The following is a 144,179-nucleotide window of genomic DNA, read 5'->3' as shown; positions in this document are numbered from 1 at the left end:
AATGTCAATAATCTGAACGTAGGTTTTCTCCTGTTCTTAGTTCCGCAAGTGTGCTTTTGAGATAACGCAGAGACAGGTATCATTATCATTGCTGCAGGTCCGTTTTCTATAGATGTAAATGTATTAATGCAAAACATGGAGGGGAAATGAAGAGTTCCACTACTATTGAAAACTGGCGCACATGGAAATTAAATCAATAAGCTGCTTTCAAAAACACAACATGGTGACAGGAGAGAAGTGAAACCTAACTGCATTCAGTAAAAGAACAAAAGCAGCACATGTCTGTTAAATAACAATCGCAGGTAGAAGAAATAAGAACATATCCGTTTCATGTTTTGATTGCCTGATGTTCTGCCCTTTGATTTCTAAGGATTAATAACTCCTTAAGGAGGAGGCTTTTGTAAAAAAAAAAAAAAAAAAAAAAAATGTGTGTATAAGAATAGATTTTAAGAATATATAAAGAGTAATTTTTCTCTGTCATTTGAAATGGACTTGGTTCTACCCTGCAAATTTCTCAGCCTCTGGAGTGGTATGTTCATATGCCACCTAGGTTAATTTACTCCTCAGTAACTACTGCTGATGATAACAACTTCCTTTTGAGGACAATTCAGGTATTTAATGATGCCGCAGATCAACCATGAAACAAAATACACATCCAGGCATTAAAGAGAAAAGAAAATTCAGCCCTCAATATTTAGGAGTTTAGGTGATATCAGTAGTTATCTTACCAACAATCCCAGTGATCAATTCAAGCACCGCAGATGAGAAAAAAAGGTGAGAACATTATTAATATATGACAAAGGATAACAGTAAAAACTAATAGCAATGTACAATACACCTAGAGATTCTAACTGAATTGTATTTTTAACAGTATTGATTTAAGGGATATGTCAATATAAAGGGGATCTAGAATTCCTCTACTAAAAATTTTGGTCAAGTGTTATGCATGATTAATATATTTTTAAGGTATACTAGGGTATTCAGTATATACCCTAGTTTATATACACATCTTATGCACACTAAAGTGCAAGGTAGTTCCCACATTACACTTGGTTATAGTCTAAAATTCTGATGTTAAATTGGTTATTTGAAACTTATAATATACTTTTTCAGGTAGACAATATTATAATTGAGACTTTGTCTTCCAGCCCAATTAAAAAAATAATTTAGTCTATAGTGTAGCTTAAATCTAGTCAAATAGAAAACAGATGAAGACAGTTCAGTTGCAGAAGTGTAAATTAAAACTCAAGACTAAGCTCAAATAAGGAGTTGTTTCTTATTTACATTGCATTTTAGTGCTCAAGAAGAAGACACTTGTTTGCAGAATTAAATGGAGAAATCTGTGAAGTTGCTGAAAGGACTTTGAGCATTTTTGTACACTTTATATTGAAGACAGTTATGGTATATTTATGAATCTTGTTAAAAAGAAAATCACAGGCCCAAAGTGGTCCAAGATAGCAAACTTAGATTTCATACTTGACTTAACCTCTCCCAGAAAATACTCTTCATCAATTAGTCTGGAATTTTATGGTCAACATCAATTATTTAATCTGTGAAGTGGGCCTTCTACACACACACACACACACACACACACACACACACACACACACACACACACACACACAGAGGCTATCAATCTGCATGATAAACTCCCTTGCCATTCCCTTCCCCTCAAATGAAGATGTCATGCCCAGCCAGGTGTGGCTCAGAGGTTGAGCACTGACCTATGATCCACGAGATCGATATTTGATTTCCAGTCAGGGCACATGCCTGGGTTTCTGGTGTAATCCTCAGTAGGGGGCGTGCAGGAGGCAGCTGATCAATGACTCTCTCATCATTAATGTCCCATCTCTCTCTCCTGCTCCCTCCCTCTCTCTGAAATCAATAAAGATATGTTAAAAAAAGAAAAGATGATGTTATGGTCTAAAAAATATCCTTCCTTCTACGTTGTTAATGGTTTCCTTGCCTCACTCTTATTCCTATAACAACCTTCTATTTTTTATAAATCCCTGGAGTGCCCTTCCAGTTGCTAGATAGAACGGTGCCTGATTCTTGAGTCACTTAACATAGCTAACCAGATCTTCAAATTTACTCAGTTGAATTTTTTTAACAATGCCATATTCTAACTTATAATTGTCATGTTTATTAAAACATGTGGATGGCTAGCACTCTTATGTTTTCTACTATGTAATATGCTAGAGCTAACATTTCCTCACTGCTGTCGTCACTAGAAGTCCAAGATCATGACTTGATTTCTTCAGAGGCCTTTCTTTTTTTGGCTTATAGATTTGTGGTAGGCAGTTAGACACAAGAAGAGCAAGGACAATGGGCCAGGTACAGAAGGCCACCAGGGTGGAAAGCCCTGGGTGCCTAGCCGAGGGCAAATGTAGGATGGGATCTTGTCCCAAGGTGACCTTTCCTCCTCTAGTATATTGCTGGTCATGTGGTTTGGGCCCGTGATCTTTCCTCCCTAGAGATAATATCTGGGCTTCAGTCCCAGAAAAGCAGTAAAACCAGACAGCAACTCCCCGGCTGACCTCAGGACCAGCTGCATTGGAAAATGACTCCCTCTCCTGGCACCCACCAATCAATCAGAGGAGACCCTGATCCTAAAAGGACCACCTGGAAAGCTGCTGAATATTCTACTGAGATCTTCCCCTAGGACCTCCCCTGAAATCTCTACCTTAAAACCCGTAGGACAGAGGACCCAGTGTGCTCTCCCTCCCGAGAGCACACCTGAGCCGAGCCCTGCCTTCTCCCTCCAGGCGTGTCACCTTTACCTTCCTCACTTCTAAGCTCCAAGGACCCTTCCTTTGCCTTTATAACTTGTTTCCAAAGCCCATTTCTTCTATGAATTACTTCTTCCACCTCTGTGATTTTATAAATAACTGTTCTCTTATAGTTTGGGTCCTGGCTCTGAATCCTTTTGTAGCTAGAACTCAAGTACTGAGGTTGCTGAACCCAGGTCCCGCCTGACCCATCTGGTCTGACCCCACCTGTCTAACACCTGATGCCATTCCTGCCACTACCAACATTATGGTGCTGTGACTCAGATTGTGTGGCAGGATTCCAGAGAAGCCCACCCAGGACCACCCTGCAGACCCAGGCCAATGCTAGGTACCATCAGGGACCCAGTGTGCCCTACCAGTGCCTCTCTGTGCACTGGGTGGACTTGGTAAGTTTCTTGGAATTTTCCTGACCTCTTTGTTTTAAGGTAAGAGGCTGACTTTTTTTTGAGTTGCTTTTTTGAAATCCTCAAGGTGGAGCTAAAGATTAAAGGTTGAGAGATCCTAAGCTATAGATAAGAATCGAGATGGCGAAGGACAGGAAAACAAAATGGATGGCTGCTTTTTTTTTTTTTTTTAATATATTTTTATTGATTTCGGAGAGAGGAAAGGAGAGGGAGAGAGAGAGATAGAAACATCAATGACGAGAGAGTCACTGATCGGCTTCCTCCTGCACGCCCCCGACTGGGGATCGAGCCCGCAACCCGGGCATGTGCCCTGACCGGGAATTGAACCCCGATCGCCTGGATTCTAGGTCGATGCTCAACCGCTGGGCTACGCCCGGCTGGGCTGGATGGCTGCTTTTTAACTTTGGCCTTTCATTTGAAATTGCTTTCTGGGTGTCTGAACAAAACATTTTGCTGGATAAATGGAGGCCTGAACTTATTCAGCGCTGAAGATAAGGGGCAGCTCCCCTTACCCTACCAGGCCTCGTAAAGGACCAGGGCTCTTGGGAACATGAAAGGCAGGATAACAGGTCACTCACCCAATGACTAAAGATGAGAATTGTGGGACAATTCTCACAAATGTTCTAGGTACCCCTTGTATGGACAGATAGGATAGGGGGCACCTTCGGTAAACCTAGCTAAGTCTGGAAGCCAACAAGCACGGACACCTCGCTTGGGATTGGTTTCGTGGAGTGGAGCCCACCTGTCTGAGTAGAGTAAGCCCATCATTACAGCGCCCAGCCGTCACTGTGACTGTTGGTAAATCTACCCTCAGAGCACAGGGTAACACTACACTCAGTGGCACCCGAATGGCAGGATATCCCTGCGGAGTGAGGTCCATCTAACTGAGTGGAGTAAGCCCTTCCTCCCCGTGACTGGCCATCATGAAGATCATTGGTTGAGTCTGCCCTCGGAGCTCAGGGTACGCACTCCACACCCTGGGTAGTTCCTGGGTGATAGGAAACCTGCCCTACTGTGGCTCTCAGGCCACAGAACGGATCAGTACAGCCCAGCAGTTAGCGGGGAGGCTCTAGCTCTCTCTCAGAATTTATCAGTCACCAGAACCTGGAGATACCCCTTTGGGATGCATATGCACCAACTGAGAGAAATCTGACCCTGAGTCCCTCAAGCTTCTTTTGCAACATAGCCTGGCCCCACTATAAAGTGGGCAGTGGAGAGCTTTGGCCAGTTACTGGCACCGTTAAGTTTAATGCTGTCTTACAAGTGGACCTGTTTTGCCCTTCCCAGGGAAGTGGATGGAGGATGACCTTTTTAGGTCACTGTGTCTTTTCCATACATGCAAGCCTTTATGGCTCACAGAAATGACTCTCAGCTATGTCCCAAGGGTAAACTAGATCTCTCTGTAACTATTAGAGACTCTGAAAGAAAAATATACCTAGATGGAAAACAAATACAAAAATGGGTGAAGAAATTTGTCAGTCCTTTGTTAACATTTGCCAATCCTTGAGGTATTAAGAATGACTGTCCTTATTTTACATATGAAACCTTCACAGGGCCAAAGGTGTATCTCCATAAACAATTCAAAACCCACCAAATCTTATCTGAGCCATCTTTTAAAATGCAAGTCTCTGGGAAGGTAATCCTTATTGAAAGAAACAAGAAAAACAAAAACACCGTAGCTATCTGATCAAATTAATTTATTTCAGCTATTAAATATTAATTGCTAGACAAGTAATAAGTGCACCCACTTAAGCATTTTATTACAAAAAAGTCTAGAAAATAAATTTGAAGCTGTTTTTTTTGTTGTCACAAAAAAAAAAAAAAAAATCAAGGTTTCTAAGAGTTAAGAATTTTAGTTAATTGGAAATAAATTGTACGGTTTTGGTGATAGAAGGTATAAGGTATGGAGATATATTTTGAAAGAAAAAAAAGAAAGCGAGTTGTTATAGAGCTGGTTATTTCTGAATGGGTAAGAAGATTTGTGAAAATTGTAGAAAGGTTTGTGGAGAAAAATTTTGAAATGAAATTCTAAGTAAGATAAATAATGAATGTAATTAAGTAAATGAATTTAAAAATCAAAAGTAAACTAATATAGAGTTTAGTGCTCCACTTTGTTAAAAGGACAAGAATTTTCCTCTTGCTTTACAGATACAAAGAAACTTACTTTTTTAAAAAGCAATTTGGTAAGTTATATTTACTTCCTACCCAATCCCTCCAGAATTTGGAAATGAGTATTATTATTTTCATGGCAATGTATTTATTTGTATGAATCCAGTAAAAATCTGATTCCTTTATAATAGGACACATAAAACCAGTTTCCAATTGTGGTTTTATTACCCAAGACTTTCACTGAATGTCATATCTGAGAGAGACATGCCTGGACCATGGATGTCACCGGAAAGCCTTAAGGAATGAAGGCTGACTTTGAAGCCAATAAAAGCCCCTTGGAGAAATGCGCTGGCACCATGCTTGGTCATATGGTTCATGGCAGTCTTTCCAGGTAAGAAACAAAGTTGCTTTCCTGAGAGATGGCAAGGAAGGACCCTCAAGACATTTTGGGAACCTCAAAAACTTGAGGAATTCACCCAAGTCTGTAAGTATTGCAGGCAAACCTGATGGCAACTAGGTGGCTCAGCTTTTTTTGCCTTGAGGGGATAATTAAAGCTCAATCATGAGATTCTAGCAAAGCAGATTTAAGAGCCTATATAATCAATTGCTATTCTTATTGTGTTTACAAAAATTATCAGGCCAAATTGAAACGGGACTTAATACAATAAATAAATTGGTCTTAATTTGGCTCTTTAATAAAAATGAGGGTAATTTTAGGGGAGAAAATTGTATTTCAATATATTCTTTAATACACAGTTGTGAATATTAGACTCTAATTCAATGAATTGCCTTCAAAGTTTTATTTTTCACCTATGAATTGAACTGGATCCTGAATTTATCTAGTTTTCTTAAATATTTGGCTACAACCCTCCAAACTAATGTTTTATTTTTCTCTTGTCCTTTGACTTGGAATTAGTGAGAACTAAAATGTTTTCTCCTTCCATTAGACCATTTGTCATAATTCTTGTCATTCTAGCTTTTGCCCCAGTAATTCTAATATTTGTAATACAGTTTGTCTCCATCAGGTTATAAGCCCTACTTGTACTCAGGGAATACCACCTCTTGACACCCTCCCCACCTCCATTCCTGTTCAGGTCTCATCACCCCTCTGACAGAGAGCAAGGACCTCTTGGCTCTGAAGGAAAACTTTGCCACTCTTCAGCAGGCAACAGCTATAGAAGAGGCCAGTGCCTCTTTTCTCTTAAAGAATTCAGAGCCAAGATCCTTGAGGGAGGGATGTGGTAGGCGGTTAGATAGACATGAGCAGAGCAAGGGTGATGGGCCAAGTACAGAAGGGCACCAGGGTGGAAATCCCTGGGTGCCCAGCAAAGGACAATTGTAGGGTGGGACCTCATCCCCAGGGTGACCTTTCCTCCCCTAGCATATCTTGGGTCATGTGATTTGGATCCCCTAAAATTTTCCTCCCTAGAGATAACACCTAGACCTCAGTTGTGCTTCAGCTCCAGGCCCAGAATAGCAGCAACACCAGACAAGCAATGCCAGGGCTGCCCTCAGGACCAGCTGCATTGGGAAATGACCCCCTGCCCTGGCACCGACCAATCAATAGTGGAGACCCCAACCTGAAAGGACACACCTGGAAGGTTGCTGAATATTCTATTGAGATCTTCCCCTGGGACTTCCCGTAAAATATCTGTTCTTAAAACCCTTAGGACAGAGGACCCAGGCACTCTCCCTCCTGGGAGCACCCCAGGCCTATCCCCTCCTCCCTCCCTCCCTTCCCTCTGGGTGCGGCACCTTTATCTTCCTCACTTCTAAGCTCCCTTTGCCTCTATAACTTTTTTCCTAAGCCCATTTCCTCCATGAATTACTTCTTCCATCTCTGTGATTTTATAAATAAATGTTCTCGTATAGTTTGAGTCTTGGTTCTGAATCCTCTTGTAGCCAGAACTCAAGCACCGAGGTTGCTGAACTCAGGTCTGCTCTGAGTCTAAGCTTCTAACGCCTGCTGCTGTTTCTGCGGCTGCCAACAGATTGACGCCTGCGCACTGTGTTCCCGCAGGGCCTTTCCCCTGCCTGTGCCAATCCCTGCTGCCTCTCTGTGTCCAGATATTCTCTTTTTAGAAAAAGACACTAATGTATTAATTTGGGGGGGAAGGCCAAATTCAGCTAATTATGTACCCTAGTAGGATTATGGTTATTTTTTTTCTGTAGATATAATAAGGTCTTGGCTGTTTGAATTATGGTTCATTTGTGTTGCTAGGATTCTTTAAATTCCACCTGAATTATTGTTAACTAAGGAATGGAGAACAAGCAATTGAGAAAGAAATAAAAGTAAGAGGATCCTTGAGAAGGAGGATATTTTTCACTTAATTGATCAAGTATAGAAAAATATTGGCAAATGAACCGTATGCGTGTGCGGAATTAACTAAACTTAAGGTGGTCTTTAGCATGGAATCAAGGGACATTAAAGGGATCATTGAGTCAGTTCCTTTTGCAGGTTGGTTGCTGTGTGAAGGGAACAAACATGACATGAGCTGAAAAGACCTGAGGTAACAACATGGAGAGGAAAACTGTGCAACCTACTGTTTACATTAATAGGTAATTCACAGGTTGAACATTTATTATCTAGAAGTTGTAATAAATTACCTACACCAAGACATCATTTATATTTCTATTATTTATTTAATGAAAAATTTATAATTGACATATAATGTTATATTAGTTTCATTATGTACAGCATAATGATTTTATATTTGTAAATGTTGCAAAATAATCACCACAATAGTCCAGTTAACATTAGTCACCATATATATAGCAAAATATATAGCAAAAAATATAGCAAAATATTTATTTCTTGTGATGAGAACTTTCAACTATTGTAGCTATTGTAAGATATTGCATACAGTATTATTAACTATTGTCACCATGCTGTACATTACATGCCTATGACTTATTTATTTTATATTTGGAAATTTGTACCTTTTAACCCTTTCACCTCAGGCAACCACCAATCTGTTCTCTGCATCTATGTGTTCAGTTTTTTGTTTTCTGTTCTGTTTTAGATTTCACATGGAAATGAGATAAGACTATTTATTTTTTCCTGCCTGATTTATTCAACTTAGAATAATTCAAGGTGATCTCATCTAAAGATTCTCAACTAAATTGTTTCTGCAAGATGCTTTTTCCAAATAAGGTCACTTTCACAGGTTTCAGGTGAATATAACTTTTGGGAGTCTACCACTTAGGCCACTACAATAGATAAATATTTAATTTAATAAAGGAATAATTTAGCTAATAATATCATACATTTGACAGATGTTTTACAAATAACATTCTTAGCTCATTTAAGGTTTGATATTTAAAATAAAGCTTAACATGAAATTAATAAAGGCAAATTTTTGTTTTTTTAAACATGAATAAATTGGGAGAGTTATATATTAATTTAGATATAAATTATAATATTTGGAACTCCACTACAAATGGGAGAAAGAATTGGGATAATAATAACTAGTGATAATTAATGACAGCTAATATTTACTGTTTACTATAGGCTTAACACACATTTTAAAAAATGTACTACCTCCTGCTATCTTCATAAAAACCACAGGGTACACTGGTGAGCCCAAAATAGCTCCACAAGGCTTCCATATTTGGAAAATTGTAATGACACTGATTGGCAAGTGGATGAAAATTGAGATAATTCATAAATATCTTAAATTGAAATTTTGTCGAATAGGTAACAAAAGCATAGTAAAGACTTGTTTCTAACTATGGTGGCCAACTGACTGCGTCGAGATTTAAAATAACAACATGATTTGTTCTGAGGGAAGTTTGGGTTAGACTTAGTTGCTTAAACATGAAAGCAATAAACTAGGAGGAAACCTTGTTCCTTCATCATTTAACAAGAGTGCTCTTAGAAGGCATGGGATTTCTTCTGGGTGTCAATATTACCAAGAAAAGCAAAGCACTTGACAAAAATAATGGCACATGTATTGTTCCTTGTCAGCACCTTGTGAATGTGATGTAACTTTATTATCTGAGGGAAATATAGTCTGAAAGGATAATACTATTACTTTTGGTGCCAAATAAAATGGTTGCAATATGTATTAATGTATTGAAAGAACTATTCTCCTTAAGAACAAATATTTTCTCTTTGGATGATGGGAGAAATTGTGACTCTAGGGTCACAACTAGTATTAGAAGTAGTGGTGGTGATGGGGCAGCTACAATAGAGCAGGGTCCTCAAAGGAGCAGTGGTATAGGACCTGGCTTGGTATAACTGGAGTCTGCAGAGGTGGTAGGAATTTGTGATTGGTAGCAGAGTGCTAATTAATAGCAGTGATATTGAGAGCCAAACTGGGGAATGATATTAATTAGACAAACTGATTTTGCACTGCCCTCTTTATATCAGGAGAAAATTGTCACTTGCAGATTATAGAATTGATCTCGGCAGAAAATTAGGTGTCTGTTGGAGCCCTATTTCTTTTATTTCTGTTTTTATTTTCTTTCCAAATATGTCTTTATTGATTTCAGAGAGAGGAAGGGAGAGGGAGAGAGAGAGAGAAACATCAATGATGAGAGAGTCATTGATCGGCTGCCTCCTGCATGCCCCCGACTGGGGATTGAGGCGGTGACCTGGGCATGCGCCCTGACTGGGAATCAAACTGTGGTTTCCTGAATCCTAGATTGATGCTCAACTGCTGAGCCATGCCCAGCAAGGTTGTTTTTATTTTTTAAAGTCACATTTTTAGGGTGACATTGGTTTGTAAAACCATACAGGTTTCAAGTGTACAACTCAATAAACATCTGCACACTGCATCATGCACCCACCACCCCAAGCAAATTCTCTTTCAGTCCCCATTTTCCCCCATGTTGCCCACCTCCACCTACCCCCACCCCTTTCCCTCTGGCTATCACCACAATGTTGTCCGTGTCTATGTGTTATGTACATGTGACTTTTGGTTAATCCCTTCACCCTCTATCATCCAGTCCCCAAAGCCCCTCCCCTCTGACAGCTGTCAGTTGGTTCCATGTATTCATGCCTCTGTTTCTATTTTGTTCATCAGTTAATTTTGTTAAGTAGATTCTACATATAAGTGAGATCACATTGTATTTGTCTTTCTCTGGCTTATTTCACTTAGCATAATACTCTCCAAATCCATCCATACTGTCACAAAAGGTAAGACTTTCTTCTTTTTTATAGCCAAGTCATATTCCATTATGTAAATGTACCAATTTTTTAATTGGATTGCCTTCCTGATGTTGCATTATGTAAGTTCTTTATATATTTTGGAAATTAATCCCTTATCAGATGTATCACTGGCAAATATGTTCTCCAATACAGTGGGTTATCATTTTGTTGATGGTTTCTTTTGCTGTGGAAAAGCTTTTTAGTTTGAACTAGTCCCATTCATTAATTTTTTCCCTGTGTTTCCCTTGTCTGAGGAGATACATTGGCAAATATAGTGCTACAAGAGATGTCTGAGATTTTACTGCCTATGTTTTTTCCTAAGATTTTTATGGTTTGGTGACTGATATATGTATTTTATCCATTTTGAGTTTATTCTTGAGGATGGTGTTGCTGGTCTAGTTTCATTTTTTCGCATGTACCTGTCCAACTTTCCCAGTACCACTTATTGAAGAGACTGTTTTTATTCCATTGTATGCTCTGGCCTCCTTTGTCAAATATTAATTGACCCTCATAGAGGTGTGGGTTGATTTCTGGGCTTTGTTCTGTTCCACTGATCTATATGCTTGTTCCTAAGCCAGGACCAGGTTATTTTGATTATAATGCCCTTGGAATATAGTTTGATATCAGGTTGTGTGACACCTCTAACTTTGTTCTTCTTTTTCAAGATTGCTGAGGCTACTGTTTTTTTTTTTTTTTTTTTTAATATATATAAATTTTTGTAACATTTGTTCTAAATCTATGAAATGTGCCATTGGTATTTTAATAGGAATTGTTCTGAATCTATAATTTCTTTTGGTAGTATGGACATATGAATGATATTAATTATTCCTATCCATGAACATGGTATATGCTTCCACTTATTTGTATCTTCCTCAATTTCTTTCCTCAATATCCTATAATTGTCTAAATAAGTCATTTACCTCCTTGGTGAAATTTATTTCTAAGTACCTTATTTTTTTGTAAATAAGGTACTTAGAAATATTTGCAATATTTGCAATTTACTATTTGCAATTGTAAATTGTTAGCTTCTCTTTCTGATCACTATTGGTGTACAAAAATGCCACCAATTTCTGAATATTAATTTTGTATCCTACTACTCTGCCAAATTTGTTTATTGAACCTAGTAGCATTTTGATGGAGTCATTAAGGTTTTCTATGTACAATATCATGCCATCAGTGAATAATGACAGTTTTACTTCCTCCTTTCCAATTTGGATACATTTTATATCTTCTTTTCTGATTGCTATGTCTAGGACTTCCAGTACTATTTTGAATAAAAGTGGTAAAACTGGACATCTCTGTCTTGTTCCTGATCTTAAGAGAAACACTTAGTTTTTGCCCACTGAGTATGGTGTTGGCAGTGGGTTTGTCATATATGACCCTTATAATGTTAAGGTATGATCCCTCTATTCCCACTTTGCTGAGAATTTTTATTATGAATTTGTGCTAGATTTTGTCAAATGCTTTTTCTGCATCAATTGATGTGATCATTTGACTTTTATTTTTCATTATCACATTTATTGCTTTGTGAATATTGATTGTACCAACATTGCATCTCCAGAATAAATCCTATTTGATCATTGTGTATGATCTTTTTAATGTATTGCTGGATCTTTATTGCTAATATTTTGTTGAGGATTTCAGTATCCATGTTCATCAGGGATATTGGTTTATAATTTTCTTTCTTTGTGGTGTCTATATATTGTTTTGGAATTAGAATAATGCTGGCCTTGTAAAAAGAGCTTGGAAGTCATCTCTCCTCTTGAATTTTTTGGCATATTTTGAGAAGGATAGGTGTTAGTTCTTTTTGGAATGTTTGGTAAAATTTGTCTGTGAAGCCATCTGGTCCAGGACTTTTGTCTTTTGGAATTTTTTTTATTATTGCTTCAATTTCATTAGTTGTAATTGGTCTATTCATGTCTTTTGATTATTCCTGATCCAATTTTGGGAGATTGTATGTTTCTAGGAATTTATCCATTTCACCCAGGTTGTCTAATTTTTTGGCATACAGTTGTTCATATTATTTTTTTACAATTCTTTTTTTTCTGTGGTGTTAGTTGTTACTTCTGTTTTATTTCTGATTTTATTAATTTAGGTCCTCTCATTTTTTTTTTTCTTGATGAGTTTGGTTAAACATTTGTCAATCTTGTTTATCTTTTTAAAGAACCAGCTCTTGGTTTTATTGATGTGTTGTATTATTGTTTTAGTCTCTATGTCTTCTATATCTGTTTGATCTTTACTATTTCCTTACTTGTGCTTACTTTAGTCTTTGTTTGTTGTTCTTTTTTTTAGTTCTTTTAGATGTAGGATTAGGTAGTTTATTAGAAGTTTTTCTTGTTTCTTGAAGTAGGCATGTAATGCTATGAACTTCCCTCTCAGGACTGTTTTCACCGTGTCCCCTAGATTTCGAGTTGTTTTGTGTTCATTTTCATTTGTTTCCAGATAAATTTTGATTTCTTTCTTGATCTCATTGTTAACCCATTCATTGTTTAATAACATATTATTTAGCTTCCATGTGTTTGAATGTTTTTTTGTTTTGTTTTTTGTTGATTTCTAGTTTCATTCCACTGTGGTCAGAGAAGATGCCAGATATGATTTCAATCTTTTTGAATTTCTTAAGACTCATTTTGTGTCCTAGCTTGTGGTCTATGTTTAAGAATGCTCCATGTGCACTTGAGAAGAATGTATATTGTGCTGCTTTGGGATGAAATGTTCTGTGAATACCAATTAAACCAACCCAAACCAGTGTGTCATTTAAGGTCTCTCTTTTCTTGTAGATTTTTTTGTCTAGAATATCTATCTGTTGATGCCAGTGGGTGTTAAAATCCCCTACTTTGACTGTAGTTTCTGATCTCCCCCTTAATGTCCACCAAGGTTTTCTTTATATATTTAGGTGCTCCTATGTTGGATTCATATATGTTTACAAGGGTTATATTCTCTTGTTGGATTAATCCCGTTGGTATTATGTACTGACCTTCTTTGTCTCTTTTATGGCCTTTCTTTTGAAGTCTATTTTGTCAGATATAAGTATTGTTACCCCAGCTTTTTTTGTTTGTTTCTATTTGCATGGAATACTTTTTCCATTTCTCCACTTTCAATTGTGTGCATCTTTCATTCTGTGTGCATCTCTTGTATACAGCATATATATGGGTCTTGTTTTCTTATTTATTCAGCTACCCTATGTCTTTTTTTTAAAAGATTTTCTAAAATTTATTTTTAGAGAGAGAGGGAGAGAAGTGGAGAGGGAGAGAGAGAGAGAGAAACATCAATGCAAGAGCAAAACATCGGTCAGCAGCCACCTGTACACTCCCCATTAAGGATGGAGCCCACAACTTGGGCATGTGTCATGATGGGAAATTGAACCTGCAACCCCTCAGTGCATGGGATGATGCCCAACCAACTGAGGCACACTGGTCAGGGCTACTCTATGTCTTCTGATTGGAGCATTTAATCCTTTTACATTTAAGGTTGTTATTGATGGGTACTTATTTGTTGCTATTTTATTCTTTTTACCTATGTTCCTCTCTCACTGGTTCCATGGTAATGAACTTCTGTGGCTTTTATTTTTGTCTGGGAAGCTCTTTTTATTTTGCCTTCAATTTTAAATGATAGCCTTGTTTGATAGAGTAGTCTTGGTTGTAGGTCTTTGGTTTTCAACACTTTGAATATTTCATACCAATCCCTTCTGGCCTTAAGTGCTTTTGTTGAGATATCAGCTGGTACCCTTATGAAACCTCCTTTGTAGATAATTAATTCCTTTTCTCTTGCTGCTTTTAAGATTTTCTTTGTCTTTAACCTTTGCCATTTTATTTTATTTTTTAAAAAATATATCTTTATTGATTTTCAGAGAGAGGAAGAGGGAGATGGAGAGATAGAAACATCAATGATGAAGAGTCATTGATTGGCTACCTCCTGCATATCTCCTTCTGGGATTTGAGCCTGCCACCCCGGCATGTGCCCTGACCAGGAATTGAACCACAATCCCTGGATCTTAGGTGAATGCTCAACTGCTTAGCCACACTGGCTGGACTAACCTTTGCCATTTTAATTATGGATGTGTCTTGGTGTGGGCCTCTTTGAATTCATCTTTATTGGGACTCTGTGTTTCCTGAACTAGTGTGCCTTTTTCCTTCATCAGGTTATGAAAGTTTTCAGCCATTATTTCTTCAAACAGGTTATTTATACCTTGCTTATGCTCTTCTCCTTCTGGTACCACTATAATGAAGACATTGTTATCCTTGATGTTGCTCCAGAAGTCCTTTAGACTTTTCTCATTTAAAAAAATTTTTTTTTTCGATGCTTTGCTTGGGTGCTTACTGTTATCTGTCCTCTAAATCACTGATTCGATCCTTCACTCATCTAATAAGAAAGCTGTTGATTTCTTCCAGTGTATTCTTCATTTCTGACTGATTTTTATGGCTTCATTGTCCTTGTTAATGCTCACTATCTCCTTTTTAAAAATTCCAACTGAGATCATCCATTCTTCCCCTAAGGTTCTTGAACATCCTTATAGCCATTGTTTTAAACTCTGCCTTTGGTGTTTGGGTTGCTCCATTTCATTTAAAATTTTCTAGGGATTTCTCTTGCTCTTTCATTTGGGGCTTATTTCTTTGTCTCTTCATTTTGTCTCTGTGTATGAGATAGATCTGCTATGATCCCCAAATTGGTTATGATGGCTTTATGAGGTAGGTGTCATGTTGGGCTCAGTGGCACAATCTTCCAGATCACCTGAGCTTTGTGCTCCAGGAATGTTTTTTGTGGGTTATGTGCACCCTCGTTTTATAGTTGACTCTTGAATGCTGTTGGGTCTTTTGTGAATGAAGTTAATCATTCAGTCTAGGTGACTATAAGGATAAACCTTGATCACCTTGTATGAATCACTGTTCAGGGGCTGTCCCCCGAGGCGGGGTTGTTCCCAGCAGGGTCTGGTGCCTGCTAGAATACCCCTTTGGGTGTGCTGCTTGTGTGGCTAGTTGGGTCAAACTCTGGTGTGGTCTGAAGCCCACTACTGGTTTTGTTGGTTCTAGGTCCACTTGGACAGAGTTTAGGTACAGGTTAGTGTCAGACATTGTATGTAACCAGCCTTGGGCTACCTGCCTGGAACTACCATGCTATTCACTGTTTGTGGCCGCATCTACTGTGCCTGGGTGTGTGTAAGAGGGGCAATTTGTGTGCAAAGGTGGGTTTCCTCCAGCTTAGAGCTGGGAGAAGATCTGTAAAAGGTCTGAGGCTCCTTAAAGTCTGCCTCCACCTGTCAGCTACTCTGCTTCCTCTTAAGGTTGCCTGGTGTTCCTCCAGAGGTTTCCAAAGAAAGACTGTAGAATGGGCCCAGGTTGGCTGCAAACCACAGAGCCTACCACAGGTTGCAAGCTCAATAGGGCAGAGCTACCAGGGTAGGAGTATGGGGCTAGTGGGCTCTCTACTTGGGGGTCATGAGGTCAGGCACTCAATGAGGGGAAAGTGGCCCCTAGTTCAGAGCCAAACCAATCTCTGCCAGAGTCTCCAGCTCTTGCTTCCCTAGGTGGGATGCACTGCAGGTTCAGGTTGGGAGCAGCCAGCGATCCCCTCTGCAGGAGCAAGCTCAGTTGGACAGAGCTACCAGGCTCAGGAGTACAGATCAAGAGTTTCCCATTGCATGTGATGCCAGCTGAACCTGCAGGAAGGGGCCAAGCACTTTGTGCTGGTCCCAGACAATAGCCTTTGAGGGACACACACTCTGAATGTCCCAGCTCTCAGCAGCTCTCCTTTCCCTCCATGTAACTGAGCTCAGCAGGGTGGGGTATCCTAGACTTGGAAAGGCACATCCAAATAGCCTCCTGTTGGGGGTAGTGCCCTCAAGCCTGTAGGAATGGGGATGGGGACTTCTTCCCCTTCCTGGGATAGCAGGAGCTGAGCTCATAGGGAAGACAGGAGTGGCCCAGGGAAAATAGGAGTGGCTCCTCTGTGATGGAGCTACACATCCCAGCACTCACCCATCTGATTTCCACACAAAAGCCTTCCTGGAAGACAGACTCCAAAAGTCTTAGCTCTGCATTGTACTCTGATCCACCTACATGATTGAACTCAACAGGATGGGGCTGGCTATGTGATTCAACAGGTGTGTGTGTGGGGGCAATGACTGTGTGCTCAAGGTGGGGAAGATCGGTCCCCTTTCCAAAGCCACACAGTTCCATCACTGTCTGAATCTCTGCCAAAAGCCTCCCAGAAAAAGAGGGCCCCAAATGTCACTTTTGGGGGCAGCCAGCAGACCCCTCTGCAGGACTTGAGCTTGGAAGAGTGGCTACACCAGGCAGTGCACTCCCCAGGCTGGTGCTGTAACAATAGGAATATTTGTCCTTGGAAAGGTGGTGTCTGGGTTTCCAGCAGATTCACTTTTCCCCCAGGACTGAATGCACATTGATTTTCACTACCAGATGCTATGCAGGCTTCTCTTTATGTCTCCATTGCTCGGTTTGGGGATCCTTGCATGGAGGTGAGACATCATGCTCCTGGGTGGAGGGAGTTGTGCAGTGGAGATAGCCCTCAGACTGCTCAGCTGCTGTGTACATAAATACAGGGGCCAGCCTTTTTCTCATCTCTACCCTTCTTACCAGTCTCTATATGTCTTCTTCTGTAAATCCTTGGTTATAATGCTTCAGTTCAACTAGCCTTCAGTTGGTTATTCAGGTTGATTGTTCTATAATTTAGCTGTAAAGCCAGTTTGGGGCTGGCAGCAGGTGCATATAGGTTTATACCTACTCTGCAGCCATCTTGGACAATTATGAGCCTAAAACCTTTTGATGTTATATACTTTTGAAAACAGTGAAGTAGAAATAAATGTTTCAGATTTAAAAAATTTTTTTTTCTTTTAATCCTCACCAGAAGATATGTTTATTGATTTTAGAGAGAGGAAAGAGAGATATGAGAGAGAAACATCAATTGGCTGCCTCCCATATGCTTCCCGAGAGGGGATTGAACCAGCAGCCTAGGTTATGTGCCCTGACTGGAATCAAACCTGCAAACTTTTGGTGAATGGGACAGTGCTCCAAACAGCTGAGCCACCCAGCCAGGGCAGGTTTTTGTTTTTGTGTTTTATTATTATTATTATTCAAGAAATACCTCTTTCCTGAAGACTTGAAATTGGAATTCTCAAAATATTTATGACATCATATCAGTAAAATAAATAAAAAATCATGGTGTGGAATGGCCAAAATGGGTAGAAAACATGATCCTTGTCATTTGACTGGCCTACAACTTATATGCAAATTTACAGAGCACCTCTTTCATTGTAACATAAAAGTCTCTTAATAAATGAATATGCTGTGTTTTTGGGATATAATACTCTCTTTTTCCTCTTATCTAAAATATATTAAATTTTCAAATGAGAAAAAACAAATCAATGTGATTCTATTTGGAAAATTTTGATCTGAGTCAAAAATGGAAGATAACGGAAGATCACAACAGATATCCTTTTGGAAATCTAAAGGAAAGCTTTACTTGTTCTAATACATGTATTGCATTAAAAAAAAATTCATCATTAAGACCTATAACAGGGAGCTATTATAAAAAGGATATTTGCTGAATAGCTATTTCAGGATAAAATAATTGATTGCTGACTGCAACACATACTTGTCTTTAATTTTAGTGTTTAAATGCTCTGTAGGAAGTATTAAAACACCTACAAGTTCTTTAGAAGTTTGGTAGAAAAAAATAAGAAAATTCATAATTATGTAATTTACTAATTGGTTTTCTTCCATTTATTCCCAGGGCATCTCTGAATCACATTTAATGCTACAAATTTCCATTCCACATGTAAATGTGGAAGAGGGAGATATGGGAAAGGCTGTTTCTTGAATTCAAGTTTGGAATTTTAAAATTTATATCTGAGGATATGAGGAAAGCCTGATATTTAGAAAAGTGAATATCTTCATTATAAATTTGAGATATTTTATATAAATTTGTGTAGGAAAACAGGATTCACGTGAAGTGAGTGGCCATTTTCTTGGGATAAATGTTTTTCTTTCTGAAATGAATTTTTTTCCCTCTCTCTTTGTTTTCTTTAGCAGTATGCCCCCATAATCTTGATGGAACTCATCCAGAGTATTCAAGGAACACTACTTGTGTATGACAGCTACATCCCTATGAACATAAATTATATAGCAATAGCTGATAGCTTGTAGGAATGAGCCACTTACAGCACTTCTAAGTTTCCTGTATGAACCTTGAAATAGTGTGAAGAAAAATAACTGATGTGGAAATTATTCTGATATCTTGCTTCTGTGACTAATGACTTTCCAGTTGTAATTTCAGTTTAAACATGTCCTCACCATAAATAAATCTCTCTTTGTGCTCCTGCTAGCTTGAGTTCATCTCTATGTCTTGTGACTATGCTCTACTAACAAAACAAAACTGAAACTTTTGTGGCTAAACACATAAAAGTTAATTTTTCTATCACAAAAAGCCTGCAGTTATATGAGATGGCTTCCTTCTAAGGGTAGACTTAGAAATAAAAGTCTAGGCTGTTTTAATCATGTGGCTTTGCCATCTCAATAACTGAATTGCATGGTCACCACAGCCCATGAAGGGAGAGCAACAGGTTTATATATTGGCTTTTAAATGCTTCAGTCTGAAATGAACACACATTATTTTTATGCATAGTCTATTGGCCAGAACTAGTCCAGTGTCACTGCAAGAGGGCTCTGAAATGGGGTGAGCACATGGATAGACAGTGTGTAATAAATGCCTCTGTCACACAACTAAAGGAGCCTAAATGAAACAATACAATGGATACAGATTATAATCAGCATATACTGTGCAATATGGAGATAGATTATAGTCCTTTGTTAATTGTGTTGAAAGACTCTGGCTCATGTACTTGGTCAGACTGAATATTCTTAGAAGAATATTATTCTTTCATCCAGTTGTTATTTGAGAAAAGAAAGATTATTTGTGAATTTGGGAAGGGAATTTATTCTTATATAGGAAGTAACATGAGAATTCTGGTAATGGAAGTGGAAAAAGTGGTTAAAGAACATGAAACTAATTACTTAAGTGAAGATCAGTCTTATAAATTTTATTATGTATTTATATATAACTTGAGATACTTTATTAGAAACTTACCAGTAAAACACTATAATTTCATACTCAATGCATTTGTATATTTATGTCTTGCTTATTTTTCCACAAACAAATTGAGGTGGTTAAATTATAATTGCTATCTTAAATATTTTATTTGTTGGATGTGCATCATTGATTTACATAAAAACATAAGAAGTTTAAAGTAGATATATTTGTTGAAAGATGCAATAAATAAGTGAACACTTAAAATAATTTTTATAAAACTAGGTTTTTGAGTTCTTAAAGCTCTTACTGATCATAATAAAAATAGTGATAATGATAATACTGATCATAGCTTATACTTACTAAAGATTCATCACATGCTAGACACTGTTCCAAGCACTTTATATGCATTATCTCTCTTAATTTTACACTAATCCTTCTGGGTAGGTTAGTTAGTATTTTGTCAGAAATAAGAATTGCTACTCCAGCTTTCTTTTCCTTTCCATTTGCATGGAATATTTTACCCCATCCCTTCACTTTTAGCCTGTGTGAGTCTTTTGCTCTCAGATGGGTCTCTTGTAGACAGCATATATTTGGGTCCTGTTTTCTTATCCATTCAGCTACCCTATGTCTTTTGATTGGACCATTTATTCCATTTACATTTAAGGTTACTATTGATATCAACTTATTTCATGCCATTTTCCCCCTTTATGCTGATGTACCTTTCTCTCACTATTCCTTCTTTTTCTTAAAGCAGTCCTTTTAGCATTTCTTGCAATGCTGGTTTGGTGGTAGTGAACTCCTTTAGCCTTTTTTTTTTTGTCTGGGAAGATCTTTATTTCACCTTCAATTTATTTATTTATTTATTTATTTATTTATTTATTTATTTATTTATTTATTTTAAAGGTTTGTTTATTTATTTATTTATTTTTTATTATTTTTAAAATATATCTTTACTGATTTCAGAGAGAGGAAAAGAGAGGGAGAGAGATAGAAACCACTGATGAGAGAGTCATCGATCGTGCCCACAACCTGGGCATGTGCCCTGACCGGGAATTGAACCCCGATCGCCTGGATCCTACATTGATGCTCAGCCGCTGAGCCACTCCCGGCCGGGCTCACCTTCAATTTTAAATGATAGCCTTGCTGGATAAAGCAATCTTGGTTGCATGTTCTTGCTTTTCATTACTTGGAGAACTTCATGCCACTCCCTTCTGGCCTGAAGAGTTTCTGCTTAGAAATCAGCTGTCAGCCTTATGGGGGTTCCCTTGTAGGTCACTGCTTGTCTCTTTCTTGCAGCCCTTAATATATTCTCTTTGTCCTTGACATTTGCCATTTTAATTATGATGTTTCTTGGAGTGGGTCCCTTTGGGTCCCTCTTGTTTGGAACCCTCTGTACTTCCTGAACTTGTGTGGTTTTCTCCTTTGCCAGCCTAGGGAAGTTCTCTATCTCTTGCTCTCTTTCCTCCCCTCTGGCAGTCCTATAATGCAAATGTTATTTCGCTTCATGTTGTCCCAAAGCTCCCTTAGACTGTCCTCATGCTTTTTAAGTGTTTTTTCTTTTTGCTGCTCTGATTGTGTGATTTTTTATACCTTGTCTTCTAAGTCACTTATTCTATCCTCTGCTTCATTGAACCTGCTTTAATTCCTTCCAGTGCATTCTTGATATCAGATACAGCATTCTTTATCTCTGTCTGAGTTTTGTTTATGGTATGTATCTCTTTTTTCATGTTTTCACTAAGGTCCTTGATCTTATCATCTAGTGTCTTCTTAAGTTCCTTGAACATCTTCATAATCAATACTCTGAACTCCGTTTCTGATAACTTGCTTAACTCTGTCTCATCAAAGTCTTTTTCTGGCACTTTTTCCTATTCTTTAATTTGGGGGTTGTTTGTCTCCCCATTTTGGTAGGCCTTAGTGTTTGTATCTATATATTAGATATATTTGCTGTCCCCCAGTCTTGTGGGATGGGATTTTGTGTTGTGGGTCCAGTGGAGCCCAGAGGTGTGTTTTCCTTACACTTCTGAGCTCTTCTCTAGGTGTGTCCCTCTTGTGGGTGTCCCTTTTGTGGTTTCTTTATGTTCTCCTGTTGTGGTTGGGTCTAGATTGTCATTGATCAGTCAGTCCTTGGAAGGGTCCTCCTCTCAGGATGGCTAACTGTGTCTCAGCCCCAATCTCGTCATGTAAGCTGTTGTATGAGTGCTGGCAAGGCAGGACAATACACAACTAAACTTCCAGGAAACAAGAGGTATCATACAAAATATCTTGACAGTCATAATGAAAACAACCCACATGAAAATAGAACTGGGAGAGTGAAGGGAGAACACACACACACATGCAAAAAAATGCTTAAAAAAAGAAAGAGAGAAAGAAAAGTAATGCTTAGAGAGAGAGATGTACATTGTTGTTAATGCTGGTGAAAATTTAGAAAATAATAATGAACTAAAATGTACAAAACAGAGAAGCTACTGGGAGATAACAGAAGCAGAGAAAAGATTCTGAAATAAGGGCCAGCAAAAAATTAAGGGAGAGAATAGAAATAGGATAATAGTTTCAAAATGAGAAAACAAAAATACAATAAAGAGAATAAGAGAAACTAACAATCGAATAAAAAGACAGGAAGACAGAAGGGAGGCTAACAAAAGAACGAAAGAAAAGTAGAAAAAGAAAAAAAAGTTATGCCAATGGATTGAGAGGAGAGAGAGAGATAAAACCCAGGCAGGGAGGGAGTCCGGTAAGAGATTTGGTGGGAACTATAGAGGAAAGCTGTAAACTTGGTTATAATGTTAAAGTCCCTGTCGTTAAGCAGGGATATCAAGAAAGTCTTGATATTAGAAGCAAGGATAAAACAAAACAAAGCAAATAACCAAAACAAAACTAAAAAGAAGCTAAGCAAGACAAAATTCTTTTATAAAAAAGAGAAAAAAGCTTAGTTAAAAAATGTTTTAAAAAAATAATTATTATAAAATTTAAAAAAGAACAAAAAACAAATTTTCTCCCCTTTCTCTTCTTCCTAAGGAAAAAAGAGAAACAAACACACAAACAAAAAACCAACAAAACAAACAAACAAACAAAAACAACCCCAAAAACAAACCAAACCGTAGCAAAATAAAAAAACAGAAGAGAAAAAGATAGCCAATCAGGTCGGTTTCTTCTGGGCAGCTTATGTTGTCTGAGGCTCACTGTTTTGTGTGCTGATTTCTGCTCTGGGAGGTACTTGTGTATCAGCCAATGTGAGGAGCCGTCTGGGTTTGGCTCTGGTGTCCTCAGGTAGATGGTTGATCTGAGGCTCTCCATGGGCCACCTCCTCTTGTCAACTATTTTGCAACCTTGTCGTTGCCTGGTCTCACTCCAGAGTCTTCTGTAGAGTCTTTAGGGTGCAGGGTGGCTAGTGTAGCCCAGGGTATCACTCCCCTTAGAGGTGTCGCTGTCAGGCGCTCACTGTGTGGGAGTTAGTCTCTGCTCCACCGCCAGCTCCTCAGTGCCTACCCTGTCCTCTGATTCTAGTTCCCCAGGCTCTGTCCTGCTGCAGCTTCAGGTTGATTTCAGCCTGTTGCCTTTTCTGTCTGGGCCGTTTCAGCAGCCTGGGCTCAGTGGGTTCGATTAAGAACACCTTCTGGTGAGCCCTCTGCCTGCCCAGCCCCCAGCAGGGGTTTTCAGCGTTTCCTCCAGTTCCCAAACAACAGTCCCTGAGAGTCTTATTCTAGTCAAGTTCTCCTGGGAGCTGCTCTCCCTTCCCCCTCAGGACTGTGCCCTGGGGGTGTGTCTGGGGCCTCAGTGAGCGGGACCCACCCCTTTCCTGTTGGGGGCGGGGCTCCCGGCTGCAGGAGAGGCCGGCAGGCTCCGCCCCTCCCTGCTCAGCTCTGGTTGGCTGGTCGCACCAGGCCCGCCCCTCAGACCATCTACTGTGCAGCCCCCAATCCCAGCCTCCGCTGGTCTGTCCGCGCAGTGCCCGCCGGGAAGGTGGGAGCCAGTTCCGCCATCAGACTCACAAATGCACAAAGTAACACACAGGCAGAGGGTCAGCCCTGCAAGGACCCGGCGAGCGTGGGGGGACCCAGAGTCAGCTCCATGCAGCTCCCTGCACCGCTGGTCTCAGCAAAGCTGGGGCGGCTTCATGCGTCACCTCCGTGCCCCTCAGGGCTGGTCACAGGTCCCAGCCTCTCGGCACTGGGAGGTCAGGGCGGGAGGGCTCCTCCCCTCCCTTGCACCCCGCAGATTCAGCGCTTTCTGGGGCTCAACACAGTGCCCCACAGGGAGGCAGAGGGTCCCCGTGTGTGGCCGCTCAGCACAGTCCTCTGGTCCCTTACCACTCGGGTGTCACACACTGTGGGACAGCCCTTCCCTATGGTCTGCACCCAGAACATTAGATGCCGATCGCAGCCGCCACTAGCAGCTTTGTTTCCTAGGAAGGCGCCGTCCACCATTAGAGGCTGTTTCCCAGGAAGGCACCGATCTCTCCAGGACTCACTGCTCCCTGGGGCCCCTCTGCCCTGTGCGCGGGGCGCTCCTTCCCCTCTCATCGCTCCGGGCGTGGTGTCCCCGCTTTTGGATGCCGTCCGCACTCCTGAGGGGAGGGGGCCCTGCAGCCTCCAAGCCTCGGGGCTCGGAGCCCAGCATAGGCTTCAGGGGGATCCCCCTTCCTGCGCCCCCTCTTACCGGACTCCGTGATGTCTCCTCAGTGCTCCCCACTCGCACTCGTCCACTCAGGTATGTGTCTCTGGTTTTTCCAAGCTGGCTGCGTAGGATTTTAGGAGGAAATTGAGGCTGTGGTTGGGAGCGGGGGCCTCTGCTGCTTCTCACAGGGCCACCGTCTTCCCCTCTCCCTAAAGGTAGGGAAATTAAAGCACAGCTCTGTGAAATATCTTGCCCAGGTAATTGAATGCATGTTTTATATCTGAAAGGGAATGAAATTTACCTGTCCACCCCTTCCTCACCGTCCCTTTTATCGATAAGGCCCAACTGTGCTTAGGTTCCCAAAGGAGAATTCCAGAACTCTGACATAGGTCTCCTGACTCTGAGATCAGGTTAAAAAAGTCATGCTTTAGAGCCAAACTGCTATTATTTAATCTGTCCAAAATGTTTATATTGTTCGTTCAGTTCTTTGAACGCAAAGAATGTGATTTTTTTTCTGAATTATAGTACTTTTATGGAATAGAGATGAGATAAGGTAAGGGTGCTGCCCTGAGGGGCAAGCATTAGAGGCAAATTGTCAGCCAAAAAGGATGCTGGCTCTAGCGCATTTCATTTTGAAATATTAGAGGAGTAGACAGTGCTATAACTCACCTAGGATCTTGTGAAGGCATATCTTTATTAAAGAAGAAATAATATGTCAAGTTTTGCTTTAATTGGCTCCCTCTTAAAATGCTTTTGCACCATATAGAGTACCCCAATAATTACACTCTAAATGTAAATAATGTATTTATATAAGTGATATGGAAGAATTGGTAGAGAGGAGCTTACTGAATACTCCATCACTCAGCCATATTCCTTAAGGTAATACTTTGGAAATGTATTAGTTGGTACTATTAGCTGATATTTTGGATGAGTAGATAAAAACAGCCCTGTGCTATGTAGCCTCATTTGTTTTTGACATTATCTTACCATATTTTAAAAGGTTACATATTTTCAAAACTAGGAATATTAAGGAAAAAATATAACCCCCACCCATGTACTATCTATGAGGATTAGCAAGGATTAATATTTCCATTTCTTTTCTAAATGCATAAATCTTTACTGAGAGATATGAAGTCCCCTTTCTGTCCCTTCCCAATACTGCACTCTCTGTGTGCCTTCCCCAGAGTCAACCTCTATTATGATTTTGAAATATATTCTTTCACTTTATCATACTAAATTTTAACTTCTCATGTTTATGCATAAGCAAACACATTTTAAAAATTATATAAATGGTAAAATGTTAAAGCTTTCCACAACTTGCATTTTCCCCAGTTATTGTTATAGTTTAAATCTATCTGTTTTGATGCATTTAGATCTAGTGCATTCATTTTAATTTACCTTTCTGTATACATCTTCCCTGAAATAAATGGAATTACTGGGTTATATGACTGAGCTTTTAAAAACTTCATTAAATAATACTGAATTGTTCTCCAAAGTGGCTGTAGTGATTTATTTTCCCACCAGAGTGTAGAGAGTTTCCATGATTTTACACATCTTTGGCAATATTTGGTAATAAAAGACTTTAAAAATTGTTTTTTCCCCCCTCAACTTTTGTTTTCAATTTTTAATATTAAATTACTGTGTATCTTATCAATGTTCCTGGAACTTTGTCTACTTTTTAGCAGGCAGCATTTTTCTTATGGTAGATGAATATCAGATATGTTTTAAATTAATTCAATGATCTGCAGTCAGTACAAGCTGCAGTCTAAATAAATTATATAATTATATAGTATGTATACACACATATACATTATCTATATATATCTATGAAACCGATCGATCAATCTGTAATTTATAATAAACAACACAGGAAGGTCCAACCTCTGAAATATCTGTTTGTCCTGCTTGTGTATTTTACCTCTCATTGCTGCCCTTCAAATTACTGCAGTTTGCCCTGAAGATAAAGTCACAGCTTGGACTTTTCATTTAGCTAATTGGTACTTGTTTTTGCCACTGAGTTGTTCTCATTCAACTGGGTAATGAAACTGGAAATTGCTTCCTCTCAGAATCTCATTTAAATGAAGACAAACCATAAATGTGGCAGTACTTTGCTTAAAAGTAACTTGGAGCTAAGATAGCTCTTGACCTTAGATTGAAAAGTCATGCCTGAACTGGAACTTTTGGTATCAGCATGAGAAGGTCAGCAAATTCTTTCCTAAAAAGCAACTATCATAAACATATTGTGGAAAAACAACCATTTGAGAACCCTGAAAATCTACCAAAGGCATGCAACAGAGAGAGAAGTGTTAATTCATGAGGAATAACTGAACTTTGGGTGAGATCAGGGGGAAGCAGGAACATTGCTGCCCAGGGTTATTTCCAGTTTGGATGGTGCAGTTTTTCTACCAGGGTAGGGAAGGCTAGGAAAACCAGAAGCTTTACTTAGAGGAGTCTCCCTTGATATGAAGTCCAGGTGAAAAATCTGTGCTCAGCGGCATTGTCAGTGAAAATAGTGATCTTGATGACAAGGCACCAGGGAAGGCCAACAGCTAAGCTAGCCTGAGGTTGTCATTTTGACTGCAGTAAGCAACAGACAGTGACCTAGACAGAAATATAACAAGGACACTCCCAAAGTGAGGTAGCCATAGGAGGGCTTGATAAACTCTTTACGTATCTTTGACTAGCTGGAAGTCTGAGTTAATGTTCATGAAAGACTGAACAGAATGCAGACTTTTCACATACCATAGATAGGTGGTCTGGGAGGCTGTGTTCATGCACAGGGAAGACATAAGAGGAACTAATGGAAAGTAAGATCTGGAGCATACCTGACAGCTGCTGAACTTTTAATGTGCTTCCCAGTTTGCACACACCCTTGGGCAGAGAATGGGAGTCTTGCTTGGATTAAGATGTTTGAGAATAACCTATGACCAATAACTGACTGACCATCATCTATGCAGATACAGAACTTTCTACATTCTGGTAAAATCACTACAGCCACTTTTAGGAAGCCAATTTTATTTTTTATTTTTATATATATCTTTATTGATTTCAGAGAGAGGAAGGGAGAGGGAGAGAGAGAAACATCAATGATGAGTCATTGACCAGCTGCCTCTTGCATGCCCCCTACAGGGGATCGAGCCCGCAACCCGGGCATGTGCCCTGACCAGGAATCAAACCGAGACCTCCTGGATCCTAGGTTGATGCTCAGTTGCCGAGCTACGTGGGCCAGGCTCAATTCACTTTTATTCCACATTTAAAGAGGTTTTAGTCAGTGCAATAAGTTAGGTGTCAGTTAACTCTATCCAGTGAACCCAATCTGATAAGTCACTGTGTTTGCAATTTTTATTTTGTATCTTAGTTGAATCTTTTTGCTTACATGTTATCTATAACTGGTTTCTTGATATAACAGAGTTGAGTGGTTATAATTGAGAATGTATGAGTGGCTAAACCTAAAATATTTACTATCTGATCCTTTCTAGAAAAAGTTGGCTGACTCAGAAGGCTAAAAGAATGAAACAAAACAAAACCAAAAACAAAAAACAACAAAAACCAAACCACAGGGAGAGGAGTGTCCAAAGCCACACAGATTAGAAAGGAGAAATGAAACTGTTTTTATTGTCAGATTATATAATACCGTATATAGGAAATTCCAAAATAACTACTAGAACTAATTAACATGTTTAGCAAGTTCTCAGGTTGAAAGATCAGTATTAAAAAATCAAGTGTATTGTACTCATAGCAATGAACGAAGATTCTTTAGAACATCAGTGTGCCATGTTTGGGGTCAGTCCCCCATCCTTTGTTGGCAGCTCCCTTGACCCTTGCTGCTCTAGCTCTTACAATGGTCATAAAATTCCCTAATTCCTAAATTAAATCCTTTCAGAAGGAATTCATAGAATGGCTCTTGTTCTTCTAACCAAACCGTGATTGATACAGTAAGAAATTTAGGTTTAAAATTCTAAGTACAATGGGGAGATGTTAAAGGGTTTAACAATAATCTGATTCGTGTTTTTGTAATTTCCTTTTTTTATATCTAATCAAGATTTCTTGACTCTGAAGTCCTACTAGTTTGTGGAGTCTGTTTCTGACTAGGCCCAGTCTTTCTTTATCTTTGGACATAGATTCTGACTCATTGATTTGGCATCTCTGATGTTCTCTCTATCTTCCCTTGAGACCCTGAATTCCAAACTCATTTTAACCAATTAACATTGTATCTGATTTTCGTTTCTTGTCTGAATGTAATACAGTTTACTTTTTTCTGCCCTAGCTTCTGAATGAGTTCTGCCTACCATTGTTCATGACCAAATGCTAATAAGCACAGTGTTATAAAATAGCAATATTGTTTTTCTTTGTTTCTTTTTCTTTTGTTTTAAAATTTTAGTTCCTTTGGATCTGGCTAAAATTGTTTTCTGGGAACTACATTATTTCTTAAGAGCAATGATTTTTATGACAATATGCTATTTTATCTCAGGTATTACTAAACGTAAGGCTATGTCTGCCAATAGTCAATATGAATGCAATAAAAAGGATGGTTCTAAAATATGATTACTTTCCATGCCACTTTGATAACTCAAAGGATCTTTGAATAATAATAGATCTTGAGCTTACCTGATTTTTTTTTTTTCCTGAAAAAAAAAAAATTAAAAAAACCCCTTACCAGAATTAGTGAGCAGAATGATAGTGATTTGTCTGATAGGACAGTCATATGATGCCTGGCTTTTATTCCATTTCAGGAACAAACTATAAATCCTTACAAAAAACAAAATGTTCATATGGTAGAGATCTGGAGTATCACTCCATTGCCTTTATCCACTACTCAATGCAGTAGTATACAGTAGTCAAATTAGATTTAGTCTGTTCTGCATCTATATTAGGCATCATTTGTCCTAAGCAATCGTACTGACAATCTGCACAATCAATTAGAAGGTCATTAGCTAGTAAATGGGTATGCATACTTTAGACTAGCTGTATCAGTATATGGGCAAAAGAATGCATTGCTACATTTGCGTCTATATTACAGAGGTAAAAACTGTTTTATATGACCAACTGAAAATAAATAATTAAAAAATAAATCAGAATAAATAAGAACAAAACAAATCAAAATCCTGATGCCCAAGATTTGTAAGGCATATATGTATTAACAAAGCGCTATGGACTAAATATTTGTGTCCCCCCATTTCACATGTTAAATCCTAACACTCAGTGCATTGGTATTTAGAGGTGGGGGCCTGTGGAAACCATGAAGGTAAAGTCCCTGTAAATAGGACCAGTGCTCTTAGATATATAAAAAAAATCCCATACTTTGGGAAAAAGCACCCCTGTAACTTTCCAGTGAGGTGTCATAAATTACCAAAGTCTGAACAGGAAATCCTCTCCCTATTTTCCCTACAAATAATTGTAAGAATTTTACTATTTCATAGATATGACAACATTAATCTCATTAACTACTGCAACATACCTCACTAGGGTACATAGTGTTGATTACTCAGCCAGGGCCTAAGTTGGTGATGTTGACAGTCATTACTCATGGTGACTGACATGAGTCATAAAGCTGTGACTGATGGCCGGAAAGTTTCATGGATCCATAAAGCCTTGTAGCTGTTGCCAAACACATTTAAAATTTAAGTTTGGAGGTGATTCATTTGAATTAGTGCATAACTACCAGTGACTCTCAGATAGAAGGACACTAGCATGGACAAGTACAGACCCATGTATAATCTCATGTGGTCGCAATCAAAGCAACAGTTGAATTGAGCCTCAGCTGAGGCAACCTCCAATGATTAGGACTCATATCCAGGACCATGAAGTTTTGAGTTCCTAGGCTGGTATTTACAGCAAATTGCTCTGTGACCTTGAATAAGATTTAAGTCTTTTTTTTTTTCTTGTTATAAGAAAATTAGAATATCTGAAACTCTCCTGAGGTGTTATGGGAATTAATTTTTGTAAAACATCATCGAGAGACTCAGGGATGGGACGGAAAACCAAATCATCACAAAAAGCAAGATTAACAGCTCACCAAATATTTTTTACTTATAATGTTAAATTACAGTTGAAAAAGAAAATTCTTGGCAATAAATAGTGAAGGTATTTCTTACAGTGACTAGAATGAAGGTACTACTGACAGTAACCTGAGAGGAATTTCATAGCCTATTTAGAAATTTAAAAGACTTTCGTTATAAAAACTTTAAGCATACAATTTTCAAGTAGAGGGATAATATAATGAACGTCAAGCAGCCATAAACCACCTTCAATAATTATCAGCTCTTTTCAGATCTGGTTGGGCTTACATTATCATCCCAGACTATTTTGAAGAAAATGACCATATTATTTCATCTGAGTCCAAATATTCAGATAAATACAGCAAATTCAAATGTATTTCCAAATAGGATTCAAACTAGAAAAGTTATTGTGTTTATTAATCATTAGTCACTTGAATCAATAAATAAAAACAAAAATTGGTAAAAGGAAAGAACAGTACAGAACCAAGAGTTCCTTTGAAATGTAGGAAACAATCATGTAGATACTGAAGCCTATTGATCATGCTACAGTATGGGAGAATTACGTAAGGAGCGCTACTAAAGAAACACTCAAGGCAAAAAATAACATCTATTCCAATTACTGCAGGAAAAAAATGCACTGCTTTTAGTACATTTTAACCAAGACTTTAGCTACTTTAAATTTTAGCATCTACTTCTTGGATCATACGTCAATTTGCTTGCTTATGAATGTCCCTTACTTAATTTTAGCAACTCTAACTTATAGCACTTTAGAATCGTAGTCTTAAATTGAGTGCATCCTGTGTATTAGACAGTAGGAGCTGCCCACTTCCTATGTTGTATTGAACATGTTTTTGTAGCACATTTTAGGGTGACCCTTCTACTCTTAATAGAACATACTTAACAATGGCTTTAACTTGAAAAATTAGTTATTGAAGTTTTATGTGCTTAAATATGCTCTTTCTACCTCAAAGTCAGTTTAAATCTTTCTTCCATATGTAAGGATTTCCAAAATATTAACTGAAATCAAAGAGATAGGAAATAGTTAAAATTTATATGAAAATAGACTGATGTAAAGGAACCTGTTGTCTCATGAAACAAATGCCAAAATAAACATTTAAACTAGAAGACATCCTTGTTGGCGTGGCTCAGTGGTTGAGCATTGGCCTATGAACCAGAAGGTCACAGGTCAGGGTACATGCGTGGGTTTTGGGCTTGATCCCCAGTGGGGGTGTGCAGCAGGCAGCAGATCAGTGTCTTTCTCTCCTCATTGATGTTTCTATCTCTCTCTCCCTTTCCCTTCCTCTCTCTGAAATCAATTAAAAAAACACTCATATAAACTAGGAGACAGATTGTGGTCAAGATTGAACTAGTAAATCACATAAAATGGGAATTAAATCTACACAGGTGCAAGAAGAAAACCTCTTTTACTCTTCTGTAACAGTTCCACTTACCGTGTGGGAGGGAGTTAAAACAGCTGACCTGCCATCTATGCTGCATGGGTGCAGAGAGGGAGATCTTTTGGGGAAGAGAAGAGAATCAGGTGCCCTAATCTAACCTCAATTAGCTATAGTAAGTAGAACCCGGTAGCTAAGGCATGGCTTCCTGGAGAATGTCAGTTAGGCTTTTCAGTACTCCGGTTTGTAAAAGAAACATGTTTTATAAACTAAATACTTCTGTGTGAGGAACTCCCTGAATCTCATCTATTTGGGGCCAGTGGTGCATGTTCTAGATGGGAAGGAAAGACATGGAGAGCTGCCTTTGATGATTCAGACTTTGTTTTGCCTGAACCTCCTGATTTCATGTATACTTAAAATGATTTAGTAAAGCATGCTACTGAGGTATGATCTCTGATTAATGTGGGGTTGATTTAACAACCAATGGTATATGTGAGTTCATTTCTCTCAGAGGTGGAGCAGGATATGTAAAAGAATTCAACTTACCCATTCCAGTCATTTTGTGGCTTAAAATGAAGTCTTTTTCAGATGAATCAACTTCTTTAAAAAAAGAAGTTTATTATTTTATGATATTCTTCAGTACCATTATTTTTCAGCTAGATTTTTCTTTACTAAATGTATTGGGGGTGACAGTGGTTAATAAAACTATGGGTTTTGAGAGAACAATTCTATGAAATATCATTGGTATTTTGCATTGTGTGTTCACCACCCAAAGTGAAATCTGTCACCATATATTGGACCCCCTTTATCCTTTACTACCTCCCTCCACCCCCTTTCCCTCTGGTAACCCCCCTACTGTTGTCTGTTTCTATGAGTTTTTGTCTGTTTGTCTTGTTTGTTCATTTGTTGATTTCAGTTTTATATCCCACATATGAGTGAAATCATATGGCTCTTGACTTTTTCCGTTTGACTTGTTAGCATATATTCTCAAGATCTATTCATGTTGTCACCAAGAAATGCTAATTCTCCTTATTCCTCTCCAACCACAGCACTTGGGTTCATAACCGGAAAGTAGAAATAATTTTCAGGGCACCGTAGTATATGACATGCATCGGTGACATGCTGCTTCTTGTGCAAAGGATTCAATCTTAAATGAGTAGAGCAATGCATGAGTACCAGGTCCATCCATGCCGTCTCAAAGGGTAAGGGATCCTTCTTTATAGCTGCATAGTATTCCATGGTGTAAATGTCCCACAGATTTTTTTATCCACTCATCTACTGTTGGGCAGTTGGGCTCTTTCCAGATCTTAGCTATTGTAAATTGTGCTGCTGTAAGTCACAGACATCTCACATAGTGGAATTTTCATGATTAATTTTAGATACAACTGTCTCCCAAGCTTGGAATTTTCTGATACTGATACTCTCCCCAGATATTTGAAATAAGTTTGTTCTAAAGTGTCATTTTAAAAATCAGTGGCGCTTATTACCTTTTATCTTGAGCTTCATCACTCGTATTCATTCATTAAAAATTGAAAATCTAACTTGGGTCAAACACAATTTTTAGGCTCTAGTGATACAGCACTGAACAAAGCATACAAAAATCTCTGCCTTCGTGGAGCTTATCTTGTAGTGTTATAGCTGCCTAAGGGAGTCTTATAATGTTGAGTTATTATTACTTCTACTGGTAGTGAAGAGAGAAGACCAAATACCAACACATTTATGCACTCCTAATGTTTTACAAAAGCAAAAATGAATTGGTTCTCCTTAAGAAATGCTGCTTAAAGACTGAAAAATGTGATAGTTCTTGATGTCACTCTATTTGTTATATTAAGAAATATAGTCACATTTGGGACTAGTACGGAGTTAGAAAAGATGGATTAGAGAAGCACAAGTTCCATCTGTGAGGACAGGAACAAGAGAAACAACATAGAAGGACGGCCAAGGCCACCGGGAAGACCCACACTGTCTGGTGTGCGTCCTGCTGTTTCAGGCTCTACTATGAGACTTGATTGAACTCCTCAGCTTCCCCGGGGTAGGCAGTGGAAGCGATGGCCCAGCTATGTTCTCACTGTGACCCAAGAGAAGCCACAACGTCATTTTTATTGCCAAACCACTTCTCTTCTCCCCCTGGTACCAAGGAGGAGGTTGGTGAATGGTGCCACTTTAATAGCAAGCTCAACAAACATCGTTCTCAAGAGCATGGGTGAAGATTGGGATACACGTTTTCACTTCTGTTTCCCTTCACAGAGTTCATCAGGATCATCTACCTCTTTGGGTCTTACTGTCTGTGGGCTTATATTAATAATAATAATAAAGGTTTCACTTGGTTCATGTGGAGTCTCTTCCTGTTTTAGAAATCTCTTATCTCCAAATACAATATCTTTTGGAGTCCCCAATGAATCATATGTTTTCACTGAAAGGTTGGCTGGATGACCACATGTTATGTAGTGGGTGGTCTTGGTCCTTCTGCTGAATTATGCTATATCTTCTGGGCCCTGTTGCTCTCCTAGGAACCACTTCTGTTTCTTCTGGGTACCACAGTACCTACTAGCCGCTGCTGTTGATGACTGTTGCATCCCTGGGTGAACCACACACTGCAGGATCCTTGTCCCTGTCAGTCCCTGCTGTTCTCTATCCACTGGGCACCAAAGACTCAAGCAATGTCACCATTTCGTCATTTCCAGTGAGGCATCACAACTGATACAATGAATTTTTCCTGAAACCACAACTGCTCAGTGGTCTGTGGAGAAGGGGGAGAGAAATATTGTCATGTCTTTCTGAGTTTTATTCTCTTGTGGGTGAGATGCCAGAGTAAGCCTTCTGCTAGCATGCATGTCCAGAATAATTGGGTCATACTGATCTTTTCCTTTTTTTCCTTTTAATGTTTTTCTTCCCTTCATTTCTTTTCCTTCCCTTCTCTGTCTATCTTCCTTTCCTTCTTTTCCTTTCCTTTTCTCCCTTCCTTCCTTTCTTCTTTACTTCCTTCCTATGTTTCCTTCTCTTTTTCTTTTTTTTTATACCCCTTTTTCCTCAGAAGTGAGCATTAATCCCTGTGTGTAGATGGACAAAGATTTCTGAGTGTTCTTCCTCCTCTTATAATGTAAATTGTTTCCCAGAGACTCCTAAATCTCTCAAGTAAAAACATCACGAGAGTCAAGCTCAATTGATTAAAAAGATATGCTGTAATAGTTTCTGTAATATAGTAAGGGCTCAAAAATAGCTATGGAATGAATGACTAAAATGGAATATCAACTTAGTGCAGTCTGAAATCACTGTACAGAATAATTTTGATAAATCTTTTATTTCTTCTAAAATTCTTAGAAGGGTTTCTTTCGTTCAACTTTGTACCTTCTAAAGCTCCATATTTAGTATTTTGCATGTAATGGCTTAAACATAGTTTTGAAGTAATGTTTCTTCTACAGTTGCACTAAAAATACATAAGCGTGTGATGTATCACACAGCAAAATATGGCTGATAACTGATATGTAGTCCAAAGTTCACATTTGGGTAGTCTTAGTATTGCTTGCATGTTATAATTTAATTTTTGCTAAATGGTTATCTTTAATCTTAAATGACAGATGTTTGTCTTCTATAGTCTTCTAATTTTATGTTAACTAATTGCTAACATTAGACATTTCGAAGAATTTTTGTTTTCACAAACACTTTTAATTTATTTGAGTAAAAATATTTGTTCCTCCCCCTCTAGTAGTTTATTTATAACAGATAATTTGGGGTATTACATACTATTAATATTCGTTCAGCTTTCTTCGTGCTTCATATCAGTAGGAAAAACTGAAGGATTTATTTTTTTATTGAATTTATTGGGTAGCATTGGTCAATACAATTATATGGGTTTCAGGTGTCCAGTTCTATAATATATCATCTGTATATTGCATTGTGTGTTCACCACCCCAAGTTAAGTCTCTTTCCATCACCACTTATCCCCCCTTTACCCTCTTCTACCTCCCCCCACCCCCTTTACCTCTGGTAATTACCATACTTTTGTCTGTGTCAATGAGGTTTTTTTCTCTCAATTTCTTCACCTTTTTTTACCCAGCCCCACAACACCCCCTCCCTGACAGCTGTCAGTCTGTTCTCTGTATCTACGAGTCTGTTTCTATTTTGTTTGTTAGTTTATTTTGTTCATTAGATTCCACATATAAGTGAAATCATATGGTACTTGTCTTTCTCTGACTGGCTTTTTTCGCTTAGCACAAAACTCTCCAGGTCCATCCGTGCTGTGCCTCTAGTAGACTCCTGTCTCTCCCTGGTGGACAGAATCCCTGTGATTTTCACAGCGAGATGTTATGTGGGTGCCTCTTCTTGGATCTGGCGCTCTGGCCTGGGGAACCTGGCTTGGGGTGGAGACACCGTGCTTCTCAGGGGAAACCTTTGCAGCTGAGCTCTCCCTCCGGAATCTTAGCCACCCGCAGGAGCACAGCCAGCCCATTTTGCATCTCCTCCTTTCCTACCAGTCTCCATGTAGCTTCTTCTTTAAATCATTGGTTATAAGACTTCTCTTCAGCTAGTCTTCAGTTGGTCATTCAGGATGATTGCTCTATATTTTAGCTGTAATTCCAGTTTGGTCCTGGGAGAAGGGGAGTGTAGCTTCCACCTACTCTGCCACCATCTTGGCTCTTTCCCTAGAATGTTCTTTTGTTTATGTGATTCCTACCAGAATGAATGACTTTTTAAAAAAAATAAGTGTGAAAACAATTAGATACTGTCACAAAAGTCAATATAACACAAGGCTACAAGCACAAAATATTATCAATGTTTTGAGAGAAAACAAATGAATTTGTCCAGGGTCTTATACTAAGCATAATTTATGCCTGTGTGTGCTACGATTATTTTCATGCTATAAAGACATATTTAAATTTTTTTTCTTCTTGTAGCAGTAGGTCATTATTTTGCATAATATTTCATCTAATAATACATCAATGCTGCTAAGGCGGGCTGTGGGAACAGCAGTAAAGATGGCCTAAAGGAAAAGTGTTCCCTTAGTGACAGGAGAAGCTGATAGATTTTCAAAATTTTTAGAGGAAATAAAACTCAGAAATAGGCTGAGTTGTTTGCCTGAAGCTGAAATTATGCCGACAATTTAGGGTGAGAAAATTTGAGGTGAGACAGATGTGACAATATTAGTATGATTCTTGATGATCATGATTTAAACGGTATTATGATGTTACTAGGCAACTGGAGTGCCTTTGTTAGTCTTGTATCTAAACAGGACATTCATATTAATTTTGAGATCAAGGATTCTAAATGTACACTTGACCCTTGAATAACACGAGGGTTAGCACCAAATTACACGGAAGGGAATAACAGTAAAAGTAATGACTGACTTCTAATCAGAAACAAAAATCCAGAAGACATTGAATGACATGTTCAAAATGTTGAAACTGCCCACCAGGCATTTTATATCTAATGAATCTAGCATACTCACTCTAAAATTTCTGAAGGAAGTTATTTGGGCTAAAGGGAAAAGGGTACAGATGATGATTCAGATCTATAAGAAGAAATAAAGTATACAGGAAATAATAAATAGGTTAGTAAATATAAAATATTAAAATTTTCTTTTTCCACCTAAAAGAATTTAAAGGCATATGGAGGCTGAGAGCAAAAATTACAGCAGAATTATAAAAATACTGAATCATTTGGTTTATCGTATATAGATATATATGGCAATGATAACAGAAAGGATGGCGATGATTGTGGATATACTGCTGCAAGTTTCCAACATGTTATTTTAATTTATTTTTGTTAATCCTTACCCTCGGGTATTTTTTCCATAGATTTTTAGAGAGCGTGCATTAGACACATTGAGTGGCTGCTTCCCTCATGCGCCCTGACCAGGGCAGGGATAGAACCTGCAACCCAGGTGCGAGCCCTTGACCGGGAATTGAACTCATGACCCTTTAGTGCGTGGGCCGGCACTCTAACCACTGAGGACACCAGCCAGGGCAAGTTTCCAATATTTTATTTTATTTTTTAGTATGTTTTTCTTGATTTCAGAGAAAGGAAGGGAGAGGGAGAGAGACAGAAACATCAATGATGAGAGATAGTCATTGATCGGCTGCCTCCTGCACGCCCCCTACTGGGGACTGAGCCACAACCCTGGCATGTGCCCTGACCGGGAATCGAACTGTGACCTCCTGGTTCATGAGTCGGCCCCCAAGCACTGAGCCACACGGGCCATGGCAAGTTTCCAATATTTTAAATTAAATGATTAAACATTAACTCTAAGAGGATTGCGATACATTACAGATGGATTTTATAATCTCTGGCAAACACTAAAATGAAATACAAAGAGCTAAAGCTAGAAACCAAGAAGAGAATTAAAGTGGAATACTAAAAATAATTTCAATTAACATAAAATAAGGAAAAAAGAGAAATTAAAAAAAATATAAAAACTGGAACAAACATCAAAATGGCAGGCCTAAATACAACCATACCAATAATAATTACTTCAAGTAAAATGGGCAAAACACTCCAATCAAAAAAGAGTTTCTCAGAGGGAGAAAAAGCAAGAACCAGAAGCAGCTGCAAGTTGTGTACAAGAGGTGTAATGAGACACACAGACACAAAGAGGGTGAATATAAGAGGCAGAAAAAATGTGCTATGTAAACAGTAAGACTAGAAAAGCTGAGTGGCCCTATTAAAGTAAGAAAAGACTTGACAACAAGAAGGATTACAAGAGACAGTGAGAGACATATCCTAATAATAATTGGGTTAGTACTTTAAGGAATTGTAATTATTTATAAATGTGTATTCACCGTAACAGAGATTCAAAATACTTAAAGTAAAAACTGTCAGACAATGGAGAAATAGGCAAATACACCATTATCGTTGATTTTAACACATTTCTCTCACGTATTGAGAGAACAATTTGATAACCAAGAATCAGAAGGATACAGGTTATTTTATTTATTCTATCACGAACCATAAAGTTTTATAGTTTTGGCTTTTTATTTAGGTCTATGATCCATTTTGGTTGAATTTTTTTGTATTGCATGTGAGATGTGAAGAGAGATTCAGTCTTTTCCATATGCTGGAACCATGTGTGAAAAAAACCCCTTTCTGCGCTGAATCAACTTTGCATTCTTGTGGAAATTAGCTATATATGTGTGGATCTATTACTGGAGTTTCCATTGTGCTTCCTTACGTGCACCACACTGTCTTACCTACTTTATGGTGTGTATGGAGATCAGGTCGTGTATATCATCCACATTTATTCTTTTCCAAAATTGTTTTGCTATTCTAGTTTTTTTATTTGTTTTTACATATAGATTTTAGAAAGAGCTTGTCAATTTCTAAAAAAAACCCAAAAAACAAGAAAGAACCCAAACTTGACATTGTTATTAAATTTGCATTGTACATGGGTTTGAGAAGAACTGACATCTTAACAAATACTGAGGTGCTTTTTGTTTTTTTTAAATATATCTTTATTGATTTCAGAGAGAAGAAGGGAGAGGGGGAGAGAGAGAGAGAAACATCAATGATGAGAGTCATGGATTGGCTGCCTCCTGCACGGCCCCTTGTATTCTGCAACCTGAATAAACTTGCTTTTTAGTTCCAGTTGCTTTTATAAAAGGTTCTTTGGGATTTTCTAGTTAAAAATATCTTGTTTTCTGAGAATAAGGCAGTTTTATTTCTTCCTTTCCAATATGATTTTTGTGTGTGTCTTGTGTTATTGCTCTGAGTAGAACAAACAATAAGATGTTGGCTAGGCAAGCATATTGGTGAAGTGCTGTCACTTCCAGAAAAATACAGTGGTGGGCAACAGTGGGTTTACAGGTGTGAGTATGCGAAACAGACTTAATAAAGCTATTAGAATAGTCATAACCTGTATATTTTTTTCCAAATAAATGTGAGCCCACTTTTGCCCACCCCTGTACATGTGTTAGATAAGCTTGCTCAGGCATGATTTATAGTGCTGTTGGCCATGAGTCCAGTGTTAATGGATCAACAATATATATTAAATAAAGTGTATTAAAACAGAAACATAGAATAAGGTCCTTGGTCAGTTAATGAAAATTCATTAATAAAACCATGTGGGATTGCAGCTTGCTTTTTTGGAGAGACGTAGAAATACTTTATTTTCCTATGAGTTTTGGGAGTTCGGGTCTTTCAAAGAATTTTACAGTTTCATTTAAGTAGTTGAATTGATGGGTGTAGAGCTGTGTATAATTTTCTGCTATTAACCTGTTATGATATTGCCTCTTTGATTTCTGACATTTGTAATTTGTGTATTTTCTCTCTTTTCTTGGTTCGCCTGGCTAAAGGCTTGCCTGTTTTACTGACTTTTTTTTCTTTCTTTCAAGAAACAAGTATTTGGTTTCATTTATTTTTTCTACTTTTATTAACAGCATGATTTTATTTTCTCTTTTTAAGAAGCCTCTCGAAGAACCATTTGTGTCTGTTAGTTTTCTATTTTTTTGTTGTTGTTTTCCACTTCATTGATTTCTGCTTTTGTTTTTTTCTTCTACTTACTTTAGATTTAATTTTATTTTTTATTCTCAAGTTTCTTAAAGTAGAAGCTTTAGAGTACTGATTCAAGATGTTTTCTCTCATCTAATACAGGCATTTAATGTACAATTTTCCCTCTAAGCACTGTTATAACTTCCTGCATCACCTAAATTTTAATGTTATGTTTTCATTCAAAATATTTTGAACTTCCCTGTTATATTCTTTTTGACTCTTATGACCCATGAGAATTGTATTAATTTCAAAATATTTGGGGAATTTCCACTTATCTTTTGCTGCTGATTTATAATTTTAATCTATTTTTGTTAGAGAGCATATTTTGTGTAAATCAATTCTTTAATTTTGTTGAGGTATGGTTATTTTGGCTTAGACTATGGTTTATCTGGGAAAGTATTTCCTATGCATTTGAAAAGAATATGTATTCTGCTGTTATTTAGTGGAGAGCTCTAAGATGCCCAATAAGCCAACTTGATTAATAACATTGTTCAGGGCTTCTACGTAGTTACCGAATTTTCGCTCCCTGTTCTTTCAATTACTGAGAAAAGAGGGTTGAAGTCTCCAACTGTAGAGCTTCTACTTCTTTCAGTTTCATCAGTTTTGCCTCATGGATTGTAAAGCTCTGTGTTTAGGTCCATACACATTTGGGACGATTACTTCTGCTTGGATATTTGACTTTCTCTTATAAACATGACCACTCCATCTTTATTTTTATGTGTTTGCAGGTTATATCTTTTCCCATACTTTTATTTTAATATGTTATTGATGTGCTTGGGTTAAAATCAATCATCCTTTTCACAGTTTTCTGTTAGTTTTATCTGATACTTGTTTCTTTGTTCCTTTTTCTGTCTTCTTCTGGATTACTTTTTATGATTTCATTTTTACTGTATTAGTATCTCATATTTCATATTTTTTATGTTTCTCAGAGGCTGCCCTCAAATTAACAATTTGCATCTTTAATCCGATTCTATGTTCAAATACTAGTAAACCGCTTCCTATATGGTAGACGGGCAGCAAAAAGGGGTACTCCTATTTTCTCCCTCCCCCCACTGTGCTGTAACTGTAGGAACGTGCACTATTTTATAACGCAAGACACGCTGCTCCTAGCTTGCTTTGGTTAGTAATTCATATTTTAGAGCAATTAAAAACAAAAAATAAAGTTCTATTGAGCTCCATTTATGACATTTCCAGTGGGCTTTTTTTATCCCACGTGAGGATACGTTGTTTTTTTTAAATTGACTCTAGAGAGAGAGGAGGGAAGAGAGAGAAACATCAATCGGTTGCCTCCCACACATGGCGTGACTGGGGAGAGAACCTGCAGCCGGGTGTGTGCCCTGACTGGGAACTGAACCCACAACCTTTTGGTATGTGGGAGGATGCTCCAACCAACTGAGCCACTGGCCAGAGCTTATTTTAAAAGATGTTTTTATTTGATTGATTGATTGACTTGAGGGGGGAAAGAGAGGGAGAGAAAGAAATATCTAACCTACTACCTTGGCACATCAGGATGACGCTCTAACCAACTGAGCTACATGGCCAGGGCTCTTTCCTTCTTGACGTCGATCCAAGTTTCTCTCTAGCATCATATTTCTCCTGCCTGAAACACTTCCTTTAACCTTTATGATGATACAGATTAGTGGCAGTAAATTCTCTTAAGTTTTTCTTTCTCTGATAAAGTCCTTATTTAGGTTTTATTTTGAAATGTGTTTTCAGAGTATGGAATATTTAGTTAGCTGTCTTTCCCCCCCTTCAGCACTCTAAAGATGTCACTGTGTTGTTTTCCGGTTGGCCTTGTTTATAATGGAAAGTGTGCTGTAATTCTCATCTTTTTCCTCCATATGTAATGTGTCTTTTATCTTTGGCTCTTTCAAGATATTCCCTTCTTCCCTTTTGAGTAGCTTGATTATGGTGTGTGTGTGTGTGTGTGTGTGTGTGTGTGTGTGTGCATGTAATATTTATCCTGCCTAATGTATATTGAGATTATTGGATCTCTTTTGAAAAATTGTCAGCCATTAAATCTTCAAATATGTATTTTTTCTAGTGATTCAGAAAGGCTCACGGGGAGGCCAAGGAAGCCTCAACCCGTGAGTGTTAATGAATGTACATATATTTTTTTACTGTTGAGTATGTTTATATCTGTGAGATAAAGCCTGAATCATAAGCTATGCTTATAATTAGCTTCAGGCAAACTGCTTAATGATTTTCAGTGTCAGTATACCAATATACAGTCCCACTAGGCATGTAAGCAGGTTTCTCCAAATCCTTCCCAGCGCGTGGAATTTTCTCTCCTTTTCATGTAGTCATTCTGAAGAACATTAAACTGTTTTAATTTTTATTTCCCTTATGACTAATGAAGTTACTGCCTTTTCACCTGTTGGCCATTTTGTTTGCCTCTCTTTGAATTGCCTGATCAAGTCCTTTATTCATATTTTCACAACTCTTATTTTGTTCATATTTCTATGACTGGTACAGAATACAAAGATTAGATATGGACTACAAATATATGTCACCTGGTTTAGAGGTTTTTCAGTGTAGTGGAGGCGGGGTGCGTTTTCAGTACATGTGAGTGGTAGGATTATAGATGATTTTATTTTAATTCCTATTTTTATCCTTTCTATTTTCCCTAAATGTTTTACAACGAATATATATATACACATATACACATATGTATATTTAAAACCTTAACCAGTAAAAAGGTTTGAAAATTAAAAAATTAAGTCTTGTCTTGACTTAAGTTTGCAGATATGTATTGATATGTACATATAATTCTGACCTATGAATTGACTCAATCAGCAAAATGGTAAATTTGGGTCAGAGATTTAGAACTTTAAAAATGGCAGGAGGAAGAAGTATATATTCAGTACCCTTTCTACTGTGTTTATGTCATGTGAATAATTAAATGAATGGGTGAATAAATGACCCAGAAACCCCCTTTCGTAATTAATGAATAACCTCTATACTAACTACCCATAAGTGCTATTAAAATTTTTATTTTTGATGTACTAATAAATCATTAGCCTCAAAAGTGTGTTGGTTTAATTGTAAAGGCTAACACGTATATGGGTTATATAATTTTTGAGGGTATTATCTAAAATGATAGTTGTCTTCTTGGAAATAAACGATAGTCCTAGTGAGTTTTTCTAAATGTTATACTAAGCTTTGTAACCTTTTTTTTCCCTTTAATATATCTTTATTGATTTCAGAGAGAGGAAGGGAGAGGGAGAGAAAGAGATAGAAACATCAATGATGAGAGAGTCATTGATCGGCTGTCTCCTGCAGGACCCCGACTGGGGATCGAGCCCGCAACCCGGGCATGTGCCCTGACCGGGAATCGAACCCTGATCACATGGATCCTAGGTCCACGCTCAACGGCTGAGCCATGCCCGGCTGAGCAAGCCATGTAACATTTTAGTAGACAAGAGTGTGACTTATGAGTTCTAACTGACACCTTATCATTTTTTTATTATTTTTGTGTATCTCACAATTTCCCTATGAAAGGCGAATTTTTGCCTTATTTGGAATAGAATTTACTAGAATTTGTGTTAGACGTTATGTAGAGTTTGAAAACAGGAAATTTTGAATGTCATTTTACAAACTATAAAACTCTTTTACAACATTATTAAGGACAGGATTTTACCTTTATGTAGAATATAATATGAATATTATGCAGTTTTAAGCAAATAGTTGATAATGTAATAGGCAATATGTTTACTAATGTTCTTCCCAAAGTCAATGAAAAGAACACTGTTTTTATATTAGAATATGAAAGGTCATGAGAAACGTAGTTGGATTTATTGCCTATTAGTTATCTAAATGAAAAACATAATACCATCCCACCAAAACAATTTCATCTGATTTAGTCACTGTTAGCACAGCTTAAAATATAATTCACTAAATAATATGTCCGCAAACCTACTGGTTGTAGACATTGTCCTACGCAAAATGTAAAGCTAACAGCAACTAATGCCTTCAGAAGTGTAGCAGCCTTTGCAAATTGTCTGGAATTGATTTGTTTTGAGTAAACAGAAATTAGTCTGTTAAGTGAAGCTTATAAAAAGAGGATTACAAAGAGGTAGGAGACCACCTCACCAGGGTCGCTTTAAAACCACACGTTTATGTGACTCAGGAGAAGTGCTGTCCTTTAAAAATGATCTTGTTCCTTCCCGTGGCCTGAGCTTTGTGCCTCCCGGTGTGAGCGGAGATCTGGCAAAGTACAAACGTATTTAGAACCTTCCTCATTAGAACCCTGAACTCATCTGTCAGCAGGCCTGACAGGGTCTCAGACAAAGCATTTGGCCAGGCCCGCAGCCTGCGCCCTGTTTCCTGTGGCTCCAGAGCAGCACACCTGACAGATGCCGGAGTCATTTAGCACAGCGGGGGGTCCTCACAAACACCACGGACTGGCATTCAGCAGGATGGGGATTATTTTTCTTTTGTCTGCCTGAAGTTACATGGCCTGTAATCAACAAAGGATTTAGGCATAACCAGCGAAAACATAGGGGATGATATCATTTATGTGCCATATTTTTCTTGCTTGTGAAGCTTACAGAAGCCGAGATACTTTTTGACACAGGTGAAACATATTTTACATGTTTTCCTTTTCGTAATCAGAACCACTTTAGAAAAGAAAAGCATCAAAGGTATTCTTTGCTCATGAAGTAAAGATGATATATCACCTATTTATTTTCTTGATGTTTCTTTAAAAATGTAATGGGCTTTACTAAATCCATGTTAATTTTTAAATTCATTGATGAAGTAGAAAAACCTCAGTGTCGTTAATTAGGAATTCCCAGTAGCCATGTGTCTGAATTGAAAAAAGAAAGACAGAAATAAATGTACACTCTCTGTAATTTTAAAAATTATAGTCTGTTTCCTAAGGGATAGAGATCGATGCTATTAATTTAAATGTCATGCTTGCATAAAATAAAGCATAGCAATTTTAAATTTGACTTTATTAAAATTCTTTTTTAGCTCAAGTTTCTCATTTTGTAAGTAGCAGTTGGAGGAAATGCTCATTGATAAAGTTTATTTTGGTCCTTTGGGGGCAGTAATAGGCAGGGGGGCACCATGCTTTCAAAATAGCATTTTATTGTATTTACAAATTATCACGTAAAATCATCTTTCAGTCTACAACTATACAGGGACTTTAAAAATAGGAAAATTAACCATACCTTAAAGGAACAAATAAATACCACAATTGAATCATGGTGCCCCATTGGCACTTACAACACTTATATTAGGAGTTGTTTTTTTGTAAGCATACATTTGTTGGAAAAAAATATCCACTTTTGTTTTCATTGGTTATGGCTTTTTTTCAGTTTGTCTTAGTGTTCCATGATTGGCTGGACATAGCTGCATGTGTCCAGATGCAAAAACTGTTTTATCCAAGGAAGTAACCATAGTTTAACATTTCTGTGTCCAGGTAAGTTGTAGAAGTTAATGAAAACATTCTTTAAGGCTATGCCCAAACACAAGGAATAGTTAGAATTAAGAAAACAACACACATTTCAGAAAGGATGAAATTTAGTCAAACAAATTATCTTTCCAACGTTTCATTTATTCCTCTTGCTAGCTACAGTGTAGTAACTGCTTTCCTAAGACTCATTCATATTCTAATTCCTACATGTCCAGGCTAATGATCGGTTCTCACATTTGATTTTTGGTCCATTGATGGTGATATTTTGAGCATTTTGATTTTTTTACGTTGATTTTAGACAAAGGAAGAGAGAATAGAAAAGGGAAGGAAGAGGGGAGGGGAGAAGAGGGGAAGGGAGGGGAAGGGAGGGGAAGGGGGCGAGGGAGGAGGGGGGAGGGAGAAACATTAATGTGGGAGAGACACATCAATCAGCTGCCTCCCTCATCCTGAAACCTGGGTATGTGCACTGACCGGGAATAGAAACTGCCACACCTTGTGTGGAATGAAGCTCCAACCAACTGAGCCACACAGGCCAGGGTGATATTTTGATATTTTCTTAGCTAACTTCAGGATTCAATACTCTGCCCTGCTAGCTACTTTGGAAAGGACCTTCTTAAGTCCACTGTAATACATATATGGGCCTGCTTGCATTTTAAACAAATTCAGAAAGAAGAGAGAGAGCGGAGCTTCAAAAGGATTTAAATGAGATCTATACAGTTGGTACTAAAAATATGCTACTCCCTCAATGGGAAATATTTTGCTTCAGAGTTAAGCTCAATTTCCATTTCTTTTATTCTATTTTACTTATTTTCATAGAATTTACTTGGGTCCAGGTTTTAAGTGTACAACTCAATTAAACATCATCTGCACACTGCAGTGTGCACCCATTGCCCAAAGCAAAGTCTCTTTTCACCCCTGTTTCCCCCTTTGCAGGCCTCCACCTACCCCCACCCCCCTTTCCCTCTGTGCCTATGGGTTATGTACATATGGGTGTGTTTTTTGCTTGACCTTTACCCTTCTTTCATCCAGCTGCGCACCCCCAAGCTGTCAGTCTGTTCCATGCCTCTGTTTATACTTTGTCCATCAGTTTATTTTGTTCCTTAGATTCCACATGTAAGTGAGATCATGTGGCACTTATCTTCCTCCTACTGGCTTATTTCACTCAGCGTAATAACATCCAGTTCCGCCTGTGCTGCCGAATAAGGGAAGATTTCCTTCTTTTTACGGCCATGTGGTGTTCCACTGTGTAAACGTACCACAGCTTTAGGGAAGCCTTACCTGGCCTTTCTGCATAGCTCAAGTCCTACTATGTGTTTTGAAAGCCTCGCATAACACTCCTTTTTAATGAGTGTCATCATAGCAGTTTCACATTTGTGTTTGGTGATTTGAATAATATTTGTTTTTTTTCACTAAACTCCAAGCTCCATAATGATAGGGATTGTGTGTTTTTCTTTTGTTATTTTTTTTCTGTCTCACATCCATGGTGGAAACTCAGTAAGTGGATGTCAAATAAATGCATTTTATAAAGCACTTCTTGATATAATTTTGTAATGTTTAATTATAATTTTGAAACATTCTTAAAACAGGCACTAGCATTTTGCTCTGTGTCTATTGTATCGCTTTGGCAGCCCGATAAACAACACCCTCTTTCCCGTTCTGCTGTGGAATCAGTTGAGAGATGGACTGTCCCAAAGGTCAGACAGGGATTGGAGGACACGGCAGACATGCGGCTGTGGCGCTGTCAGTGATTGTTATCCATACTCATTTTAACCTTACCCACCCGTGAGAGTCAGGTCCCTACTTAGGAGCAAAGTGGAGTTAAAATTACCCTCCATCAATGGATACTTCAGCAGGAGGAATCACCTCAAAGGAGAGAAAGGCTGGGAAAGGCGTTAGACATGTCTCAAGAGACCTTGAGGCCAGAGGAAGTAAATGGGGTGAGAACATTAAGCCTCGCCAGTCATTTATTGTGTGTCCCGTTCCCCCCTCCCCAAATGAAAAAACACGGACCACTGAGCAAGAGGAAAAACTTTAGATTCCTGTTCCATGCCCTTACGTTCAGGCATGAAGTGAAAAGACTGAACTATCTATGAATTTAAAAAAAGTGCATCCTCTGAAAAATGCAATAAACTTTTCTGAACTTTGATATCTGAACCTTAAACATTTCGGGTACAGCCTTTACTCTTTAGGCAGGACAGCAGATAACCCACCTGTTCCCTGTTTCCCCGTCACCTCCCAAGACACTGAAGTCATGATGATAGAGAAGCAGGGCGCGCACCGCCTCAAACACTTTGCAGTTACAGTCCCCTACCTGAGAGGGAGCTGAGGGCAGCTGCTGAGACTGGAATGGCGAGGAGATTCAGGTCCTGGTGAAAGGATGCCGTGCTCACGATGTGTCCAGGGGTGGTGTGCCCCATCAGGTGGTCAGCGCTTTCTAAACATTGGCGATGATGATGGTGATGGTGATGGTGATGATGATGGTGATGATGGTGATGATGGGGATGATGGGGATGATGGTGATGATGGTGATGATGGTGATGATGGTGATGATTGTGATGGTGATGGTGATGATGATGGTGATGATGGTGATGATGGTGATGATGGTGATGATGGTGATGATGGTGATGATGGTGATGATGGTGATGATGATGGTGATGATGGGGATTACCACAGCAGAATGGAGCTTCCCATTGCTCAGTTGACCCAAGTACCGCTCAGTGCTGGGGTATCTCTTCTGCAACCCACCCGCTCTTTGGGCGTTGAGGGCCCCCTTTATCTTCGGGGAGCCTTGGCTTGCTCTGGGTGTGAGCCCGAGGCCTCGGGAGGCCCTGCAGGAGGCCCGCCCCAGGAGAGGAGCCGCGCGCGCCCCCTGGCGCCGGCTCGGCGCCTCGCACGGAGGAGGCGGGTGGGCGGACCCAGCTCTCCCCGCCCGTCCGCAGCTCCCGCTGAGACTGCGACGCTCCCTCCTCCCTCCTCCCTCCTCCCTCCTCCGTCTCCTCTTTCTCCGCCTCTTCTTCCTTTCCTCCCTCCCCCTTCTTTATCCTAAAAAAGGCCTATCTGGAAGTAAAAACTAAAACAAACCCAACACGGATTATATCTCGGCCCCTTCCCCCCTCACTATCGGAATCATTCTTCCCCCAAAGCGATGGTGAAGCTCTTCCCTCCTGGGGAAAAGCCCAGACAAAAAAAGTGGGACAAAGAAAATGACATGGGAAACGTCAAGTATCGAAGATAGTATTTTGCTACCTTATTATTTTTGACTTTCACAGTAACAGTGTGAAATTAGCCCGCTTGTCCCATTCTACCAACAAAAAGCCAGTCCCCCGACACACGCGCCTTGCTCAGGGCGCAGGCGGGCGCAGCCGGGGCCCTGCTCCGGGAGGGGCGCCGACGTGCGCCCTCCTGACTCAGCCTTGGCTGACGCTCTCTTCTTTGCCCAGTGCCTGGCTACCCCTACTTCAGGTGTCTCCAAAATGGGCTGACATGTGCATTCGGGGGTTTGCATGGACCGACTCATGAATGTGTGGGAAGGAAATATTACAGCTTCAGTGTCTGTGTTTCCAACTCTGGGGGTGCAGGCCCATCTCCACACAACTTCCTCTTTTCCAGGTGATGCCCCTTCCCGTTTAGGTTTTCCGGGCGGGGACCAGGCACAGCCCATCATATTTTCCTTAGGAAAGGGGCAGATACCAGCCTCCTGAGAGTCCCTGCAGAAACTTCTCTCATTAGAGTTTGGTGTAGGAAGCACTTCTCCCATTTCTCCAAAAAATCTTCTTCAAATTGTCTTTTTCCATGTAGATAAAAGACATAGTATGGTGTATGTGGCCGTTGACTGCGGGTCTGCAATCCTGATCTACAATCCTGAAATCCAAGAAGCTTTAAAAAAATGAACATGAGGCTATTTATAATGTTTATAACCTATTTTTAAAAAACTGTATATATATATATATCTTTATTGAGTTCAGAGAGAGGAAGGGAGAGATAGAAACATCAATGATGAGAGAGTCATTGATCGGCTGCCTTCTGCACCTTTCCTACTGGGGATTGAGCCCGCAACCCGGGCACGTTCCCTGACTGGGAATCGAACCAAGATCTCCTGGATAATGGGTCGATGCTTAACTGTCAGACCACGCCCGGCTGGGCTAATGTTTATAACCTTTTAAAAAATCCCACTTGGTGGGAACATGCATACATTTTGCTGAAGAAATATTAATATATAATATTCATTGAAGGTGTTATATAATATATAGTACTATCTTTCTAAAATGAAAAAATGAATTATGAAATATATGTGATGTTAACTTTATGTAACTTTACTGGATCACGGGGCATCCAGATATTTGCCTAAAATTATTTCTGGCAGTGGCCGTGAGGATGTGTTCAGCATTTGAATGGATAGGCTGGATGGAGCAGACTGCCCTTCCCAGGGTGGGTGAGCGTCAGCCAGTTTACTGAGGCTCAGATAGAACGAAAGTAGAGGAGAGAATTTGTTCACTCTGCCTGACTGCTGAGCCAGGACAGCAGTCTTTTCCTGAAACTGGGCTGAAATTTATCCACTGGCTCCCTGGTTCTCAGGCCTTCAGGCTTGAATTGAAGCTACACCAAGGGCTCTCCTGGGCCTCCAGTTTGCAGATGGCAGATCATAGGACATAGGATTTCTCAGCCTCCATAACTGCATGAGCCAACTCCGAATGTTATCTCTCTCTCTCTCTTCCTCTCTCTCTCTCTCTCTCTCTCTCTCTCTCTTTCTCCTTCTCCCCTTCTCTCTCTTCGTCCCTCTCCTATTGGTTCTATCTCTCTGGAGAGCCCTGACTAATACAGCATCTTTCCTCAAATATCTCAGAGAAGAGGCTCTGTAGCTCCACACGGGCTCTTTTCCTTTTGAATGTTCGTATCCCGAAGGAATATCCCATTTGGTCTTGTGTATCTACTGTCTTATCATTTTAGCTAAAATACCCATTTTAACATTTTGTTACCTGTTGATTAACATCTTTCTTCAAGTTGTTAGAATTGGATTTATGTTGTTTTCAAAGAGTCACCATGTGTAAGGCTGGATGCAAAAGGATAGTCTTCTTAGACATGGTGGGGACAGGGTTTATTTTCATAAAGGAATCTATTCTTCAGGGGCAGATAGACTTCCAAGGCAAAGCTAGAGGTCAGTGCTTCCAGGATCATTATTCTAAATATAATATCTTCTGTCCCAAAACATTCCTGTTACATTTCCTTTTTTGTGCCTGAGATGATGAAATTGATTACAAAGAAGCATGTCATTAAAATTAAGTTTTATTTGGTTTATGAATTTTTGTGTAAATATTTTTAAAAAAAATTCATATGCTGGAATATGTGTTCCCTAAATATTCTCTTTACTTGACTACTAGTGAGGTTAAAATTTAAATTTAATAGATATAGAAAGCACGTATATATTTGTAAACCAACAGAATGGCTTTGTGTGAATCCTTTAAAAAAAATCATAGAGGAATGTGTTAAATCTTGGAGAATCTAGAAATACTGAAATACGCTGTAATTTCCAGTTTTGCCACAAGATGGCGGCAAATCCCTTTGTTTAGTTTTTAAAATTGCTCTCCTTTTTCCCAGGTTAAAACATTAAATTCTTTCCTGTTTCCTGAACATTGCTGCAGTAGATATGAGCTAGCTGGAGATCGCAAATTCAGATTTAACAATCCTTCTTCCAGCCAGAATCCCCTCTTTATTGTCATTTGTATCAACAACCTCACAGTTCCCCCTACAGTGGAAACATGGGCAGCATTGTTTATTTATTTTTCCTTCTTTTTCCAAATGTATCTCTAACCCTTACCCTCCAGCAAATCCTTTGTTTTTTGATTTTTTTAATGTCAAACAGATGAACCTCTTTTTTTCCTCTGCCTCTTTCATGGGAACTGTTTTTAATTGGGCTTTGATGATTTCCTGGTCAGTACAGCAGCTACCTCGTTTCCAGACTACAAAATACTTTCAAAATGTAATTAGGAAAACACTATCACTTAGCCGTAAAGAATTAAGGACCACTGTAATTGTCTCACTTCCTTGATTCAGCTTGTTACAATCTCCAAAATCAAGGCCTTTCGTCCTTTTGCTTCTCTCCAACTTTCCTCCAAGCAATATCCTCAGCTCATTCTGTCCATCTGAGTTAAGGTAAGTCTCATTGCTGTTCCCAGCGTGCAGCTCATTTGTCCCCATGGCCATCCTTACCCGTGTAATTTTTAGTGTGCCATGTATGCCTACCTCCCCTTGACCTTCTCATCTTTCTTGCAAGTTTATTGGAGCTCAGCTCCTGGACGTTTATACCTTACCTCAGGCTAGCTCAACATCACCTTCTAGGATCATTATTCTAAATTTCAAAACATCATATCTTACGTCCCAAGACATTCCTGTTGCATTTACTTTTTTGTGCCTGAGGTGATGAAGTTGATGGCAAAGAAGAGTGTCATTAAAATTAAGTTTTATTTCGTTTATGAATTTTTGTGTAAACATGTTTTAAAAAAAAAATTCATATGCTGGAATATATTGTCTGGTTCAGCCTTCGTAGAACTAGTTTACTTGTATATCGCTTGATCTACCTATAGGTTTACATTATATTTTATGTGTCTTGAAAATGTTCTTTAATTTTTTGTATATTTAAATTAGTGTTATTTTTATTTTACAGAGGCATCAATCCATTAGAGAAAAAAGTTTCAGATTCTATTAACTTCCACTTAATTTGTTCCCCATTTACACCTATAGTGTAAAGTGTGAGTTAATACTTATTTTGATTTGTTTATATGTATCAGAATATAACACAATCTTTGTATAATATTCCAACATCTCAGTGATTAAAGATTCAATAGAATTTTTGTTATATGGTTGTTACTATATAACAAAACTATAAAACCAAAGTAATTTTACTCTTATGTGACCTGTAGATATTTGATATGAATGAGTCCATTAATATCAAAGGAAGACATGGGACTTTTCAAGATGACCTAATGAGTCCACTACAGGAAATCATATCCAAACTTTCCATAAAATACATGCCTTCCTTAGTTTCTGTGGAGAACAGAGAGACAATTCTGTAGTCTCCCTCAGTTATTACTTCTTTATATCCCTCAACAGTTGCTGGTTAGATGTGCTTTGTTTTTGCCGCAGGCAGATGCTTCAGCTTACATAATAAAGTGTGAGAATTTACCCAGGGCTAGACGTGGCTTTGCCTTATTATAATATCACATTTGATCCAATACCTTGACAGCTGATCGGTTTTAATCCTTGGGACATTTTGATTCGTGTGATGGATAGTCTCCCTCTTTGCTATTTTTCCTTTTACAAAAGCAAATTTGGTTCCCCCTTGTACCCATGCGGCACAGCACAGTCCTGTTTCGCATGCTAATCTTATCCCTGGACTTGTCATTTTTCTACCCAGTCCTTTGTGTCTTCCTTTTCCTAGTCTTTCTCAATTGTTTACTTTCACTATTCCCTCGTATGTATATTTTCTATTTTTACTGGAATGATTTTATTTTAAATTTTTTATTGTGGTATCATTGACATAGCATTTCGTTAGTCCTGGGTGTACAGTGCAGTGATGCAATATTTGCATGTATTGCAAAATGATCACCACGGTAAGTCTAGTTCACATCAGTCCCCACACAGAGTTACAACACATTTTTCTCGTGATGAGAAGTTTTAAGATCTATTTCCTTAGCAACTTTCAAATATACAATAAAGTATTATTGACTATAGTCACTGTGCTGTCCATTACATCTGCAGCACTTACTTATTTTATAGGTGGAAGGTTGTACCGTTTGACCACTTTTACTTATTTCACCCACCCCTCCTGCCTCTCACAATCTGTTCTCTGAGTTTCTTTCTTTCTTTCTTTTTTTTTTTGAATTCTACATATAAATTAGACCATATGGCATTTTTCTTTCTCTGTCTAACTTATTTTATTGATGATAACGAAATGTGAATAATAAAATGAATAATGAAATAATGACCTCAAGGTCTATCTATGGCAAGATATCCTATTTATGACTGAATAATACCCCAATGTGTATATAACGTTTTATTTATCCATTCATCCATTGATGGATGGACACTTAGGTTGCTTTCGTGTCTTGGCTATTGTGAGTAATGCTGCAGTGAACATGGTAGTGGGTCTGTCGTTTTGAATTAGTGTTTTTGTTCCCTTTGGTTGAATACCCGTAAGTGGGATTGCCATATTATCATATGGTAGTTATATTTTTAATTTTTTTGAAGAACCTCCACACTGATTTCCATAGTGGCTGCAACAGTTTACACTCCCACCAACAGTGCACAAGAATTCCCTTTTCTTCACACCCTCACCAACACTTGCTATTTCTTGTCTTTTTGATGATAACCATTCTAACAGGTGTCTTTGTGATCTTGATTTGCGTTTCCCTGATGATGAGAGATGTTGGGTATCTTTTTATGTACCTGTATGTTTTCTTTGGAATAGTATCTGTTCAGATCCTCTGTCCATTTTTAAATTGAATTGTTGCTTTTTAAAATTTTTGCTATTGAGTTGTATGAGTTCTTTAAAAGTGTTGGATATTAACTTTTTATCACATGTATGATTTGCTAACATTTTCTCCCAGTCGTTAGGTTTCCAGTTCATTTTATTGAAGGTTTCCTTTGCTGGGCAGATGCTTTTTAGTTTCACCTAGTCCCACTTGTATATTTTTGCTTTTGTGCCTTTATTTTTGATGTCAGTCAGATCCAAAGAAATCTTCACTAAGCCTGATGTCAGGGAGCTTTCAGCTTATGTTTTCTTCTAGGAGTTTTATGGTTTAGATTGTACATTTAAGTCTTTAATGCATTTTGTGTTGGTTTTTTGTGAATGGTGTTAAGACAGTGGTTCCGTTTCATTCCTTTGCATGTGGCCGTCCAGTTTTCCCAACACCATTTATTGAAGAAACCGTCCTGTCCACACTGTATATCCTTGGCTGCTTTGTCATACATGAACTGACTGCACAGGTGTGGGTTTATTTCTGGGCTCTCAATTCTGTTCCATTGATTTATAAGTCTGTTTTGATGCTAATACCACGCTGTTTTGATTACTATAGCTTTCCAATATGGTTTGAGATCAGGGAGTGTGATGCCTTCAGCTTTCTTCTTCTTTCTCAAGATTGCTTTGGATACTCGAGGTCTTTTCTGGCTCCATATAAATTTTAGGAGTGCTTTTCCTATTTCTGTAAAACCTGCCATTGGAATGATAGGAATTGTATTGAATCTGTAGATTGCTTTGGGTAATATGGACATTTTAACAATATCGATTTTTCCAGCCCATGAGCACAGTATACCTTTTCATTTACGTGTGTCTTCTCCAGTAGCTTTCATCAATGTCTTATAGTTGCTTTCATTTATTCTCAGGTGTTTTATTCTTCTTGATGCAATTGTAAATGGGATTTTTTTCTTAATTTCACTTCCTGATAGTTTGTTGTTAAGTGTATAGAAACACAACCGATATTTTTATATTGATTTTGTATCTTGCAACTTTACTGAATTCATTCAAATGTATATTTTATAAGTAATTTTAACACTTCTGTCTAATGAGATAATTCATGAATAAATAACTTTTTGACATCTAATCATGACATACCATGGCACTGGGGAGAACTGTCCAGGTCCCAGAGTCCGAGATGCTTTATAGATATAGTGATAGATATCCTGAAGAGCCAAGAGAGTCAGAATCACCTGTAGCCTACACTAAAATAGAAGCCATCACTGATAAATAATATTTCCCCAATAAGTCTATTTTCAAAGCAAAAAGAGCTAGTGCTGGAAAAAAATGTATGCCCTTGCTCTCTCCCCATACCACAACATGTGAATGAACACCCATCCTCAGACTTTTATTTCTGACAATGCAAACCCTTTTAAAAATGTATAATTTAGCTGGTAAGAAAGTAAAGGTTCATAAGGGCTTAAAGTAAAGAGAGAACTGAAAACCAAAGTAATCGTCTGTCCCTAGTACATAGACTGTCTCCTGGGTATTACCAATCAATGAAATGCATCACATTAACAGATTAATGAAGAAAGATCACAGAGTTATCGCAACTAAAAAAAAATAAAGGAAAGTCAACAAAGTTCAATATTCTTTTTATGATAAAACTTCTTAGAAAAACAGGAATAGAGGAAAACGTCCCTAATCTACCAACTCTCACTCAGAGTGGTGAAATAGAAGCATTCCCTTTGAAACCAGGAATGAGAAGAACATATCCTGGTTTGCACTGTACTGGCCACGGGCGGCCCAGGAAGCCCGAAAATGAAATAAGTAAATACAAGGATTGGAAAGGGAGAAACAATACTCTATATATTTGAGGGTAATGGCCACCCCAAGAGAATTTACAAGCAACTTGTTGAAAATAATCAGAGATTTGAATAGATTTATTACATATAACATCCAGCAAAAAAAAAAAAAGTGAAAATGTGATTTTAAAGGGAGAGCGTTTACCATAGCAACTAACATGCAACAGTGGGACTAAATCTGACAAAATATGTGCAAGACTTTCATGGAGAAAATTATAAAACTATATTGAAAGTCATTAAAGATGAACTACATTAATGGGAAAAAAATAGTGTGTGTAACAGAAAGAGTCAAAATGCTAAAGATGTGAATTATCTCCAAATTTGTGAATAGAGTCAAAGCAGTATTTCAATAAAAATCTCAGCAGTATTTTCATGGAGCCTGAGAGGACGATTCTAACATTCAGTTAGAAGAGCACAGGAAAAGGAAGCTGAGGTGGCTGTAAAACAAGAAAAACGTGGGCAGGCATCCTACCGATACATCAAGACATTTTAAAGTATTATAGTAATTAAGAAAAGGCAGGGTTGATAAGGGCACAGATTAATGGGCCAATGGGAGTAAATAGAAAGCCCTGATCCAGAACTGTGTGTGTGTGTGAGTGTGTGTGTGTGTGAGCGTGTGTGTGTGTGTGAGCGTGTGTGTGTGTGAGTGTGTGTGTGTGTGACTGTGAGTGTGTGAAGCTGATACACGAGAGAGGAGACTGCAAACCACTGGGGAAGGAGGGACTTTTTATCAATTACCCTAAGGAACAGCAACAAAAAAGTTCCTTATCTTTCATTATAAAGAACAACAACAAAAATTCCCGGTTAAATAAAATACAAATAAAACAAAACTTGAAGGCTTTGTGAGGAAAACAAAGATTACTGTTAATTTTGGAGTCATGAGTAACTTCTTGAACAAGGAACCAAAGCCTTGAATATATAGGACAGATTTGGGAAAACAAAAGGGACTATGGCAAAAATCAAACACCTCAGTTAATTAACAGACTTTGTGAAAACAAAAAGACAAGTGAAGAGAGGAGGTGGAGGTGTTTGCAGTGCACAGAGCTGCCAAGGATACTATCGAGGACGTGTCAGTGCTTTCTACAAACCGGCAGACAGACAGTCCGACACTGCAGTGGGACACGGGGAAAGGTTGTGAAAAACAAGCACACGACATCTCTCTGGCCAGTAAATACATGAAATCATAAGCAACTTAATAATTGAGAAAGCGCCGATTATAACCACAAAGTGTATGTTATAGTTTAGCCTCAAGTTAAAAGTCTATGCAGCAAAGGAAACGTGTGCACAGTACTCTGATTTTAAGTTGTAAATAATTTTAGAGGGAGCACTTGGTTATCACCTAAACACTTGACAATGCACAGACATTCAACCCAGAAATTCCTAGATATGTATCTTCCTGTTAATGTTGTGTGTGTACACAAAGAAATACGTACAAGAATGTCCACAGCTCACTGTTTGAACCTGCGATAGTGTGGATAACCATCACCAGAGGCATGAACACGCAAACTGTGGAGTCCTGTGGATGCACTAAAGCAGCGAGAGCGAACGGGCGAGGCCGGAACCATTTGTTCACTGTGGGTGAATCTTCCAAACATGATTCTGAGTGAACCTCTCAGAAAAGAATATATATAGTGTCATTCCAAGTATTTCATTTTAAGAATATATAAGTAGTGACAATGTTATAAATGTATAACACATGGAAAAGATAAACATTTAATTCAGGATAATATTTACTCCTGAGGTGGAGGGAGGGAAGTACAATTTGGAAGAGGGACAGAAAGCATTTCAACTGTATTTATATTTCATTTTTGAGCTGTATTTTGGGGCTCATAAATGTTTATTTGCTATTTTTATATTTTTGGATTTGTCTGAATTATTTCATTTAAGAAAGTCCTTAAAACAAAAACAAATCAAAATTGGCTCTGGTTACCACGAGCCTATTCAAGATATCCAACTGTTCTGAATGGTGCTTATTTTTAATAACTATGTATCGTTACCAAATTAAGAAAAATTATGTATCTAGGAAAAAACACATGCCCTAGACTCATGAATGCCCCCCACTGCTTTCGTGATAGGAAATTTAATAGTAATAGGTCTACGTAAAGCAAAGCAGAGGCTGCTTATGTTGGGTACCTTGGGGGTGTGTGTGTGTGTGTGTGATGAGAGAGAGACAGAGAGAGAAAGGGAGAATGGCTATAAATTGGTGAACACCACGATTAGAGGCAGAGCTTTTATTTATAAAAGACTCAAAATCGCCCACGAATATCACATTTAGATTGCATTTCCGCCTGGCTCTCTCTCTCTCTCTTTTCTCTCTCTCTCTCCCTCCTCTACCCTTGTTTGGCTCAAGTAATAATTTTCAAATATCTATCCAAGGCTTTTGCATGTCAAAACTTATTGCTAGAGCCTTCAGTGCTCAGGAAAAATGCTGCAAATCCTCTTTTCATTAACTCTTTAAATTAAATACTATATATACACATAAAATGACATACAACTAGGAGCCCAAATGACTACTCTGCAGTTTACAAATTTCTCTTTATTGCCAAATCCATTATTTTTTCTCAGCGCCTCCTCTAATGTAGATTTTAAAAATCCATTTATTGAACAAAACAGCCATAAAGCAAAAACATATCTTTTTTTTAAGGGTAGAGCTGATTGTAATTCAGCCAGGAGCCTTTGTGAAGATTAGCTCTATTCCTGAAGCTACAATTTTCTCAGCAAAGACTTTCCTATTCTTAAGAATAATTTATCCAACTTCTGGTATAAATATGATATTTCTTTTCTTATATGTGTACCAGGAGCTTAACAAAAGCTCTTATTAGCACTTATTTTATCTCGATTCAAAGCTTTTAAAGGAATGCTTGATGCTAATTATTTTGTATGAGGCTTCCCATACACCAAGCTAGATGTTCTGTGTAAACAGTTTCATCTTAGTGAAGGGTAGAAAGCTGAGCTGATTACAATCCCGTATTGATACTCTTGTGACTTCTTAGAATCTGTTTACCGAGTGCTAATTTCACCGTGTCATTTCAGTATAAGGGCTCTTTTGTAATTTATATATAAATGATGATATTATGACCAAATAATCCTTTCTTAGGTTTATCATTAATCGCCCAGGTGAAAGGAAACACAAAGCTCACAGAAGAAGCAGGTTTGCCTCTGTGTTTTCACTTTCAAAACCGTGCAGGGCATTTCTTTGCAGAATTTTCCAGTTCACCCACTGGTGCAATGTTTAAAACTCACCCTGCATATCAAAATCTGCTTTTTCGGAGACTGCGTGGGCCCTTCCTCCCTCGGGCCCTAAAACCAGCACCTGGAGACAGCTCCCTTTGCTCTTAAGCCTTATGAGCAGGTGGGGACTTCATGTCATTGTGACGCTGGGCTGCTCGTCTACATCCCATTCCTGCCAAGCTGTTCTGTCGAGCACTGGACACCCTCACTCTCCTCTTCGGTAGCATCACCTCAGCTCTTTGGCAATCGCTGTCAAGGTTGTCTGGGTTAAACCATAACCCAGAGTGGACATTTCATTCTCAACACCCTTGGGATTATTTATAAAGTAGTTTCACTGCAGCAACAGTCAGAGCTTATGGAGAGCGGAGGGTTGAGTTTACCCATCCTCTCGGCAGGGAGCTAATGAGCCCCTGCTGCTTTTCCAGGAAACTCATGTTTGGGCTCTTGCGGCTATTAGGAAGGAGACTGAGGGTCCAGGTGTACTTCCAGATGTGTTCCATGTTTGTTAGGCGACAGGCACTGTCCACAGCAACACACAGCTTGAACAGATTCCTTCAGGCCCGGGTGCTCTGCGGATCGCAGCACAGAGTCGGGGCCCCTTCGAGCTTCCTAGGCTTAGCAAGTTTATGTTGTCAAAAGGAGGAGCAGCCTGGAAATCATCTTGCCAAACGTGACCCAACATAAAAGAATAAGTAGCCTAATTTAGGTATACGCGAGAAGAGGTCAAGGAAATAGTAAGGAAGTAACTGAACACAGTAGACGGCAGGACTGTGGGCAGAGCACTCAGCAGCTAGTGATTCCACAACTGGCGTCACGGGGAAGAGAGGCTTAATTTCTCTCCGATTTAATTTCTTCTTCATTAACTATGGGTTTATTCTGGGAGGACATCATTTGAAATTCCTGCCAAGTCTTAATATTACACTGACTACTTAAAAAAAAAAAAAAAAAGTGCTGCATGGTTCATATATTGTTCTTTTGAGGAGTAGAACCAGGAGAAATGAGTTATAATTCTGAATTTTAGCCCACAAACTTGGGCAAGCAGGAACTGCATTCCTCATTTTCTTTAAATCAACTTCAGTCTTTTCTGAGGGCAGTTTAACCTCAGCTATTGAGCTCCCCTCTCCCATATAAGGTTGTCCAGGTTCCCTGGTTTCTATGAAAAACGTAAGCATGACAGAACTTCCTCCAGGCGTGGGTCCCCACTGGTTACTTGGAGACTCCAGTGGTGGCAGTCTGCAGGGCCCGCCCTCCTCCCAGGGCTACTCCTGGTGCGGCCGAGGGCAGGGAAGGTCTGTCCTGTGCGCCACCGGCCGTCAGTCCTGAGCGCTGCCGGCTCCCTGAAGCGCCTGCTCGGCTTTCCAGGCCCCTGCACTTTTCTCACTGTCTCCTGTTGCAGGGCCAAGTTTTGCTTCTCTCCCTTGGCCCTCAGGAGAATCAGTTTTCTTCCTTCCCCATCTAGCGCACTTGGGATAATCTCTTCAAGGAGTTTAGACTTTTACAAAAGGCAGCGAGAAATGTTTGTTCTCAGAAAAACTCTGTGTTCAGCCCAGCAAAAGTCCCTAAGTGAAAAAAGAGCAACCTCGTTGAAAAAGATGAAAAGAAATATATGGGAACATCAAATGCAATTTCAATACTTTAACAAACTGACCTGCTGTGGGTATATCTGGGATGCTTGATTATATTCAGTGAAATTCCCTAATCAGCTCGTTTGTGAAACACAAACATTTATCAAAAATAGCACTGGTTGCGATGTTTGGTGTGAATCTTCTTGAAGGGGGAGTGTATGGATTAAAATCCCTTGAATCCTATAAAACTTCAGTGATGGAATCAAATGTCCATTTATCTCCTGTGTTAGAGTGTAAAGTCCTTGAGGGTAGAGCCAGGGAAGGGTCCGTACAAGTATTTATTTCAGCACCAGCTCAATGCCTGAGACAGAGCAGGCCTTTCACAAACCCTTGTTGAAAGGATGAGTGAGCTCATGGAGCTCAGTGTGGTAACCTACCAATATTGGTCCTCAGAGCCCAGCAAGCTTACAGTGATGCTCCTGAGGACCTTCAGGGTGATGAAGCACCTTCATAATCGTCAGACAGTTTCAACTATGAGCAGTTCGTCATGAACTGTATCTATACTGTACTTAATTCTAATTCCTTAACATTGATGATTGATATTTGGTGGAGTTTTGTGACATTTTGTCAGAATGTTCAGTGAATATGCCATGAACCAGCATGTTCCTGTGACCTAACTATGCCCTAACTTTTAATGGGGTTTGCACCCACACATGCTTGAGATTCACTCTCAGTAGAATATTGAAAATACTAAAGTGCAATGGTGAGGCGACATCTGCATTTGCAGCAGCTAATTTGTATTAACATGTTTTAAAGGTTAGCTTAAATCTTCTGATTAGCGATGAATTGGCGTCTTCACAACCACTAAACATCATACTAGTTCACTTAAATTTTCCAGATGGTTCAAATCTCTAAAGAAAGACCATCTTCACAGGAAGAAAGAAATTTGGTTATTTATTAACTCCCCTGCCTTTTTTCCAGAGCTCCTTGCAGAAGACATACGTTCACTCTATACCCTTGTTCCCCAAATCAAGAAGGGTCTTTTAATTATGAAACGATCTACTCCTTTTTAACCATAAGCACCATCTGTTATGCAACCATATATTTCACATATTCCCCAATAGCATCCTTCACACGATTAATTATACGATGGAGTGGACCCAGTTGGCTTCTAGATTGTGTTAACATGCTCTTAGATAAATTCAGTTCTCTGAGCAGAACACTTTGCTTTATGTGGGTCATTATTATTTTTAGGTATTGGTCTTGTTTTCCCAAACACCATTATATATAAATAGCATATAAACGATGGGTAATTAGAGTCATTCCAGAGTCCAAGATGTCTTTTGTCTCTTTACAGACATGGCTTATACATGTGGGCTCTCTGCGTTCATTCCTGGTTTTCTTTCAGGAACTGTTCACTTTGAATGTGACGTGTGTCGTGGGCCAAAGCCGTGTCCAGCCAGTGTTCCAGCCCCTCTTTCCCCAGCAGATGTGAGCACGCCCCAGGCTAAAGGGGGGGCTTCTAAATGTAGCTCCGTTGCTGTGAACATTAACGTGCTCATGTTTTTGAAGCATGTTCACATGTTTGATAAGTATTTAGCTTTAAAATACTTATCATACAAGTTAAAGCCTGGGCATCCCCAAACTTTTAAAAGCGTGGCTCCCATTCCTCGCTCTCTACATGTCAGCTCCACCCTTTCCATAGTTAGAGGACATTACTTTTTCTTGAAAGAGCGTTTGATAAAAACGACAGCTTTTTCCATTACATACATTAACAAAAGAGAGAGAGGCCGAGTTGCAGGCTGCGTTTGGCTTTGTGCTCTTACTAACCACATTGCAGCCCTTTTCCTCTTTGGTCACCTGTGCAGGCTGCAGGCTGGGGGCCCGCCCCGGGCAGGGGGCACCGGGCCTGGGTGGGCGCGTGGGCGCCTGTCTGCCTAAGGCGTTGCTCCCACGTGCGGGGAGCCGGGAAGCACTGCCATTCCGTGCCCCACTCGGCAGGTGCGAATGCGAAATGAAAGGAAAGCTCCCACCCCCGCGACGCACAGGCCACACCAGGGAGCGCTGGCAGTCACCCCTGTGCCAGGCTGTTCACCGCCCTAGCGGACTCGGCTCCGGCTCGGCGAGCGCCCAGGGCCCCGGCTCTGACACCTCCCGGAGGTCCCCTACCCCCCTCCCCTCCCTGCCCTCCCCTCCCCTCCCCCTCCCCTCCCCCTCCCCTCCCCTCCCCCTCCCCTCCCCTCCCCCTCCCCTCCCCTCCCCGCCCCCTCCCCTCCCCTCCCCCTCCCCTCCCCTCCCCTCCCCTCCCCTCCCCTCCCCCTCCCCTCCCCCTCCCCTCCCCTCCCCTCCCCTCCCCTCCCCCTCCCCTTCCCTCCCCCTCCCCTCCCCCTCCCCTCCCCTCCCCCCTCCCCCTCCCCTCCCCCCTCCCCTTCCCACTTTTGGCTCTCATAAAATTAACAAAAAAGTATAACCACAGAAAAGTACAGAAATTAATAGTGGTGGAACCTTAGGAAGGTATAAGAACAAGGGTACAGATGATTTTTCCAGAATGAATTGAACTATGATGCTGCTATTTTAAAAATTTATCTTTATCGAAAGTGTTACAGATGTTGCCCTCCCCGCCCCTCATTGATCCCCTCCACCCCAAACCCAGCCCCCCAGGCCTTCACCCCACTATTGCCTGTGTCCATGGGTTATGCATATATGAATATATAAGGTCTTAGGTTAATCTCTTCCCGCTCCCCCTGCCCCCCCCATTCCTCCTGAGATTTGTCAGTCTGTTTCATGCTTCCATGTCTCTAGATCTATTTTGTTTGTCAAAGACCTAGAAGAAACCATAGGCAGCAAGATCTCAGACATATCTTGTAGCAATATATTTGCCGATACATCTCCTAGGGCAAGGGAAACAAAGGAAAAATTTAAAAATAGGACTACATCAAAATAGAAAGCTCCAAAAGAAACCATCAGGAAAAGGGAGCCCACTGTACGAGAGAACATATTTGCCAAAGATACAGCTGATAAGAGGTTAATTTCCAAAATATATAAAGATCTCATACAACTCAACAAGAGGAAGACAGAGAATCCATTTAAAAGTGGGCAAAGGACCTGAATAGACCCTTCTCCAAGAGGACATACAGATGGCCAAGAGACATATGAGAAAATGCTCAACGTTGCTAATCATCAGAGAGATGCAAATTAAAACCACAATGAGGTATCATCTCACCCCTGTCAGAATGGCTCCATCAACAAGTCAACAAACGACATGTGCTGGCGAGGGTGTAGAGAAAAGGGACCCTGTACACTGCTGGTGGGAATGCGACTGGGGCAGCCACTATGGAAAACAGTATGGAGGGTCCTCAAAAAATTAGAAATGGAGCTGCCTTTTGACCCAGTGATTCCACTCCTAGGAATATAGCCTAAGGAACCCCAAACACCAATCACAAGGAACTTATGCACCCCTATGTTCATAGCAGCACAGTTCACAATAGCTAAGATCTGGAAACAGCCCAAGTGCCCATCAGTAGATGAGTGGATAAAAAAGCTGTGGCACATTTACACCATGGAATACTACGCAGCTGTAAAAAAGAAGGATCTCTTACCCTTTGGGACAGCATGGAGGGAACTGGAGAGTATTATGCTAAGTGAAATAAGCCAGGCAGCGAAAGACAAGTACCATATGATTTCACTCATCTGTGGAATCTAATGAACAAAATGATGGTGCTATTTTGAAATAGTAAGTGTAAGTTTTTATCACTGCTATTTGACATTTAAATATTCTAAATAATCCTTCATATTATATTAAATTTGTAATTAAATTTTAAATCACTGAAAGGATTTTCATTAATTAGTTTAGAATCTATGTTTAAATGCTTAAGGGAAACTGACTTTCTCAGTTTTGTATATTACCTGTATAAGCTCCTTAATTACATTACAGGAGTGGAGAGAGCTCTCTTCCCTGCTTAGAAGCCCATGAGACTTCATAAATCCCAAAATAGGGAGAGCAGATCGAAAGCTCTAGAAATGCAAGTACTCCTGGAACAACATAATCAACTTTGGGAAATTTATTTTAAGGAAATAATTAAAATATGAGCAAAGGTGTAGCTCGGAGGATATTAATTTTAGTGTTGCTAAGTGTAGCAAAAGTGGAAACAACTCAAAGTAAGAACTATAAATAGTTTTAAAAATCAATTCTGTTTTGCTAAATGAAAATGCCAACATAGGGTGAGTTAGATAAATGAAAATATCAAAACAGATGTAAGCAACATTGTAGATGCAGAGTTGTTACAACTTCAAATTGAACAAATGTTGAGGGAAGCTCTTTCTCTCTAAGCCTGAGTTTCCTTATCTTTATGGTAGAATAATAGTAAAAACAATAGCTCTCTGTCACGGTTTTATAGAGATTGGGGAAAATAATCTGTGCATCACGAAGTACCTGGCCCGTAATAAAGACTAGGACAGTAACAGCAGCAGTCAGGTTCACTTGTTAGAAAGCTCTAAAGGAGTTTCAGAAAAATACATAAGTTTAAATTTTATAGTTTATAATTGGCTGCAATGATCATACATTATAAATCTGAGTAAGTTGGCATTTGCAGATTTTATGTATATACAAGTCTAATTGGAAAATCTTATCTGGAATAAGATCTTTAAAGGCAAAAAGAGAAATCAGACACTAATATTACTTAGCTCTTTTATACAAGATGAAGTAAAATCATTTTTTGTTTTGTTTTATATGACTTTGGGGACTACCAAATTCCTTTATTTATGAAGACACACAATGCCCCAGAAATGTGGTTTATGCCCATTGCATTCACTATCATCTGGAATGTGACTTCATCAATCGACTAAAGGTTTTCTCTCGGTGACCCCTTTTCTGCCAAACCCATTGGCTTCCCACTGCGTAATGTTAATACTTTTAACAATGGCTTTCTTGGTGTCTGAGGTGGTGGTCCTTACATTTGCGGTGGGCAGGCAAAAATAGCCCCCGTTTGGCATAATCAAATATAGGAGATATTAAGGAAGTCCAATCAACTAGATTTGAGTCTAGTTAGAGCTCTAGGGGGAGAGGAAAGTAGGGTTCTAGGTGGACTCCCAAGGTTTTAATTTTGTTCCTGGTGGTCCATTTACTCAGAGCATACAGGAGGAAGCAAAAATTGGTAGAAAATTTGTGAGTTCAGTTTGGAAACATTGCTTTTGAGACTATGGGACATACATTTAATAGACATTGAAAACAGACTATAGATCAGATCTAAGTTATAGTAATAAAGTTAAAAGGATGAGTGTGGGTGTATTTGTGTATTTGCTTTTTTGCATGATGATTGTTTACCATATCCTGGGTGACTATTAGGAACTTAGGACAGGTTGTAGATTTATGTGCAATTTCTAGATAGCAGCTCTGACTTCACTGTTTGAAAACTCTTCTACAGCACACCTTTGCGCCACTGAGAAGGAACTTTTTAAAGCCATAATTAGCAGAACTCTGGCATTTGCCACTGCTGTGGAATAAGTAGAAAAACATGAATCAGCCAGGGGAGCTGAGCAGGAGCTGTCAGGGGTGGAGAACCAGGGGACAGCGGTTCATAGGCGCCAAGGGAAAGTGAGTTTTAAGAATAGGGCACTTAACCGTCCAATGTTGCTGGAGGGTCAAGGAAACAAAAGGAAAGAGATGTGTTTATGTTTTAATCAAGAAATCAGTGATGATTTTTGTCAGAGCAGCTTTAGGAAAGGTGTGTGTTGAAGATTAATGGGCAACCGGTGACCGGGAAGTAGGTACAGAGATCCTAGGATGATCTAAAGAGGAGCGGAGCTGTGGAAACAGCAGAAGCTGGGTGGGGGAAGTTGGGAGGAGAAATTTTAAGATGAGAAAGACTTGGCATACTTTTAATCGCTGCAGAAGGATCCAGTGGAGAGCAAAGAGGCTGAAAAGACAGAGAGATGGGGGTTGAGGGAGGCTATGAAGCCGTAAAGGGCTTAAGGAGCACATGTGAGACGTGTGAGACATTAACCTTGATTAAGGGAGAAACACTTCTTTCCTTAGGAGGGAAATGGGTGGAGAGATGAATAAGATGGAAAAGTGGAAACCTGAGAGAATTTGCATCTGACAGTGCTGGTCTCTGAAGTGTAGACATGATCATATCTTGAAAAGGAGGTGATATAAAAGGTTCATAGGTTTGACTCTGGACTGGCTAGTAGGGAAGACAGACGTGATAGGAACATGTGAATAAATAAACGAAGGTGGTTGCTATGAAGGGAAGGGATGGAGTCCATACTCTGAAAGACTGAGGGTTAGGGAAGGCTTTCAATTCAACCAGTACCTAAAAAATGAGTAGGAATTCGGGAAACCTGAGAAGGGGAGCACATCACATCAGCAGAAGGCATTGTCACGCTTGTTACAGTTATTTGCACTGACATTCACTTTCTTCTGTGTTAGGAGGGTTGGAACGAAGTCTTGTTTTTGCACCTTCAGAATCTAGAACCATTATGTTTGATGAAATATACACTAAACAAATGCTATTAGGTCTGTTTGTTTGGAGACTGAAGCTCAGTGAGGCCCCTTCTCCAGTGTCTCAGGCTGCCTCACAAGTACCTTGCTCGAGGAACCTTACTTCAGTGGCAGCCGTAACAAAATACCAGAGACTGGCGACTTACAAACAACATTTATTCCTCACAGTGCCGGAGTCTAGAAGTGTTCACATCAGGCTGCTGGTATGATTAAGTTCTGGTGGGGGGACCCCAACTGCCTTGGAGACTGTCAACTTCTTGTTGGATCCTCACATGGCAAATACAGGGAGGGGAAGCGAGCTCTCTCATGGCTCCTACAGGGACACCAACACCATTCTTGGGGGCTTCGCCCTTAGGATCTTGTCTCATCTGAATGATCTCCCAGAGACCCACCTCCTAATACCATCACGTTGATGGGTAGGGTTTCAACATATGAATTTAGGGAGAATACAAACATTCAGTCCATAACAGAGAATTCCTTCCCTTCTCGTTTTTGTCACCTTTCTTTGTTTCCAATTTTCTCACTGAGACCTCTGTCGATGGATTTATTATTGTCCAGCACTTGATTTACTCCTTGAATGACATCTATGCCCAAAGCTTTAATGATCACATCCAGATTTCTGATTCCTACTTTTACATCTTCAGCTTGGAGCCACGCTTCAGTCTCATTTTTCTAAATGTTTTCAGAAAAAAAAAAAAAAAATCCAAGTAAATAATCTGAAATCACCTCCAATTCCTTGTGTTCCGAACTAACCTTGACATCTTTGCATATGTTCAAACGGCTCTCTCAATTTCCCGTCAGTTTAAACATCTTGAAAACATTTTTGTTTCTTCCCTTTTTTAAGAAAACAAATCTGTCATAAAATTTCCCAGTGAGATATTTCTTCTTTCTTTCAGGCTGAAGGAATTACGCCCTGCAGCAATTCGCTGCTCTCCCTGCCCTAGAGTTGTCGTTACCAAGTACAAAATTCTCTGGCTTTCGTGGCAATTCACCAAGTTGGTGCCTTCCTTGCGCTTGTTTTTATATTTTCTTGCCACAGTCTTCCATAAAGATTGGATACTCACATAAAGAGCTTACATATAATTTATTTTAACAGATTTACTATCCAGTCTATGTGGATGGTACTCTTTGCCTGTAATTGTTCCACGCCCTTGCTGAGGTTCCCTGTGGGGAAAGCATACTCCTCACCCCGTGGACTGTCAGCTGGGCCCCCTGACACGGTTTGTCCAATAAAATATGGGCAAAGGTCAGTGCGCTGGTGCTGAGCAGACTGGAAGGGGCCTTGTGTGTCTCCGCTCCTTCTCTGTGCTCCTGTCCTGCATCATGAGACGGGCAATGTCCTACGTAGTTGTGTCCCTTTGGCCAGGCCCCTGAGGCGAGAGACAGTTGGAGCCGACTTGAACTGGGCCTCTAGAAGCAGAGCTGCTCCGGAAACTCTGAGACACATGAGCAAGATACACGTGCTTGCTGCTGTGATCTGCTGAGACGTAAGGCTGTTAACGAGCATCAACATAGAAATAGCTACTGGTATATGTCTAACCATTCTGGAAATCAAAGCTATAATAATACAGCCAATCATGACTCTGACATTAGGTTTCTTCCTGGCTAAATGATTTGAAGACGTGTTGGATCATAGCTTTAAAGGCTTTGTTTTATATGTTGGAAAAGCTGGAAATGTTCAGTTAAATATCAAAATTATTTCAGGCTTGTTTTTGGAGGCATATATTATAATTCCTATTAGAATTTAAATTGGCATAAATAAACTATTAGAAATAAAAATCTTTGAATAGTAGAAATTAAGTAAAAATTGGTAGAAATTAATTTGATATAAATTGAGCCTTTTCTGAAAAGTCTCTCTGAAAAGACTTCTCTAAACAGGCTTTAGGGAGACCCATCTTGAGATATATGTAAATTCCTTACTCTATAAATTGGTTCTTTAGTGTTGACCTTTTATTTATTTATTTTAAGTTTTACTTGAATTTATTGGGGTGACATTGGTTAATAAAACCATACAGATTTCAAGTGTACAAGTCAATAAAGCATCATCCGCATACTGCATTGTGCGCTTATCACCCAAAGTCAAGTCTCTTTCCATCCCCATTCCCATCCACCACTGCCCACCTTCACCTACCCCCCACCCCCTCCACAGACACCGTTGTCTGTGTCTACGTGTTATGTATATATGTTTTTTGGTTAATCCCTTTACCCTCTTTTATCCAGTCCCCCAACCCCTCCCCTCTAACAGTTGTCAGTCTGTACTATGTATCTATGAGTCTGTTTCTATTTTGTTTCTGTGTTTATTTTGTTCATTAGATTCCACATGTAAGTGAGGTCACATGGTATTTGTCTTCCTCTGGCTGGCTTAGTTCACTTAGCATAATAATCGCCAGGTTAATCTATGCTGTTGCAAAAAGGTACAATTTCTTTCTTTTTTATGGCCAAGTAGTATTCCATGGTGTAAATGTCCCACAGCTTTTTTTTATCCACTCATCTACTGATGGGCACTTGGGCTCTTTCCAGATCTTGGCTATTTTAAATAAGGCTTCAATGAACATGTGGGTGCGTATATTCTTTCAAATTAGAAGTTCAGGTTTCTTCGGATATATTTCCAGAAGTGGGATCACTGGGTCAAATGGCAGCTCCATTTTTAATTCTCTGAGGAAGCTCCACACAGTTTTTCCACAGTGGCTGCCCCAGTCTGCATTCCCACCAGCAATGCACTAGGGTCCCCTTTCTCCACACCCTCGCCAGCGCTTGTTTGTTGATTTTTTGAGGGCAGCCATTCTGGAATATGCAAGGCAATCTCATTGTGGTTACAATTTGCATCTCTCTGATGATTAGTGACATTGAGCATTTTCTCATGTGTCTCTTGGCCATCTCTATGTCCTCTTTGGAGAAGTGTCTATTCAGGTCCTTGCCCATTTTGATTGGGTTGTCTTCTTGGCATTGAGTTGTATAAGTTCTTTATATATTTTGGAAATTAATCCCTATCAAATGTATCATCGGCAAATATATTCTCCCATTCATTCAGTTGCCTTTTCATTTTGTTGATGGTTTCTTTTGCTGTACAAAAGCTTTTTAGTTTGATGTAGTCCCATTTGTATATTTTTTTCCTTTGTTTTCCTTGCCTGAGGAGTTCTATCAGCAAAAATGTGTTGACCTTTTAAATATGAGGAATAGATTATACTGGGGTCCTTAATTGATTCTTTTGAGTCTATGAAAGCCATAGTTATGTTTTCTCAAAATTTCTATTTTTTACAAGGTAAATTTAATTAGTTCTTTGGACATTTTTCTAAAATAGCTATTTTTTACAGACCTTTTCAGAATGAACTATTTCTTGTCTCTCTTCTGTAATCTCTCTAGCAGCCTTTGTAAGGCCTGATTACCAATACCTCAGAACACATTTCCATGCGCCTCTTCAAAGATCCAGGAAATAGTGTCACTTTTTATCTCTCCTGTGTGACTTTAGTTTTCTAGAGCACCTTTCCAGCTTATTGCCCTTATAAGTAATTCTCTTGAGTTAGTTGAATTCATGGTCTCCACTGGGAAAAGAGACACAGAAGAGCCAAGGTTGCATATTTGTGGATTCATTTTAGTATTTTATTTATTTTCACAGTGTGTTGAGCAGCTTCAAAGTTGTATACTACATACCAGAGAATTGACCAAGTCAGAAAAATAAAGTTGGAAAGCTCTGAGGGCCCCGTTGCGGTAATGTCATTAATTGGGAAATGCTGATGAGGGTCATTTGAAAGAGAAAGAAGGCAGGCGTATTAGACTTTCAAAAAAGCATGTGAAGTAGATTAAAGAAATGAATTGGAAATCAATAATCCAAGGAGTTTTCAATTGGGAAAAGTAGGAATTATTTGAGAAATCTTTTGGAGCCTGGTGTTAAACACTGTGTCAAAAAAGGTAAAATGGAGAATAAGAGGAGAGCATATTAGGGGACTTAAAAATGTTCCATCCTGTCCCCATTTGTTCAAATGAGAATCACTTTATAACTGATAGTGCAGTTTTTTTGGTGTCAAGTTAATAACCTATTTTTTCTCATTTGTAGAGACTCTCAGTGGCAAAGGCCTCATTTCTTTTGATCTTCTAGCCCGGGGGCCAAGTCCACGGGCTGACTGTTTTTGTAAACGTGTTTTATGGGAACACAGACCCACCTGTGTGTTTATGTGTTGTCTGTGGCTGCTTTCACCCTGGAAAAGCAGAGTTGAGTTGTTGAAACAGAGGTTGTAGTCCAGAAATAACCAGAAACCACTTTTGCTATCCGGGATGGGAAAAAAAATAGTTTACGTGCCTACCAACATACATGAATGCACACAGATGGGAATCTATCTGGGAAAATATCTCACGCGATACGTTTTCCTGACACGCCCCCCCCCCCCCCCCGAGTCCTATTGTCTTTCAGCTTTTCAAGGATGCTGTTTCCATCTTCCCTGCTTAACACTCTTCTACCCTCATACCTAGGACTACGAAAGCGTTATTTTCTGCAGGTACCAATGTCGCTCATCTGTTTAGAGCATTGAGTTTAGTCTAGCAATACATTTAATGTCAAATAGAATCTTTGCTAATAGTAGCAAGTGAAAGGACAAACAAGCAAACAAATAAAACGTGTCATCCCCCTGACACCCCACCATAGGGGGAGGACTGAAAGGGACACCACGTCACCTGTGGGAGCGTCGGGGTTCTACGCACTCAGTGACCTGAGCTTGTTTACAACGCTGCCTCGAGAACTTATTAATTTCAAATGGGGATCTTACAGTCCTGAGAGTATGGCTCAGATCCATTTGTTACTGTTAAATTTTTCGTTTGTTGATTAGAAGAGCTTAGCCTATAATACACAGAGAAAAGAATCCAAATTAGATATAAATTTGGCCCACTGTCAGATTCTTTACATTTTTTTCATTTATTCTTTAATTCACTCACTTATTGAACATCTGTCCATTACCATTTTTAAATTCTAGGCATGGTGTTGGCATTCAGGATACAGTGGTATCTTTACGAAGCCTGCTGCTCAACGAGAGAGACGAAAATGAATAAAATAATCACATTAAACTGTATTTGTGCTAAAAGCTATGAGGCTGAGACACACGTGTTAGGAAGCATATAATAGGACAGTTTGTCCTGGTCAGGGAGGCCAGTGGAGGCTTTCAGAGGAAGCAGTGACTGAGTGGATATGAGAAGAAACCCATGAGCTGCAGAGGCCAGGGAGGGCCGTCGTCCCATTTCTTCATTCCCTGTTTCAGGTTTTACTTTCAATCAGCTGTTTATCTTTTTGTCCACTGCTTTTTGTTCACAAAAATAGAGAGAACATAGCTTAGAAACTCTATTATGTGTTTGTTTGTTCAAGTATTTCCATGGAAGATACAGTCACAGTTGTGGAAATTGTTCTTGTTCATTGGGATTAAGTCCTGGGCAGTTTCCTTGAATAGCTCCATAAATTGTTATGAAGACCTGACCTTGGGTTTCAATCAGCTTCTATTTATGGTCTGGAAATGCTTCCTTGTGAAGCTGATAGGTTCAGAGTCACTGGCCGTGGATTTATGGCTGCATTTATTATGACAGGCTCAGGCTCCAGAGTGATAGTAAGGGAAAGCCACTGCAGGGATGGAATTTTTGCTTGAGATTGAAAACTTTCTGGTTTCTTCCTCCCATCTATAAAAATTTCCTTTGAAAAAGCAACTGAAAAACAACTTTTACTTTTTAACATGCTAGCGGGATTCTCATTGCAGAACGGACTATACAGGCAGGCGGATAAAATACCAATTTTTTTAAAAAGATATAATAGTACCCGTATGACTGCATTCTGAATTTTTTTTTTTCCTGTGTAAAAGAGTGACATGCTAATGTTTTGGTTATTTAAGTAGTTAAATGGATTAAGTGCTCTGGGAAGAAGAGGCTCCAGGTGTGAGAGTTATTAATACTCTCTTACGGAGGCAGAAGGCTCAGTAAATGTTTTTACTGCCTACTCTTCAAAGGAAACGCAGGAAACAGGGGATGCATAAATGGAACTTCAAAATAGCCGAACAGGGTCAGAATAAACCCAGGGATCTAGAAACCTGACTCTCCTCGGGGCCGCTGCCCTCCGGGCGCCGCAGGCCGCCGGCCGCCGGCAGGGGCGAGGCTGGTCTTCGCCCGCGGAAAGCGCGCCGGCCGCGCGGCTCCGAATCCTCGCCGCCCGGGCTGTCGCGGGGGCGGCGCACCAGCAGGTGGCGCTCGGCTCCTGCCTCAGAACCGGGCGCGAGCCGCTCGGCCTGCCGCGGGCGCCTGTCACCATTGCTGCTCAGGGGGGAAGGCGGCGTTCGGAGGAAAATCTTTGTTAGCACAAAGCCTCTGTGTTTGTGAAAAACAAATTCCATCTTTAGTGCATCCCAAGATTAGCTGGTAATCTCTGAATTTTGCAAGTGAATTTTGCAAGTGAACTCACAGGACCATGGGGGGGGGGCACCACACCTCCCTTTTACTGGTTCACTGGGTAGACTCATTTGCTTGGCATCAGTCCTTGAGGTTTTTTACACGTGACCGCGGAAAAGGCAGCCGGACTGTCCTGCGTTTCTGAAGGAAGAATGAAATGGCCGGCGCTGCGCCTGGCCCGCTCGCCGATTCCGCCAGCCGAGGAGATGGATGCTGCGGCTGTTTGTAACACGGGGTCCAGACAAAGGCAGGCGGCCGGGGTGCGCTCCCCGTGACGCTGGCACACGCGCCCCGCTCTGGGAAGATGAGGGGGCTGCAAAAGACGGCTTCAGCCCAGCAGCTCAGCCCGCAAACGGAGGCCCTGTCGACTTTCCCGCGCGCAGCCTCTCGCCTCCCGAAGGACAGAGCCACATTCCCTCTCTGTTCCACATGCCGCGCACCAGGCCGCGGCAGCGAGGATATTCCCCAAGCAGGCTGTCGTGGTTTCTGCCGGCGTGGAACCCCCCGCACCCCGAGAGTGACGGCGCTGGTGGTCGGGCCGCGCAGCGCCTGCCGGGGTTTGGCCCGCGGGCCTGGGGCGGGCGCGGGGCGCGGGGCGCGGGGATGCGCCGTGCGCCCAGGTCCCCAAGCCAGCAGCCCCGAAGGCTTCTCCGCGGCCGCGGCCCCTGGGGCTGGGGGTGGAACGTGACTCAGGTCGTCTGCGGGCTGGCGGCGGGCCGAAGGCTGGAGGGCGAGCTCCCTCGACGGCAGCGTTAGGAACAAACACAACCCCGAGGAAGCCGCCTCCGTCTGCTGGTACCACAATGAAGTGAGGTCATGGGCCAGACATCTGCCTGATTTCCGCTCAGATAAAGGGGAAGAGACTGTTCCTCAAGCACCGCAACTGTTAAGCCGCTGCGCCCGTTGCAACTTTGTGTCTCTCGGGGCTCGCGGCTCGGGGCTCGGGGCTCGGCGCAGAGCCAGGGGCGCGAGGCCGCTGCTCCCCACGCGGGCGGGCGAGGCCTCGGGGGCGGCCTGGGAGGGGCCTTTCTATGCCTCGCAATTCCTGGAGGAAAAAATAGGCCCGAAGTAGACACGAGGAACGAATGTTAATCTTGATTTTGCTTTTTCTCCTACGTGTGCTTCTGTCTGTTTTCTAAGTCTCACCGAGCGCCGCCTCACACAGGGCACAGCGAGGGCGCCGGGGTGCCCGCGGGGAGCACGCGGGTTCCTGCGCCCCGAGGTGTCCCAGCAGCGTGGGCACCGGTTGCGGGGGACGGGGGGGCGATGTGATGGGGCCTCGAGTGGAACTAAGACACAGGTTCGAAGCTCAGGACAGCTACCAGGACGTTTGAATTAAAGATAAACTTACCCCCCCCCCCCCAAAAAAAAAGCACATGTCAAGACCCCGCCTCTACAGGGACGGTATAGACGGAGAGAAGGGAAAGCCTGGGGAAGCAGAGGACCCGGCGCCTGGGGGGTGGGGACCAGGCCCCTCGGGGGCACAGGGCCCAGGCCACCTCCGGGGCGCACAGGGACCAGGCCCCTCGGGGCGCACAGGGCCCAGGCCACCTCCGGGCGCACAGGGACCAGGCCACCTCCGGGGCGCACAGGGCCCAGGCCACCTCCGGGCGCACAGGGACCAGGCCCCTCGGGGCGCACAGGGCCCAGGCCACCTCCGGGGCGCACAGGGCCCAGGCCACCTCCGGGCGCACAGGGACCAGGCCCCTCGGGGCGCACAGGGACCAGGCCACCTCCGGGCGCACAGGGACCAGGCCACCTCCGGGGCGCACAGGGACCAGGCCACCTCCGGGGCGCACAGGGCCCAGGCCACCTCCGGGCGCACAGGGACCAGGCCCCTCGGGGCGCACAGGGACCAGGCCACCTCCGGGCGCACAGGGACCAGGCCACCTCCGGGCGCACAGGGACCAGGCCCCTGGGGCGCACAGGGACCTGGACCCACCTGCGGCCGGAGCGGCTGGCCGCCGTGCTCGTGTTCTCACAGGCTTCTTAAATTTTAGTTTGACTAATTCCGTCTTTCCAGAACGCAAATATTTTCGCATCCAAACACTAAAATGTATGTAAAGGTTTTAAGGGAAACACCGGGACTTAAAGCATTTGTCGGTTTGGACCACCCTGGACCCTCTCTTCCCTGGTCAGACAGGTGTGTGAGAGCTCACTGGGTCTTACACCTGGCGCTCACCGCCCGCGTCCTGGAGCAGAATCATGAACGCTTTTAAAGAAATGGCAATATGAAAATGGAATAATACACATATTTTTGGACTTTACCGTGGATAAGTAACAATATGCCATAATTTTATGACATATTTATATAAATAGGCCCCAATTTTTAAAATTTTTTTATGAGAGTTTAGTTCATGAGCTAGTTTGACATTTGCTGCGTGATTTTGATAAGTCACTTGTATTTGCTCTTGTGTGAAACACTTTCAGTAACCCTTATTGGTAAAGCACTTGGAGATCATCAGTTGAAAAGCGCAATTGCCTGTGAGTTCAGGCTTCAGAACCTCACAATTAAGAGTCATCATAAATCTTATCTTCGCTGGCGTAACTACAGAGAGTTTTTTATGCAGAGATGTCCCTTTTTCATTTTGTGAACACTTGAAGCTAGGTGCTTCAGTAATGAATCTTAGGTCAGTAGAAAAATTGGTTGCAACGACCACATATATACCAATCACTAGTTGAATGTTTTTATAGCTTTCTTCACTGCCCTGGAATAAGAAAACCGAAACATTTTGAAGCAATTCTTTGTTTTATTTTCTATATTTATGGCAGATTACAGGTGATAAAATCATGCAGGTTTATTTTTTGAGGAAAAAAGATATTTATTTGAGAGATCTTTCCTAACGACACAGATTTCTATTACCTTTTTAATATTAAACGGGTATTTTGGGATGGTACTGAATTTATCACAGAAAGGGGAACTTTATAGTCACTGGGAATGTTGTTTTATCAACTATCAGGCAGAAAGAAAAGAAATCTTAAGAGAAAAAGTAGAAGTAAATTAAACTTCCCTCAGTGTCAACTTAACTTTTCCAATCAGAGGAAGTTCTCTGAACAGGTAGAGAAAAGACCCTAAAAGAATTGGAAGCTGAAGAAAGACCACTGATGAAAAATACATCACAGTAATGAAGAAATTGTAAATGAAAATTGGGTGGCTTTCAGGTGTGAGCTGCAAACAGGCTCTGGGGCAGCGTTTGACCTCTTTTAATGAAAGTTTTAAGAGAGGACTGGAAGTGGTGAAGGGTCAGCGGCTGAGGCCTTTGAGTTCTGAGTAGTTCTCCTGGTGGGCGACCAGGACCGTGCTGAAGGTGCATCGGTCAGCGGAGCAGGAGACAGCTCCCTAGCCAGGGTTTTCCTGGAGCAGTTCAGAAACTGCCTGCAGTGCAGCAAGTCAGATCCTTTATTTTACTTGTGTTTTTATTAAGATACAATAATAATGTCTTACATTTGTTTAGTGCATTATGTTTCAAATCTGTTTGCCACATTAATCCACTAAGAATATCAAAATAATATATGCTTTGGCCTTAAAATATATTTCTATGCTTGATGTGACAAAAAGATTTACTTACGAGCCACCTGGGGTCAGAGCAATAACAGAACCAATCTTTTGCAAATATAGTTCACTCTTATGTATAGGAAACGTTGGAGAGAATAAAAGCCATTAAGGCTGTGTATGAAAGATACATTAGAGTTACATTTATATCATTGATTACACTGTTTCTCAATTATATAGTTTGGAAAAAACATAAGCAATTAATCATGGTAGATTACACTCATTTTGTATTTGGCCAGGAGTAGAAAGTAGTTATTAAGAAGTGTGAGTTCCAATTGTTTCTCTAAATAATACTTTGTAATATCTTTTGCTTATGTGATTTCTGTAATACCCTTTGGTAAGTGTGATTATTTATACCTAGAAATGATTTTAAAATCGCTCTCATTCCCTTTTTATAATTATACTTCTAAATAGATTTTTCAATATATTTATAGTCTTAATATGATGCCATTACTGGCCCTGCCATTTGTCTTGTTTAATCTGGACATGCATAATTATAAACCACACCAATTACAACAAGTATGCTTGCCTTATCAACTGGGTGAACATTTAGTAGTAAAAGTAGTATTAAAATATTCAGATGAAGTCATTATACCCCTAGTTTATTTAAAACAATATCAAATAAAAACTGGAAATTATTAAAAATTTTAATTTACAGAAAAGTATTAGTTATATATAAATAATATAATTCAGTATGGGTAAAGAACAAATGTTCCATAAGCAACTTAATTCCCCAGATGGCCTTTTCTTTAGCAATGGGAAATATTAAAAACAATAACTTATTTGAGATATTGGCAGGGCATGTAAGTTTCAAATGGCCCACTGACAGCAAAAGAAGATATAGTGTTAATGGCTTTTGTAAGAATTTAAGATACTAATACCTACTATCCTCTATTTGAATTCAATAGAAACTAAAAAAATTAAGAAATATTTAGCAAGACTAGAAATTATTTTAGATAAAGCAACTTGAAATAAATATTTTTGTCCTAGAAACTGTAAACCATTGAGATACATGGCTTAAAATGACTGGATTTATCATTAAGTGTTTCCATCCATGTCCATAGCATTTAAGAAACAAAATTTAGCCATACATTTTTGCACTGACTATGAACTTCATCAAACTGTAGTCCTTCAGATTGTCTCCTCATTTGTCTAGCCTTGATCTGTGGCTTGTGCTATTTGCACAACCGTATCTACCTGATCATTTAAACAATATTCAAGAAAAATGGGATATCCTGCACAGACTGAGCTTCTCAGAGTAACTTTGTACGTCAGGTAATTTAGTACAAGGCCTGTCACACGCAGCAGGTTCTGAATACATGTTCACTGAATGATTGTATTTAAATGTACTAAAATAATTTTACTCAAATCCAAATACTGAAACAGAATGATAGTGATGGAAAATGTTACTAAAAATTACTCTAATCAGAGAAGAGGCTTGAAATGATACAGAAATGAGGAGGGGGAGGAGAGAGAGATGAGAAAGGAGAAAGGACAGGCCGACAGGCCGGCTGGGAGAAGCTGGGCAAACCCGTTAGGAACAGGTGAAAATGCAGCGTAGTCAGGTGATGACCAGAGATCCGGCTAAAATTGGTGAGCCGGGCGTTTGAAGGTTTAGAATGAGTTCCCGGTGTATTTAGTGGGTGCTCACGGAAGGAGAGACTTCCTTAATGAATGGAAGGCATTCGAAAAATTTTTGTTTAGTTTGAATTTGGAAAGTGCCAACAGCCACTTGTCTGGGAAAGTCCCTGGCTTAGATTCATTCATATTTCACATCCATAGACTCAAACACACACACAGAACAAAACATAGATCTTGAGTGTTGTTAGAATTTATGGAGAAGCTCTGTAAATATCAGGTCAAGAAAAACAGACAGCTGTTAACTAGACATTTAAGAAAAATCAAGCAGTTTTATCTTCATTCAGTTTCCTTTTCACCTGCTCGCCTCTATTTTTCTCAGTCTTGGGAACATGGATCACTTCAACCCAAAGCCGTGAGAACTCAGGATTGTGTCTCTTTCTACTCGCTTCTTTCTTTTCGCTCTTGCCGCTGGACGTTGGGATTCTTTGAACCTCTGCTCTCACCTCTCTACACTTTCCCTTCTCCCAGCACCAGTCACCAGCTCCATGCAGGTGGTTTCCAGGCCTGCACCTCAAGTCCATTCTTTCCATCCCAGTCTGTATGGGGAAAGTGCTCGCTCTATATTTACAGATAGACATTGTTAGGATATAAAATTAGACATTTATAAATGGAATTCATTTTTGTAACTAAAATCTCCCATTTTTCATTTTTCTAACTTACCTCTCTAGCCCCTTAGACCCAAACCTCAGATCCATACTTGATTCAGTTATTCTTTCGCTGTCTGTCATTTCTTTCATTCTCTTACTTGCTCGTGGCTGGTGGGTAAGGACCACCTTAACTTGCATCCTCACTTCTTGAAGCATTATAGACAATTAATTTTCCTGAAACTTTCATCAGGACATTCAGGATTATCTTCACTTGGACTCTAACTTATTTTTCTAGTCCTGAAATAGATTTTAAACTCTTTGCTCCTGAGAGAGCAGCCTGTTTCCTTACTGCATTTTGCCTTCATATCTGTTTTCTCTCTCTCTTTTTAAATATATCTTTATTGATTTCAGAGAGAGGAAGGCAGAGGGAGAGAGAGAGATAGAAACATCAATGATGAGAGAGTCATTGATCAGCTGCCTCCTGCACTCCTCGACTGGGGGTCGAGCCCGCACCCTGGGCATGTGCCCTGACTGGGAATCAAACCCCGGTTGCCTGGATCCTAGGTTGATGCTCAACCGCTGAGCCACGCCCGGCCGGGCTAACTCATTTTAATTCTTCTTGAGTTTTCTGTGTTCAGTGTAGAGTTATGTATATTCTGTATTTTAACACTTTTGACATTAGGCAGGTTGGTCTACTTGCTGTTCTCCAGCTACTGTTGTGTAACTAAATCTCCATAAAACTTCTGAAATGCTTCTCCTTCCCACCCTTACATTTCCTCCACTCTATCAAAATTTTAAGGTCCTCTCTGGAGCACCCTGTTCTAGACTTACATTACTTGATGTCAGGATGTGAGTTTTTGCATTTTTCTGAATCATCATAGGCATTTTGGGGGGGAGTTGGACGGGCTGCCTTAGGTACTGCTAGCAGGGTGCGGTTATGGGTTGGATGATTCCGCAGCGCAGTTTTACTTAATTATGGATGCTTCTCCCTATGATCTACCCAAAATAGTTCATAGAGGAAACCTAACTCCAAATTCATCTCCTGCATCCTTGCCAAACACTTTAAAAACATAAAGTCTTTAAGCTGTAGACTGTGTTTCCCTTATTGCGGGCTGACCTGATCTTCACCTTAATACTCACTCTTTTGGCATCTTTCCTGGATCTATTTTCTTTTCGCCAGTTTGGCTTGCGATAAATTTTAGCTTTATAATCCACTCCAAGAACTATTCCATCAGTCTTTGAAAGTTGCTCAGTCTGCACTTTTTCCCAAGCCTGTTCCATTGCATATTCCCGCCAGGCTGTGCTTTCTGTCCATCTTAGGGGAAAACCTATTGAATTAAGTAGAAAATGTCATTTGCAAGGATTTAGGCCTCTCTGAGGTACATGCAGTCTCCCTTCTCCATGCTAGTTTGCTACAGTGCCAAGAACAGAAAATTAGTGGAAGGTCATAGATATATTAAAATCCAATGACAATCTTTTTTTATATAAAAAGATTACCCTGACAACTAATTTCCAAGACATTCTACTACTTTCTTCTGCTTTATTCTTTAGCATTGTACTAAAAGAAAACTATAAGATGGTGTTTTTTAATTAAAAAGAATCATTATTGGAAATGTCAGGTCTATAGCTTCTTGCTGGAGACCTCCTTAAACTTTTTCTTTCTGAATATTTAAAAACATAAATAATAGAGGGAAAAATTCATTTCAGCCAACCATAATATCTTCAGTTCCCAAAGAAAAAGACTAAATTCTATAGCAAAATATCTTCATGGCTTGTGTTTGTTGCCAAGGGTAAGATGCTATGGGATTATCTGTAAGATCACTGCAAGCAATGAGAAAGCTACATTGACTGCGTGAAAAACAAATTGGTTAGGTTTTGGAGAGTTTGAGGCTTACGGGAAGAAGACAAATGTGAGAAAACCGGAGAGACCTAGAGGCCTCAGAGATTGGAGACATTCAGGAGAAAAGGAGGCTTGTGAGAAAATGTCCACATTGTCTCTGGCTGATGGGATTTTGTTTTGAGACCAAGATTGTGTAATAGTCCATCTTAAGTTGTCCCCTGGGCTGCATAGTGACTTATTCTACCACCAAAGCTGAAGGAAAGATGGACCAAATGTAATGCTTTGTGTAAATCTTGTGGGGAATCTAGAGTAAAAGGCGACTATCTTAATGTAAGCCCACAGGTATTTTCAGAAATATTGTGGAGGCTATGGAAGAAATCTATTAATAGTTTATATTTATTTTTAATCAGTACTTTAAAGGACAGAAGTGAGATTGAAGACTCAAATGCCAAAGCTGGAACAGTTTTAGCAACAAAATGAATATTGATTATATTAGATCATAAGCCAATTGAGACTATCATGCTAAGCGAAATAATTCAGACAGGAAACATCAAGAATCATATGCTTTCACTCATGTGTGGTATATAAAACTGAGGGCAAGAAATTAACAAGAAAAACAAACAAACAAAAACTCATAGACTCAGAAAACAGTGTGGTGGTTGCTTAGGGAAAGGGGGGTGAGGTTACTAAAGGGTAAAGGGGGTCCACGTATGGTGATGGAAGATTTGACTTTGGGTGGTGGGTACACGAGATATACAGATGATGTATCATAGAATTGTACACTCAAAACCTATATAATTTCATTAATCAATATTGCCCCACTGAATCCAATGAAAATAAAGATTTAGAGAAATAAAAAAACAACCCCCCAAAATATAAAAGCTATCCATGAGTTCACACTTACTAAATATTAAGTAGGGGAGAAGGAACCCACTTTCCTTAGAGAAGTATTCCACATAATATATGTAGATACTCTTATATTCAGAAGGCAGAGGTTAATGTCCCTCCCTCTGAGTGTGAGGTAGACCTAATGAATTCTTCACAAAGCATAAAGTATGGAAAGTAAAAAGCAAGAACTTCACAGTGTAAAAACCTGGCAGGCATCCCATCAACCAAATGATCACAGCTGACATCGCTGGTGATAAATCATTTTCATATCATGTATCCTTCGATGTGATGAGAAGGGTACCTCACCTCTGGGGTATGTTCCCCCAAACCAATAAGCCCAGTCCAGTCATGAGAACACATCAGAGAAACTCAAACCGAGCATTTTCCCACAAAATATCTGGACGGCACTATGCAAAGGGTCAAGGTTGTTACAGATGAGTAAAGACTGAGCCGCTGGCACAGGTTGGAGGAGACAATTTGACATGACCGCTAACTGCAATAGGATGTCCTGAAGAGATAAAGAAACAATGACAAAACTGGTAAAATATGAATAAAGTCTATACAGTTTAGTGGCATTGAACTAATGTTAATTTCTTAGTTTTGACAAGTATACCATATGTAAAATGTTAACGATAAACAAAGCTGGGTAAAGTGTCTATGAGACCTTTCCTTACTACCTAAGATAATCTAAAATTATTCCCAATTAAAAAGTATAATTAAAAAATTAAAGGATCATGGGTTCTTTTTCATTTTGATGCCGGTTTCTTTCTCTGTGCAGAAGCTTTTTATTTTGATGCAGTCCCATTTGTTTATTTTTTCCTTTGTTTCTCTTGCCCTAGGTGTTGAATCAGTGAAAATTCTGCTCTGTGCGTTGTCTGATATTGTGCTGACTACATTTTCTTCTAGGCTTTTGATAGTTTCATGGCTTACATTTAAGTCTTTTATCCATTTTGAGTTTAATCTTATGTATAGTGTTAGTTGGTGGTCTAATTTCAGTTTGTTTTTTTTGCACGTACGTGTCCAATTTTCCCAACATCATTTATTGAAGAGACTGTCTTTACTCCATTGTATGTATGCTCTTGTCTCCTTTGTCAAATGTTAATTGAGCGTAATGACTTGGGTTGATTTCCAGGTCTCTGTTCTGTTCCATTGATCTATATGCCTGATCTTGTGCCAGTACCAGGCTGTTTTGATTACTGTGGCTTTGTAGTATAACTTGATATCTGGTACTGTGATCCCACCAACTTTGTTCTTTTTTCTCAAGATTGCTGTGGCTATTTGAGGTCTTTTTTAGTTCCATATAAATTTTTGAATGTTTTTTCTAGATCTGTGAAATATGTCATTTGTATTTTAATAAGGATTGCATTGAATCTATACATTGCTTTGTGTAATATGGACATTTTAATGATGTTAATTCTTCCAATCCATGAGCATGGTATATTCTTCCACTTGTTTATTCTTCCTCTATCTCTTTTTTCAACTTCCTGTAGTTTTCTGAGTATAGGTCTTTTACCTCCTTGGTTAAGTTTATTCCTAAGTATCTTAACTTTTTTGTTGCAATGGTAAATGGAATTGTTTTTTCAGTTTCTCTTTCTGAGAGTTCACTATTGGTCTATAAAAATACCATCGATTTCTGGGTGTTAATTTTGTATCCTGCTACCTTGCCGAACTCATTTATTAAATATAGAAGTTTTATGTAAGCAAAGCCATAAAGAATGTGAGGCAATTAAATATATCAATATCTGGGAGAAGAAAATTTCAGGGACAGAGAAGAGGCAGTGTGAAGGTCCAAGGGCAGAGGCATGTTTAAGAAAGAGCAAAGTGGCCAGAGTGTCTGTGGCCAATGAGGGGAGAAGAGTTTCAGATGAATGGGAGGTGCGAGGGGTTATATAGGGAGTGCTAGGCCTTGTTAGAACCTTGGCTCACACTCTGAGGGAGATGAGGAGCCCTTTTAGGCTTCTGACCAGAAGTATGCTATGATGTGACTTTGGTCTGAAGGGATTAATGGTCTGCTCTGTTGAGGGTAGAAACTGGGTGAGTAAGGGTGGAATCAAGACATATCGGTTCTTGAATGTTTTATTCTGTCAACCCAAAGCTTAAGACTTTTTAAAAAATAAGACTAAATGCATCTGTTATGTATGTATGTATGTATGTATGTATATAGGTTTTTATTGCATTATTGCCACTTTTTTAGGGGTCTGGGAAATGAAAAATAATTTTTTGCTGAAAACAGAGGTCATCATCAACAAATCATTTTTTTCCCCAGTTTTTGAAGTATAATTGGCCAGTAAGATTGGAAGAAATTTAAAGTATACAACATGATGATCTGATAGACATGTACATTGTGAAAGACTTCCCCTCATTGAGTTATTAACAAATCATCTTTATAAAAATTTAAGAGTCAAGAGAGATGCTCTAAAATTGTCTGAATTAAAAATTTTGCATTTGATCCAGACAAGAAATTCTAGAACCATTAATCCAGGGAATGGAGGGAGGAAGAGAGAGAGGGAGATTTAATATCACACATTGGTTCAATTTGCAGTGTGTCAGACACAAGTATATAAATAATGTAATTTGCTAGGCATATCTGGGTAATGTCATAATTCATGCTAAAATTAGCTGTTGGGATCAGACATTAAACTAACCTCACTTCTTTTTAGAGTGAAACTTCAAACTAAATACTGGGACATTATATTATGAAATACAAAATTTGATAGCCATTCCATAGATTCAGAAATTAGTGAGGAGAAAACAAACAAATTTCTTCTTATTTTTTTAAGTAAATTTGAGGTCAGCATAATTTAAGTTCTTCTATGGTGGCTTGATAAAACAATTTGACCTTACAAATTCTAATAATAACTTGGTCAACATGTAAAAAAAAAAAAATAGAACGAAATCTAAAGCTATGCTCTGGTGCCTTATCAAGAACATGATACTGTTCTCTCATTTTTCCCGTCTTTAAAAATCTGTATTAAATTCATTGCCTAGATTTTAAAGGAAACGTTAGTGTATTAATGATTATTTCTCCCAAGTGGTGATACTAGCAATGGAATAATCTAGGACAATTGTGACTTAAATACTGAATTGTGTGCCAGAATTAAATATGGATGGACTGAAACTTACTTTTGAATATTCAATATTATAGAAATATCTGTGCTTATCATTGACTTTTTGATAAGAGTTTTTATGTTAATGAAATGTATTTGGGTTGCTACTTAACAGGTTTTGAGTTAACATTATTTTTTAGTTAGAGAATGAACTGGAAAAGCGAATACTTTCGTGTTGTACTTTCAAATGTAATACATCAAAATAAGGGCTGTTTTGACAGGAGAAAAAAAAAGAAATCTTGTTCAGCTCTTGTCAGCATCAGTCTGTTCCTCATTTATAGAACTTGAGGAATATTTGGTGAAATGCTGACAAATGGACTTCGGAGCATATCTAATTAGAACTTTTCTTTAATTCCTGGCTTATGGAGAGAAGGGAAGGTAATTATAGAAACCCAAAAGTGTCGTCCTCGAAATGAAGCCCAGCCTAAGCGCAGTTTAAAGCCTTCATCCCTTTAAGCTCGCCTCTCTTACTGCCCGTTGATTTTGTGTTGGTTCATCCACATGAATGGACCTAATGACGGACACCCTGGGAAGGTGGGGAGGCTGCGTTTCCTCTGGCACAGGGGCAGGGTCGGTGGTGTGAGGCGTGCCCTTCAGTGTGTACCTGCGTGGACTCGGGGCTGAGGGGTGACAGATGCTCTGCCCTATGCCTGCAAGATCCAAAGGCCTTTTCAAATATTCATGTCCTTCCCCCCTATTTAGTCTCTCCTGGTATGTGTTACGGGATGGGAAGGTTCGTCTCTGGAGCTTTATTTTTAAGTTTTCATCTTGCCCGAGGGGGCAAATATATTGAAGATTTGCTGGTCCAGCTGCTCATACTTTCTGATAACATGTCTAATGCTTGCAAAGCAGTATGTTGAAATCATTTGGGGAGGGCCCGGCCGGGCGTGGCTCGGCGGTTGAGCGTCGGCCTAGGATCCAGGCGATGAGGGCTCGATTCCCGGTCAGGGCACATGCCCGGGTTGCGGGCTGGATCAATGACTCTCTCATCATTGATGTTTCTATCTCTCTCTCCCTCTCCTTTCCTCTCTCTGAAATCAATAAAGATATATTAAAAAAAAAAAAAAGAAAAATAATTTGGGGAGGTCTTGCATTGAGCTCATGCTGGGCTCCGAGGTGTTACTGGGCAGTGCCTGGCACCAGGAATCAACCTCCCTATGTGTTGCCTCTTATAACCAAAGAGGAGTCAAAGGAGGGCTTTAAAAAAAAAAAAGCTGCATTCCGATCGTTCTTCCCTAATCTTGTTTCAACTTGGGTGACGACTCCTCATGTGCGATGCCTGGGCCTGATGGGCTTGGTGTTGCCCAAGGCCCTGTGGCCGTCCCGTGGGCTCCAGCAGGCAAGGGAGAGGCTGATAGAAACAGCCCCTGCCCCTAAATCTCACCTTGGAGTGAAAGGGCACTGCCTTTGTGCTTTTATTATGGGGCCCACTGGCCATTGCTACTGTTTCTTTCCTCCTTGGGCTTGAAAACTTAAAATATACATTCACATTTTAGTCTATCATTTTAGTCCTTTCTTCCATCAGATTTTTGGACTCACTTCTTTAAGATTTCACTTTTAATTTTCATCAACTTCTAAAGCCTCACCTTTCCCCGTTAGCAACCAGGAGAGAGAGAGAAAAAAAAAAAAGAATAAAATCACCAGCTGGTGGGAAAGTCATTTGGAGGATGTTAGCCCGATTAACCTTTACATAATAATTACGAATTAATAACTTTTTTCCTTCTCAACAAAATCCATGTATTTAGTTATTAGCTTCAGGGAAAAATAAAAGAAGAAAAAGAAAGAAAATCACAGTGAAATGATTCATCATGTTAAAATAAAACAGAGCCCTGGCTTCAAGGACTCCTAGTCTTTAAAAATTCCCCAATGGGAAAGGGAAGAGGGGATTAAAACTAGCATTTCCCATGTATTAAATATACCGGCTATATTCAGAATGAAGTAAATAACTTGTCAACTCCCTCTTTATTATGGGAACAACCACACTGGGATATAGCATGTGTTGGAAAAAGTGATTAAAAATGATCCAAACCAGTTCGCTAAAATTTTAAACAAGATTTGACTATTGACACAGAGAGAGCATTCAATGGGAATAGCAATAACATCCGCTTATGCAAAAATATCTTTTGACATGTGCTGAAATCATAACCTCTGGATACACTTTCTCCCTTTTAGGTTTTCAGTGGGAATTGCGCCTAAGTGATTAGGGCAGGATGTGGTCCAATAAATAAACTGAAAATTTTGTAACAAGCGGTGGAGTAATACATATTAATTCTGAACAGATTGACACTGTAATTTGGGATAAAAACCATAATGATTACAGAATGCAGTCAGTGTAAGTCAAGTCTGATGGGCTGGAACAGATGTGTCCACCTGTTTGGAGCCCAGCTCCGCGTCGCTGGGGATGCATAATGTGGCTGAGGCCCGTGATGTTAGCTATTTGGAAAGGTAGGCAGGTTAGGAACAGGGAGAAATGTCAAATTCTGGATCATTCCTTTGTTCTCCCGGGTAACTGTGGAGGTCAAGAGGACACGACCGCACACTCAGGTCTAAAATAAAAGAGGGGAAGCCCGGTGAGATGGAAACATTGTTGCATGCCTTTCATTGGAAGAATTTGGAAACTTTCATGAAGGGCATTTCAAGGACAGGAGAATGGATTCGAAGAGTTTCTGTTTTCCTACAAATGGATAAATTCTGTGTAAATTAACTCAGGCTGAGGTTTTTGTTTTGTTTTTTAAATGACAAAGCCAGTGAAGAAAGACGGAGACTGTAGCATCCCAGTGTTCACGCCCAGGGCATTTCAGACATCTAATGCGAAGTGAGATTAGGCTTTTGCGAATGTTTATCATTTGAAATCACAGGGAAAATATTTTTCTTGACAGAATATGTTACATATAAAGATTGTTCTGTATGTCACGAGGAGGTAATTTATTTTTCTTAAGGTAGAAGGAAATATCTCTATTATGGTAACAAATATGTCCTTTTATTATAAGAAAGTTTTAATGTGTGGTCATAAACTTCATTCTTTCTAAAAACTAAATGTTACAGATGTTACTATTAAAAACATTCTTCCTGCCTGTGCTATTCGATCCTCCTCATTTAAGTTTATTAACAAGATCGAGCACACGTGGATTATTTATTCTCTTTCCCTCTTTGCCTTGTTGCCCTCTCGGTATTTAACCATCCTCAACCCCTAGAGTCCTTATCCTTATAAAGATGAAATACCATTTTGCTGTATTTTAATATATAGAAACTGGTCTTCTAGCTTATTCATAAGCTTCAACTGTGTTTGTCAAAGATGTTCCGTATTAAGACGTTTATTTGACTTTCAGAGTCACGATTTTCCTCGGAATGAGGTATTCAAATTTCATAACATGAAAGATACAAGTCAGTTTAGAAAACTGAAGATAGGTCCTTGGCAAAGCACTATGAACGGGGTAAAACATGTCAGAAACACCCACGCATCTTATAAAATGTGACCATCCCGCCTGCCCCTTCCTGCACAGGGGAGAGCTGGGGAAAGGTCTTTCCGATGCAGTGGGCACGCGTTACCATACTCGACAGAAACGTTAGCAATCCAAGGATCCCCCTGGCTAAATGGCATTATGGGCTTTTAAAGAAAATAATTTGACTTCTTTCTTGCACTCAAGGAGGTATATAAAATTTAGTGGGTGTATGAGAGGAGAAAATACACTAATATGAATAGATGAGGCTTGTGCAAATGTTCCATCTCAAGGGGCAACAGAATGGTTGATTTTGGGATAATCATTTGCTAGAGATTCCTGCTTTAAGGTTAAAAAGTTAAGTGTTCAGAAAATCAATGTGTTTTGTGCAGTTCTACACACAATATGTTTTATCATTTTATGATAAGTGTCACTGTCTGATTTTATAATATTTAAGGAATACGTGTATAGAAATGAATACTATAAATTATGCCCTAGTAATTACAGCACTATTAAATTACACATACAGCATATTATGGTGGAAGATGACTAAGTTTTTTGTGTGTAAATCAGTGGTTTTTAATTCTGGTGCATCAACAGGGAAATTCTAAAACAATACCAATGCCTTAGTCACCAGCCTCTCTCTTCTGAGATGGTGACTTAATTGACCCGAGGTGGGACCCAGATATTCAATTATTAAGATCTCCCCAGGTCATTTTACTGTGCACTCAGTGTTGAGAAACACTGATCTTGATTTATCTGTTTTTAAATCAATGAGTTCTTGTGAGGAAAAAAAATAAATAAAATAGTACCTTCACATAGAGCTGTGTAACATTTTATAGCTGTCAGAAAGAGCTTAAAATCTATTGGTGGCGTACTGACTAACTGATGATTACATAAAGATAAATAAAATCTTAGGGGGATCATTTTACCTATTATTTATCATTAGCAGTAAATAAGATTTTGGGGGGTTATTTAAGGATCCTTTAAAATTTGGGGGGATTATTTTGGAGTGTCAAGGAATGCTTCTTGGGAAAAGAGACTTCATATCTTTGGAATAGAACACAAGTAGGCTTTTAAGCTTTATACGTGTTGTAGCATGTGTAGTACTTTTTTCTTTTTTATGGCCAAATAATATTTCATGGTATGGATATACCACAGAAGGCAGTAACCACAGACCACATATTCTGTGATATGATTCCACTTGGATGAAGTATCTAGACTAGGCAAACCTGTAGAGACAGAAAGTAGATTAATGGTTGCCCAGTGTGGGGTTAGGGGATTATGAAGAAATTGGAGAGTGATAAGAGAGGGGACAGGGTTTCACTCTGTGGTGATGAAAATGTTCTAAAACAGACTGTGGTAATGGTTGCACTTACCTGTAAATATACCAAAACCCAGTTTAAATGGATGTATTATATGGCAGGTGAAATATATCTCAATAAAGTTGTTTAAAATAAATAAGTAGGCATGCCAAGTCAAATGGGTGAGAGCATTGAGCCCGAAGGAGACATGGCAGAGCATGGAGAGTCTGCTTTGTGACAAGTAGCTAATGGTGGGGGCATATGGGGGTCAAGGAAGGGCCCCAGAGGGGGCTAGAGCTGAAGCTGAATAGATAAGGTGGTTAAGATCATAAAGGATGTAGTAGGCCTTTAAAATATTTTTTTTCTTTTTAATTATGGTAAAAAACACATAACATAAGTTTATCATCTTAACCATTTGTAAATATGTAGTTCAGCAGTGTTAAACACAGTAACATTGCTGTGCAACCAATTTCCAGAATGTTCTCACCTTGCAAAACTGAAAACTGTACTCATTAAACAGTTCCCCATTTCCCACTCATCCCTAGCCCCTGACAACCACCATTCTACTTTCTGTTTCTATGAGTCTGACTGCTGGAGATATCTCATATGAGCTGAATCATGCAATATTTGTCTTTTTGTGTCTGGCTTATTTCACTTAGCAGAATTGTTGAAGGTTCATCAGAATTGCCTTCTTTTTTTAAGGCTGAATAATATTCCATTAGATGCACACACACACACACACACACACAATGGAATCTATATGGCACATTTTGTTTATTTACCAACCATGAACATTTGGATTGTTTCTGTCTTTTGGGTAATGTGAAAAATGCTGCGGTGAATATGGGTGTACAGATATCTTCTGGAAACCCTGCTTTCTATTCCTTTGGATATGTCAGAACTGGAATCAGTAAGCCTTTTCCAAGGAGTTTAAAATATATCCTGAGAGCAATTAACAGCAACTAATTTTTAAAAGCAGGGAAGTGACACAATTGGAGCACAGTAGAGAAGGGACAACTATAGGGATATTTTTATATTATAAACACACAAGTTAAAATTCAAGAACCCTATATTCCTATTGCCCAGTATTGTGTGTGATAATAGAGAGAACCAGCAACAGAGACAGACAAGAGTCCTCCTGGGGTCCCAAACAGCTCTGGGGGTTGGGGAAGTTGTACGCCTGTGCTGGACTGTGCCCATCCAGGAGAAATCAGAGATGCCTGTATCTGAGGGCAGACGTGAAAGCATTCTCCAAGCTGCAAAAAGATCCATCAACATAGAGTAGAAGCCTCCCTGGCCTAACAAGCGTAAGTGCAACCACTGACCAAACACTTTCTGCAAAATAAGCCACTCTTACCCAAGGGAAACCCATAGTAAGCCAGGCTTAAAAGTAACATCAGAGTCATCCCTGTCAATCAGTAAAATCCTGTGTGTTCCCAAGGCTGTGCCCTCTCAGGAAGGACCAGAGAGGGAAATTCATAGGTCCTAATCTCTACTTGAATTTGAGGCAAAAAGTAAACTCTCTGTGTTGTAAGATCAGTATCCAAGCCACACAGATTTCCAAAGGTAGAGGGTGAAAATATAACTGGCTATGATGGCTTAAGCACCAACAAGTGGCTCATGCAGACACACGGGTGTCTACTAGGTAGCCAGGAAAAAAAATCTGAGTAGACACAGAAGAAGTGCACACTGTTGAGGACATACTGCAGAATTAGTTCAATTAGCAAGTAAACAAATCACCAAGCAAAGAAAAACAACCTCCTGGGGGAAGGAAATCAGTATTTATAGTTGCTACACTGTGTTATCTAAAATGTCCAGTTATCAACAAAAAATTATGAGACATGAAAAGAAACAAAAAAGGTGTCACCGATCCATAAGAAAGAGAGTAAGCAATAGAAATTGGTTTTGAAGTGATCAGGGTGATGGACATATCAGACCAAGACTTCAAAGCAGGTAATATAAAGGTGGTCAAAGAACCAAAAGAAACCCGGCTCAAATAAATAAAAGGAATTGTAATGACCATATATCATCAAATAAAGAATATTAATAAAGAGACAGAAATTATTAAAATAAACCATATGGAAGTTTTGGAGTTGGTAAGCACAGAAACAGTGATGAAAAAAATCACTAGGTAAGCACAAGAAAGAATCAATGAATTAAAGATATGTCATTAGAAATTATACAATATGAGAAACAGAAAAGAAAGAATGAAAATTATTAGATTCAGAGAAGACTGGGACACCCTTAAGTGCATCAAGATATGTGTGGAATACCAAAAGGGAGAGAGAGACAGAAAAAATATTCAAAGAAACAATGACTGAAAATTTCTCAAATGTAAAGAAAACCATAATCTATACATCCAAAAAGCTAAAATACTGTAAGTATGACAAATGAAAAGAAATTCACATCCAGACATAACATAGTCAAACTGTTAAAAGCCAAAAATAAAGACAGTATCTTGAAAGCTATGAGAAAAAACACACATCATATCCAAGGAAAACCGTAATAAGATGAACAACCAACTTCTCGTCAAAGCAACGAGGCCAGAAAACAGTGAGATGACAGAAAGTGCTTCAGGTAAAAAACTGTCGGCCAGGAGTCTTATATCAGGAAAAATATCTTTCAAAACTTAAGGTGAAATAAAGGCATCCCAAGATAAAAAATAAAACAAACACAAAAACAAACAAAACAAAGAGAATTTGTTGCTAGAAGATGTGCTTTATACAAATATAATAGTACGCTTATCAGGCTGAAAGTAAGAGACACTAGGCAGCAATCTGAATCCATACACAAAATCACAGTTATCTTGGTTAAAACGTAATTATGTAAGTAATTTAAATAGGCAATATAATTGCTATTTCTTCTCCATTCTTCCTTGATTAAAAATACTAAGAGACCTGGAAGAAGTAAAGAGATCAAAATAGCAATTAAAAAACTTTCCTCAAAGAAAAGCTAAAGCCGAGATGGCTTCACTCTTGAATTCTATCAAACGTTCAAAGACGAATTTACACCAACCCTTCACAGATCTTTCCAAATTATAAAAAAGAAGGCACATTTCCTAACTCATCACGTCGTGCTATTTTTATCAATATACCAAAACAAAAGACATCACAAGAAAAGGAAACTACAAGCAAATATTCCTTATGAATATTAAGATATGTTCAAAATTCCTCAACAAATATACTACCAAGCTCAATCCAGCATCATATAAAAATCGTCTTACACCATGGCCAAGTCGAATTTATCTTAGGAATGCAAGGTTTGTTAAACATCTGACAATCAATTAATGTTATATACCATACTAATTAGTAAAGAATAAAATCCGTATCATTATCTAAATGTACAGGGGCAGGCAAACGTAGGCTTACAGTTGTTCATATAAAAAGCTATATGATCCAATAATTAATGAGACAAGAATAAACTGTGTTTCTCCCAACTGTAAACCTACTTTTGCCCACCCCAGTATGCAGAAAATATTTGAAAAAATTCAATACATTTTATTGTAAAACTGCTCAACAAACTAGGACTAAAAGACACCTTTCTCAACCACCTACAAAAATAGGCCGTGTCCAGAATGCCCAGAGCTAACCTTCAACTTCCCGTGGACGGCCGGACGCGTCATTGGCGGGGCAGGAACAAGACAGGGCGCCTGCTCTTGCCACTGCCGCTTAATGTTGGACAGAACGCTCTGGCTGGGGCAGCTAGGCAAGACGAAGAAATAAAAGGTATATGGATTGTGGGGAAATAAAACTACCTAATTCCAGGTGACGTGGTCTTGTACACACAGCATCCTCAGGAACACACACACGCACACACTGCTGGAATGAATAAGCACATTTAGCAAGCCTGTAGTACACAGACAGACACGCAAAAGTCCATTGTATTTTTAATAACATGAAAAAGAATAAAATACTTAAGTATAAATTGAACAAAAGAAGTATAAATCTTGTACACTGAAAATTACAGAACATAATATCCAGAGATTAAACTCCAGATAAGTCATAAGACATCTCACATTTATGCAGCGGAACACAAACAATACTGTTGAGATGGCAACACTCCCCCAAACCGAACTAGATGCCAATTAAATGCAATCCCAATAAGAACTCCTGCTGGCTTAAAAAAAAATTTTTTTTTACAGAAATTGATTTTCAAATCTGATAAATCCAGAATACGTTAAGAACCCCTATAACTGAACAATAAAAAGACAAATAGTCCAATTTAAAAATGAGCAAAGGATTTAAGACATTTCTCCAAAGAAGATTAAAAATGTCTAAATAGCATATTAGAAGATTCTGAGCATCATTAGGCATCAGAGAAATAAAATAAAAACTATAAAGAGATCCCAGTTCGCATTAAGTAGGATCTAAATAATCAAAGACAGAGGAGTGTGGACACGGAGTTTTCTGACAGTTCCACTGCCAAGATGGTCAACACGCCTAAAGCCAGAAGGACTTTCTGTAAGAAGTGTGGAAAGAATCAGCCCGACAAAGTGACCCAGGCAGTATAAGAGGGGCAAGGGCTCCCTGTGTGCCCAGGGAAAGGGGCGCTGTGATCCGAAGCAGAGTGGCTACGGGGGCAGACAGCTGATTTTCCAAAGGAAGGCTAACCAGCAGAGGTTGTGCTGAGGCTTGGATGTGTTGAGCCTAACTGCAGGCCCAAGAGGACGCTGGCCATTAGGAGATGCAAGCATTCTGAACTGGGAGCAGGGAAGAAAAGGCCAAGTGATCCCGTTCTAAGCTTTGGGATTCTTTTGTATTATTTTTGAGAGGAAAATGTTGACGCCGTAGAAAAATTACTCTTATGAAAATAAATGCAGTGGTATTTTTACTCAAAAATAATAATCCAGCATATACTAAATGTTGGTGATAAGAAGAAGCTGGAAACCTTATGCATTGCTGGTGGGAATGTAAAATGGCGCAGCCACTTTGGAAAACAGCTTGGCAACCACTCAAAAAGCTAATGGAGTTACCTTATTACCCAGCAATTCCATTCCTACCCAAGAGAAATGAAAACACAGCCACATGAAAGCTTATACACAAATATGTTCCTTGTAGCATTATTTGTAATAGTTGAAAGGTAGAAAGAACTAAATTTTCAAAAATAACATGCAGCATATTCATACAACTAAATACTATTTGGCAACAAAAATGAAGAACCCAGGCATGCTACAATGTGAATAACATTTGAAAACATATTAAATGAAAGAAGCCTGTAGCAAAACACAAGTCAGTATGATCCCATTTTCATGAAATATCCAGAACAGATTAATCTATTCAGACAGAAAATGACTTCCTTCCTTAGGCTCAGGATATGTATGGGGCTTCTTTCAGGAGGAACTAAATTGTTGTAAAACTGGATTGTAGTGATGAGAACACACCCTGTGAGTAAATTGGAAATGTTAGAGGGATTAATGGTATAGTATGTGGATTATTTTCAATAAAGCTGTTAAAAAGATAATTGTTTACACAAATAAAATAATGTAACAGTATAAAATGTGTGTAAGTATATGTGTGAACACAATAGCAAAAAAGACTAGGAAGAAATATGATTGTAAGGTTTTTATAGTATCAGCCAACATACTATAAAATTCTTAGATTTTATAAAATAGGATTCAAAATATTCGGAGAATCCAAAAGTTGTCAGATAAACAAGTGGAAACAAAGAACAGATAGTACAAAGAGAACAAATAGCACGATGTACTACTGATTTCCAGACTTACTATAAAGCTCAGTAATCTAGGCAGGATGGGATTGGCATTAAAATAGAGAAATGCACCAATGGAACAGAACACAGAATTCAGAAATAGACCTACACAAACAAGGACAGCTGATTTTTGACAAACGTGAAAACAATTCTCTGGGGAGATGACAATTTAAAACAAAAAGTGGTATATGGGAAAATTGGATAGAAATATGCAAAAAAAGAAACCTACAACTGATATCAGTAATACCTTGCATCATATGTAAAAAGTAGCTCAAAATGGATCATAGACATAAATATAAAACCTCATGCTATAAAACTTCTAGAAGACATCATAGGAGAAAATCTTTGTGGTCTGTATAAGGTATAAATTGAGACATCACAATAAAAAATCACAGTCAAAAACATCAAAATTTAAAGACACTTCTATTTGAAAGAGACAATGAGGGGACTGAAAAGACAAGCTACAGACTACAGAGAAATATTTGCAAAGTATATATCTGATATAGGCAGCTTTTACAAAGAATATAAAAAGATCTCTCAAAACTGAATAATTATAAAACAACTGAATAAAAAACAGGCAAAATACTTGAGCACACACTTTTGTGAAAATATTTATTGCCACAAAGATACACAGATAGCAATAAGCAAAAAGGATCCTCAACTTCATTAGTAATTGGGAAAATGAGAACTAACATTACAATGAGCTACCACTACACACCTATTAGATTTGCTAAAACTCTAAAGGCTGATCTTATGCTAAGTGTTGGCAAGAACTGGACATTTCCTATGCTGCTTGGATGGAATAAAAAAATGGTGCAACCATTCTGGAAAAGCTGACAATGTCTTAGAAAGTTTAACATATACCTAACACATCATCTAGGCATTTAATTCCCAGTGATTTATCCCAGAAGAATGAAAGCCTATGTTTATGAAAAACGTGTATGTCAATGTTTATAATATTGTTATAGTAGCTATTTCTAAATAGTCCTCAATGAGGAAAAAAGCGAATGTCCTTCGACAGATGAATTGATAAAATATTGTGGTTTATCTATACAATGCTGCTCATTATTAAAGAATAATGAACTATTATGTGAAACTCAAATGATTTTGCTAAGTAATAAAGCCAGAAAAAAAGAAATAATTAGGATATTCTCATCTAATAGTAATAAGTTAAATTCAGAACTTTATGAATGTATGTAGAGTACTAATTGAGAATGACTATGCCTACACTATAATATAAAAGTTTCACTATTTCTTCACTTAAACTTTATTAACTTAACATTGAAAGTTCGTTTATCTTTTTCCATGTATACAGAACCCTCAAAGATAGGTATTGGGTATTTTCTTTTAAAGGCAAACCTTTCTTTAGGTATATAATATATATTAGTTAGAAACCTTCTGTGCACAGTAATAAAAAATAAAGTTGAGCTCAATGAAGTTAAGGAAAAAAAAAAAGAGATCTGTTTCAGAAGTTAGAGGGCCAAAATTAAGACGGAGAAGTAAATGTGGAAAGAACAAAATATACCAGCAGATTCTCATGAATAATTTAGAGTAAAAGAATTACCACAGTTCCTGCAGACTGTGCACTTGGGGATACTCCTGGCCTGTTTCCTTGGCAATGTTAAAGAACAGCACTGTTGTGGAAGCAGGTCCCACTAGCTACTTCTGGCTTGGGAGGCAGGATGGAATCATGTGGAGAAAAAGAAAATATTTCAGAATAGTTTTGATATTAAAAAATTGAAGCAACTGTGGTGGGGAACAGAAAGCCAGGGAGAAGATGCCTGATTTCAAAGCAGTATTGTTGGGGCATCCATATCACCTTGCAGAGCGTATCAGAACTTCAAATAGAGAACTGAGTTATTTTGAATTTGCTCTTTGACACTGAAAGTATGCTTCTTTAGTGTAACACCGTCTCAATGGGACTCTTCCCCTTAGGATCACAACAGAAAACCATCTGTATGAGTATTTTCTTGGTCTTCCCAAGGATAATATATATCAAATTCTATCCCAGGTGCCTAGGGGAGAGAAGTTACTTTATACATAAAAGTGGAGGCCTTAGTGCACTGATTGGTGCTTAATCCTTTCACAAAATCCCCGTTGAAAATATACTAGAGGGAATCACCAACCTTACACAGGACAATTTCACAGAAATCAAGGGCAAAAATATAGCCAGGCTTTGGGAATCTAACATTTCCTGGCAAAATAATTAGTGTCATGTAGCAGAAACTGGCTACTGGAGCTCACTCCGTGAGAGGAACAGTTGGTACTATCATTGTGAGCAGGCCCAGGTCCCAAAACGCCACAGGAGAGAACAGGGAGTGCGCGCGTGTGCATGTGCATGTGCGTGTGCACCGGTGCACACCGGCCGAGGGGGCCGGAGGGCGAGTCTCATTTCTTCCTCTCGGGAACTCATGCATTTGCTGCTCACCCCCTTTCGTTATGTCCTATATGCGTCTCTGCCCCATGTAGTTCTGGACTTACATGACGCTTTCTCTCTCTCTTTTTTTTAAAAATATATCTTTATTGATTTCAGAGAGAGGAAAGGAGAGGGAGAGAGAGAGAGAGACAGAAACATCAATGATGAGAGAGGCATTGATCAAGCCTGCAACCCAGGCATGTGCCCTGACTGGGAATCGAACCCGGATCGCCTGGATCCTAGGTCGACGCTCAGCCGCTGAGCCGCTCCCGGCCGGGCCACGCTTCCTCTTTTTAAGGCCCTCCTTTTCAAATTGCTCAGCACCCCCAGCAATTTTGCTGTTGCTTTTGCATCATGCCCTGCAAAGTAAGTATCAGTTTTCCTTATACTCCAGAGAATGACTTTCTTCTATTTTACAGTCCTACAGTCTTCTACGTTGAGACTTTGATCCCAGTACTGTGGTCCTTTTGTTAAAGAGAAGGTCATATTTGCTTCCTATTTTAAATTTATTTTTGAATAGATAATTTATAGACACAGTAAAAAATTTCAAAGTTGCAAACAAGCTTTCGTGGAATTTAAGCCTGTCCCTCACGTGCATTTCCCGGCTGCTCGGCAATCCTTCCTTGAGGTAATCTGCATCGCTAATTTCTTATGTAACCTTCCAGAGATTTTATTTATGTGAAGATACATTTTATATGTAACCTTTACACCTGTTTTCTTTAAAAAATGTTGGCTACCATAAATAGTACTTTGTACACAGCTTTCCCCCCTCATGGCACAGAGCACTTTAATCTTACTTTCTGAAATAAAATTACCTTCCTGAGTGGAATATAAAGGGAAAAAATGAGAAGAAAACTTGATCCCTTTGGCACTAGATATCTCCCCTGGTTGCCACATGTTTTGGCTTAACCACCAAAAGAAATATGTATATATGTAGGTAATCTGACAACCTGTGTTATTAATTAAATGCACTGTCTAGAGAACACAATTCATCATAAAACTTGAAATAAATTCATGAAAACATGTTTAAATGAATCTTTTTTGGTTTTAAATTCTGCCATGTAGACAAGACTTTAGAATAGTGCAAAACTTTATTAAGGAATCAGATATATTTAATAAGATAATAGTTTGAGTACACTTTATTTACACAGAGTTTGTATGATTAATAATTTGAGGGTTTTTTTTTTTTTTGCTAGCTAAGGGTTTCAGCAGTTTTTAGCGTAATAATCATTTGTAAACTTTCCTGGTTTTAGTTATTGATTTTGGTTTCTATGAGTTCCTCATTTATGCCACAACAATGTCAGAACATAAAACAGCTCACTTGCCAATTTGAACATAGTTCTGAATTGAAAACTATTTGTAGCTTATCATATTAACTCTTACAGTTCATAAAAGAAGGCTTTTATACTATTTTGGAGGAAAAAAGTAGTAAGCTGTAAAAACTACAGTTATTCTTGTCTTGGCCTCTTGGAATCTGACACATCCATTTGTTTGTGAGGAATAACCTGGGAGCGATGGCTTTATAGAACCGGCACCAGCAACGCAGGATACATAATTAGCTTGAGCTGGAGTAAATGACTTTGTTTTTTCCATAAAGCCAACATTATACCAAATAACAATTACTCTTAAGAACATTTCTAAGTCATTCTATTTTATTTTTAGTTTTATAATATTTACTTGTAAATTAAATTTTACTTCTTAAGTGAAGTCGTTTTCTAAATGAGAAGAAAACACCTCCTGTGGTTGTTTCTAATTTCATTTTCTGCTAACATAGCTGTTGGCAGTAGAAATGCAGAACAATTTTCAGAGGGGACTGTCAACCATGTAATCTCTTGGCAAATATATGACAATTACTTTCCATGTAATTATAGTGTCATTCCATGAGATCCTATAGCTCCGTCAAGAAGAGACTTACCAGGTCATCTTCTCCATCATTCTATTTGTGGCTGTTTCCTTGTGTCACTGTCCTGGTCACATCATAAATTGTCACTCCACTTAATACTGCAGTCAGGTCAAAGCTTTAGAATTCAGTACAGGCAACCGATTATTTGGATTAAGACTAAGGTGTACTTTTAGGTTTCCTTTCATTACTCATTAATACCTCAGTGGCATGTACAAATGAGTGTTGAGGAGTGTCTTCAAAGTTTTAAACAAAAAAATTCACATAAAATAAAGAATCAAAGACCAAGTTATTAAAAGGGGGGGTAACAATTTTAACTTTAGGAAAGTGATATATGACACTGAAAACTCTTCCAAATTTAAAGTGCTTTTTTCAAACATTTTCAACTTAAAATATGTCTGAAAACTCATCACCCAATTTTTCAAGAGGAACTCTAAAAGGAAATATGCAGTTCTTCACACCCAAGAGCTACAATGGATTGTATTTATTTATTTTTGTGCAAAATTGTTTTATATTATTTTTATCAAAATGATATTTATAATAACTGGTCAAAAATATATCTTGTTACTGGTTAAAAGTTTTAATGTGACCATTAAGAAACTTATGTAGAGCACTATGAAATATCTTCATTTAAGACTGTCTAAAATTTTATATATTTTTTGTCTATAGCCTATACAGTTCAGACACCCAAGAGCATGCCTCCGACTGTGGCTACAGAAGCTCCTATGAAAGCTCTGGCTGTTTGCCACGGACCCCTGGACCACTATGACTTTCTGATCAAAGCTCATGAGTTAAAAGACCATGAACATCAAAGAAGAGTTACAGCGTTTGCAGAAATTACGTGAGGACCTCAGAGGATACAGTATAGAGGCAGAAGGCCTCTCTCAAAGGTAAGGTTTGACGCTCAAGATTAAGCAGTTGAAAGTTTAAGCATTTTATTTTTTTCATTGAATTTACTGAGGTGACATTGGTTAATAAAATTATAGATTTCAGGTGTACAATTCTACAGTACCTCAGCTATATATCGTATTGTGTGTTTACCACCCGAAGTCAAGTCTCCTTCCATCACCACTTACCCTCTCCTACCTCTCCCCACCCCTCCCCTCTGGCAATCACCATAGTGCTATGTCCATGAGTCTTTTTTTTTCTTTTTTCGCTTAATCCCTTCACCCTTTTCACCCAGTCTCCAAACCTCTCCCCTCTGACAGCTGTCAGTCTGTTCTCTGTATCCATGAGTCTGTCTCCACTTTGTTAGTTTATTTTGTTCATTAGGTTCCACATATAAGTGTAATCATATGCTACTTGTCTTTTTCTGCCTGGCTTATTTCACTTAGCATAACACTCTCCAGGTCCATCTATTTTGTCTTTTTTTATTTTTATTTTGTGGCCGAGTAGTATTCCACAGGGTAAATGTCCCATAGCTTTTTTATCCACTCATCTACTGAGGGCTGCTTCCAAATCTTGGCTACTGTAAATAATGCTGCAATGAACATGGAGGTGCATATATTCTTTCAAAAAAGTGTTTCAGATTTCTTAGGATATATGGGTCATTAGGCAGTTCTAGTTTTAATTTTTTGAAGTAACTCCATACTGCTTTCTCCAGTAACAACCTGCATTCCCACCCGCTGGGGATCGAGCCCATAGCCCGGGCATGTGCCCTGACGGGGAATTGAACCCAGATCTCTTGGAGCATAGGTTGATGTTCAACCACTGAGCCACACTGGCTGGGCTGTTTGTTGATTTGTTGATGGCAGCTATTCTGCCCGGTCTGAGGTGATATCTCACTGTGGTTTTAATTTGCATCTCTCTGATGATTAGTGACCTAGAACATCTTTTCATATGTCTCTTGGCCATTTATATGTCCTCTTTGGAGAAGTGTCTATTCAGGTCATTTGCCCATTTCTTAATTGGATTGTTTGTTTTTTTAGTGTTGAGTTGTAGAAGTTCCTTATAAGTTTTGGATATTAACCCCTTATCAGATATATTGGCGAATATGTTCTCCCATTCAGTGGGTTGTCTTTTCACTTTGTTGATGGTTTCCTTTGCTGTGCAAAAACTTTTTAGTTTGATGTCATCCTGTTTGTTCGTTTTTCTTTTATTTCGCTTTCCCGAGGCAATATAGCAGAAAAAATATTGCTACGAGAAATGTCTGAGATTTTACTGCGTATGTTTCCTTCTAGAATTTTAAGGTTTTGAGTCTAACATTTTAGTCTTTAATCCATTTTCAGTTTATTTTTGTGTATGGTGTAAGATGGTGGTCTAGTTTTATGTTCTGCAAGTATGTGCCCAATTTTCTCAACACTACTTTTGAAGAGACTATCTTTACCCCATTGTATTTTTTGTGCCCTTTGTCAAATATTAATTGACTATAATAGTGTGAGTTTATTTCTGGGCTCTCTATTCTGTTCCACTGATCTATGTGTCTGTGTTTATGCAAGTACCACAATGTTTTGATTACTATGGCCTTGAAGCTATAATGAATTTTATTTAGGAGAGTAGAAAAGCAGAAAAATATGTTGACATTTTCAGTTTAATGAAAAAACATTTTTTGGCTTAGTTTTGATAAATTGAATAAATGTTGAAATTCTTGAATAAAAAAATAGCACAAATTTAAGTAGAATTTTATATAATTTTCAGATGCTTTTTCTTATAAATATAGAAATTACATTGATGTTAATAATTTCTTAGTTCCTAGGAGTGGGGTCTTGGTCTGTGAGATTCACTCATACTTTATAGACATTTAAATTTACTTAAATGATTTAGGTATTATGGAAAGCATTTTAATTATGATGATGAAAGTAATACAGAGATTTGACGGATTTACCATATTTGAATATATTGGCAACATTTCCATAATATGAAGAAAAATGCAGGAGAACAGGGAAGTTTAAACTAATATATGGATATTTTTAGTCAGCATTTATTGAATAACCTGATTAATTATGAGTCTCCACTTCATTTTTCCAGAATGCAGAACCTAAAGGAAAAAAGTCTTTAATTTTTCAAAATAATCACTGCTTAGAATAAATTTGCTATATTTTATTTTAAAATACTACTTATTCTTACTGCTAAATGATGATCACAACCTACTTTTTAGATATTAAAAATGTCAAAAACCAGGCAATTATTTTACCAATTGATTATAAGTAGTTGATTTATAAGTAGAAATGGGTGTTCAGTTTTCTCACGAATTTTTGAGCACCTCCTTGATCCCAGGCACAACACAAGCGTTGAGGGGGCCGGATGCACATGTGCGCAGGAGGCGGAGGCCGTGGTGGCGGCGGCTGGGGGCCCGAGCCGGCTCCTCCGGCTCCTCAGCAGCCGCTCTGAGCACCTCCTCGGAAAGCCACTCGCAAGGACACCCTGTTGTTATCTTAAAATTGGCAGTAATGGAAAAATATAAGCAGGGTGACCATGAGCAAATGTTACAAAGGATATTTTTTTTCTTCTCAGAGGAGGCAGAAACCAGTTTTAAATGTTTTCTGGGCCACCACTGGGGAAAGGGTCCAGGCTCTGCCACCAGATATACCTGATCCGCCCTGTCCCATGCTGTGTAAACTTAGACGGTTGACCTCACCTCGCTCAGGCTCTTCCCTCGCCTGTGAAGTGCATTCACATCACTGACATCATGTGTTTGTTGTGAGGATTAAATGTATTAACTGTTAAGTGCTTAGTGTGGCTTGGTTCATTAAATACTATTTTTTTGTGTGTCACACTCCTTGACCTCACAGCGTCCAAATGCCTGTCATAATACAGCAGAGTTATAAGAAGGTAGCTACATAGCTCAGTATTATTGAAGTACCTTACAGCAGTTATGTAGAGGGTATTAAGTTAATGGAGAGAACGATATACTTAATTCCACAAGAAAGCTGAGAAGGGCGCACAGAAGAGGTCAAGGATGGATGACGTTGTGACAGACACGCCAGGGGTTACAAAGCAAAAAATAGGGGACAGTGTGAGGAGAATCCTAGGCAGTGGGGAAAGCGTGTGAATGGACAAGTGAACTTGAGAAGTCTATTTGCTGAAACGGATGATACCATCAGAGGTACATGCCTGGGGCTTGATTCTAAGTAAATTCTGGACAATATGAGTATCTTTTGAGAAATGTTGCTGGCAGTAACTATCAGCTGCCACATAATTAGGCATGAAACATGGTATTTTTTTTTTTTTTTTTTTTTTTTTTTTTTTTAGTTTTCTTACTGCTCCACAATTCCCAGAATTAAGAGAATGAAAGATTTCCTACTGGATACTGACCATGAGGCTCATATGCACAATTTTACACTGAGGTACTAAATAAAATAGGTCTTTAAAGTGATTTATAAACATTAACTAATCCATTAATTTATGTGTCAGACTAAGTAGTGAAGCATGTATATTAACTTTTATAGTTGGGAACTTTGAAAAAAAAAGAGTAATATGTAGTCATTTAAATTCAAATGCCAATACATTTCAAATTTGTATTTAGCAAACACAACCTATTCCTAAATTGGGTATTTTATTAAATGGAGCTGAGTGAATAATATTGTTTAAATATTATATTTATTGCATTTTTACCTACAATTATTTGTTTTAAATATACAACTTTAGAGGTTACAATATTATTTTATGCTGGTAATAATAAAATCATAATACATAATGCCACTGTTGGGCATCTTTTAGAAAACCCTGGTACATTCTATTGGGTTGTTCCAACCTCTCCTTCCATCTTACTAATTTAAAAAACACTCAAAGGAAATTTTTATTTTCTTAAGTAAGGGAAAGTGGAAAATAAATAAATACTAGCAAACAATTACGCACCTGTTTTTAATGCTTGAAGCCTTGCTAAGGTGTCCTTGGGACCCTCTTCCTTCAGACTATGCCTCCCAAGAACATAGTACTCAGTTATGAAAAATTCATTGTTTAGTACTAAAATATTTGAAGTACTTAAAACACTAGAGTAATATTTAAAGTACTATAAGGTATTTAAAGACCATAGGCCAAAGTATAAGGAAATTTGGTTATAATATAGCTTTTTGCATTTATTACTGGTGCAATGGGTTAAAATGTATGTGGGTGGTGGGTTTCAAGCTACACATTAGGAAAGGTTTGGTGGTTTGTTTTTACCGTGGAGCTCCAGGCCCTGAATATCTGGGCATGATTGGTATGCTAAATCCTTGCTTACTCTGAGTATGATTAGGCTCAGCTGTCCCTTCTCTCCTGGCTCCTCTCAATAAAAATAAGGTCTTTACCCAACTGGTCCACTGAGAAGGATGATTCAGTTATCCTTCCAGGACACGAGACCAACAGGGCATGTCCCAAACCCATAACACACATGCTGCGATGCCCAGTAAAAAGTGCTGCCTCTCTTCTGGTTGGCTTCCACCTCTTTATTCCCCTTCTAAGCTGCAGCAAGCTGTCTTTGGAGGGGTGAGAAATTGAAAACCTTAACTCCTCTCTCCACCTTGGGAATCCTTTTTTTTCTCTTTTTCCTGCAGGGTGTTTCTTATAGACTTATATTTCTCAATGAAGCAAAACTTATCTAAGGGAAAATAATCTTATCCAGCTCAAGCTCTGGAATCAGAATTAGTCTTTCATCAAATCAAGAGATTTGGATAACATATGAGCTGTAAATTTAGAATCTGTAAGCAGGGGCGTTTCCATTGATGTAAACAAGGGAATCAATAAGGGAATTAGAGATATAGAGCCAAAAAATATTTTTATATCATTTTAATTCCATATACCAGATTCACATCGTGAAAACTTTTCAAAGTAAAATCAAGGATCTTCCAAAACTGAGCTAAGACAAGAGAAGTAATTTGTCAAAATCAAACACTTTGAGAAAGTTATAAAGAAAGAACTCCTGGTTCTGACCCTTAGGACCTGTCATTACTGTGAAAGGCTGTAAAAAGGGTTTGGGAGAAAGGTATTGAAGGAGTAGAGGTTGATAAGGTAGAAGTCTCCTCAGCTGTTATAAAAGTAAATCTTCCTAAACCAGAGCTGACTGTAAAAGAGAAAGATTTACTGCAGGCTGTCTCTGTCTCTGCTGCTGTAATGGGCACCATTAGCTATATGTTGTGAAAGCAGCCACTGGGGAAGATGAGAGACATTATTTTTTAGATTGATTCTGGAATTCTCAGGGCTGTTGTTCTACATTCTTGAGAAAGTTTCACGGAAAGGGCAGACTGCTTTAGACTTAGCTTATCACCGAGGCTGTAAAGTGTGGTGGGCTTTGTTGTCAGATGCGCGTGGGTTTGAATGCTAGTTTTACTAATTACATTAATTGGGTGTTCTTAAATTTTTCAGTTTCATAATTGAGAAAATGATACTGATGATGATAATAACAATAATAGCACATACTTATTGTGAGGATTAGCATATTCGCATATAGCTTCCTAAAACTCTTAATGAAGTGTGTGGCATATACTTTACAATGAACGTCAGCTAAAAATATGAGGAGTCAGACCATGGACTCTCATTGCTAGTTATACGAATTGGCTGTTCTATTGTCATATTGTAAAGAAATCGACCTCATTTTATATACATGTGAAAAATTATTAGCCTGTGAGATACCAAACATACTAAAGTAAAAAGGAAAATAGCAAAACACTTCTTTACCAATTCATGGTGTTTGTATAGCATCCCAAAGCCCTCAGTTCAGCGAGCCTTTAACAGGTCTTACTGAGTATGCACAAAGAAACAGGAATTTAAATAGAAACAGAAAGTTAGTTTCACTCAAGGAAAGAGAGATTCAAGGAGGGAAGTGAGAGCAAGTTGGAAACAAACAACAAAAAGAAACAATATGTTTATTCATATAATTGGGATTGCAGCAGTGAGAGTCAGTCTTTGACTGAAAGAAACGGAAAGTCAAGTACCGGATTCCGGGCTGTGCCCTTTACACGCATTGTCTCATTTCATTCACAGGGTAATCCTGTGAGAGAAAGGTTGCTTTTTAATTTTACTAACAAGGAAACCAACCCGGGGATGTTCATGTACTAAAGTCCAACAGAAGCAGAGATGAGACGGATTTAACTGGCTTTCTGACATCCTTCTTTGGCTTTTATGGTAATAATTTCGGTCAAGGCCAGCTTTGGTTGAAGTTGAAGTAGTGGAGGAGGCCTGGATAGAAACGATCGCCTTCTCTTTCTGGTGGAGTCCCAGGGATTCTGGCGAGGCCTTTCTCTCTATGACTCAGGTGTGACTTCAAGGATCTGTCCAGCCAAGTAGACTGCAAGAAGATATAATATCATCTTCCAGACTCTTTCGGACCCTTAAAGTGTCCAGCAATGTGTGTGTGAGTGTAAGTGTGTGTGTGTGTGTGAGAGAGAGAGAGAGGGAGAGAGGGAGAGAGAGAGAAAGAGAGAGAGAGAAAGAGAGAGAGATGAGGGGACCAATCTCTTTCATCTACGTCATGTCTGTTATTATTATCTATATACTCTATAGAGTAATACACACAATATGTTCTCCTTTTCTTCCAGTTATTTTCTCTGATAGGGATCCATGGGCAGATTTGTGCTGTGGGGGTTAGGCTATGGTGGTGCTAGGTGTCTAGGGTATGGATCTCTTGTACTAAAGGCCATTTTCCAATCAAAGGGCTAAACACTTTTAGTGTTAGTGAGGCAAAAATATAATTATCAATCTATCATGTATTCATTCATCTCATGACAATTCACAATACAGAGAAAACAAAATATTATGGCTGCCTCTTTGGCAGAAGATGATGTGGTTCTTATTACTGTAGAGACTAGAAAAACAGCATCTTGAACAACCAGTTCTGAGCTTTACAAAATTAATATAAATTGTATTTTATATAGTAAACTCAAGACATCTGGTAGTTATTATTCTTGGTCAATGGTCAATGGGGAATTCTCCTTATAGTAAACATTGTAATGGACACTTTTTGTAACTTTCCTTCATTTCAAAATGTTCTTCCTGTACTTATAAATTTCCCATTATTAGAATCCCTTCTTCTCTCCTGAAAGCCAGAAAAAAATTTCTCAGTGTCCCCTATAGCTGGACATAGTCATATGACCAGGTTTCCACCAATCAGAGCACTTGATTCAAAAGCAATCAAAAGAGGCAGATTCTATACCAAATCCATTCTGGCAAGACTGGCAGATGATACATGCAGTTTCCAAGGTCAACAGTGGTGGACATTCAAGGAAGGTGTCCAGTGCCCGGAATCAGCAGGGGTTGGATGTAAGTAACAGACTATACCTAATGGTGGCAACTGTGTTAGCTCTTCTTGATATTTTTAAATTCATTGAATTTTTATTAAACTTAGAGACTTTAATAAAAATACAAATGGATACTTCATATACAAGTTGAACAATATAATGACTATGTGACCCTCCAGAAACCCCCACTTTCTGGCTATGCCAAATAGCAATTTTACAGTCTAAGAGCCATAGCTCTTCCATAGAATTCTATTTACTTATGTAAAGAGTGCACTTTGGGTAGAAAATATGAAGAATATGTGCTATTTCTCATCTGGTCGTTTCTCAGTGGGCATGCCACATTTACATTCACCATTGTCGGTGCCACCCTCCAAGTCACCCTCTTTCCAGTCACCTCTTTCTTCCCAGACTGCCCCAGGCATGTTGGCGTAGAGCCTGCCCCTGCCCTCCAGGCTTTGGGACTCTCAGTCATTTTGTTCTATTAGGTGTCTGTTTTATTTTATTTCTTATTTTTGGATGTTTCTCCAAAATCCTTATGAATGGAGTAGGATGATAAAAAACCAGTTTGGTCTTAGGATCAAATATCCCCAAAACAATAAGGTTTTCATACTGCCTGATCACACTGGTTAGCATGATTCTTTGTGTTCTTATGTTAACAAAATATCACTTCATCTTCCCTACTTTAATTTTTTTAACTTATTTAAATTAAAGAAAAAATGAAAAAAAAAAAGTTTACCCATTCTTTCACTGCCCCACCCTCTCACATCCACCTCTGATATCCACCAATCTCTTCTCTGTATTATGAGCTTGGTTTTATATATTATATATTTTATATATTTTTTTATATATATTTTATATATATATATATGAACACATTCCACATATAAGAGAGATAATGTGGTATTTGTCTTTTTTTGGCGTGATTTATTTCACTTAGTATGATGCTCTTAAGGTTTATCCACGTTGTTGCAAATGGCAGGATTTCATTCTTTTTTATGGCTGAATAATAGTCCATTGTATATACATATATTCTACTTTTTTTTTTCTTTTTAACCCATTAATCCATTGATGGACACTTAGGTTGTTTTCATATCTTGGCTATTGTAAATAATCCTGCAATGAACATGGGGGTGTATATATCTTTTCAAATTAATGTTTTTATTTTATTTGGATAAGTAACCAGATGTGGAATTGCTGACTCATATTTACATCATTATCTATTTCCTTCCCTTCTACATCAATTCATGTCAGACACTAAATTTAATATTCCTCATTTCATATCTTTCTCCTTCAGTAGATTGGTCTGATGAACAGTGGAATAAAGATAATTTATGCATCTTATGATTCTAAATTCTAAAATATAAGTATTTAGTGAATTTAACCATGGAGTCCAAAGCAAATTGGGTAAACCAAGGCTGAGTTCCTTAAAGGGAGATGGAACCTGAACAGTTATCTGAAAGGCAGTTTGGATGAAACTATAGCCAGTTGGTTGATGATATAGGAATATTTATAGCTCTTTACTTTTCTCACTGCATCTTTACATACATTGTTATAGAGAGACCTTGAGATGAAATAACCACTTTTCAAGGGAAATTACATTGAGAAAAGAGATTTGTACTGAAACTGTCTCTAAGGAGTCATATAGCAGGCTCTTTACTTTAGACTGCTGTTTTAAGGATGACTTTCATGAAGGGAAGCTCTTAAATCAATACAACAGGTGTATATTAAGAGATGTTTTTATATGGCCCAGCAACCCCTCTTCTGGGTATCTTCCCAAAAAGATATTCACAAAGATATATGCACCCCTATGTTCATTGCAACACTATTCACGGTGGCCAGGACATGGAAACAACTGAAGTGTCCTTCCCTAGATGAGTAGGTAAAGAAGATGTGGTGCATGTACACAGTGGAATACGACTCAGCCATAAGAAAAGATGAGATACTGCCATTTGCAACACGAATGGACTTTGAGAATATCATGCTAAGTGAAGTAAGTCGGTCAGAAAAAGCTAAGAACCAAATTATCTCACTCATATGTGGGATATAAATCTGAAAGGCACGCACACAGACAGTAGTGTGCTGGTTACCAGAGGGGAGGAGGGTGGGAGGTATAAAAGGGGAAAGGGGGCCAAACACATGGTGACGGAAGATGATTTGACTTTGGGTGGTGGACACACAATGCAATATACAGATGCATGTCATAGAAATGTGCACTTGAAATCTACTAACACCTACAGTTAAAATAGCTAGCCCAATGTTATTTTTTGGAAGAACAAATAGAGATAAACTTGTTATGGTAAATGAAATCTGTTGTTCATATGACCCTCCTTGGCTATAAACACCTTAAATCACATGTAATTTCTTTAGGAAGTATGTATGATGTGACAAGTTTACTAAGGTTTAATAAAACTGTTTCCCTAAGCCTTGAGGTAGGTAAGAGACTAATTGTTACTACCACAATTTTGCTTCTGTTCATAACTGAGAAATCTTCACAACACCCAGAAGCTAGGGAGAAATGAGGGTTGTGAGAGGTTTTTTCACATGAAAGAGTTTAGGATTGGTATTTATTATATGCACTATGTCAGAAAAATTCTGGAAATGAAAGACTATTATAGCACTATTAGTGTTAATAACACTGCATTAAGAAATAGACCTATAGAGGCTGCATGGCCAGGTGGTAATGGGGTTTGTAGATCTCCTTTAATACACATCTTGTCACATTCCCTTCCTGAGGCTTGCTCTTTAATCAGGCCGAAGAGGTGGAAACTGCCCTGTTAAAAGCTTGCTCATACTTATAAAAGTTAACAACTCTCTTTTAGGTTCAGAAGTTTCTAAAAACACAATGTGTATGAAAGGAGTTGTTATTGCTTTCATTTGATAACTTGGAGTGTTAATCAGTGCCGGATATCAAGATTTATTCTATATAACCAGCTTCTCATGCAGGGAAGATTAGAGAAATATCTACTAATTACTTAGGAAGCCCTGTTTTACTCCTTTGTTTAATTTGCTCCTAATGTTTTGGTCTCACCCACAAAGTTCTGCAAACTTTAGTTTTGTGAATGTTAGCTGCTGCAGAACCATCAATAAAACAAGTGCACCATTTCAATATTTCACTCCAAAAACGTCAATATTTCCTCTCAAGGAGAAAAAAAAAGTGCACACTGATGACAATAATTAGGAAGACAGAGTAGAAAAAGGGTGGTTGAGAAAAAACTGTTATTAGGCCCCAAGTCTGATTTAAGTGCTGTGGGTAGCATTTTACTCTCAGATCATTTCAAGGCCCTGCAGGAGAATAGAACAAGAGGTTGTTAAAAGAAAGTAGTTAAAAGTATCAGGTCATTAGGATTTATGTCAGCACTGCTCTGGGAGGAAGGCATTTTTCCACCAAGTCTGAAGTGTTGTTTTGGACCATTGTCAGCTGGAAAACAGATGTCTTGTAGATGAGATGTTTGCTGCACTATATCACCTAGTGGAAGACGGTACTTCATTCTACCTAGGGAAATAGAGAATTGTATGTCTCGTATTTAACCATCTATGGCTGCCTTTTTTTTTGGGTATACAATTTATTGTACACCGGCTGCTTCTTCAGGACATAGGGTCCACTGAGTGCAGTATCAAGTAACTTAAATTCATATGATCAGCTGGCTCTAGTGGTACAAAATCCTAAATATATAACAATATGCTATTTATTTATTGGGGCAATTGATACCGGATGCTTAACAATTACTGTTTGTTATAAAGGTCAACTAACCATTCATTCATTTTGAAAATTCTGTATTTTCATAATCTTTGTATTGTAGGGAATTTCTTTCGTGTGTTTTGCCCTGACATTGTTAAGAGTCAGGGGTGACTTTTTATTACAATTCTTGGGTCTCCTTTAGAAGCTACTTTTGATTTTTAGATCATGAAAAACATGTAACCCAGCACAAGATTCTAACAAATGGCCATAAAACCACTGTTTGAAAATATAACAATGCTCATTATATTACAGTGAATTTTAGGTTAAAAATACACAGCTTTTTCCTTTTAATTCAAGAAAAATTTAGGACCTCTGCAATATGCAATCTGTTTTGCAGCCTAAGAAAACCAACGATCGGGAATTTCTGGCAACGACCATCATGCTTAAGATAAAGTAAAACAAATACCAATTCACTTTATTTCTTATCATTAGCTGGAATCTTTCTGAAGGTTCTAAATTGGGGTAGTGAAGACACCAGATGGAATCTGGTAGCTGTACTTGGCAAAGCAATTATTAACTTACAGAACAAACACAAAAATATCAATGTCAAAATAAAATCTTCAATTTACTCCTTTCTGTGATGGTTGAATGCTAGGACTAATGACAGTGAGGATAAATATGAGAAAAACGAGCAATTGTAGATATTTTTGTTAACACAATCCATTTCATATTTTTTCTTTAATTTTATGATAGTTAAATCATTTCAAATACTTTGGACTAAAAGAAAGTATTATTAATTCTTCTAGCATCATTCACATTTATGAAGCTTAAAAGGCCTTGTTTCAATTAAAATAAAAATTACTGTTTTTATATTTGGAAAACTTATTATTCTATTTCAGTTTCTCAGTGAACTGAAACTCACAGTGCTTTGCCAGAATCTGGAACACTGCCTTATCCTTTAAAGCATTGATAGATAAAACATTGTCACCTGAAAACGGGACTTAAAAAATTACATCAGTATAATTCTTTTCTGAATCTATGGGCTACGTGGGAAATAGTTGTGTTTGCCATTTTTCCATTGTAGTTATAAATTAACTTTGAAGAATTAATTTTGTCCGATTCCTATACTGGAGAAATGCAATCTAAGAATAGTTGCCTTTTGTAAATAAATTTAGATCTCTGCAAACACCTCAGGTTTGTGTGACTCAGATATACTTATTTACTGGCTTCAGTAACTTATCCAAAATTCAGTGTGTGCTTTTTATTACTGGTGAGTGAATATAGCAGTAAAAGCTTACCTAAAATCCTGCTTGTAAATTGAAAAAAAACCCAACATGCTGGAACAAAGTCTTAATGATTTTGCAGTTTTAGACAGAAGATGATTAAGAATATTTTTATAATATTGACTTATTGACAAGTTGAAGAGCTTAGGAACAACTGTAATAAAAAATAGCCATTCCATATAGAAAGCAGATTGCTAGCTTGAAAAACAATTGGGATTTAATGGTGAATTGCATTTACATTTCTCAATTGCCAAACACTCTAGTTTCCACTTTTAAAAAATTAATTACAAAAGAAAAAACTGCTCTGAAATCAGTCAGTCTGATGGTGTCTTGGACTATACATGACTTGTCGCTTAGTTACTTAAAGATTGGAAACAGCCCATAATCTTGTGGCTTTCTAGAGTACATTGCTGTAAACTTAAGAGTTACCACTGAAGGTTTCCTATCTAAGAGTGAGAGAATAATTTTAAATTTGCTAAATAGATATTGATACCTTATAGAGATTTTTGATCTGTTCTGTTAAATTATAAAATGAAAAGCATTCTGGTCATAGGATTAAGTCAGAAAAGTAAGTTCATCTTCCCTTAGGTAGGAATTAAAGACCTTACGAAGGACTCAGAAAAGATGTATTTATGCATATGTATTAATGATCAATCCTGATAGAAGAAATAATTGCCCTGCTTGTTAGGTTTCCACACTTTAAATGTTTTTGAAAGGTGATTAGTGATGATTCTTGCGATATTTCTACTGGTCCGAAAACCTCACTGATGAACAAATATCCATTGCTTGTTTGACAATGTATTAAAAAGACAACAGGCAAGTCCCTGTACACTGTCAGGAAAGTGGATCATCCTTCCTCCGGTTTGCACCTCAGTGGCCTGTTCTAATGTATGTCACCTTGGCTGATAGCATACCATCTTGAGCACTCCCTTTCCAGAGCTATATTCATTTTATCATTTGCTTCCAATGAACCTGCTTGATATAAAGATTTCTGCTATAAAAATCAATCTTATAATACATGTTTGCCATACATAAGTTTCCAACTGCCTTGGAGCTATCAAGAACTGCCTTAAGAACTTACTACTTACTTCAGCAACAACATCAGAGGTTGGCTAAAAATCCCAGACAGCCTTTCATATCCTGTGCTAGGAAAAGACTTTGTGATATTTTCATCTTCATTATTAAATAGGGTTTAGTGTTAATTCAGAACATACTGAAGCCTGTTTATGTTTCCTCGGCCACAAACCATGAATTCAGTCTATGGTGCTGTTTCTTTTCCCCGGTGTGCTTACTTCTCAATACAATATCAAACTATAATGTACAACAAATTCAATCATCCTGAGCACATGGAGTCTGATTAGGTAGTTGTCAGACCTACATACAGTTTGATTTTCACACAGGAATTTTACATTTGCAGGTGTCTCTTAAAATGGCAAGATTAAGACAAATTGCCTAGAGCATAACTGGACTATAATTATATTTTCAGAGAAGGTTCAGGTATGGCTTGGAAAGATAAAATATTTTCAACCTAGGAAAATTTTATTTTATATTTTCACTGGAGATGTCATAAAAAGTGTTGAGAAGAAACAAACTTGTTGCCATAAAATTGCTTTTGCAAATAAGATTCTAAGAAAAGACTCTGAGCTGCAATTTAAACCATAATATTATAGTATCCAGTAATCATGTGGCAAAGCATGAGGAGAGAGCTCTAGTTTTCACAATTTAATTTGTAAACTTTGGAACAATTAAAAATTGCTTTATATAAGTCAAAAAAGCTTGAGTATTATTTTTGAAGTTTTAATGGCCATAGAGAATTTATTTAGTGTCATATTAATTATTGCCTATTTTAACTTAGTTTTGAATTCTTTCTATTTGCGTGGGACTTCATTGAATCAATAATATGGTGAATGTTTTGGCATTTATTTTGGCCATTAAAAAATCCAAACGCTCTCCATTTATAAAATACATTTTCTTTCCTACTAGGATACATATTTCCTCTGAAATAAATTTGTTTTCATCTTCACCCGAGGATATATTTTTTCAGTGATTCTAAAGAGAGTCAGGGAGAGAGAGAGAGAGAAACATCGATGGGATTGATCCCGCAACCTAGGTAAGGGCCTGTCTGATGTGCACTGGATGACACTCTGACCACCGAGCCACTCTGGCCAGGGCTTGCTTTCCTTTATGAAAAAAGATCTGTGACTATGTCCTCTCCTTCCATAAGTCCCCAATACATAGATTTTACTCATATCTCTAAAAAACATGTTTTCTAATGTTGCCTTCGGTAAGATTAGGAGGTATTCAGACATAGTGGCTTCTGTAGTTGTTAACATATTTTATAAAATATTGCCTTAGTATGCACATGAGAAGAACAGATGGTTTGCAATGTGGAAAGGGTCTATTTTAGGTTTCTTCCTTAGCAAATGAAGTTGGATTACTATATAACATTTTGCTATTCCCAGACATGCATCTTATATATATAACTTATTTCAAAATTAATAAGTAGGCCCTAGCTGGCTTGGCTCAGTGGTTAGAGCGCCGGCCTGCATACTGAAGGGTCTAGAGTTCGATTCTCAGTCAAGGGCATGTACCTCGGTTGCAGGTTGGATCCCCAGCCGAGGTTGGGGCTTGTGTGGGGGGCAACCAATCAATGTTTTTCTCTCTCCCTCCCTCCCTTCCACTCTCAATAGAAATCAGTGGAAAAAATATCCTCAGGTGAGGATTCAAAAGAGAATAAGTATCTTTTTTTTTTTTTTTTTGGTATCTAGAGGAATGTGCAGAGTCTGTGTGGGAAAAGGGGTTATCTTCCAACAGTCCATGTTTGTTTCCTCCCTCTCAGCACTCATGTCTTAAGTGCAGGCAGAACCTTACAAGAAAGATGGGTAACTTAGGTCTTGAAATTTAGTTCTTTCGTTCCCAGGTTGCCAATTGAACAGCCAAAGGACAATATGAGGGGAAATCTGTACTTACCCTCCGATCTGGGGGAGATGAAGTGATAAAATGAAGACTCTGCCAACACTTCCACAACAACTTTTTAGGATTAAAAACATTTAAAAAAAAAATATGTCTTTATTGATTTCAGAGAGAGGAAGGGAGAGGGAAAGAGAGATAGAAACATCCATGATGAGAGAGTCATTGATCGGCTGCCTCCTGCACGCCCCCGACTGGGGATCGAGCCCGCAACCCGGGCATGTGCCCTGACCTGGAAATGAACCGTGATCTCCTGGATCCCAGGTCAATGCTCAACCGCTGAGCCACGCCCGGCCAGGCTAGGATTAAAAGTATTTTTTTATTTGTTGGGTACATCTTGGACAGTGAGAATAGGGAAAGTATTAATTTTATAATTTACCAAAAATTTGTTCTTTATCTATCCAAAATGTTCACATTACTTGTTTGTTGCGTGGGCTGCTTCCACAGCCTCTAAGCACTGAGTGTTGAGACAAGATTAAGAAAGTGACAGCTAATGGGGTGGGTTGTTTCGCTTTCGTTACATTTTCAATCCAGTGCCCTGATCTTCAATTTGTTTTTAATTTATTTGGAGTGTAGTTCAATGAAAGGTCAGTTTTAAGCACATTCCAGAATTCAGATACAATTCTTCCCCCCCCACCGGTGTTAGGATTTACTCCCTTAACTTTATACCATATAACGTTGTTAGCTGTGGTCATCATGTTGTACATTACATCCCCAGGATTTACTTATAAAATAATAAATATTAAATTGACTTGGACAAGGATGCCACTTATGTAACTTTGCAAGTGAATTCACATTACTTAGGATGGTACCCAGAATGCTGGCACTTAAACACCAGATATTATAGTTTCTTGTTTTTTTCAGTTATCCCTTTGCTGCTTGTGGCATCTTACCTATGACATCCCTCCATCGGTTAAACTAGTTATCAAGGTTTCTGAAAATGTTGAGCTCATGCATCTACTGTAGCAAGTTAGAGGACCAACGGGAGGAACAAAGCCTCTCTCCTTCCTGACTCTCCGTACAGGTTGCTAGTGAGAATAAGCCAGCGTTTATTGCTTAGGGATTCAGCTTTCCCTCCTCTAAGATTCTTGAAACTTGAATATAGTTAGGGTCATTGCATGTCGCAGTTCTATTCTTTTATATTCTTTCTTTCTTTTTAAATTTCTCCTGTATCTTTATTTCTTTCCTTACATAGTAGCACCAAACCCAGGGTCTCCATATTTCTTTTTTCTTTCTTCAGACTATTTCAGCCACTATAGTTTTTGGTAGGAGCTGACATTCAAGGAGAGCTGCCTCCATTAGGCCCTTAAAATACTGAGCCTCTGGCTTGTAGTGACCCCTAGTAATTGATTATTAATTTAATCAACACATTCATTAAGGACGTTTTTGAATTCTGCTATAAATATTCATTTTGTTCTTTCAACAGCAAATCTATCCTGAGGGCCCCTCACATCATCTGCCATATTCTGGGCTGTGCAGCTGGGGACCTGGGCCACGGGAGGGCCTTGTGGGGGTGCTTCTGTCCCGAGCATCTTTGCCCAGAGGAGCCAAATGGACAAGCAGCCGCCCACCAGCCTTTCTGCCGAAGCGGGCGGGGCAGCGGGACTTCTGTTTTGACTCAGCCAGGGCCTGGGGAGCTGGCCCGTGGGGGGGGATTGAAGGGGACCTTTCTTAGGCCTGTAGGTCTATTGTCACAATTTACTTCTGTCTCACCACAGGTACCAACGGCCCTTTGAAATATAAAGATCATATCAGTTTTAATGAGGTATTATACGGTCACTGTATAAATGGGTCAGTTTTTAAATTTGGATTTTTTTCTGCTCTCCTTTACCTGCAGCCCTGCTTTTATCATTTTTAGAATTTTATAATCCCACTCACTGGATTTCTTTTCTAAGTCTCACTGGTATTCTCTCAGCCATTTCCCTGTTCTCACTGTCCGGTGTGCACCCAGCAAACAGAACGTTCTCTTAGCCCCGAGAAACGGCCACGGAGGCCTCTCATGACCCACGCGTGGTGAGGGGGAAATTCCCTTTAAAAAGTAATTTTCTCACGTCCTTAATAACAGCTTCTTTTTTAACTCATTTGATAATAACCACTTGACACTCTTGCAACACTGAGTGTTCGGGGTGAAGCTTCATTTTTTTTTCCAAACCTCAACTCCAATTGTGTGGGCTGTTGCTGATCATTGCGAGCGCTGACATTTTCATAACATAAGACTATTCCCCAGTGAATCTTTCCCGGGTTGTATATTATTTCCATCGATGAATATAACTCTTTTACTCCTTATGTTTGTTCTAGTTACATCATAAATACCGTTAAGACTCTTTCACATGGTATTGAGAAGGCATTTATAACAAATGGCAACTCTTTATTGTTTCTGTTCATAAGTAAAATGAACGTATAAAATGAGCGATCATATCCCATTCCATGGGTGTGGAGTGTAATCTGATGGACACAGCACCACGTAATATTCTATAATGTCATAAATCATGTAGCAAAGGAAGATTTCAGATTTCAGATTATTAGGTTTGTTTTAAAGATCCTAGGTGATTTCCTGTGAACCGGATGACGTACACGACTTTAAGGACGCATTGCACATTTAGGCCGCGTTTTTAAGGGTGCTACCAATGCAGTATTTATGATAAAGTCTAAGCTTTTATATCCCGCTTTTCCCTTTTCTCCTCATATAAAGATGCAGGCACCGGACTCCATTTCACACTAAAGAGGAGATTCACCTGGCCTATCTTTCCCTTTCAAGAAAATTAACAGAGTGTCAATGAAGCCCTTTATCTATTTAGCACAGGCTTCATTAATTAATCCTTCTTATCCATGACAGTGAAAGGTAAGTCTAGAATACACGGCCTCCTTGAAATGATTTCTAGTTTTACTCTCACCAGCTAAAATACATTCTCTCAGACATACGTTATCTTTTGTCAACCATGTGTATAAATTAAATCAAATTGCCTGGGGCTATTTCTTGCCTTGCGTCGACTTTAAGAAAAAGATAGCCATTTAGAGAAATACTTTTTTATATCATTAACTTGATATTTTTGAGAGTGACAGAAAGAAAATGGAGTGTCTTCTGTTATTTCTCATTCTCATAATAGTGGAAGGTGGAATTCGCATGGCATTATAAGTAGAAATTCTCTGTATCACTAAGAACATGGCTTAAAGGATAATGCCTCCTGGACAAGTCAGAAAAGCATGCTAGTAAGAAACAGTTCTAGTCATGTACTATGCACTATCTGTACAGTTTCTCTCTCTTTTCACTAAATATGCTTTCCACAAAAAGGAATACTGGTGTTTACTTAATCTCTTTTTTTCTATCTAGTTCTCACCTCGTACCACATATATCTTCTGATAATTTGCTTTAGAAATAATTATTATTCGACCTTTCAAACAAGACATATGAAGAAGTGAGGCAGAATCCTGAGAACCTGGGAGCAGTTTTTATCTTGAATTTAATGTTTACCTTTTTTTGTTTAGGCACCAGTTGCTTTTTAACTTGGAGCGTGTTCCCCCCCCCCCCCCCCCCCCCCCCCCCACGTAAGGCTTTGCTGTTAGACTATTACCTGCCAGGAGCCAGTAATGGGAAAACATTCTAGTTACATGGATATTTGCCCATTTATACTCACTTTTAACCAAAAGTGACAAGCATGTCACATTTCATCAGATTGCATCAGGCTGTATCTCAAAAAAAAACCCCACAAAAACAAAACCACACACACAAAAAAAACAGAGAATATAAGATAACTCAGTTCAAAACAACATGCTTCATTGAGAAGCACAGACGAAAGTAAACATCAGCTGTTCAGGATTGGAGAAAGAAACTATAACCTATCTGTAGAGCAAATGCGTGCCCCTTGCTAATAACCACTAAAAGTGGTTAGTAAAAATATGACCATGAGCTTACCCAGTGTGCCCATTGCTGCTAGGTGTCATCACTTCTAGGCTCTTTCAGAGGACAGGGATAGATAACATATGCATGTCCACCAACCTGTGTGCATAGGCATGTCTATGCTTGCTTCCCTATCTACTCATCTACATATATATTAAGCTAAGCTTAAGTTCATAGTAATGTCCCCAAATCGAACTCGGTACCAAAGAGTTTATTCTAGCCTTCCATTCGGACTTTTCTATAACTTTTCATTCTAACAGTGGGAAACTTGGATCCCACCATGTAGTATCCACTCAGTTAAATTTTTTATACTCTGTATATATGTTAAACAGTTTCAAAATTGTTAGCCCATACCCTGTAGTTTTGGCTTTTTTATTTATTTCCTCATTTGGCATTAGTCAATGTAATATATAAAACAGTTTCGGGTAGATTAATTAATTCTCCCCCTCCCCCCAATTTATTCTTTTGTTTATTGAAATATATTTGACACATAACATTGTGTAAATTTAAGGTGTACATCACGTTAATTTGGTACATTTACATAATGTAATAGGATTGTCATTGTAGCAATAATTAGCACCTCAATCATGTTACATAAATTTTTTTTTAGTTGGAACAAAATTTTAGTATCTTAGCAAGTTTGTCCATTATAATACAATATTGTTGTCTGGTTTAACTGTCCTGTGCATTGGATCTTTAGGGCTTATTTACTATCCATGTAAGTTTGTACCTTAAACAACATCTTCTATTCCCATCCCATCTCCTGTATTAACCATTTTACTCACTGTTTTTATGAGTTTGCTTTTTTTAGATTCCGATATAAGTGAGATCGTACAGTACTTTTCTTTCTCTGTCTGACCCACCTCACCTAGCATAATATGCTCACAGTCCATCCATGTTGTTACAAATAACAGGATGTACTTCTTTCTCATGGCTGAATAATATTCCATTGTGTGTGACATTCCTTTGCTCACTCATCCATTGATGAGCACTTAGCTTGTTTACATTTCTTGGCTATTGTGAATAATGCTTCAGGAAATATGGGAATATTTTCATTTCCTTTGGATATATGCCTGAAAGTGGAATTGCTGGATCACATGGTAGTTCTATTTTTAATTTTTTGAGGGATCTCCAGTATTATTTTCCATAGTTGTTGAACCAATTTACATTTCCTCCAACAGTGTCCCTTTCTCCACATCCTTGCCAAAACTTTTGATCTGTTGTTGTCTTTTTGATGACAGCCATTCTAACAGGGATGAGGCAATATCTCATTGTGGTTTTGATTTTCATTTCCCTGATGATTAGTGATGTTGAACACCTTTTCATGAACTGTTGGTCATTTGGATGTCTTTTTTTTGGAAATGTGTATTTAGTTCCTCTGCCCATTTTAAATCAAATTATTTAGTTTTTTGTTGAGTTAATTGAATTATTTTTGTTAATGAGTTGTATGAGTTCTTTATATATTTTGGACAGTAATTCCTTATCTGATATATAAATTGAAAAAATTTTCTTCCATTCTATAGGTTGTCTTTTCATTTTGTTATTTTTTTATTTTTATTTTGCTGTGCAGAAGCTTTTAAGTTTGATTTAGTCTCATTTGTCAATTTTTGCTATTGTCATTTATGCTTTTGGTGCCATATCAAAAAACAAATTCATTGCCAAGACCAATGTTGAAGAATTTATTTCCTACATTTCCTTCTATGAGTTTTAAGATAGCAGGTCTTATGCTTAAATCTTTGATCCATCTTGAGTTAGATTTTGGAGTGGTATAATACAGGGGTCAAATTTCACTGTTTTAAATGTGTTTATCAAGTTTCCCCAGCTCCATTTATTGAAGATAGCATCCTTTCCTCATTGGGTGTTCTTGGTCCCTTCATTGACTATTCATTATCTGTATATGTAGGAATTTAATTCCGGGTTTTCCGTTCTGTTCCATTGGTTTATGTGTCTATTTTTATGCCAGTAACTTACTGTTTTAATTACTATAGTTTTGTAGTATAGTTTAAAATCTAGAATTTTTATGCCATCAGCTTTGTTCTTCTTTCATGATTTCTTTGGCTATTGAAACCTTCTGTGATTCCATACAAATTTTTGAATTACTTTTTCTATTTCTGTGAAAATGCCATTAGTATTTTGATGAGGATTGCATTGAATCTATACATCATTTAAGTAGTATGTATATTTAATAATATTAATTCTTCTGATCCATAAACATGAGGTGTAGTTCTGTTTGTTTGTGTATTCTTTAATTTTGTTTTTTAAACAAAGTCTTTTAGTTTTTCTTTTCAAGATCTTTTACTTCCTCGGTTAATTTTATTTCTAGGTATTTCTTTGTTTTTTTGGCTATTGAATGAGATATATTTCTTTATGTCTTTTTCAGATGTTTAATCATTAGTGTAGAGAAATGGAACTGACTTCTGTCTGTTGAAATTCTGCCCTGCAGCTTCACCAAAATGGTTCATTCATTCCAGCAGTTTTTCGGTTGAGTCTACACAGAAAATCATATAATCTGCAAATAGAGATAATTTACTTCTTTCTTTCTGATCTGAATGTCTTCTATTTATTTGCCTTGCCTGTTTGCTCTAGCTAGGAATTCCAGTACTATATGGAATAATAATGGTGAGGGTGGGAATCTTTGATTTAGCCTTGATCTTATAGCAAAAGCTTTCCATCTTTCTCCAGTGAGCATAATGTTGGCTGCGGGTCTGTCATACACAGCCATCATCCTGTTGGGGTATGTTCCTTCTGTACCCAATCTGTCCAGAGTTTTTACTATGGAAGGAAGCTGTATTTTGTCAACTGCCTTTTTTGTCTATTGAGATGATCATGTAATTTTTTATCTTTCATTGTATTAATGTGATTTATTACAGTTATTGATTTGCGTATGTTGTAGCATTCTTGTCTCCTCGGGATAAATCCTAAGTCATTGATCATGGTGTATAATCCTTTTAATGTGCTCTTGAATTTGGTTTGCTAATATTTTATTGAGAATTTTCGCATCTATATTCATTAGGGATATTGGTCTATAGTTTTCTTTTCTTGTAGTGTCCTTATCTCGCTTTGGTATCAGGGTAATTCTGGCCCTAGTAGAATGAGTTTGGGAATGTTCCTTTCATTTCAGTTTTTTGAAAAAATCTGAGAAGGATTGGTGTTAATTCTTTAAATGTTTGGGAAATTCTCCAGCCATCTGGTCCTAGAGTTTCTGTATTGGGAGGTTCTGATTACTGATTCAATCTCTTTACTCACTGTTGGTCTGTTTAGGTTTTCTAGTCTTTCCTGACTTGGAAGATGGTTTGTTTCTAGAAATTTATCCATTTCTCTGTTATCTAGTTTGTTGTCGTATATGTTGTCTCTTACAGTCATCTGTATTTCTACAGTATCAGCTGTAATTTCTCCCTTTTCATTTTTTAGTTTAGTTGAGTCTTCTCTCTTTTTTTCTTATTTAGTCTAGTCAAAGGTTTGTCAACTTTGTTTACCTTTTCTAAAAACCACCTTTGTTTCCTTGGTTCTTTTTATGGTTTTACTAGTCTCTATTTCATTTATTTCCACTTTGATGTTTATTATTTCTTTTCTTCTTCTAACTATGGGCTGAATTTGTTCTTCTATGTCTAGTGCCTTGAGATGTGAAGTTAGGTTGTTTATTTGAAATCTTTCTAATTTCTTTATATATGCATTTACCGCTATAAACTTTCCTTTCAGAACTGCTTTTGCTGCATCCCAGAAGTTATATTTCCATTATTTGTTTTGAGATAATTTTTTATTTTCCTTTTGATTTTTTCTTCTTTGACCCATTTGTTGTTCAGAAGTGTGTAGTTATTTTTTTAAACATACTTGTACATTTTCCAGATTTCCTATCATTGTTGATTTCTAGTTTCATATAATTGTGGCAATTGAATAATTTTCTTATTAAATGATTACATTTTATGGATAGCTTCTGAAATTAGCTGGAATTACATCTTACAGGGCTTGTACCTATAGCTGGGCAAAATGCTTGTGTTTACAAAGGACATCTAGAAAAAAACAAAAAGTAAAAGGGCAAGAGGGTGAGAGAGACAGAGAGAATGAGAGACTATAAGCAAAGGTGTATATATAACGATTTTATAGACCTGTAAGTATGCCATTAGGAAGGCTAAAATCTCCCAAAACCATATCTGTGAAAAACACTTAGGACCAATTCATGCGATTTTGAAACTATACTTAGACCAAGAGCTGCAAAGGACTTAGGACTGACAGGAAAATATAAATAGATGGTGGAGATAAAATGAAACTTCTTTTTTTCTCTTTTCTGCCAAAAAAAATGGCAAACAGAACAAAATATTGGTCAAACGGAGTAGAAGCTAAGTTAGGTGAAGTAATCATGGACTTTTATTTAGTTTATAGACTGGGATATGGAAATCTTTCCGGTGAGATCACTAGGTAATTTTGTAAGCACTCTGGAGAATGCCATACACACCAAATATTGGTGAAAGGCTAATTATATCTCAATATTCAAAAGTATGAAGGAACTAAGTGAGATTGAGGTGTATATATTTTAGTGAAGGAGTAACTATGCTTTTAGGCTCACTTAGGAAAAACACACAAATGGAAATGTCTAAGTAGAAATTTCATAAACACTTTTGGCGTTGTACAGGGGATTCATATGTTAAACAGACTGGAGTAGAAACATCTGTATTTCCTTGCAGCTGTGTATTTTATAGAAAATTGATAAGACTTTGAATTTATTAAATAACATGCCTAAGATAGGTAGAAAGTACAATAAAGCTATGTTCATTCTTGATATAAGACAAAATTAGTATTTTAAAGTTGAGGTACTATATTACGTTTACTTATGGAATTATTGGTAACATATCTTTGTATTTGCTTATGGAATTCTTGACTTTTATATTACTGCAAGCAGTTTCACTTACCTTTGGCTTGTTTGTTTATATGTTTAAGTTCCTACAGCATCAAGAGCATTGCAGTTCAAAACCATATACAAGAAACGAAATATTTCTTTAAATGTTGTCTTACTAATGATTTTACATTAAAATCTATAATTTTATGACTTTTGTGCATGTGATTACTTTAAGCAATGTTTTCACTCACTTCAAGTTTCTTATCAGTAGTTAATTTATACCTTAGTATGTTACACTTTAGATTTTATTAAAATATTGTATAGTTTAACAAATTCGATATGGCTTCTGATTTAACAAATTCTGCTGATGTCTCCAAGTGGTGTGTGTCAGTGCTGCTGTGCAAACTTGCTTCCTTCTGTTGCTATTATACAGAATCATCACCCGTGTAGTCTTATTAGCCTCTCCCTCCCTTCCTTGGAGAAATGTATTTATATCTAAATAAATTAAATTAGACTGGGACAAATATTTTCAGGAGATGTGGAAGAAAAAGATTTTAAAAAATCATCCAAAAATAAAAGGAAGAAAGGTTATAAATTGAACTTCTGAAGCAAGAATTAGACAGTTTCATTTTTAATATTTTACAGTTTTGACTGTATAACAATGCATTAGAACTTTTTGTCATTGTTGCTGTTATTGAGATATGTCTTCTTTCCTTTGTGATAAGACGTATACGCTCTTATTGCTTTTCTTAAGAGTTTTTAATGGTTAGAAATCACAAACTACCAGAAAGCAGGGTTCTTCCTAAATTTTCTGAAAACAGACACCACACACACACACACACATGCACAAAACACCTACGTAACTGGTTTATTCAACGTGCTGAACTTGGTAGGGAACAAATGAACAACTTCTGTCCCTCTCCTGAGATGTGTTTTTCCTTTCCTTTTGGATAAAAACTTGGGAAAATCCTAAAGATTTCTCATGACTTTAAAATAATATAAAGACCACTTTGAGATAATAAAAGTCTAGTACAGTGTAATATAACTCCAGCCTATACATTATAATATCAAAATTCTTAAAAGTGAACCAAATAAATCTTCTCTGCCCGCTGGGAAGCCCTCAGTGAGGTGTGCCAGGAGGATTAGCTGCTTTCTGTCTGATTCCACCGCCTCTGAGTGCGCTAACTGTTGTTGCGCTTGGACATCCTAGACTGGGCGTGAGGGGGAGAGAGAAACACTGGTACTGGCAGTGCTGTAACATGCTGTTTATGGCAGAAGCAATTCTCGGCTTTTCTTGCCATGAGGCACTCTTGTTGGTTCCTTGGTATGTTAGTTACCTAAACAGATGGGCCTTTATTTGTTTCAGGAAATAAGAAGCCTAAAGTTGAGTAGTTCAGAAATAAAAAAAAAGCATTTAAATGATGCCATCAAAAATTCAGATTCTTCTCTCTTATCAGCCTTATATGTTGGCCTGATCTTCATGCCTGTTTTCACCCAGTGGAAAGACAGAAGTTGTACCTCAAGGTCTGAGCCTATAGTACGGATAAATATAAAAGGCAAATACAGGAAGCCATGGGTTACATTGAATTTGTTCCTTTTTTTAAAAAACAAAAATCTTTATTGATTTCAGAGATAGGAAGGGAGAAGGAGAGAGAGAGAGAGAAACATCAATGATGAGAGAGTCATTGACCGGCTGCCTCCTGCAGGCCCTGACCGGGAATCGAACCGCAATCTCCTAGATCCTAGGTTGATGCTTGACCGCTGAGCCACACCCAGCCGGCCAAGTTTGTTTCTTTCTTAATAATAAATCATATTTTATAAAGTTTGTGATTAAAAAAAAATAAACTTTTAATTTTAGGATAATTTCAGATTTAAAGATAAATTACCTATGGTACAGAGTTTTCATATACTTCACACTTAGTTTCCCCTATTGGCTTGTTACTTTGGCACGCTACATTTGTTTTAATAAATGAACCATGGATACATTATTATTAATTAAAGCCCATACTTCATTTAGATTTTTTTAGTTTTTACATACTGTCCCTTTTGGTTGCAGGGCCCCATCTTCGACATTGCATTGCATTTAGTTGCCATGTCTCCTTAGGCTTCTCCTGGCTGTGACAGTTTCTCAGACTTTCCTTATTTTTGATGACCTTGAAAGCATTGAGGTGTACTGGTTCTGTGTTTTGTAGACTGTTACTCAACTGGGATTTGTCTGATGGGTTTCTATGATTAGGTGCAGGTTAGGTGTTTTGGGAGGAAGATCACAAACATAAAGTGCCATTTTTCTCACACCATAGCAAGGATACATTCTATCAACGTGATTTGTGACTATTGATGTTGACCTTAATCACCTGGCTGAAGTAGAGTTTGCCAGGTCTCTCTACTATCAAGCAATTTTTCTTCCTCTGTACTGTCCTCTTTGGAAGGAGATTATTCTGTGCAGCTCTTGCTGAAGGAGTGGAAAGTTACTCTCTACCCCCTTAAGGGTGGAATATCCACACAAGTTAATTTTAATTTTTCTGCATGGGAGATTTGTCTCTTTTCCCATATTTATTAATTTCCTCATCATTTATTTTTATCACTATGAACTCTACATTTAGTTTATACTTTAGATGATAATCCAATACTACTTTGTTTTGTTTCTCAAAGTATTACAGTTTTGGTCATTAGGAGCATTTCTCTTTGATATACCATCAACATTGTGTGTTTTGTTATTATTACTATGATTATTTTTGAGCACTTTCTTACTTTCTGCCACTAAAATTTACTCCGGGGAAATTCTGTATATTTCCTTCCCAAGTCCTAAATCAAGCTTTTCTCCAAGGGCCATTATTCCTTTTGTTGGAGAATCATGTGAGAAGCCAAGATTTGTGATCCCCCAGTGATGGGTCTGAAAGTCAGGGTAGGAAGAAGATGAATTTTTGTACACTTTCAAAGAAAATCAAGAAGGGAAAGACTACTAAGAGGGCATTTAAGTTTCTATTTCTAGGCAAAGCAGAAGTGGTAGGGATAAGGTGATGCCCTGGGAATTTGGGGTATTGGGTGTTTGGGAATTTTGGGTGTTTTGGGTATTGGGCCCAAAACACTTGAAATTCATTCTAGTATTTTTTGGCATCTTGGAAAAATTATCAAAAGTAAGCCTGTTCATAATCCATAATATAATTTCTTAAAATGAGTTATCCTAGCCCACTGCTCAGTATCTTTCTTATCTTGCAGATTCACTAAAGTCTCTCTTTCTAAGCTTTACTCCCATTTTAATAGCTAATGACATACAAAACAAAAACAAAACACTACTCGCCGCCCCCCAAAAAAACCTCTCCTGAAAACTTAGATTTAATGCTCTTTTTTGCACTTTATCTCCACTTCTGTTCTGTTTATAGTTTTTAAATTTTTCTTTAGTATAGGGCTATATTTCCACTTATGTCTATGAAAAATCTTGCATCTCAGCTTAGAAGGTCATGTACCTACCTCTATCCATTCTGTTGATGCTAAAAAACACAAGCCCCTTAACTTGCTGGCTGACCAAGACCATCTTGAATGTTGGAGGAATGCAGTGAAGTCAAGAGACAAAAAACAGTTATTTTTAGTAGTTGACAGTGGACGGTGGGATAGATAGATTGAGGACATGTAATTTAATAAATTTTATTTTGCCCCTTAATAAAATGGGACAAAAGTTTGAAAGGTTGCTGTTTCTTAGATTATATCTATGACCTAATACACAATTTCTTAGTTCGAAAGTGGCATCAAGTAAACTGTTAACTCAAGATTAATGATGCAAAAAGATAATTAGTGTCCACAGTGCCCGAAGAGTGCAGTATCTAAAACTACCACTCATAATTAGTCAAGTTGCAAACACTCAGTTTCAGTGTCACTGATGTGATCTGCAGTACTTTCTTTAGAAATCAATAATGACATAATTAAATTAAAAGCTGGCTTAGTTTAGTTACACTATAAAAATAGTACCCCTCCTTTCTTTTCTTTTTTTTTTTAAAAATTTATCTTTGTTGTTGAAAGCATTACAGATATTCCCCGTTTTTTGCCCCACTGATCTCCTCCACCCTGCATTGCCCTTCCCACCCCCCAGGCCTTCCCCACACCATTGTCCGTGTCCATGGGTTATGCATATATGCGTGTAAGTTCTTTGATTAATCTCTCCCCACCCACTCCCCCACCTCCACCTTCCCACTGAGATTCATCAGTCTGTTCCATGCTTCTGTGTCTCTGGATCTATTTTGTGCCTCAGTCTATTTTGTTTATTAGATTCCCCATATGAGTGAGATCATGTAAAACTGAATCAGGAAGAATTAGAAAACCTGAATAGGCTAATAACAACTGATGAAATCAAAGCAGTAATAAAAAAAACTCCCAGCAAAAAAAAGCCCTGGTGTGGACGGCTTCACAGGGAAGCTTTCTAATTCTTTAAGCTGTAGGGTTAGATAGCTTACTAAAAATTTGTTTTGCTTTTTGAGGTAGGCCTGCAGTGCTATGAACTTTCCTCTTAGGGCTGCTTTTGCTGTGTCCCATAGATTTTGGGTTGTTTTGTGTTCATTTTCATTTGTTTCCAGGAAGTTTTTTATTTCTTTCTTGATCTGATTGGTAATCCATTCATTGTTTAATAACATGCTATTTAGCTTTTATGTGTTTGAATGTTTTCAAGTGTTTTTTACTATAGTTGATTTCTAATTTCATGCCTTTGTGATCTGAGATGCTTGATATGATTTCGGTCTTCTTGAACTTGTAGAGATTGTTTTGTGTCTTAACATGTGGTCTGTTTGAGAATGACCCACATGCACTTGAGAGGAATGTATATTCTGTAGCTTTGGGGTGAAATGTTCTGTAAATATCAATTAAATCCTTCTGATCTAGTGTGTCACTTAGAGTCACTGCTTCTGTGTTGACGTTTTGTCTGGAAGATCTATCCAGTGAAGTCAGTGGGGTGTTCTAGTTCCCTACTGTGACTGTATTGCTGTTGCTCTCCCCCTTAAAGTCCTTAAGATTATTATTGATAGGTCCTTATTTATTGCCATTTTAATTCTTTATGCCTATGTTTCTCTCTCTCTATCTTATTATTATTACAGCAGTCCCTTTAACATTTCCTGCAATGCTGGTTTGGTGGCGATAAACTTCTTTAGTCTTTTTTTATGTGGGAAGCTCTTTATTTCCGACGCCTCCTCCCCCCTCCCCTCCCCTCCCCTCCCCTCCCCTCCCTCCCTCCCTCCCTCCCTCCCTCCCTCCCTCCCTCCCTCCCTCCCTCCCTCCCTCCCTCCCTTCCTTCCTTCCTTCCTTCCTTCCTTCCTTCCTTCCTTCCTTCTTTCTTTTTTCTTTTTTTGTAATCCTCACCCAAGGATATTTTTTCAGTTGCTTTTCAGACAGAGTGGTAGAGAGAGAGACGAGAGAGAGACACACACATCGATTGGGTGCCTCCTGCACGAGCCCCGACCAGGGCTGGGGATGGAGCCTGCAACCAAGGTAGGTGCTTTTAGCCAGAATCAAACCTGGGATCCTTCCATCTGCAGGCTGACACTCTAACCACTGAGCCAAACTGGCCAAGGTGAAGAACAATTTTTGAGTACCTGTAATATTTTGAAAAACTAAATTAATTTCAATAATACTACTTCTAGCTCCATAGGCTTTTCTTACAACTCCCTTCGTTATCCCCTTGACTACTCATTTCTGATGAGCCTGTGTCTGCTGCAATGTTTCCTGTGGGGCATCTGTGTCTTAATATTTTAGCAACAGCGCAGCCCTGTAATTATCTGTAAATAATTTAGCATGTATTTCATTCATGTGTAAATGATCCAATTAGCCAAAGTGAGGAAAAATAAAATCTCCCAATGAAATGTTAGGCCACTCACAGTATGGCTTTATTTATTACTATTATTTTAGTCTTTCAGTGTTAGCTAATTAAAAATATTTTCTATTTCAAATTATCTATTAAGTTCCTTCAACTAGTTTTAAGCTGTTGACACTCATTTTCTCTTCCTTGAAGTGTTTGGCACCCAAGCAGATCCTTGCCTATGGTGGTTTTGGATTTGTAGGAAGGTTAGCTGAGGTTGCTTTAACTCTGTCAAAGACTTTCCCTTCAGTCAGTTAATTGGCTCACCCCCTCCCCAGAGATACAGACTATATCATTGGACATGAATATAGATTTTCCCACTTGTCTACTTATCACTGGGGAAATGAGAGGAGTTCAGCAGCGGCACAGATAATTAAAAGCGGTAGATTACCCAGCGCTCCCTTCCAGTGATACTAGGAGAGAGGTCTTAGAATTCATGAACGGAGAAGAAGGAGATGATTTTGGAGACGCAGTCTGACTGATACCTGCGTAGCCTCTGGTGGAGATGACCTGCCTATACGTAATTCAATATTAACTGAAGTTAAATGAGCAGAGTCTTCACTTTCTTTCTGTGAGTTATAAATAAGTGCGATGCTGATAGTTTAAATGAATTAAATTCAGTTCTGAATTAAAGTCTTATCTTATCAATAAGATATTTGATTTTTTAAAGAAAAAAGAGAGTGCCTACTTTCAAGTTTTATTTATCCTAACGGAATCAATTGAGGACCAGGGGCACAAACACAACTATCATCAAGATAACCCATTCATTTTAAAGTGAGATTGATTGCGCAGCCTTCAACAAGAGCTCTGGCTCATTTATACACTTCCTACAATGCTCAGCACTTTCGCTTGTCATGAACGTGGTGCTTGATGTACCAGCTAACAGTGTGTCTTCACTACATGGTCTTTTAGGTAAGATTTTCTACATGTGAAATGTTTTTAAATGTGTGTAAAATACTAAATGAGTTAAGGCCTAATAGGTGAACACGTATAGGCTCAGTGATAGCTGATTGGAATTAGGGATATTATAACTTGCTGTCAGTGTTGCAGGTCTTACCTAACACAGTAGATGCATATGTACCTATGGATAAATGATTTTCTCCAGATTAAAACTATGGAGTCTAAATTATTTTGCAAATTAAGGCATACAAAGAAAATGTTTTGTAAGCAAAGTTGGGGGGGAAGTGACAATATCATTGAAAATATATTAAGTTTTTTTCTCTCAAATGTAAATTTTATTTTTTCTCATAGCTCTTTTTAATTGAGAGTTTTATTGAACAGTTGTAGATTGAAATGCATTTGTAAGAAATAACACAGAGCTCTCCCATTATGCTCTTCATTCAGTGTCCTACAAGGTAAGATTTTTAAAACTGTAGCACAACCTCACATCAGCATGGATACAATCTACGGATCATATCCAGATTGCCCAGTTTTACATGTACTCATTTCTAAATGTATGTGTACGCTTATGCTACATAATTTGTCACATGCGTAGTTTTATTTACCTACCACCGCAGTCAAATTACTGAGTAGTTTTTATAACTACAAGGATCCCTCATGTAGCTTTTACTCTTTTATAATCATGCCCACCTCCCTTCCCTGTACCCACCATATCACTAAATTCCTAGTAACCACTATGTTTTCCATTTCTGAATTTTTATCACTTCCAGATGTTCTATAAATTGAAAAATATAGCATGTAACCTTTTAGGATTTGCTGTTTTCATTCAGCATGTTCTCTGGAGATTCTCCAAAGTTGCTGCATACATTAGTGACTGTTTCTTCTTATTGCTGGGCAGTATTCCATGGCATGGATGCAATACAGTTCCTTTAACCATCCACATGTTATTTTCAAATTTACTTGTTGAAGGGTATCTGCTGTTTCCAGCATTTGGCCATTGCCAGAATTTGGCTATCCAGGTTCGGGCTTTATGAATACAGGCATATCTTGGAGATGTCGCAGGTTGAGTTCTAGACCATGACAATAAAGTGAAAGTGAGTCACATGAACTATTTATGTATTTATGTATTTATTTATTTATTTATTTATTTTTAATTTAATTTTATTGTTGAAAGTTTTACAGATGTTCCTGTTTCCCCCACTCCACTCCAGCCCCTACCCCAGGCCTTCACCACACTAGTGTCTGTGTCCATGGATTATGCATATATGCATATAATTTCTTTGGTTAATCTCTTCCCACCCATCCCCTTTCCCTTGCTATATGTCAGTTTCCCAGTGCATATAAAATGTTTACACTATGCTGTAGTCTAATGAGTGTGCAATAACATTATGGATACATACTTTCTTTAAAAAATACTTTATTGCTAAAAGATGCTAACCATCATATGAGCCGTCAGTGAGTCCTAATCTTTCTGCTGGTAGAGGGAGGGTCTTGCCTCAATGTTGATGGCTGCTGACTGATCACAGATCACCACAGCAAATATAAGAGAAATAATAAGTTTGAAATATTATGGGAATTACCAAAATGTGATACAAATGCTGTTGGAAAAGTAGTGCCAATAGACTTGCTTGCCACAAACCTTCAACTTGTAAACAAACTGCAGTACCTATAAAGCACAAAGTGGCTGTAATATCATAAACAAAACTGCTATTAGGAATTAAAATGCTACATTAATTGACAGTTTTATTTCTCAGGAATAAATGCCTGAGAGTACAATTGCTGAATTGTATGGTGATTGTGGTTATTTTTATAAGAAATTATGTAATTTTTATGGAGTAGTGGTACCATTCTGCATTCTCACTCTCAGTGTAAGAATGGTCAGTTTCTCTGACTCTGATATTTTTACTGCTTTTTGATATTTTCTGATGATTTACTATTTTTATGATAGGAATGTAGTGACATCTTATTATGGTTTTTATTTGCATTTTCCTAATGTTGAATAACTTTTCTTGAGTATAGTATTTGCCATCTCTATATCTTTTTCAGTAAACTGTCTCTTTATAATCTTTTTACCCATTTATTATCAGGTTATATTTTTCCTGTTGAATTTTAAAATATTTTTTAGATGTCTATCCTTTGTTGGATATGTGGTTTGCACATATTTTCTCCCATTCTGTAGCTTTTCTTTTTATTATCTTCAAGTGAGATTTTACAGAGCAAGAGTTTTAAATTTTGGTGAGATCTAATTTATCAATTTTTTCTTTAACAATCATACTGTTTAGGTCAAGCCTAAAAAGTCCATGACCAGATCTGGATCCCCAAAATTTTCTCCTATATTTTGTCTAAAAGTGTTATAGTTGTACATTTAAGCCTATGATCATTTTGAATTAATTTTTGTATAAAGTATGAAGTTTAGATCAAAGTTTACATTTTTGCCTATGAATTTCTAATTTTTCCATCACCATATGTTGAAAAGGCTCTTTCCTCCATCAAATTGCTTTTATTTCTTTATCAGAAATCAGTAGTGCACATCGATGTGGGTCTATATGTATGTTCTTTATTCTGTCCTATGAGCATATGTGCCTAGCCTTCGACTAACAGCACATTATTTTGATTAATTTAGTTGTATAGAAAGCCTTAATATCAAGTAGAGTGGTCCCTCCTTCCTTAGCTAGTACAGGGCCTATACTGTCCCATATCAATTTTAGACTAACTTGTCTATGCCTTCAAAGAACTTTGCTGGAATTTCAATGGGAATTTCATTAAACCTATAGATCAATTTGGGGTGAAATGACACTTTTACTCTGGATTGTTCTACTCTATGCAGGTCTTTCAAAATTTCTTTCATCCTCATGTTATAAATTTCAAATTAAAAATTTTATACAAATTTTTAAGTATATTACCTCAGTATTTGATTTTCTTTGGAGTAATTATAAATAGTATTGTCTTTAATTTCAACTTCTACATGTTCATTGTTAGTGTACAGAAATGCAGTTGATTTTTCGTGTGTTGATCTGTGGCATTGTTGTACTCACTTATTAGATTTAAAGAGTTTCTTTTTCTTTTTTTTTGGTAAATTCCTAGGGATTTTCTATGTAGACAATCATGTCATCTTCAGCTAGAACAGTTATATTTCTTCCTTTCCAATATGTATCCCTTTGTTTCTTTTTCTTGCCTTGTTCCCTGTATTAGGAAAGCTGCACTCAGTCTTTCACGATTAGTATGATGTTGGCTGTAGGTTTATGTAGATACTCTATCCAATTGAGGTAATTCCCTTGTATTCCTAACTTGCTGAAAATGGGTGTTGGCTTTTGTCAAATGCCTTTTTTTTTCTTCTTCTTTTTAAAAAAATTTATCTTTATTGTTGAAAGAATTATAGATGTCCCCTTTTCTTCCCCACTGACACCCCCTCCCCGCCCCAGGCCTTCCCCACACTGTTGTCTGAGTCCATGGGTTATGCATATGTGCATGTAAATTCTTTCATTAATCTCTCCCCACCCCCCTCCCCCCCCCACCTTCCCTCTGAGATCCCTCAGTCTGTTCCATGCTTCTGTGTCACTGGATCTATTTTGTTCATCAATTTATTTTGTTCTTTAGATCCCACATATAAGCGAGATCATGTGATGTTTGTCTTTCTCTGCCTGGCTTATTTCACTTAGCATAATATTCTCCAGGTCCATCCATGCTGTCCCAAAGGGTATGAGATCCTTCTTCTTTACACCATTGCATGGTGTAAATGTACCACAGTTTTTTTTTTAATCTTGGATTGACTGAAAATACAGGATTTTTCTTTGTTAGCTCATTGATTGCTTTTCCAATGTTGAACCACCCTTGCATATCTGGAATAGATTCCACCCAGTCGTGATGGAATATAATGGCTTTAATAAGAACATTTTCAAAAGAACTTTAGATGGCTCTAAAGTAATTCCAAATGGCCATTAGATCTATTATTTCACAACAGTTGTGTGGAAAGGGTCATAAAATTGTTAGTACATTTATTTTCATTTATTCCATAAGACAAATCATCTACCTCTGCAACATTTGGCCATACAAATATTTGCTTGAGAAGTAATATAGGATCATCATGGACTGTGTTCATTTTGATTCCTCTGTAAATGATCTAGGAAATTCTGACTTTTATAGCAGTAAAGTCCTTTGTGAGGTTTTATAATTGTAGGATGACAGTTTTAGTTTCATTTGTACGCAGCTTTTTAAGTTGTACACAAAATTTAACAAATTGACTTTGTTGCTAAGGAAAGCAAAAGCTTATGTTCCAGTTCTATACTTGTTGAGCCCCACTTCCTTTTAAGCTGAGTCTTTCATATAAAGTTTAAATACATTTAACTTGTCATAAGAAGAGATAGCAATAAGAAACATGTTTACTATAAATAAATCCAAATCCAATGGAAAATAAATGCTATATAAATGTATCAGGAGGCTATTGAAAAAAATTAACAGAATTTTTTATCATATCTAATTAAGGTTTCAGAAACATCTTGACTTGTAACCAATATGTTGAGATTATTTTTAAAATGCTAAATAATCAGAGATATTTAATATAGTTTTAACCATAAAAAATTGCTGCTTTATAGGCCAAAACAGTCAAGTGCTGGAAATTTCTTATGGTTCAACCGTACTATTTTTTCCAATGTAGATGGCCTGACAAATTTCTAAATTAACTTTTAAGGAAAGAGTGAATTTAGCACATGTATGTATATACTCTCTGATTTTCTTATATTTCTGATATAAGAAATACAATTTTATCATTGTATTATAATTTTTATTTCATTCCATCACTTGCACAGTTTTTCACTTTCAACATAAACTGGGAGACAGAGTTCTGTTTTAGTAGGAATATTTATAACAGAATTCCAGAATGTAGGATATTGATTCATTTTACTTACATTTTAAAATCTACTAACATGGTGCTTGGGTGTACAGCCTCTCTTTTTTGTTCTTGTTGAAAAAGGAATACAAATATTCGCCAAATGAGCAAGTTAAAAAAGAGTGCATGGAAGATTAGTTTTCTTTTAATCAAACAAAAAAAAAGTTAAGCTAGAAAATCTGATTGATAGCATTCTTGGTAGCATTTCAAATGAGCTGACAGAATGTACATACTTAGATGAAGCATATTTAGAATTTAGTAGAGCCGTAGCTACAAGATAATGACATCTTACCCATAGAATGAATTCAAATTGTTGAGCTATGAGCAAGGGTATAGGGACTGGAAGCCAGCAAGGAATCACAAGATAAAGATAATAATAACACCTTCCAGGCAGAGCACTGAACTTCATCAAAACACTTTTACTTGCATTATCTCCTTTGATTCTGAACAGTATACTTTTAAAAATAAAAATGCCATTTTTATGTCACTCACTTACAGTTTTTCTTAAATGTGATACTGTACAAGCAAAACAAATTTCCCTATGCATTCGATCATATCGCAGTGGCTCCTAAAAACAATAGACTTAATTTCATCCATTTCTTATTTCTCTCCCAGATCTTCCTTTAATTACATGGCAGTTTCCCCAGTTTTCCTTATATTTAACCTATTTTACATGGTCCTATTTTGGTTTGTAATCCACAACATTTTCTCTGTGTGTGTGTGTGTGTGGGGGGGTTATGTGGTCCTTTTTAAAACTGCTTTATTTCTATTGCCCTAATTGCTACTTCAATTTCCTTTTTTACTTAAAAAAGAAAAAATAATGGGAATGTATAGTCCTCTGCTTTTCTCCTGCCCATTAGTCTCTCCCGGCCGCCCCTTCACCCTCCGGGCCGAGCTGCTGTTTCCCGCGCGCCTGCCCTTCTTGCTGCCGGGCCCACCCTCTGCTCCGGGCTCTTTTCGGGCCACTTCCCCTCACCGCTGCCTTGGTCTCTGAACACAGACCTTATCCCCTGCGGAGGCCCCCCTTTCTTCACGCCTCCCCACCTCTGAGTGTGCTCTCTGGCACCTCCTCCGAGTGGGTTTCCCGGCGCCTGAAAGCCCAGCTTTTGCACCGCCAGCTTGCCCTGGGTCCCCGGGCTGGCGTGGCCTGCGGGCCCCCCACGCCTTCTTGCTGCTGGGCACCTGGCGGGATGGGCGCCGCTGGCCCTGCCCTGCAGATGGAACGGCGCTGCAATGGCAGCTTTCCGAGCACTTGCACACGACACGCGGCATTCTGTGGAGCTGCTAAACCGCAGTCTGGGCAAGCTTTCGGCTTACATTAGTTAAAATTCTACCTCTAAATCAGATCATCTGACAGGTACCTGCTCTATTGTCTTATTTCCACAGTGTTCTCTCTCTCTCCTGAAATCTGAGCAAATCTGACCCTTTGCTTAAGGCTGTTCTTATTTCACAGTATCTTTTATTTTCCTTTTGATTGAATTTATTGGGGTGACACTGGCTAAAAAATCATACAGGTTTCAGGTGTGCAATTCTACAACACGTCATCTGTATGCTGTGTTGTGTGTTCATCACCCCAAGTCAAGTCTCCTCCCATCACTATTTATCCCCCCAAGCCCTCCCCTGCCTCCCTCTGCCTCCCTCCCACTGTGTCCCTGGCTTTTGCTGCTTGTTTCAGATTTTATTCATGAAGCATCTTAGCTTAGTGGACTTATCAAAAAATATTCTGAGCAGCTTTAGTTTTTTTTTTTTTTCCCCCTACTTGACACACTTTCAAATGTAAATCCAAATGCTCTGATAATGTGGGACAGTTAGTGAAATTCCTTGCTCCTGGGAATTTGAAGTAGGTTAAATATGTCCCTTGAGTTCATCTATTAGGTCCCCACCACATACTGTTTTTTTTCTGCAGATGCTATAATCCCTTATATATGTAATTCTCATCATATATATATATTTAATATATCTTTATTGATTTCAGAGAGAGGAAGGGAGAGGGAGAGAGAGAGAGAAACATCAATGATGAGAGAGTCATTGATCAGCTGCCTCCTGCACGCCCCAGACCAGGGACCGAGCCCGCAACCCGGGCATGTGCCCTGCCCGGGGATCAAACCGTGATCGCCTGGGTCATAGGTTGATGCCCAACCACTGAGCCACGCCAGCTGGGCTCCATCATATTTTTTCATACTCACACTATTATTTCCTCTTTAAAAACACTTAACTGATTTTTTCGGCCCTTCCATTTCCCCCCCTCTGCTGAGGTCAGCGGTGACCTCCTGATGACCCAGTACAGGAGGATAGTCCTTTCTTATTTGACCTCTGGGTCCTCCCGGCTGCTCTTCGAAGTAATTGCCACCCTTCCATTTCTATACTCCTCACTTCTCTGATCACTGTTCTCCTTTGTTAGGTTACTTTTCTCAATGGGCCCATTAAATAATACTTCTCATGTCTTTCTTCTCATTTTATAATCCTTGGACTATCCGGCCCCAGTGGCTTTCACTATCACCTATAGACTGACACTTTCAAAATCCTGATCCCACCCTGCCCCAGACCCAGCCACGCAGCTCTCTCCTGTGTGCGTATATATTACACATACATGTACGTGTGTGTTTGTGGGTGTGTGTATGCTTTTCAAACTCTGAATCCTCAACACATGTGAAACGAAACTCATATCGCCCTCATTTTTTTTCTCCTATTTGTACCTTATCTTGGTGAATGCCAATCTATCAGCCCATTTATTCCAGGTCAGAATATTTTTTTTCTCTTGCTTTTCCTTTACATTTATATATCACACGTGATGTCTACCAGTTTCTTTTATGCTACAACATAAATATCTCTTTTAAAATGTTCTTCCCCCTTCAACTTCATGGTTAGTTACTTCGGACTTGTGTCAGCTGCCTCGTGGACTATAGAGATAGATACTCCCCCAATCCATTCTTCAGCTCCCTTCCTGCGGCTGTCCGCCAGCTCCTCATTGCCAGTTTAGGAGTTCCCCAGGCACTTCTCATACAGACAATTGTAGCAAGGCCTACCTGGGCGTGTGTTTGAAACAGATCGCAGAGCCTTATTATTCAAAATGAGCTCTGGTTCCCATAGTATGGATGGCATCTGGGAAATTGTGAAAAAACACAGAATCTCATGCTTTGCTCAAGACTTCCTAAATCATAATCTGTATTTTAATAAGGTCCCCAAATGGTGCACAGGAACATTAAAGTTTGAGAAGCACCGTGTGGCATTCTGTTCCAAGCTGTGTCCATCTGGTGTGCTGTGAGGAATGGAGGTACCTGGGTATTACCTATTCTGGAGAATCCTGGGAAAACGCAATTCATTTTGTCCCTGTGCTTCCTCTCCTTATCTCACTGCAATGCAGATTCTTACCATGGCTCCTGGAGATGGTTTTTCCCCAACAAACGATTGGACTGCTACAGATTCTCCTGTAAACTAGAAAAAAAATGCTTGCAGCTTTTAAATTACATTTGATTTTCACATTTCCTAGGGGGTGGGGGTGGGAAGAGATTAACCAAAGAATTTATATGCATATATACATAACCATGGACACAGGCAATAGTGTGGTGAAGGCCTGGGGAGGGAGAGGGAGCCGGGTGGAGGGGGTCTAAGCAAGGGGTGAGGCACATCTGTAATACCCTCAACAATAAAAATAAGTTTTTTAAAAAGGGCCTAGTTTGAGCCTAAGCATAAGCTCAAAATACAATGCATTTTACTAATATGTACCTTCAGCTAACTACCATTAAGTCTCATACTAAAAGTTTTCTTATAAGTGCCAATCTTGGATCAAATTTGTTTTTAAGTTTCTTAATATCATTTAGTTTGAGACTTTTGTGCATATGTCACCATAATGGTCACTGAATTTGATTCTTCTGATGCAGAAGGTCCTTAAGATTCTATAAGGGGACCTTTGAGCTCATGCATAACCTCTCAGATGATGAGTGAACCCTAAAACAATGGTTCTCAAAGTGGGGATCTGGCACCTGCAGCATCAGAATCATCTGTGCACACATGAAAATGTAGATTATCTTACCCACCAAAGACATACTGATAGGAAACTCTTTGGGTGGGAACTCTGATCTGTATTTTCATGATCCCTCTAGGTGATTCTGCTGCACAGTAAAGTTTGGGAGTCAAGAGTTTGTCTAAAACAATTACTTTGGCTCCATTGCTGTTGCTAGTGATTGATCTAGACACGGTCGTGATATATACAGTACAAGTCAATGAGGTTGAGAGAAATATGCTAGGGGGGCCTCTGGGAAAGATATTCTTGCTCTTATAAAATAATAAGCCAGAAGGAATAAACCCTATTCGTGGCTGGCAATGGATACATTGCACGTGATTCCAGATCTGTCTGTCTTTATCTATCTGTCCACCATCAGGCAGAATAGAATTTATTTTGGGATTTGCTGAGCTGGAAAATCATAACTACATACGTTCTTGATGATGTCATTGAGCCAGTGAATAAACCAGCCCTGGGATGCTACTTGCCCTGTACTTCTTATTACAGGGAATAATAAATACTCTTATTATGTGGGCTGATTTAAGGTGGCTTTGCTGTTAGCTACAGTTGAAAACATCTAAATTTATAGAATATAAGTTTTTTATAGCCAGTAATAAAATAGTAGACGCTAGTTTAGGATCACTGATGCATAAGAACACTTTTATGGGGCTTTGTATCTATCCTGTCCACACAGGTAATATTTGCAGCCAGCCAGTGCACAACAGTCTTTAGGTTTTAATAAAATAAACACCCTGAAATTTAACAGTATATTAGAAACTAAAAATAAAAACACTTAACACAAAGGGAATGAGATTAGCTACCTACGAAAAGCTGCTGAATCATAAAGTGATTCATACTTGTGATTGGATTAGCTAGTTTTCCTTCTTTAATCTTGAGAGGGACCTAAAGTCTGTCTGTGAAAAAATAACAATTGAGATTAAAGATGGCAGTGGACTGAGTGGAAGCTACACTGACACTCTCCTGGGACCAAACTGGAATTACAACTAAAATATAGAAAAACCATCTTGAATAATCAACTGCAACTGAAGACAAGCTGGAGGCCACCCTCATAACCAAGGAGGAAAAGTGGAGACTGCATTGAGACTGGGAGGGAGTGCGGAGGCTCGAGGGGCTGCTGGGCTCCCACAGGCAGCAGCTGAAGGTCTGGAGGGATAGCTCAGCTGTGGGGGTTCCCACTGAGGGCTCTGGGGCCTAAACCCCAGGCTGGGCTCCCCAGCCCAGAGCAACAGAACTGAGAAAGGTGCTCACATAATATCTGGCTCTGAAAAGCAGCAGGGTTTCTCTCTGCTAGGGAGAGACAGTTGGAAACGCAGGCACCCTCTTAAGGAGCCAACACACAAAGTTTCATGTGCAGCCACTCGCCTTGGGCTCCAGCAGAGGGAGGCAGAGTGGCCTGGAGCTGTGTGAGGAGAATCTAGGGTTGTGGGCTCTGGAGACAGAGCTCAGAGGGCACCCCTCTGGATTCCTGTGCCCAGTCATTCCCCATACTGCAGAGGCAGACATTTACCTTCCAAGCAGCTTTTGCCTGAGGGGGAAGAAGTTGCCCCACCCTGCTGGAAAACGTCTAGCCCTCCACCCACGGAGCTTCTACAGCCTGAGGCTCATTAACCAGCCTGCAGGCAGAGGCAGAAAAATGTTTTAGTAAACTATCTATCCCTACAACTTAAAGAATCAGAAAGCTCCCCTGTGAAGCCTTCTGGACCAGAGCTTTTTTTTGCTGGGAGTTTTTTTTTTTATTACTGCTTCGATTTCATCAGTTTTTACTGGCTTATTCAGGTTTTCTGATTCTTCCTGATTCAGTTTTACATGATCTCACTCATATGTGGAATCTAATAAACAAAACAGACTGAGGAACAAAATAGATCCAGAGACACAGAAGCATGGAACAGACTGATGAATCTCAGTGGGAAGGTGGGGGAGTGGGTGGGGAGAGATTAATCAAAAGACTTATATGTATAACCCCTGGACACAGACAATAGTGTGGTGAAGGCCTGGGGGTGGAGAGGGTAATGCGGTTTGGAGGGGATCAATGGAGAAAAAAAGGGGAGGATATCTGTAATACTTACAACAGTAAAGGTAATTTTTTTTAAAAAGAAAAAGCAATTGAATTTTAATAAAATATAATCTATAATGAAAACATGTTCATTAAATTGGAATGTTCTAATGATAGAAGATTTTGTTAAGTAATAAACAATATTGGGTCCGGCCGGGCGTGGCTCAGTGGTTGAGCATCGACCTAGGATCCAGGCGTTCGGGGTTCGATTCCCTGTCAGGGCACATGCCCAGGGTGCGGGCTCGATCAATGACTCTCTATCATTGATGTTTCTATCTCTCTCTCTCTTTCCTTTCCTCTCTCTGAAATCAATAAAGATATATTTAAAAAAATATATATGGAAATAGATGGCAAGCCCTTTTGAGCACTTAGGGCTGTATTTGATCAACAATACCATTCCACATTCTTCAGGTTTTATCATAGATAGGGCCAAACAGCAGGCAAAACTGTTAGACTCCTTCTTCTCTGGCTTCACACATGCACCACCAGTTTATAATTCTGTTTGTTTTTATAGATATCTTAATTTTGAGGCAACAATGTTGTGGAAAACAAACTGATGCATTTTGGTAACTAGAAATATATATCCCATACTCTGAATTAAAAATAACAACAGTGTAGCATTCAGGTGTATGAATCAATGTTTTGGAATTTGGGTTAACCTGATTCATTTACCTATATTCAAAATCACCTCATAGTGATCAAACTTAGCTTCTATGATACCCAACAGCCACAAACCCTCTAGGAAGCATTTCCTCTTTCTTCCTTGTTAATTATTTTAACTGTCTGAATGTCATAGCTACTCTATAATTTCATATCTAGTGGAGGTTCTGAATATTGCATAAGAGCAGTATTTAAAGACAAAAACAGGAAATAATTTCCTTTTATAACTAGGGGCATAATACCTGTGCAGCTGTTTCCATGAATACTTAGAACACTTATCGATACTTTATACTTTCCTTCTCTTCTTACTACCTCAGATATCAAGGGATCAATTATACAAACTAAATTTTTCATGTATTTAGTAGACACATTTTCTGATTGGTGGTAATCTGAAAAGCAGTATGATGAACAACAGTATCATGCTTTTTAAATAATATGCATAACAATATAGCTTATAATCAATCTAGCTCAGTATCCCCGCAAGTATTTATATATGTGATACTGTTGTGAATATGAGAGGCATATGTTGCGGAGGTTGCTCTTCTGAAAATTAAAATTCCAGTAAACACCCATCAAAAGAGTCTCAGTGACACTGGATGCAGTCTTACTTTCTCTTCTCATATTCTTCTGGATGATTCTGAGAATTGTATGTAGTTTCAGCTACCTTTTCAGTGGTTTTCTTGACCCAAAATGGAAAGATAGCTTATATTGCTTATTAAAGTTCCTTCTATAAGAAGGGAAAAACCTGTTCTTCATGCAGGGGGAATGAAATTCATTATTCTTTCACTTACAAAATTAATTACAGTGCACTTAAAAAAAGCTTAATGCCCATTTTGACACTTTTTGATAGACTTTCATTATATTGTGAGGAAGGGGAGATTTTTTTTTTTCAACTTTTTTTTTTTCTTGAAGAGATTTGATTAAGCAGGAAAAAAGAATGAGAGAGTTTTGACACCCCATCTCCTATTCTATTAACCAAACTACATAATCCTCTCCTTTGCTCGGTTTGATTTTCCTTTATTGAATTTTGCTTTCTGTGATGTTCTCATTTCCCTTATTAGATTAAATCAGATTGTTTCTACCCATCGAACATTATCCCTTTGGGAGAGCACAGTTCTGTCTCCTGAGAGAAAAATGTAAAGAAAATCTACTTAGAGGAGATTACTCAGCCACTGTTATCCGTTTGCAATTTC

Source organism: Miniopterus natalensis, chromosome 1 (assembly GCF_054644295.1).
Source record: "Miniopterus natalensis isolate mMinNat1 chromosome 1, mMinNat1.hap1, whole genome shotgun sequence".
Classification (NCBI taxonomy): domain Eukaryota; kingdom Metazoa; phylum Chordata; class Mammalia; order Chiroptera; family Miniopteridae; genus Miniopterus; species Miniopterus natalensis.
This window is presented reverse-complemented; position numbering follows the sequence as displayed.